At 50.4% G+C, this 140,038-nt stretch overlaps 23 non-coding genes and 1 pseudogene across 23 annotated transcripts; 11 read left to right on the forward strand and 13 right to left on the reverse strand.

Moving 5' to 3' along the window:
• Window positions 1–1,499: 1,499 nt before the first annotated feature.
• On the reverse strand, window positions 1,500–1,693 carry LOC140901786 (U2 spliceosomal RNA). Its single transcript, XR_012155978.1, has one exon. It is a non-coding gene; the product is annotated as a U2 spliceosomal RNA (small nuclear RNA).
• Window positions 1,694–7,847: 6,154 nt separating this feature from the next.
• TRNAQ-CUG (transfer RNA glutamine (anticodon CUG)) lies at window positions 7,848–7,919 on the forward strand. Its single transcript has one exon. It is a non-coding gene; the product is annotated as a tRNA-Gln (tRNA).
• Window positions 7,920–10,021: 2,102 nt separating this feature from the next.
• TRNAL-CAA (transfer RNA leucine (anticodon CAA)) lies at window positions 10,022–10,103 on the reverse strand. The gene has a single exon. It is a non-coding gene; the product is annotated as a tRNA-Leu (tRNA).
• A 1,869-nt stretch (window positions 10,104–11,972) lies between these two features.
• TRNAQ-CUG (transfer RNA glutamine (anticodon CUG)) lies at window positions 11,973–12,044 on the reverse strand. Its single transcript has one exon. It is a non-coding gene; the product is annotated as a tRNA-Gln (tRNA).
• Window positions 12,045–17,705: 5,661 nt separating this feature from the next.
• On the forward strand, window positions 17,706–17,787 carry TRNAS-AGA (transfer RNA serine (anticodon AGA)). The gene has a single exon. It is a non-coding gene; the product is annotated as a tRNA-Ser (tRNA).
• A 1,282-nt stretch (window positions 17,788–19,069) lies between these two features.
• TRNAN-GUU (transfer RNA asparagine (anticodon GUU)) lies at window positions 19,070–19,143 on the reverse strand. The gene has a single exon. It is a non-coding gene; the product is annotated as a tRNA-Asn (tRNA).
• A 1,556-nt stretch (window positions 19,144–20,699) lies between these two features.
• LOC140901781 (U2 spliceosomal RNA) lies at window positions 20,700–20,881 on the reverse strand. Its single transcript, XR_012155972.1, has one exon. It is a non-coding gene; the product is annotated as a U2 spliceosomal RNA (small nuclear RNA).
• Window positions 20,882–21,784: 903 nt separating this feature from the next.
• On the reverse strand, window positions 21,785–21,991 carry LOC140901779 (U2 spliceosomal RNA; annotated as a pseudogene).
• Window positions 21,992–23,629: 1,638 nt separating this feature from the next.
• TRNAN-GUU (transfer RNA asparagine (anticodon GUU)) lies at window positions 23,630–23,703 on the reverse strand. Its single transcript has one exon. It is a non-coding gene; the product is annotated as a tRNA-Asn (tRNA).
• A 13,265-nt stretch (window positions 23,704–36,968) lies between these two features.
• LOC140901789 (U2 spliceosomal RNA) lies at window positions 36,969–37,160 on the reverse strand. Its single transcript, XR_012155980.1, has one exon. It is a non-coding gene; the product is annotated as a U2 spliceosomal RNA (small nuclear RNA).
• A 7,927-nt stretch (window positions 37,161–45,087) lies between these two features.
• TRNAK-UUU (transfer RNA lysine (anticodon UUU)) lies at window positions 45,088–45,160 on the forward strand. The gene has a single exon. It is a non-coding gene; the product is annotated as a tRNA-Lys (tRNA).
• A 4,510-nt stretch (window positions 45,161–49,670) lies between these two features.
• On the forward strand, window positions 49,671–49,744 carry TRNAN-GUU (transfer RNA asparagine (anticodon GUU)). Its single transcript has one exon. It is a non-coding gene; the product is annotated as a tRNA-Asn (tRNA).
• A 3,074-nt stretch (window positions 49,745–52,818) lies between these two features.
• On the forward strand, window positions 52,819–52,890 carry TRNAQ-CUG (transfer RNA glutamine (anticodon CUG)). Its single transcript has one exon. It is a non-coding gene; the product is annotated as a tRNA-Gln (tRNA).
• Window positions 52,891–54,058: 1,168 nt separating this feature from the next.
• TRNAQ-CUG (transfer RNA glutamine (anticodon CUG)) lies at window positions 54,059–54,130 on the reverse strand. Its single transcript has one exon. It is a non-coding gene; the product is annotated as a tRNA-Gln (tRNA).
• Window positions 54,131–65,111: 10,981 nt separating this feature from the next.
• On the forward strand, window positions 65,112–65,193 carry TRNAS-UGA (transfer RNA serine (anticodon UGA)). Its single transcript has one exon. It is a non-coding gene; the product is annotated as a tRNA-Ser (tRNA).
• A 1,921-nt stretch (window positions 65,194–67,114) lies between these two features.
• Window positions 67,115–67,188, reverse strand: TRNAN-GUU (transfer RNA asparagine (anticodon GUU)). The gene has a single exon. It is a non-coding gene; the product is annotated as a tRNA-Asn (tRNA).
• Window positions 67,189–77,005: 9,817 nt separating this feature from the next.
• On the forward strand, window positions 77,006–77,087 carry TRNAL-CAA (transfer RNA leucine (anticodon CAA)). The gene has a single exon. It is a non-coding gene; the product is annotated as a tRNA-Leu (tRNA).
• An 18,261-nt stretch (window positions 77,088–95,348) lies between these two features.
• TRNAN-GUU (transfer RNA asparagine (anticodon GUU)) lies at window positions 95,349–95,422 on the reverse strand. Its single transcript has one exon. It is a non-coding gene; the product is annotated as a tRNA-Asn (tRNA).
• A 3,827-nt stretch (window positions 95,423–99,249) lies between these two features.
• Window positions 99,250–99,323, reverse strand: TRNAN-GUU (transfer RNA asparagine (anticodon GUU)). The gene has a single exon. It is a non-coding gene; the product is annotated as a tRNA-Asn (tRNA).
• A 10,126-nt stretch (window positions 99,324–109,449) lies between these two features.
• TRNAS-UGA (transfer RNA serine (anticodon UGA)) lies at window positions 109,450–109,531 on the forward strand. Its single transcript has one exon. It is a non-coding gene; the product is annotated as a tRNA-Ser (tRNA).
• A 5,482-nt stretch (window positions 109,532–115,013) lies between these two features.
• Window positions 115,014–115,086, reverse strand: TRNAK-CUU (transfer RNA lysine (anticodon CUU)). Its single transcript has one exon. It is a non-coding gene; the product is annotated as a tRNA-Lys (tRNA).
• A 6,027-nt stretch (window positions 115,087–121,113) lies between these two features.
• Window positions 121,114–121,187, forward strand: TRNAT-AGU (transfer RNA threonine (anticodon AGU)). Its single transcript has one exon. It is a non-coding gene; the product is annotated as a tRNA-Thr (tRNA).
• A 1,393-nt stretch (window positions 121,188–122,580) lies between these two features.
• On the forward strand, window positions 122,581–122,653 carry TRNAK-CUU (transfer RNA lysine (anticodon CUU)). The gene has a single exon. It is a non-coding gene; the product is annotated as a tRNA-Lys (tRNA).
• A 12,314-nt stretch (window positions 122,654–134,967) lies between these two features.
• Window positions 134,968–135,040, forward strand: TRNAK-CUU (transfer RNA lysine (anticodon CUU)). The gene has a single exon. It is a non-coding gene; the product is annotated as a tRNA-Lys (tRNA).
• Window positions 135,041–140,038: the final 4,998 nt, after the last annotated feature.

Here is a 140,038-nt window from a genome sequence, read left to right on the forward strand (position 1 = left end):
TCTCAGCCAGCCAGTAAAACAGAGGTTTATTAGATGACAGGAACATGGTTTAAAACAGAGCTTGTAGGTACAGAGAACAGGACCCCTCAGCTCGGTCCATTTTGGGGGACAGTGAGCCAGATAACCACATCTGCACTTCACTCCATGTCCCCAGCCAGCCCCAAACTGACTCTCTCCAGCCCCTCCTCCTCTGGGCTTTGTCCCTTTCCCAGGCCAGGAGGTCACCTGATTCCTTTGTTCTCCAACCCTTTAGCTCTCACCTTGCAGGGCGAAGGGCCCCGGCCATCAGTTGCCAGGAAACAGGGTGTCGGCCATTCTCTGTGTCCAGACCCCTGCACACACCTGCCCTCTCGGGCTCTGCAATGATCATACACCCTTATCCCACCACCTAGATACTTAAGAACTGCATAGGGGAAACTGAGGCACCCCCACAATATTCAGAGGAAACATTAAGAACAGTCCCGCTTCATCACACAAGGTCATAGGCAAAAAGCTGCTATAAGCACATCTTTAGAAAAGGCGGACACTGTGTTTCTTGGGTCAGCTACTGAGGGGAGACTCTCTGGGCACAAGAAGTAGAGTTCCCAGTGAGATGTGAGACTTAATTCTATGGAGCCAGGTGCAGGACCTGGGCAGGGAGGCTTAGGCATGGGGAATTTGGGTGCATCGGACAGGCTGGCTGTCTAGGTGTGGAGATTTAGTTGCTCTGAGGAACAGGAGAGAGGAGGAGGAGGAATCCTGCTTAAAGGCAGTGGCTGTGGAGAAAAAGAGGAGGGGTTCCTGGGACTTTTTTTGCCTCTCTTTTGCCTGCCTGCTCGCTCTTGTGGTAAAAGGGGAAGTTGCTCTTAGCAAGCCTGGCTAGCTCCGTTGGTAGAGCATCAGGCTCTTAATCTGAGGGTCAAAGGTTTCAGCCCCTGTCTGGGAACTCAGCTTTTAAATTCCTTGTGTGCCAGGAGCCAAATGATTCCTGGTGGTGTCCAGACCCACGCAAGATTCCAAGAAGCCATGGCCATTTCCTGAAAGGTTCCTTTCCTTAGGAATCAAGAGAGAGGCTCCACATCCAGAGGCCTAGAAAGCGCAGTCTCTGGCTGCCAGGAACTGCTGTGGGGCCAGGTGCTGAGAAAGCCCAGAGGGAGAGCAGAAGAGATAGGAGTACAGAGTGTAAGCCAAACCGCCCACCGCCACACACCTCAAAAAAAAAAATCCCCAACCAACCATCTCCCCAAAAGACCCTCAGTCTGGAAAGCATTTGTCCCTCACACTGTTGAAAAGACTCACAGCAGAAAGAAGGATCCCAGCTTCTTAAACAATCCTCTAGCAAAACAAAGAACCTCGATTCGCTAAACACTCCCAAGAAATTGTAACAATAGTTTGTCATAAAGAAAGTAAAGCACTAGAGGGTTCTGATTTTTTTCCAGCCCCTTGAAGAAATCTGCTCTAAAAAAGCCTTGTCACAGTAAAACTCTTTCTGCTTTTCTAACCAGAAGATTCTCCCCAAAAGGAGCTGCACCATTACTAGAGACACTGCAATACCGGGTCAATGAGTGGGGTGGACAAAGCAAGCTCCTAGTCCGTCCCCCTGTTTCAAAAATCAATTTAATAGACAGTCCTCAAATAAAGGACATATCAGCTATTAAACTGATAAGAACAGATTTAATAATTTTATTAAGATGATGTTAAAATAAAAAGGAAACAGTACAGAGTTTAAGCATAGAAGTTTCTGGTTATCAGGGAATAAGGTACAGATTATCAAGGGGTGCGAAATTCGGTGGCGTAAGGAATACATAATCTGCAATCTCCCTGATTGGGGGTAAAAGTGTAACCGGTCAAAGTACAGACATTGAGATATGGGGGTATGTTGTCCATATAATGGCTATGTTCAGGAGTGGAGTATAATGAGGGATACGATCATGGGGATGGATTTACCCTCATTTGGTGGGATTTAATGTTCAGTGAGTTTATGGTTCCAGTTCATATGGTCCAATGGAAAAAGTCTCTCAGGCCCTTTCCCATCATGGATGCACGATGTCGTACCGGCTCACACCTCCTGGTACTGTCGGTGGCCAGTGATGTGTTCGATGTAGATGTCCCTGGACCATCGGATGGTGTCCGAGACCATGAGGTGCCACATGAGCCGTGCGTAGCATCGACCGATCCCACAGGTCTGCTGCACACGGTCTTTGCAGGGGTCCCAAGCGCCCAGGACTCCGACGATCAGGGCGTCCATCTGCACCTCGTAGTCCTTTGCTCTCAGGGTGTCAGCCGGGGGGTGTAAATTTCCAGCTTACGAGCTCGGGGTTTGCGGAAGGCCAGGGTCCTGTTCTCAAAGGAGACCGTGATGTCGACGAGGATGATCTTTTTCTGGGTCTCGTCGGTGACTACCACGTCGGGTCGCAACTGGCTGTCAGTGCTGGGGAAGGCACAGTTCCCGGCGACCTCCCCCAGGCGTGGTGCAATGGCTTTCACTTGGAGGTCCTGGATGGCATTGTGGCGCAGCTGCCAGGCTCTGGAGTGGGGCTTGCAGCTGCACGGGATGCGGAGCAGGGTCTCGTTGGAGTAGCCGCACTTCCTGCAACGTTGTCTCGGTTTCTGTGGCGGACAGCTCCGTTGAGCGGGACGCAGTTGAGCTGGCCGCAGTGGATGAATCGTCAGTTGGCGAAATGGGTGAAGCCGCCCCTGGCGAGGAAGTGGTTGCTGGTGTCCTACTTGCTGGTCAGTTCGAAGGCTTTACCCTGGTCTGGATTATGCTTCAGGGCTTCTATGTACAACGAGTGGATGGCTGCCTTCAGGGTCCTCTCCAGCATGCCCCTGGTGTTCGGGGTGAAGATGGTGTTGTCCTCAGACCTGATCTGCAGCACCAGGACTCCCAGCTCCTGGCGCTTCTCGGACCACTCCCAGCGGCAGCCGATGAGCTTCCCCAGGTGATGCGTGGCATTGTGAGCGCAGGACCACAGTGAAACGATGTTGCGCCCATCCCATCCGAATTTGCCACTCAGGGAACTGCTCAGGAAGCTGGCAATGTCTTGGTTGGAGGGGGCTCTGCCGATCCGCTTCTTTGTTAAATCTTTGTTGGAGGTCATTTGCTGCGATGTTCCTTACCATGGCATTGGGACACATCAGCAGGCGGAAGGCGCGGGTGATCACCGCGATGTCACACAGGTCGCCCATGCGGGGGACATTGGCACTGCCATGCCCGGTGGCGATGTAGACCAGCTCGTTGCTGCCTCTCTGGGGAAGGAACAGCTGCTTCTTCACCAGCTGCCAGACGATCTTGTCTGCCTTGTTGAGGGGTACCTTCGCTATGGCGGATCCCCTTAGGACGAACAAGATGCAGGGGATCAGGAAGGTGTTCAAGGCGTTTATATTCTGCCACGGTACTAGCAGGGAGGCGTCGATATTCAAGGCATAGATACTGGTGGTGTCCTGCAAGATCTCCTGGATGCTGTCCTTGGGTGTCTACCGGACACAGAAACCTGTCGGCGTGCCGAGGTGCCGGTACACCTGCCCCTCTGACAGGGGGATGATGGGCTCGCCCTGGATCTGGAACCCTGTCTTCTGCACCGAGTCTCTTTTGCTGCCGTCGATGTGGAGGGATGCGCATTTCTTTGCATTGAAGCAGAGCCCCATCCAGTCAGCAGCTCGACTGGTGGCATCTAGCATACATTGGAGATTCTCTGGGTCATCCGCGGTCAGGAACAGGTCATCTGCGTAAGCCAGGATGCTCACCCTCTCACCGTGGAGGTTGAAGCCATCTGCACCACTGGAGATCACTCACAGCAACTGCTCCATGGTGAGGTTAAAGATGATGGGGCTGAGGGGACAGCCCTGCTTAACTCCGCTCTGGATCAGGATCTCGGCGGTCTCCCCTTCGACCGAGCGAATGGTGGTGCTGCATCCCTCGTACACCTCTCGGATCACATGGAGGAAGATCTCTGGCATCCCAAACTCCTGGAGCATGGCAAAGATGTGGTGGTGGGGCATGGACCCAAAGTCATTAGCCAGGTCGAGCCATGCTACCATGCACTGCCTCCGCACCCTTCTGGCCGTTTCGATAATGGTTTCGAGGACAAAGTTGTGTTCATAGCAGCCCTCGCAGGACATGAAGCTTTTCTGGGTGCAGCTGATGGCTCCCACGCTTACCGACCACTCCGTGATCCTCGACACCAGGCAGCTGGCATAGAGCTTGTACATCGTGGAGCAGAGGGAGATGAACCTCCAGTTGCTGGGGTCATCCCGCTCACCCTTCTTTCACACCAGAACCGTCATGGCCTTCTTGCAGGAGCTGGGAGTCCAGCAGAATTGCTTGCACTGGTTGAAGAGCATGGGAAGGACCAGGCAGCCGGGATCTCACTTTTTCAGGAGGCTGTAGCGGATGCCGTCTTCCCCAGGAGCTGTGTTTTTTGTTTTTGAGAGTCTGGCCATCACTTCCCTGGGCATAAAGTCAGTTTCCAGGACACCTGCTTCATCGACACGGGGCAGGGGGTGGAGGCACTCTGGGCGCTGAGCGTCATTCTGGGCTGTGCGGTCGAATACATCCTTGAAGTAGCTGTAGAGATGTTCAGATGGGATTGTGCAGTAGGGCGAGGGCCCATTGAGAATCTCCCTCACGGCTTTGGAGCGGTTTGCCCGGTACAGCTTTTGGATCCTTGAAGCCACTGCTGGATCGTAGCGGCGGCTGGCGTCTCTACTTCTGGCTCCCCTGGTGGTGGTGTTCTGGTTTGGAGCAGGCGTTCTGCGGGCAGGCAGGGCGTTCTCCTGGTTGGACCTTCTCCTGGGAGTGGTTTCCGCAGACAGTTCTTGGGTGAGCCTGTCTACGAGGAGGTCGAAGTCGTCAAAGGAAGCTGTCGCTTGTAGCTCCTCGGTCCATGGCAGCCCTCACCATCGGCTGCTGGCCCTCATGTTCCTCGACCACGTCTGGTGCAGGCTGAAAGCCTGCATGGTCAGCCTGCCGTCTATCTCGTGAGTCAGGATTCCCTTCGGTTGGGTCCTGGGGCAGGATCTCTGATGGGATGCTGGCGTTGCTCGTGGTCAGAGAGATGCGGTCCAGCTCGGGGGTTGCTGGGACACCGCTGGTCCTTCTAGGAGTGGCTGCTGTCTGGGCGGTTGCTCCTGGAGTGTGAGATCTGCCGTAGGCAGCGTCCCTCAGAATGGACTCGGGGGCCGTGCTGGACCGTCTGGTGATGAGGGCCCGGTGCTTTCCTGTGGCTGCGGGGCTGGTTCCTCCAGTAACTTCTAGAGCTTGCAGGGCGGTCTGAGGCTAGGCAATTGCTCCTCCGGCGGTTGGAGTTTGCAGGGCGGTCTGAGGGGTGGCTCTGGCTCCCCTGGCTGCTGGAGTTCGCAGGGCGGTCTGAGGAGCGGCGCTGGCTCTTCTGGCGATAGGATCTCGAGCAGCACCTCCATCCCCTTCTCCTGCACCCCCTCCCCCTGCCCCAGTCCAGAGCCTCCACCCAGGACCCAAACTCCATCCCAGAGCCTGCACCACAGACCCCCTCCCCCTCCCAAACTCCCTCCCAGAGCCTGCACCACAGACCCCCTCCCCCTCCCAAACTCCCTTCCAGAGCCTGCACCCCAATCCCCTTCCCCAGACCTGTGCTCCCACCAAAACTCTATACCAGAGCCTTAGGCAGCTAGGGGGCAGATTTTTTTGGGGGTGGGGTTTTGGGGAGTGGGTTCTGGGCGGCACGAGTGACATTATTGGCCAACTGGGAGACTTTGATGATTGACACTGGCCCTAAGGTACATTGAGTTTGAGACCCTGCTTTAAGGGATTGGAGAAATGCTGGGGAGATGGAAGGGCACAGAGCTGGGGAGCAGTGTGTGCTCCAAGGAAAGTTGTTGTTGTGCTCTGGTGACACGGGGCTGGTGTGGGGATTTTGTAAGCCGTGGTGTTTGTACACAGATAAAGTTTACTAACCCCCGGGCTCAATACTGTTCCTGCTCTGGGCTATACAGGGCAGTCTTTGCTGAGAGTGTAGCTCACTGGTTGAATAGTTGCCTGCAGGGCAATGGGTTCCTAGTTCAAATCCAAGTGCTACCCTTTAAAAACATTTTCGAATGAAAATTGATTTCCAGACCCATCTCCAGTGTTTTCAGGAGTCCGCTGAATGGGGATGCTTGAAATGAATGTAAACACTCAGCATTTGCCTGGCGAATGTAGAAAACCCAGCAGAGCTATCCAGCAGCTGAAATCTGCTCCAGTCCTCGCGTCTCCAAGAGGGACACTCTGTATTTGGGGCATGTGCGACGCCTCTGGGACAATGACAGGTGAAAAAATGCTGGATTCAATGAAAGCTGAGACCACAGGAGGGGAAGGTGAATGGCAGAACCGCACAGGGTCATAACACTCAGACCCGGGGCTTCACTGTCACTACCCCTGTGTTTGCCCTCATTTATATCCTAAGAAACACACCCTTCCCCCTCCCCCACACACTGTTATACCCAACCTTTTCCCCTGGAGCCCACCCCAACCCTGCCCTACCCCTCTCCCACACACATGCCATGGGACACAGCCTCTCCGTGACTCACCCAGGTCAGGACTTACCTTTGCATCCGCCCAACAGGGGAGCAGAGAGCCTGAAGGGCCACAGGAGACAGATAGAGATCGGCCAGAATAGAAAAGCCTTCAATTTGCTTTTTCAGGGTCTCGTTAACCTCACCCAGGAGAAGTTCCAGCATCAGGTGGGCTCAGAGCACCAACCTTCCCCTCAGCAGCAGAAGGTGGGAACCAGCTCGATCAGATAGAAGGAGGCTCCCCACCTATGTTGCTGCCGTCCTGCAGCCTTTCCTATGGATTTGTTTGAGTAATGCAACCCCCGCCAACCCATCCATCCAAGGACTAAAGAGACAAGCCCCTGCATGTGGGCTCCAGTGGTTCAATGGGTTAGTGCACAGGACTTATAAAGCAATGCTGCAGTTGTGAGTTCAAACCCCAGCTGAAGCTCTGGTTTTCTGTAAGCAGATGGCTTCTGCCAATCATTTTCCTCTGCGGAAAATACAATTCCAGCCCTGCAGACACCAAGGTCCCTTCCTTCACCGAGTGCAGGGCAGATTCACACATCTACAAGGCTTCGCTCTCCACCAGCCGCCTGTGTCAGGAGGGGTCAAGCAGAACCCAGAGCGCTGCCCATCCTGTGATTCTTCACCCCCTGACTCCCCTTCGATCTTTGCTCCCCAAATCACTTGTGTGCACACCCTCCTGGCTGTGAGACTCAAACCCTGTCTGACTTCTGTATGTTGGTATGTTTTGTGTCTGTCGTGTTGATGTGCATGTGGGTCCTGGGTGGTTTTTGTGGATGCCTTGCCCAGTTTTGTGTGCGTGTGTGTATGATTTTTGCATGCATATTGGTTTTTGCTTAATATTCTTTTCGTGTGTGGTTTTTGTGTTTTGTTTTTTTTGGTGTGGATTTGTTCTTTGTATGTTTTGAGTGGCTTTCCCTTATGTGTGTATGGCTCTGTGTGTGTGTGTGTGTGTGTGTGGTTTTTGTTTATGTCTGTGTGGGTCTGTGCAGTGTGGGATTTTCTCTTTCTCTCTGTGTGTTTGTCTCTCTGTTTGTATCTTCATGTGTAAATTCACTGTAACTTTTCAAAATATCCACAGCTTTGCCAATTTTCACCAGGAATTTTTCTCCACCAACCAATTCTCACTTGTTCCCTACCACTTGGTGACCATTGCCTCAGGGCACTGTCACTCTCAGGGTCCTGATTTCCCATTGACCCTTCCCCCTTCTATTGGGACTGGGAACTAGCCAACCAAAAAACCCCACAAAGTTTTAGTAAAGGGCCAACAGTCCCCTTACACAAGCCAGCCCTGTGAGGGTCACTGATGGACATAGAAAGCAGCAGAGGCTGGTCCCATGGTGTAATGGTCAGCACTCAGGACTCTGAATCCTGCAATCTGAGTTCAAATCTCAGTGGGACCTCGTGGTAAATCCCTGGAGCTCAAAGTACTCCTGTCTCTGACTGTGCAAGAGCAAGTTGTTTACCTCCTACTGGGTGACTCGTGGCCACTGGAGCCAGGTCTTTGGGTGGGATGGCTGCAATTGGTAGGGGCCCTAGAACTGGCTACTGATGCCTGCAGTCCTGTGGTTTGACCTGGTGGTTGGGATTCTCGCTGCTTCACCTGATGCCCACAAATTTGGCCCTTGTGCTTGCTGTCACGCTTTTCAACTTTCCCACATGGCGCTTGAAGAAAGGAGTGCCAGGGCCAGAAAGGAGGGAGTAAGAGTCCCAGGATGGAGCCCAGCACACCTCTCCTCCTCTGGGCATCTAGAGCAGAGGTGCCTGGTGCTGACAGCTCCAAGGGAAGGTTTATAAGCCATAGAGCAACTGAGGGCAGGGCAAGAGGAGGGGAGGACCATTCCTATGCATGGCCAGCAGACGGGCATATGACCGCTGGCCGCCAGCCTGCTCCCTGCTGTGCCAAACACCCACTGAAGGCCACCCAGAGACCAGCATGTGAGGCAGCTGCTGTTGCTCTGTGGCCAGCATCAGAAGATGGTAGGAAAGCAGGGCCAGCCCCGCCAGTGGGGCCTCTGACCGTTCCCACTCCAGGTGCTCACTGTTGCAGTGGGACAGGAGATTTTACCCCAAGAGGCTTTCCTCCGCTGGTGAGAAGCAGAGAAACACCCAGCCCCCTAGGCGCTGTTTAGCCCCCTCAGGCACAGGGACAGCCGGCCATTTGGAGGAGGGAAACTGCTCTACACGCTAGCCCGGGCATCTGCCCGTTTACTTTGGCAAGTCAGGAATGGCAAAGGCTAGACTGGACGCACCTGGGGCTCACGCCCTAGCCTTTGTGACGCCCAAACCCAACTCCTTCCCGGGGGTCTAGCTGAAGCCAGAGCATTGGCCTGAGCAGCCAAGAAGAGGATCCAGACCTGAAGAAAGCAAGACTTTCAGAATTAAGGGAAAACTGCACAAGTCCAACCATGAAGGGACTTAACCCTCAATCACCTCATCTGAAGCCATGTGCCTTATCCATTAGGCCACGTGGTCACAGGAGAGAAGCCTCTCCAAACACTTCTTTGGAAAGGTGGACACTGTGTTTCTCAGGTCAGCTACTGAGGGGGGCAGAGGCTCTGGGCACGAGAAGTCAAATTCCCAGCGAGACGTGAGACTTAATTGTATGGAGCCAGGTGCAGGACTTTGGCAGGGAGGCTTAGGCATGGGGGATTGGGGTGCAGCAGGTGGGCCGGCTGTCTAGGTGCAAATTTATTGACCCTGAGGTGCAGGAGGGAGGAAGAGGAGGCGGAATCGGCAGTGGGCGTGGAGAAAAAGAGGCCGGGGAGAGGCTCTCAGGAAGCCTGGCCAGCTCAGTCCATAGAGCATCAGGCTCTTAATGGGAGTTCAAGGCCCTGTCCAGGCACTCAGCTCTTGTGTGCTAGGAGCCAAATCATTCCTGGTGGTGTCCAGAGCCATGTGTGGGAAAGGGAGGCTGAGACTTGTGCACCCTGCTCTGTGGCAGGGATCCTGGTAGCTCAGGCTCCGGGAAGTCTTCTGTACTCAGAGGTGCTGACTTTGAGACTTCCTGGGGCTTGCTTGACCTCTGCCCCAAACCCCCACCCTGTCCTATTTCTTCCTCCTGCACACTGGATCACTGGCAGGTGGGAGGTGCTGAAGAGGAGGAGCTTGTGGGCCAGGCTGCTCACAGGTGGGAGGTGCTGTGGGGAGCTGGCTGCCAGTGGGCGCTGAGCAGCTCTTGTTTTGTTTCCGTTGGTGCTGCAGCCCCATAGCACCCATGGAGTCGGCGCCTCTGGCTGCACTGACGGCTCCCTTCACACTCTAGAGAGAGGAACAGAACCAGGGTTATGGCTGATCTATGGGGCAGGGGGCGTTAGGTGAGTGGCAGAGGCTTCAGGTGCTGAGAGTTTGTCTGACGCCTCAGGGACACAGTGTAAGGTGGTGTCCCAGGGATCTCTATGAAAGGAGCAGAACCGGATTTTCTTGGAGTGGGGACAGAATTGAGAGGGTCTCAGGGGTTGTAGAGAGTATTGCCCGGGTTAGAGACTGGCTAAAAGACAGGCCTCGCTGTGAGCAAGATTCAAACCTGCACAGGGGAACCCTTTTGGATTTTGACTCCAATGCCTTCACCACTCGGCCATCGCAGCTGCGAGCACACTAGTGCTTCAATGCCACAGAAACTGGTAAATAATCACAGTGCCCAGGCTTGAAAAGAAAAGGAGGACTTGTGGCACCTTAGGGACTAACAAATTTATTAGAACATAAGCTTTTGTGAGCTACAGCTCACTTCATCGGATGCATGCAATGGAAACAATAGTAGGGAGATTTATGTACACAGAGAACATGAAACAATGGGTGATACCATACACACTGTAAGGAGAGTGATCAGGAAAGGTGAGCTATTACCAGCAGGAGAGCGGGGGGGGGTACCTTTTGTGGTGATAATCAAGGTGGGCCATTTCCAGCACTTTACAAGAACAGTAGGAGGGGAAATAAACAAGGAGAAATAGTTTTACTTTGTATAATGACACATCCACTCCCAGTCTTTATTCAAGCCTAAGTTAGCTGTATCCAGTTTGCAAATTAATTCCAATTCAGCAGGGTCATAAATATAAAGGGAAGGGTAAACACCTTTAAAATCCCTCCTGGCCAGAGGAAAAACCCTTTCACTTGTAAAGGGTTAAGAAGCTAGGATAACCTCGCTGGCACCTGACCAGAATGACCAATGAGGAGACAAGATACTTTCAAAGCTGGAGGGGCGGGGGAAACAAAGGGTCTGGGTCTGTCTGTGTGATGCTTTTGCCAGGGACAGAACAGGAATGGAGTCTTAGAACTTAGTAAGTAATCTAGCTAGATATGCGTTAGATTCCGATTTCTCTAAATGGCTGAGAAAATAAGTTGTGCTGAATGGAATGGATATTCCTGGTTTTGTGTTTTTTGTAACTTAAGGTTTTGCCAAGAGGGTTTTGAATCTAATTACCCTGTAAGGAATTTACCATCCTGATTTTACAGAGGTGATCCTTTTTTACTTTTTCTTCTATTAAAATTCTTCTTTTAAGAAACTGAATGCTTTTTCATTGTTCTTAAGATTCAAGGGTTTGAGCCTGTGGTCACCTATGCAAATTGGTGAGGATTTTTATCAAACCTTCCCCAGGAAAGGGCAGTTAAGATTTGGGAGGATTTTGGGGAGAAAGACGTTTCCAAACGAACTCTTTCCCAATAACCGGTGTTAGACGTTTGGTGGTGGCAGCGAAAGTCCAAGGGCAAAAGGCAAAATAGTTTATACCTTGGGGAAGTTTTAACCTAAGCTGGTAAAAGTAAGCTTAGGAGGTTTTCATGCAGGTCCCCACATCTGTACCCTAGCATTCAGAGTGGGGAAGGAACCTTGACAAGCGTCAATCTCAATTACAAGCAAGCGAAAGTGTCAACTCAGAGAGAGTATCCAGAGTAGCAGCCGTGTTAGTTTGTATCCGCAAAAAGATCAGGAGGACTTGTGGCACCTTAGAGACTAACCAATTTATTTGAACATAAGCTTTCGTGAGCTACAGCTCACTGAATCGGATGAAGTGAGCTGTAGCTCATGAAAGCTTATGCTCAAATAAATTTGTTAGTCTTTAAGGTGCCACAGGTCCTCCTTTTCTTTTTTCAGAGAGAGTAGTGTCAATTGAGCGGTTTGTGTTGTAAGGTGTCCATGTCAATTACAAAGCATCGCTTAGAGTTAATTAATGGCTTACAAGGTACTTAGAGTCAATTGATGGTTTGCAAGCTTTAACACAGACACTGTCAGCAGCTAAGGAGAGCTGCAAATCAATATTGCAGAATTACAATTATTTCAAATAGGGGAATTACAAATATTATAAACAGAATTACAAATATATAAAATATGCCTACAGCATGGCCCTGGCACTCCTTTCTTCAGGTGCCATGTGGGAAAGAGGAAAAATGTGGCAGCAAGTACAAACTTGCTCTTGTACAGTCAGAGACAGGAGTACTTTGAGCTCCAGGGATTTACCACGAGGTCCCACTGAGATTTGAACTCAGATTGCAGGATTCAGAGTCCTGAGTGCTGACCATTACACCATGGGACCAGTTTCTGTTGCCTTCTCTGGCCATCAGTGACCCTCTCGGGGCTGGCTTGTGTAAGGGGACTGTTGGCCCTTCATTAAAACTTTGTGGGGTTTTTTGGTTGGCTAGTTCCCAGTCCCAATAGAAGGGGGAAGGGTCAATGGGAAATCAGGACCCTGAGAGTGACAGTGCCCTGGGGAAATGGTCACCAAGTGGCAGGGAACAAGTGAGAATTGGTTGATGGAGAAAAATTCCTGGTGAAAATTGGCAAAGCTGTGGATATTTTCATAGAATCATAGAATATCAGGGTTGGAAGGGACCCCAGAAGGTCATCTAGTCCAACCCCCTGCTCGAAGCAGGACCAATTCCCAGTTAAATCATCCCAACCAGGGCTTTGTCAAGCCTGACCTTAAAAACCTCTAAGGAAGGAGATTCTACCACCTCCCTAGGTAACGCATTCCAGCGTTTCACCACCCTCTTAGTGAAAAAGTTTTTCCTAATATCCAATCTAAACCTCCCCCACTGCAACTTGAGACCATTACTCCTCGTTCTGTCATCTGCTACCATTGAGAACAGTCTAGAGCCATCCTCTTTGGAACCCCCTTTCAGGTAGTTGAAAGCAGCTATCAAATCCCCCCTCATTCTTCTCTTCTGCAGGCTAAACAATCCCAGCTCCCTCAGCCTCTCCTCATAAGTCATGTGTTCTAGACCACTATTCGTTTTTGTTGCCCTTCGCTGGACTCTCTCCAATTTATCCACATCCTTCTTGTAGTGTGGGGCCCAAAACTGGACACAGTACTCCAGATGAGGCCTCAGCAATTCCAAATAGAGGGGAACGATCACGTCCCTCGATCTGCTCGCTATGCCTCTACTTATACATCCCAAAATGCCATTGGCCTTCTTGGCAACAAGGGCACACTGCTGACTCATATCCAGCTTCTCGTCCACTGTCACCCCTAGGTCCTTTTCCGCAGAACTGCTGCCTAGCCATTCGGTCCCTAGTCTGTAGCTGTGCATTGGGTTCTTCCGTCCTAAGTGCAGGACCCTGCACTTATCCTTATTGAACCTCATCAGATTTCTTTTGGCCCAATCCTCCAATTTGTCTAGGTCCTTCTGTATCCTATCCCTCCCCTCCAGCGTATCTACCACTCCTCCCAGTTTAGTATCATCCACAAATTTGCTGAGAGTGCAATCCACACCATCCTCCAGATCATTTATGAAGATATTGAACAAAACCGGCCCCAGGACTGACCCTTGGGGCACTCCATTTGATACCGGCTGCCAACTAGACATGGAGCCATTGATCACTACCCGTTGAGCCCGACAATCTAGCCAGCTTTCTACCCACCTTATAGTGCATTCATCCAGCCCATACTTCCTTAACTTGCTGACAAGAATACTGTGGGAGACCGTGTCAAAAGCTTTGCTAAAGTCAAGAAACAATACATCCACTGCTTTCCCTTCATCCACAGAACCAGTAATCTCATCATAGAAGGCGATTAGATTAGTCAGGCATGACCTTCCCTTGGTGAATCCATGCTGGCTGTTCCTGATCACTTTCCTCTCATGCAAGTGCTTCAGGATTGATTCTTTGAGGACCTGCTCCATGATTTTTCCAGGGACTGAGGTGAGGCTGACTGGCCTGTAGTTCCCTGGATCCTCCTTCTTCCCTTTTTTAAAGATTGGCACTACATTAGCCTTTTTCAAGTCATCTGGGACTTCCCCCGTTCGCCACGAGTTTTCAAAGATAATGGCCAATGGCTCTGCAATCACAGCTGCCAATTCCTTCAGCACTCTCGGATGCAACTCGTCCGGCCCCATGGACTTGTGCACGTCCAGCTTTTCTAAATAGTCCCTAACCACCTCTATCTCCACAGAGGGCTGGCCATCTCTTCCCCATTTTGTGATGCCCAGCGCAGCAGTCTGGGAGCTGACCTTGTTAGTGAAAACAGAGGCAAAAAAAGCATTGAGTACATTAGCTTTTTCCACATCCTCTGTCACTAGGTTGCCTCCCTCATTCAGGAAGGGGCCCACACTTTCCTTGGCTTTCTTCTTGTTGCCAACATACCTGAAGAAACCCTTCTTCTTTTGAAAAGTTACAGTGAATTTACACATGAAGATACAAACAGAGAGACAAACACACAGAGAGAAAGAGAAAATCACACACTGCACAGGCCCATACAGGTATAAACAAAAACCACACACACAGGCAGTGTTTGAGTCTCATAGCCAAGAGGGTGTTCCCAAAGGTGGTTTGGGGAGCAAAGATTGAGCAGGAGTCAGGGGGTGAAGAATCACAGGATGGGCAGAGCTCTGGGCTCGGCTTGAACCCTCCCAACACAGGCGGCTGATGAAGAGCAGAGCCTTGTAGATGTGTGAAATCCACCCTGAACTGGGTAAAGGGAGGGACCTCGGTGTCTTCTGAGCTGGGATTGTATTTTCCACAGGGCAAAATGATTGGCAGAAGCCATTTACTTAAAGAAAACCAGCGCTCCAGGTGAGGTTTGAATTCACAACCTCAGCACTATTCCAGACAGGACTGCTCTATAAGTGCTATGTGCTAACCCATTGCACCAGTGGAACCCCTAGTTAGGGGCTTGTCTCCTTGTTCCATGGATGTATGTATGGATGAGGGGGTTGCATTAGCTAAAACAAATCCATATTAAATGCTGCAGGAGGGTAGCAACAGAGGTGGGGAGCCTCCTTCCCATGTGATTGAGCTGTTTCCCCACTTCCGCTGCTGAGGGGAAGGTTGGTGCTTTGAGCCACCCGGTGCTGGAACTTCTCCTGGGTGAGGTTAACGAGACTCTGAAGAAGGGAAGGGAAGTCTTTTGTATCTGTAGTCTCATTGGTCCCCTGTTGGGGCGATGCAGAGGCAAGTCCCGACCTGGGTCAGTCACGGAGAGGCTGTGTCCCATGGCATGTGTGTGGGAGAGGGGTAGGGCAGGGTTGGGGTGGGTTCCAGGGGAAAAGGTGGGTGTGACAGAGTGTGTGGGAGGGGGAAGGGTGTGTTTCTTAGGATATAAATGAGGGCAAACACAGGGGTAGTGACAGTGAAGCCCCAGGTCTGAGTGTTATGACCCTGTGTGGTGCTGCCATTCACCTTCCCCTCCTGTGGTCTCAGCTTTCATTGGAATCCAGCATTTTTCACCTGTCATCATCCCAGAGGTGTCGCACATGCCCCAAATACAGAGTGTCCCTCTTGGAGACGCGAGGACTGGAGCGGATTTCAGCTGCTGGACAGCTCTGCTGGGTTTTCTACATTTGCCAGGCAAATGCTGAGTGTTTACGTTCATTTCAAGCATCCCCATTTAGAAAACTCCTGAACACACTGGAGATGGGTCTGGAAATTGATTTTCATTTGAAAAAGTTTTTAAAGGGAAGCGCTTGGATTTGAACTAGGAACCCATTGCCCTGCTAGCAAATATTCAACCAGTGAGCTACACTCTCAACAAAGGACTCCTTGAGCAAGAACAGTTTTGTAAGTGAATTTTATCTCTACACAAACACCACAGCTAACAAAATCACCACACCCGCTCTGTGTCACCAGAGCACAACAACAACTTTCCTTGGAGCACACACTGCTCCCCAGCTCTGTGCCCTTCCATCTCCCCAGCATTGCTCCAATCCCTTAAAGCAGGGTCTCAAATTCACTTTACCTTAGGGCCAGTGTCAATCCTCAAATTCTCCCAGTGGGCCAATTATGTCACTCATGCCGCCCAGAACCTGCTCCCCAAAACTCCACCCTCCAAGAACTCTGCCCTCCACCTGCCTAAGCTCTGGGAGGGAGTTTGTGTGGGAGAAGAGGTCTGGGGAAGGGGATTGGGGTGCAGGCTCTGGGAGGGAGTTTGGGTGCAGAAGGGGTGAGAGGCTGGGCTCTGGGAGGGAGTTTGGGAGGGGGAGGGGGTCTGTGGTGCAGGCTCTGGGATGGAGTTTGGGTCCTGGGTGGAGGCTCTGGACTGGGGCAGGGGTAGGGGGTGCAGGAGAAGGGGATGGGGGTGCAGGCTCTGGGAGGGAGTTTGGTGGTGGGAGGGGTTTATGTGGGGCGGGGATGCAGGCTCTGGGAGGGGGTCGGAGGTCCAGTGTTTACCTGGGGCTCCAAGGTGGGGGGGACCTCCGCGCCCTGCTGCCCCCAGGCACCACCCCCACAGCGTACCATTGGCCTCATGGGTGTTTGGGGCAGGGGCAGCACACGCAGGGAGGGGCCGGCAGCCACTGGAGCGAGCAGGAAGACACTGCTCAGCTCCGCTGTGCTTTCAGGGCCCCTGAACTGGCAGGGGGGAGCATCTTGGGGCAGCAGGTGGGGACGAGGGAGAGAACTGGCCCCAAAACTGCTGGAGCCCTGCGGCCCACATTGGGAGGCTCGCGAGCCGCAAATGGCCCGGAGGCTGGGAGTTTGAGACCCCGGATATAATTGCTTCGGCCTTGTAGTTCACAACGTCCAAAAGTAAACATCTCTCCAAATCCAAGGGAGTGGAAATCAGTCAATGTCCCACGTGAAAGCACCATGTTGTGGGTTCAAGCTAGCCCCATCGTGTGGCCATCACCTTTCCCTCCTCTCCCTTAAAAGTTTTGGTATTTTGCACAGAAACTTTCTTCCCTCAGGAGAGACCTGGGAATCAGGGCTGCCAGCCAGACAAACACCTTTAAGACGAGGTCCCTCTCCCGGTCAAAAAATGATCTCCCACCTTCAGTTCAGTGACAGCCTGAAGTGTTCCTTATCCCGCCAGAGCTGGCAGTAGGGCCAGATATAAAGAGTGAAACACGACACATCATAGCTATGCCCACAGTGACTGCAAAATCTTTTTATATATTTCTTATTACCTCAGTGTATTGTTTTCTCTGGAGTCTAGACCTTGACTGTCCCTTCTCCAAGAAATTTGGACCTTGATAAAAAGAATCAACTATCCCTAGTTAAGGCCATGGACTTGACACCCATCGGGGTGTCCTACACAGGTACCAGTATTAACAGCAATGGCTCCCTTTTAGCCATAGTTTTTCCTCAGAGTAATAAATTGAAACAAACCCCTGTTAAATAATTTCTCAGCCCGAGCCCTTCACCTACAGTCCGTAGGGCATTGGGCCACCATGTGGATGTTTCATTTCCCACCTCCATTTCACACAGAGACACAATTTCCTTTGCACAGATCCATGAACAGCAAAACCTCCCTGTGTCTCTTGTCTGAGCCAGGGCACTCAATACCAGTGAACCCTTCTCTCCTGCAATGGCAATGGTCAGAGAGAGGGAAGTGGTCACCTGCGTCCCTGTCGGGGAGACATTGGCTCGGCTCTTTCTTTATGCTGCTCTTGTTAGTCCATGAAACATCAAGGATGGAATGCAAGGCTGAGTTCACGCACCAACCCCCTGAAAAGTTTCCATGCCCCAGAGAAAACCCGACCCCTGCTATTGGAATGATGTGCTGGAGATTTGAATAGGAAAGGGACTGTCTGCTTGTCAACGTGGGGAATGAACAATGATCTACAGCAATGTCGTTAACACAAACACACTCTCATCGAGCTCCAGCCGGAAGGGGAATGGGCAGGAATTCTTGCTGTTCAGCCATGGACACACTTACACTAATGCACAGCCTTGAGTGTGCTGGGGAAGCTGGTCTGAGCAAACAATTTGAAGTGACAATTCTGGGAGAACTGAATCATAGTGCAGTGGAGCAACTGTACATCCAGTAGTTGTGGCCGAGTGGTTAAGGCGATGGACTAGAAATCCATTGGGGTCGCCCCGCGCAGGTTCAAATCCTGCCAACTACGGAAGCACTGGGCTGTTATTATTACTGTAGTCTTAGTGTCTGAGCATCCACAGTGTGAACTGGAGCCAGATCTGGTCTCTTTGGCTGTCTACACTTAAAATGTTGCTGTGACACTTCTCTAGCACCTTGGGTAGACAGTCACTACACCGACTGGAGGGGTTTTCCCATCCCTGTAATAGTTACATTGACGGAACAATTTTTCCTTCTATTTAGCTCTATCTAACCAGGGCTCAGGTCAGCTTAACTCTATTGGTTTGGGGGTGTGGATTTTTCACACCCTGAGACACGTAGCTCTGCCAGTTAAGTGACCAGCGTACACCAGCCCTTAGATCCCTCTGAGTATTGCAGTGCATTCACTGAACTGTGAGAGGAAAACATCAGCTCACAAACACGGAGACTGAATTCCCCACAGTTAATCTCTCTGCACTTTTGAGAAAGTCACAGAATTGAATTCATTCCTGCTAGGACAGAGAAAAAATAAGTGACACTAAATTTTTGGCTTGATTAAATAAAGTTAATGGTTTAATTACTACAGTAAAAATAGGTACTGATTCCTCCAAATAACACCATTACTTGAAATAGAAACAGAGAGAAAATTTGTCAGTGATGACTAATTTAACAAATGATCTTCCCATTATTAATTTATACTGTGCCCCCACTGCAGGTCTGTGCCCCTCCAGTGTAACTGCTCTGCATCTGCCTTCCAAAGAACTGGCCTGACTCACTTCTCAGCAGCAAACGAGTCAATTCCACGTCCCCTCCCCAGAAAAATCAGCCTGGAGCTAATGGCAGCACTGGTGGGGGAGGTGAGGTTCCCTTTAGTTCCCAGCGAGGCATGAGGGAACCGAGCGCGTCTCTAGAAGAACTTTTGGAGCTGACCTGGGGAAAGCGCCAGGCTGCGGCCGGGACTCAGGCTGGGGCAGCATGGCCGCGCTTCCCTGGTGAGCCATGAGACACGCCAAGGGCTGTGTGCAGCCAACCGGGAAGTGCGAGGGAGGCGTCTTCGAGCTGGCGCGTCTCGTCCGTTTCTCCCTTGCTGCTTGGCAGAAGCGGGAAGGGAGCGAAACGTGCCCGGCTGAAGGTTTTGCTCTTGGCCTTGAGGATTAAGCCCGAGCCCCCGGCATGGCTGCTGGGAGATGGGTTTCTGACTCGCACCCAGCGCACTCTGCGGGCCACCAGTTGAACCCCCTGAGGCCAAGAGAGTCTGGTTTGAGGTGGCAAAAAGGGGCCTTTGAGGCTCCCAGCACATCTTGAGGAGCAAGGAAATAGCAGGAGGTTACCAGCGTCCCTGGGTGGGCTCGAACCACCATCCTCTCGGTTAACAGCCGAACGCGCTGACCCATTGCGCCACAGAGACACCTAGAGACCTGGCTGCTGTTACCAAGGCTGTGCAGCCTGCAGATCTCCTGCCCACGCTAGAGCTTGCAAGGCGCTAGTCCGGACAGGACCGGATTCACCGTGGCACCAATGGCTCCACCGTGCCAGGCCCAAGCTCAGACGGGCCCATAACACTCGCTTCCTCCCCTCTCGCAGCGCTGCCGAAGTGGAGCCTCGGAGCAGCAGGGATCCAGCCTGGGAGCCGAGAGCCCACGGGGCCCTGGGAGCTGTAGTTCCTTGGCCAGCTCCCTGCCGAGAGAGCCAGCCCTGGAGAAGGGAAGGAACTACATTTCCCAGCATTCCCTTGGCCACTATCCACAGGAAAGGGAGTGGGGGGAGTGGGGAAGCTGAGACCCCATGCGCTGCAGCTTGCTGTGAATGGGGAGCTGGCTGCTCGAAGGGGGTGGCGCTGTGAATGGGGAACAAGTCCTCCTGCTAGCGAGGACCTGGGTGGTGTTCCCCGCGGCAGCAGGTACCTTCTCGATCACAGCACCCCATTGCACTGGTCTGGCGACGGGGGCAGGCTTCCTGGTGGCAGCCTGCACAATCACTGTTCTTTGTTGAGGCTCAGGAGCGGTGGGCCGGCAAGCAGCAGGAGGGCTGGGAGCCGGGGCAGGAGACTGTGTTGTTCCCTTGAGGCGTTTCCTGCAGGCGGCTTGGTGCATCTTGCATTGCTTCTGCATCTCGAAGGGCAGGCTGCAGAGGGCACAGCTGAAGGTGACCAGCTTGCTGTGGCATCTCTTCAGGTGCCTGGTGACGCCACCGAGGAGGTGGAAGCTTCGGGGAGGAGAGCAGATGGGGCAGATGAGCACGTCCGCAGCGAGGGGGTACTGCAGGTAGATGGTGTCCTCATTACCTTGCAGCAGGGGGGTTCCAGCAGCATCAGCGGCATCGCTGGCTGGTTCATCCTGATGTGGGCGGGTGGGGTCGAGAGGTCCGGCTGGGCGGGCATCCGGCAGGGACCTGGGGTCTCTCTGGGTGGTTTCAGAGGCTGGGCAGGCATCTGGCGAGGCGCTGGTGACCCTCCGGGTGGTCTCTGGAGAGATGCTGGTCCCGTCTATGGAGATTCCTCTCTGACGGTGTGCAGAGCAGAGAAAGCACCACCAGTGTCAGGGACCTGGGCATCTGCGGGGGTGGGAGATGGTGGCCTGAGAGCCTCTTGCAGTGGCAGAGTGGGGTGGGCTCTCCATTGGTGGCTGGTGTTGCTGGAGAGCGGGAGGGCTCTCGGTCGGCAGCTGCTGTAAGGCGGGGGGACTTACCCTCGGCGGCTAGTGCTGCTGGGGAGCAGGGGGGATGTTCCTTCTGGTTGTGATGTCCTGACAGGCCGGCCTCAGGATGCAGGATCTTTCTGGAACAGCATGTCGGAGGGGGTCCTTCGAGCAGCCACCGATCTTCCCCTTCGTGCTGCTGGTCTGTAATGTCCTGGAGGCACCGAGGACCTTCTTTGTAGTCATTGTCCGAGAAGCCTTCTGTGGAGCAGCAGCACCAGCGGTGGGGTTGGTACACGGTGCAGCTGGGGATGTCTCAGGAGCAGAGAAAGGATTTCCTGCCAAGGTAGCCGCGGCAGAATACACCTTCAAAGCAGGATCGATTTTTTCAAAAATAGCAGCTGGAGAATCCATCTTCAGTGCAGGTGTTGCAAGTGTTCATAAAAATTGATTAAACTGATAAAAACAGATACTCCACTTGATCTGAGCTCCAAGGAGCCGAGAAGCAAAGCCGACACTCTGTGACGCACGCACACCCCTGCCCCACCGCTTTCTACCTCACCGTGACCAACTCCCAGACACGCAGGAAACACCATAAGTAGGTAACTCTACGTGAGGATCACTTCCCCGAAATGACGCCAGTGGAAGAATTCAAAGCAAGAACCCTAAATGCACCATTCTGTTCAAAGACAGTTCCCTGTACACTCCTAATTTGCACAAACCCACCCACTGACCTGTTACTAGCCATCTTTCCCTGTTAACTCTTACAGCAAAACAGAGCAAAGAAAGCCTATGCAAGTGCTATACTGCAGCCCCAATGCTCTTTTCTGCTCCTTCCCACAGAACTCTCTCAAACATGCAGTCAGTAAAATCAAATCAGTTCCTTGCCATTGGAGGGCCTCAGGCATGGGTGCACCTCAGTTCCTCTGAGGTGATCAGCTGGTTCCTTCTGGCCTTAAACGCTAGGAATCGGACTCAAAGGGCCACAACCTTCCTCCTCTTCTGCTCCTAGGAACTATCCCTCATCTGGGCGAAAGATTTACCGAAACTGTTTCTTAAGTTAAAACTGTGTCGTTTTCCCAACGGGAAAGGGATGGGAAATTTCTCTTCTGTGGGGAGACGAGGGAAAGAAGAGAAACCATACAATCAGTTCTGGAACGTGTACTAAGGAGAGCGGTTGAAGAACCTCCTCAGAATAGACTTAGAAATCCGCTGTTGAACTGAACTACAAACAATGACAAAGGAAAATCTGCAAGAGCAGCCTTTCAACGGAGAGGCCTAATAATAAGATGTTACTAATAACTAACCAAAGGGTTAGAAATAACTCAAACCATACTCTTCGTACAAACCAAATGTTGATATGGACAACACTACATTTCTTTGCTGCTCTTCAACCATGATATTCTCCCCATACAGAGGTCCACTGTTCCTGGAGGTTCAGTATTGCAATAACAGGGTGATGTGTGCAGTGGATGGAGCCAGTTGTTATTCCATCTCCCGGTTCCAAAAATCAGTTGAACAGATAGACCTCAGATAGAGGAAGTCTCAGTTATTAAAATGATAGGAACAGATTTAACATTTGTATTCAAGCTAGTCCTCTGCATATAATGCTTAAATTATCCAAAAATAGCACATTTGGTTTAAAAAGTCATAAAAGGCACATCACCCATGATCTGATACTTGGTGAAATCTAAGTATAGAACACCCAAGCAATTTGGGGATTGTGACCTGCTCCTTCACAGTCTGCCCTGAGGTTGGCACTCACAGTTACGAGCTGCTCCAGATGGCTCCAGCCCTCTCATGGATCAGTAACTGGTTAGCAGATAGGAAACAAAGGGTAGGAAGAAATAGTCAGTTTTTACAATGGAAAAGGGTAAATAGCAGCTCTAGGCAGCACTTTATACCACCTGGCAGATACCCTGCAATTACCCAGCACTGCCATCCCCAAACCCTCGCCCTCTCCCCCACGGTTTGACAGTAGATTGGATTTCTTTTGCACTGCCCCCAAGTGGCCCGGAACTGGGTGAGGCGGGTATCCTTCTTATGGGGATTGCAGTAGCACAACCGGGTCCCACACAGGGATCAGGGCCCTGTTCTGCGAGTGCTGGATGCATGACACAACTGAGGGGCAGCTGCCTTGTAGGAGCTACTGGGGGAAGATGGGAGCTGGGCACTGGGGGAGGTGCAGCTGGGGCTTGCACCACCAGGGAAGGCTGTTCCAGCAGCCAGAGGCAGTGGAGGTTGTGGGGAGGAGATTCTCCTGCCCTTCAGCCCCTCCTGGGGCGAAAAGCAGAGCCCGACCCTTTGGTATTTGCCCTAATTAGCCCCGTACCAAAGGGGCACCACAGATCCCTGGATTATCCAGATCTATCAAACCTAAACCAATCGTGCAGGATCAACGGGGAAATAGCACTGGATGGGTTACCTAGGAAGGTGGTGGAATCACCTTCATTAGAGGATTTTAAGGTCAGGTTTGACAAAGCCCTGGCTGGGATGAATTAGTTGGGGATTGGTCCTGCTTTGAGCAGGGGGTTGGTCTACATGACTTCCTGAGATCCCTTCCAGCCCTAATATTCTATGATTTTATGTTAGTTTGAATGTTCCCAGGCAAGCTCAGATGTGGATTGGCATCTCCCAAAGTCCATTGTCTGTTAAGTCTTTCTTGACTGGGCACTTACTGAGAATAGTCCTTTCTCAAGAAGCTGACCAGATGCATCAATGAGGCAACTTGGAATCAAATGCATTTGAGATACAAGTACATACCCATATTCATAACTTCAAATACAAAAATGGTACACACTTACAGCTAGCATAATTATAACCAGCAAATCATAACCTTGTCATGGACACCTCACATGCCAACCTTTGTACAATATTTACTGCAAATATATAACGGTGGTGGCAACAATGATCTATTTGGTCTCAGTTCATATTAATAACGTCACAGCAGCCTACAGGGAAGTGGGAGGGAGGCGTCTTCGAGCTGGCACGTCTCGTCCGTTTCTCCCTTGCTGCTTGGCAGAAGCGGGAAGGGAGCGAAACGTGCCCGGCTGAAGGTTTTGCACTTGGCCTTGAGGATTAAGCCCGAGCCCCCGGCATGGCTGCTGGGAGATGGGTTTCTGACTCGCACCCAGCGCACTCTGCGGGCCACCAGCTGAACCCCCTGAGGCCAAGAGAGTCGGGTTTGAGGTGGCAAAAAGGGGCCTTTGAGGCTCCCAGCACATCTTGAGGAGCAAGGAAATAGCAGGAGGTTACCAGCGTCCCTGGGTGGGCTCGAACCACCATCCTCTCGGTTAACAGCCGAACGCGCTGACCCATTGCGCCACAGAGACACCTAGAGACCTGGCTGCTGTTACCAAGGCTGTGCAGCCTGCAGATCTCCTGCCCACGCTAGAGCTTGCAAGGCGCTAGTCCGGACAGGACCGGATTCACCGTGGCACCAATGGCTCCACCGTGCCAGGCCCAAGCTCAGACGGGCCCATAACACTCGCTTCCTCCCCTCTCGCAGCGCTGCCGAAGTGGAGCCTCGGAGCAGCAGGGATCCAGCCTGGGAGCCGAGAGCCCACGGGGCCCTGGGAGCTGTAGTTCCTTGGCCAGCTCCCTGCCGAGAGAGCCAGCCCTGGAGCAGGGAAGGAACTACACTTCCCAGCATTCCCTTGGCCACTATCCACAGGAAAGGGAGTGGGGGGAGTGGGGAAGCTGAGACCCCATGCGCTGCAGCTTGCTGTGAATGGGGAGCTGGCTGCTCGAAGGGGGTGGCGCTGTGAATGGGGAACAAGTGTGCCCAAGGAGTAGAAGGCTTTGGTCCGGATGTCACCCTCAAAGATTTCCCCAGGCTGGACGAGGGATGCTGGTGTGACCTCGCCTGGCAGCCCCCAAAGGAGGAACTGGGTGGACTGAATGGACAGTGCCCCTCTCTGTCTGAAGCCTAGCAAGGGAGGTCTGTGGATCCCACAAGAAGTTAAAATGAAAAGTAGGGGAGGGGAGGCTCTACTCGAGGACCTGGGCAGCTGTAGATACAGTACCAGGCCCATAGGAGGATTTCCATTCTGAGCCAGGGAAGCAGAAATTGGCTTTTCCTTTCTTGATTTATCCAATATTCAGAAAGGGAATCGAGCACCTGCCTTCCACATTTGAACATTCTCAAAACTCAGGAGTTCTCAAGCTCAATTTGGGCTGCTTGTTACTTCATTTCTCCCCAATCAAATATGCTGATCTACTGAAACGTGCTGTGGAAAAAGTAGGATAAAATTGAGCAACAAATGCTGGCATCTCCCCCGTGCTAACTCGGACTGGAATTGCTATTTTCAACAGCCATTGTCATTTCTTTTAGTGTTGATTGTTGAAAGGGAAGACAGTAATATTGCCCTGGCAAATTCCCCACAGAAACAAAGAGTGGAACAAAAGACTAACAAAAGCACCTCCCTTTTCCTCATTTATGTAGGACAGTCTTACGATATGGATCCAGATATCCTCCAATCACACAAGCTGAAAATTGTTCCACTTTACCGCAGTTCTGTAACCGTGCAGGGACCAGTCCCGTCTGTGTTCTGTGCACATCCAAAATTCCTCCTGAATTCAGAAGGGCCTTGCTTTTGTGACCATACTACCTGATATTTTCAGCCCTTGTAAGGTTCTTAAAAGAAGAATTTTAATGAAAGAAAAGGTAAAAGAATCACCTCTGTAAAATCAGGATGGTAAATGCCTTACAGGGTAATCAGATTCAAAACATAGGGAATCCCTCTAGGCAAAACCTTAAGTTACAAAAAGACACAAAAACAGGAATATACATTCCATTCAGCACATCTTATTTCACCAGCCATTAAACAAAAGGAAATCTAACGCAGTTCTAGCTCGATTACTTAGTAACTAACGGTTGTAAGGCTGCATTCCTGATCTGTTCCCGGCAAAAGCATCACAGACACAGACAGACCCTTTGTTCCCCCCTCCAGCTTTGAAAGTATCTTGTCTCCTCCTTGGTCATTTTGGTTCAGGTGCCAGCGAGGTTATCTTAGCTTCTTAACCCTTTACAGGTAAAAGGACTTTGCCTCTGGTCAGGAGGGATTTTTATAGCACTGTATGCAGAAAGGTGGTTACCCTTCCCTTTATTTTTATCACAGCCCACTTGGAGACATCTTCCCCCAAAATATCACCCAAAGCCCTACACACCCCCTTTCCTGGGGAGGCTTGAGAATAATATCCTCACCAATTGGTTACAAAATCATCAAAGACCCAAACCCCTGGATCTTGGAACAATGGAAAAATCACTCAGGTTCTTAAAAGAAGGATTTTTTTAAGAAAAAGAAAGGTAAAAATCATCTCTGTAAAATCAGGATGGAAAATACTTTACAGGGTATTCAGATTCAAAACACAGAGGATCCCCCTCTGGGCAAAACCTTAAAGTTACAGAAAACAGGAATAAACCGCCCGCTTAAAATAGGGAAGAGTCACATAAAACAAAAGATAAAGCAATCCGCCTTGCCTGGCTTACCTATACTGGTTGCAATATTGGAGACTTGGATTAGGATGGGTTGGAGAAGGTGGATTTCTGTCTGGCCTCTCTCAGTCCCAAGAGAGAACAACACCTAAACAAAGAGCACAAAACAAAAGTCTTCCCCCGGCCCCAGGATTTGAAAGTATCTTGTTCCCTTATTGGTCTTTTGAGTCAGGTGCCAGCCAGGTTAACTGAGCTTCTTATCCCTTGACAGGTAACAGGATGTTGCCTCTGGCCAGAGGGATTTTCTAGCACTGTATACAGACAGGTGGTTACCCTTCCCTGTATATCTATGACAGTGACCGTACAACCTGATATTTTCAGCCCTTGTAAGCGAAGCAGATTTACATTCAGTAACTGGGCAGAAAGGAAGCCGGTACTGAATGCTCCACTTCCTTGCCGGTATGCTGCTGCACCTTTTCTTACTGGTATGCCGTCCCGGCCCCTACCGGCTTCCTTTCCAGGGGTAGGTAACACTGCAAAGGAGGAAAACCTGAGACGCAGAGAGCAGCAGGGAGTTGTCTGAGGTCACACAGTGAATAGCACACAGGGCTCCTGGCTCCCTGGCCTCTGTTCTGGCCACTAGACAACACTACCTGTGCTCAGCTGCCTAGGGGTTCGGTGTGGGGATACAGCTTTAAAGGGTCTGGGCCATATCCTCAGCTGGTGTAAATTGGTGTATCTCCACTGACTTCACTGACACAAGTTTAGAGCAGCCGAGGATCTGACCCAATATGCAGAGTTTGATTGAAAACTGGGAGAAGGAGTTAAGACACTTGCTCATACAAGCACCCTCATTCCCTTCTCACGGGAGGATGAAACAGCCCTGTGGCAAGGGGATGGAATTAGCCCCAAGAGGGGAATCCTTTTGGTCCTCTCCTGGCTGGAAGGGTCATGGAGGGACAGGACTGAGGTGCTTTGGCAGAGCTGTGAGAATAAGTGTTGGCTCAGTAAGCAGTGAGTGTGAACATGGCTGACGGTCCTGGGAGGGAGGGGAATCCAGCCAGAAGAAGGGAGAAATTCAGCCACCGTCCCAGGCTCAAACCACCATCCTTTGCATTAACAGCAGAACACACTGATGCAGTGCACCACAGAGATACAAGGCTGCTGCACATCTGCCTGCCAGTGGTAGAGCTCGCAAGGCGCTAGGCTGGAGGCTGGGGGCTGTGGGTGCAGACCCAGCAGAGTGGTGTAGTGGCAGCATGCTGGGCCCATAACCCAGCGGTTGATGGATCTAAACCATCCTCTGCTAGGCTTGTTTCTTTTTGCTCTGGGCCTTCACGCGAGGCAGCGACCAGCAGAGCGCCAAGAGCCTAGGCCATGAGGCCAGAGGTGGCTGAGGCGGGGCCTGCCAGGGAGCTCCCCGGCACCTCTGGCTGCCTGGGCTGAAGGCAAGAGGCCTGCATGTGGTGAGGGCCCCTGTCCCAGCCTGAGGCAGCCGTGCTTCCTCGTCCCCTTTTCCCACGCTGCTGCTGCAGGAGAACACGAGGGAGGCTCTCGGGACGCTGGGCAGCTCTGAGCAGCTCTGTGTGGCTGTCGGGGGAAAGAGCCGCAGCTCCTGACTCAACCTGCCATTGACTCGCGGGGCTCTGTGCTCCGTCAGCCGGGGCAGGCCAGGCTGCGGCTGGGACTCAGGCTGGGACAGCATGGCCGTGCTTCCCTGAGGAGGCATGAGACATGCCAAGGGCTTTGCGCAGCCAACAGGGAAGTGGGAGGGAGGCATCTTCAGCCGGCGCGTCGCATCTGTTTCTCCCTTGCCGCTTGGGCGGAGGTGGGAAGGGAGCGAAACGTACCCGGCTGAAGGTTTTGCACTTGGATTAAACCTGAGTCCCTTGCGTGGCTGCTCGGAGACGGGCTTTTGCGGCGCGGCCCCCACACTCTTCCAGCCAGCAGGTGAACCCACTGTGTCCAAGAGGGACACCTTCAAGGTGGCAAAAGGGGGACTTCAAGGCTCCCAGCAGAACTTGAGGAGCCCGCAAGGAGCCTTCAGTGGCATCCCTGGGGGAGCATAACCCCCCCTCCTTTCCATTAACAGCTGAACTCACTGACCCATGACACCACAGAGACACCTACCAGCAGCTGGGTTGCCAGGGCCGCTGCCCAGCACCCTGCACCACTCCCTGCCCATGCCAGAGCTTGCAAGGCACTAGCTTGGAGTCATGGCCACTTGGGGCTGCTGAAGAAAAGCCAGCAGAGTGACACAGAGGAACCGTGCTGCACCCATAGCACAGAGGTCGATGAATCAAAACCCTCTTCTGCCAGCACCAGCCTCCTTCTTCTTCCACTGGGCCTTCAAGCGAGGGGGCGGCTGGCACAGTGCCAAGAGTCTACCCTGTGGGGCAGGAGGTGGCTGATGCCCGCAGCCCGCTGGGGAGCTCCCAGAAGCTATTAAGGGACAGAGACTCCTAAATGCCCTGAGTAACAAGGGTTTGGAGTTCATTGAGGCCAGTGAGGGGGTCACTATGTCGGCCCTGTAACCCTGGGTGTCGGGTCGCTGTGCAGCTTTGATCTCGAGCTCGGATCCCAACAACCGATCAGCAGCCCACAGCCTCCCGCTGGGTCTGCCCCACCTGGTTACTCCTTACAGGCTGACCTGACCCCCCTTCCCACCCCAGATTCCCCCCTAATCATCCTACTGGCACTCAGAGCCAGAGATGTGGAGGTGCTGGAGGAGGGAGGTGTGACTCTAGGGTGGGGGTCTTCTCTAAAGAGGGCTGCAGAAAGGTGGTGCTCAGCTCTGTCAGCGACCTGCCCAATTGCCCGGGGATGCAGACTTTTCTGTAAGGCACATAAAGGGGGTGTTTGGCTTCCAAGCTAATGTGAGGCATGTGCATTTATGAGAGGGAATTTCCAACCTGCCAGCAGTTAAGCCATAGCACTCCAGTGGCCTAATGGATATGGCATTGGCTTCCAAAGTCAGAGACTGTAGGTTCAAGTCCCATCTGGGGTCTCCTTTCTCTAGAGAGTAAAGAAACCTTGGTCTCATTTTCTAACATGTGTTAGGGGTTGGTCTGGAAAATTTAAAGAAAATCCCAATACCCTTAGCATGATGCAGACACTGGCTGTTTCTGATCTTTTACTGTTCATTGAGAAATATTTCCTTAATGATGTTATGGAATATCGGGGCAGGCTATGAAGGCACCATTCTTCCTGCTTTCACCCTTCGAGACAACATGGCTACATGGCATGGGGCCAATGCGCACCTCCCAGCCAACTGCTAGAGAAGACAACAGCAACACAGGCAGGGATGGCAGCAGGGCAGGCTGCAGCTCCAGGAGGAAGGTGGTACCAGGTCTCATCAATGGGGAGGTGGCCACCCCAGCATGCACAAGGCTGACCCATCAAGTGTGGTGTGTGCTGCAGCGCGCCCCTACTCACTGCAAATGATGGTGGAGGGCAGCGTGGGGAAAGCTTGCACTCGTGTTGCCTGTATCTGTGCCACGGATAAACGGAGGACATGGTCATGCAGGCTGGGCCTGACACTTCACAGTGCTACATTCACTCCGAGTACACCTCAAATGCTACACCAAGGCTGGCGAGTTCCCCATGAATTCCCACGTGAGCACACATAGTGCACCCACACACACAGTGCCACCGTCCACCACCCATGCACACACACACGTCGACTGAAACCAAAGAGACACAAACTGCACACTGAGGAGATGGCTGGTTTGTTTACAAGTTGCTTTTATTTACAAAGGTGCTGAAGTGTGATCTGTTTGGGTTTTTTGAGGGCAGAAACGCAATGGATGAGAATCTCATGTCCCTGAGCTGCCAGGTGACAGTGGCAGGAAAAAAATGCAGTGCAGTGAATTTTAAAAAGACACTAATAAATAATTTAACAAAGAGAAGTAATTAAATAAAAGAATCCAGTTGACTCTCATTCTGGAGGCTTGTTCCCACCACAGAGAGCGAGGGGCAGGGAGCTACTGGGAAAGGCAGGTGGTGAAGTCTGAGGGAGCATAGTCAATTAAACAAATTGTAACAGCCAGCTACAAAATACTCCATTCTGGTACCAAAATACAGAGTATATAAATCTACAACTAATACAGCCACACACAGCTCAAAAAGGGTGTCCACTTAACAACAGGTCTCAGAGCAGCAGCCGTGTCAGTCCGTCTTCGCAAAAAGAACAGGAGGACGTGTGGCACCTTAGAGACTGACCCATTTATTTGAGCATGAGCTTTCGTGGGCTACAGCTCACTTCATCGGATGCATTCAGTGGAAAATACAGTGGGGAGATTTATATACACAGAGACCATGAAACAATGGCTGTTACCACACACACTGTAACCAGAGTGATCACTTAGGGTGAGCTATTACCAGCAGGAGAGCGGGGGAGGGGGGATTTGCAAACTGGATACAATTAATTTAGGCTTGACTAGAGACTGGGAGTGGATGGGTCATTACACAAAGTAAAACTATTTCCCCATGTTTATTCCCCCCCCCTCCACTGTTCCTCAGATGCTCTTGTCAACTGCTGGAAATGGCCCACCTTGATTCTCACTACAAAAGGTTCCCCGCTCCCCCTGCTGGTAATAGTTCACCTTAAGGGATCACTCTGGTTACAGTGTGTATGGTAACACCCATTGTTTCATGTTCTCTATGTATATAAATCTCCCCACTGTATTTTCCACTGAATGCATCCGATGAAATGAGCTGTAACTCACAAAAGCTTATGCTCAAATAAATTGGTTAGTCTCTAGGGTGCCACAAGTCCTCCTGTTCTTTTTGCGAATACGGACTAACACGGCTGCTACTCTGAAACCTGTTATATATTTGCAGCAAATATTGTATAAAGGTTGTTGTGTAAGGGGTCTATGGAGAGGTTATGATTACCTGATTATGATTATGCTATCTGTCTGCATGCATCATTTTTGTAGTTGAAGTTATACATATTGGCTATGTACTTGTAAATCAGTGTGTTTTGATTCTGAAGTAGCCTTAGTAAAGCATTTGGTCAGCTTCTTGAGAAAGGAATGTGCAAATTACGTGCCCAATCAAGAAACACTTAACTGACAATGGATCTTGGAAAACTCCCATCCACATAAGAAGTCTTCCTGGGAACATGCAAGGTAGCATGTGGGCCATGGCTGCCACCTGTAAAGAACTAAGTCATTCATGGACATATGACTTGCCCATGTGACTCCAGACTCCATTTTGCTGTAATTTTCCACAGTAAGCACAAAGAGGTGTCCTTAAACCTGGAAGAGACTATAAAAGGCAGCTGCCTTACTTCTATCTTGTCTTCAATCCTGCTTCATACCTCTTGAGGGACTTTGCTACAAATGGAAGTTCTGAACAAAAGGACTGAATAACCCATCCCAGCTGTGGATACACTCCAGAAACTTGATTTGAACCTGCAGTTTATTCTATCACTTCTACAAGTGTGAACCAAGAACTCTGCCATTATGAAGGCTTCCATTTAACCAATTCTAGCTCTCATCTCTATCTTTTTCCTTTTATGAATAAACCTTTACATTTTAGATTCTAAAGGATTAGCAACAGCATGATTTGTGGGTAAGATCTGATTTATATATTGACCTGGGTCTGGGGCTTGGTCCTTTGGGATCAGGAGAACCTTTTTCCTTTTACTGAGGTATTTGGTTTTCATAACCATTCATCCCCGTAATGAGTGGCTCTGGTGGTGATACTGGGAAACTGGAGTGTCTAAGTGAGTTGCTTGTGTGACTTGTGGTTAGCCAGTGGGGTAAAACCAAAGTCCTCTCTGTCTGGCTGGTCTGGTTTGCCTTAGAGGTGGGTAAACCCCAGCCTTGGTCTGTAACTGCCCTGCTTTAAGCAATTTGTCCTGAATTGGCACTCTTAGTTGGGTCCCGCCAGAACCAGCGTTGTTCCACTCTCTCTGGTGGGAAATTAAAAACAAAAAGAAGCAGAAACCTCTCCCCCTGCCAGCACTCCAAAAGAAGCAAGGTGCTACTTAAAGAAATGAATAGGCAATTACATGCACATACTCCTCTAGGAGAAGGCAAACACAAGGGCGGGAACTCGGGAGTAGGGCTGTGGCAAGGGCGGAGCCTTATGGAAAGGGGCGGTGCAGGAGCAGGGCCTCAGGTGAAGGGGCGGTGCTAGGGCAGATCGTAGGAGGAATGGGCGATGACCGGTTTGGTCACAGAGACCCCCTTGGGAATGTCACCTGACGTGCTGGAATTACCTCTGAGCCCATTTTCCCTGCCAGTTAGGGGCTCCCAGAACCCTGCCTTGTTGAGCCAGACATGCCAGCCTGCTACAACGCAGATCCAGGTCTGGTCCACACCCCCAAAGCTGCAGACTTTAACCAAAACCTGCTCAGCAGGTCACCTATCTCCAGCTCCCAGACACCCAGCTCCCAATGGGATTCAACCTCCAAATAAATCTGTTTTACTCTGTATAAAGCTTATACAGGGTAAACTTCTAAATTGTCCACCCTCTATAACACTGATAGTGAGATCTGCACAGCTGTTTTGACTGTGGGGATAATGGAACACCTCCGGTTCGACCTGCTCCTTGGTATTGATTTTTTTCTGTGAAGCTCAGGTTAAAGTATTTGCCTGCAGCAGGAGAGAGTGTTCTGCTGGGACCCCCAAGGGAAAGGGTAAGGTCTCAGGAAGTGCTGAGAGAATGGGAGAGAGTCTCCTTGATTCTTCTGCAGCTGGGGGAAGCTGTGTGTTTCCAGGTGGGAGAGTGGTTGAGACCAACTCCTACGCTGCAGCTCGTGGCAACACCACATCAGGAAGGGATGGGGGTGAAATGCCTGCCAGGGAGAGAATGGTCCAGGTTGTTAGCTGCAGCAGGTTACAGCTGAACCAGAGACAAAAGCGGCTCTAGGGAGCAGAGCACAATGTAGCCCAGAGGAGAGCCCAGAGAAGGGGCAGAGAATCTCAGAAACCACTGAGGTGGGTGAGGATTCCTGTGACTCAGTAACACAGGGAAGCGGGGTGCTTCCAAGTATGGGAGGGGCTCAGACTAGCTCCTTACAGCAGAAGGCAACATGCCCTCGCTACAGGGGAGGTGTTGTCAGTGATTAAGGAAATAGTCCCAGTTGTTGGCTGGCAGAGTTCTGCAGCTGAAGGAGGGGGCCCAGAGGAGGAAACTGGGGAAGGAATAGTGGGGGTACAGGAATGTCTCCTCATGAGTCATCTGGGCCAGAACACTAGGAGGATGGCTGGGTCAGCATCTGTGCACCCAGGCATGCAGCCTGTGACCCAGGTTTTGAGAAGGAACTGTGTAACTGAGTTCCTGGAGGGGAGCAGTCACACAGCTGGCTTCTCAGGGACAGAGAAAGGGGTGACAGAGGGTACCCCAATCCAGGTCCCAATTTTTTCAGGACGCTATGTCTGATACGTTTTTGGAAAGTAAATGTGTCTCTTTACATCAAGATGCAGCTCCAACACCTGTCACAGCAGAGGAGTTGAGACCAGGAAATTGCTAGGTGGTCGTCTGCCAGAATACAAATGACCCAACTCATGGGGGCAGGGGGCTTTCCCCCAGGCTGGTGAGACACAGAGAGCAGTTATGGGAAAGCTGCTGGGAAAGGGTGAATCCAATCAAAGGTTGAACACCCCTAGCCCAGAGAGCACGGATCACAGCCCTCTAGGGGGCAGGGGAGGACTCAGTGCTGGGAGGGGGAAACACAGGGTAACCCCTAAAGGGGAGCAGCATTTCCTACATACACATACAAGTCCTGGGGTTGGGAAACTGCTCCCCACAGGGCCAGCCAATGTTCAGGACCCCCCTGGGCCCTTATCTTGCCAGATCCTGAGATATCAAAATACCAGAAACATGTGTAAATTAAGAGCACACACAGAGGGGAACACTGGAGGGAAAGAAAAACCAGTGACTGATTACATGGGAGAGAATCAAAGGACACCATGGGTAACGAACAAACTAAACCTCAAACTACACTATCGGAACGGAGGGCGTGGTATCCTAAAGATACTTGTAAACACCCATCTGTGGTGATAAATGTTGGTTTTAATGTTAAGTTTTGAGGCTAAGAATTTCGACACGGATGTTACACCTTATGATGATGCTACTTTTCCATTAATACCTGTAAACCGGTTTAAAGTTTATCACAGCAGAGAAACCATAAAAAAACCTGGTTTGCTGTGTGTGAATGGGGAAACTGAGGCACACTGCCTCATGGCCTTTATGGCTGGATGCCAAGAGAACTATACCCAGAAAATGCCTTCAAGATAGTCAGTGACTAACCCTCCTTCAGTAAACTAAGAGGGGAGGTCTGATGCTCTGTACCTCGAGGGAACACCCTACAACCCTATGTTCATCTTTATAAAATGATTGGGTGGCATCCAATGCAAAGCTCGTCATGTTGGATATCTTCGGAAGGCTCATGATGCACTGAGCATGGTTGGTATAGTGATGTTATAGTAATTGTTACAGTAAAGTTATAGGATATAATTTTATGTAGATAGTTATGAGGCTGAAAATGTATCCTCATGGCTTAAAGCAAGCCCATGCAAAAGCTCTCCAAGAACAGAGAGGCAGTTCACACCGCGTCAGGGGATGGATGGGACAAACCCAGCCCAGCCTCACTGGAACAATGGACACTGGCTTAGGCAGCAACAAAAGAATCTGTTAAACCCTGGAAGGAATCACCTCCTTCATTTGGGCAGTTGGGGACTGATGAGGTAATGCTCACCTGACTCTGAAGGAGGGGCGGGGGCAAAGCCAAGAGAAAAGAAAGGACATGATAAAAGGGAGAGAGATTTTGCCAGTCTGTCTCTCTTCTGCCTACATCTACAGACACCACCAGCACAAAGAGACTGAAACGCTGATCAAAAGGGAGAGCCTGACTGAAAAGTAACCAGCCAGCCTGTGGTGAGAAGGCTCAAAAATTTGTAAGGGCACTGAAAGTGTTAAGATCAGCTTAGAATGCGTTTTGCTTTTATTTCATTTGACCAAATCTGACTTGTTAGGTTTTAAGTGAGTATAAGTCAAAGCATATCTTTATAACTAATAAATCTATTTGTTTGTTCTACCTGAAGCCGTGCATTTGGTTTGCAGTGGTCAGAGGCTCCGCTTGGGATAACAAGCCTGGTCCATGTCAATTTCTTTCTTAAATTGAAGAATTCCTATAAGCTTGCAGCGTCCGGTGGGCATAACTGGATACTGCAAGACGGAGGTTCCCAAGCTTGTGTCTGGGAGCGGAGATATTGGCTAGTGTCATTGGCTTGCAAGTAGCTGGGATCAGCTTACAAGCCAGACGCTGTGCAGGAGTGGCCCAGGAGTGGGGGGCTCACAGCAGAGCAGGGTAAGGCTGGCTCCCAGAGTCAAAGATTGGAGTGACTGAGCAGATCACTGGTCTGGTTAAGGGAATGTCACAACAACCAATTGTTTTAGTTCATGAGAGCCACCAAGATTCCAAGCCACCATGAATGGCCCCCACTTTGCATAATTTCAATAGGACTTTAGAGTAATACTTCATATTTCTAGCTTCAGAGACAATAATGATACATTCATACAACTAGGATGGGCACACTCAGTAGATCATAAGCTGTGTAATGAGACCTTTCGCATAAAGCATATTCCAGTTACATCATAGTCACACTTATAAACCTATTTTTATAAAGCACATGCACTGCCATGGGGGGAGGCAGAGGGCAGGAGACGCTGGCATCTTGAGGCTGGAACCACAGCCGCAGCACTCTGGGGTGAGGGGCTGGGCAGGAGGCATGGGTGAGGGGGTCCCCTGCCCTGTGCCCCACACCACCTTCTCCATCTGCCTCAGTCACCATTCCTTCTCCTTCTACCTCATTGGCCCCACCCTACCGTCTGCCCCACTCCACCCATCCCTCCAGCCCCAATACACCCCACCTCCCCTTCCTTGACCCTGCTTCCGTCTGCAGCTACCTCCCCCGTCTTCCCCTCCCCACTCGGCCTTCCACTCCCTTCTCCACCCAGCTCCCCGCCTTCCCAGACTTCCTCTCTGCGGGTGGGTGCCCTCCTTTTCCTTGCCGATGGATGCGAAGGCTTCAGTGCATCCCCAGCGACGGCTCAGGAACACCCATCCGGCCCCATGCACTTGACAAGCCAGCGGGTTGTTCAAAGTCCCATCCTAATTCCTGGCACTGGGAGCAAGGGGCTGGGATGGGCCTGCTCTTGGGCAGCTCTTTGGAAGTGGGGCAGCGGCTGGGGCACTGGGGCGTGTACAGTGGGGGAGCAGAGAGCCACTGAACGAACCTGCAAACCTTGGATAGGATGGAAACTCCTTCCTGCCAGGGAGTGTAGCAGCCCGCGTGACTTCCCCTAGTTCCAGGCTCCAGCACCTCAGGGCAGCAGTCCCAGAACTGCCCCATCACCCGATCCTTCCTCCCGTGCCAGCAACAGGGGGCGGCTCTGAGGCTGATGCTCTCAAGGGGAGCAGCCCCTGCGGAGGGCAGACACTGGGGAAGCCCAGCACTGGCTGGCGCCTACCCCTGCTCTCCCTGTCAGCTCTCAGGCTCCTCCGCCTCTGGCCAGAGGCTTCTGGGCTGCAACAGCACCACCCTGTGTCAGTTTGGGGGCCAGCACTAGGGCAGAACAAAGCTGGAAGGCCTGTCTGAGGGCACGGCTGCCCCTAAACCGCTAGGGCTGCACTGCCAGGGCGCTCCAGTCTAGGGGAGAACGGAGGAGCTGAGGGAGATGGAAGGAGCCTGGGGGTGAACCTGGAGGGTAGTTGGGTGTGGGTGGGACAGTACGGAACAGTTTCTTTGGGGATGGGGGATTGTTAGGGAGTTGGGTCCCCCCTCCCATTCAGCCTCTGGGTCTACAAATCAGACTCAAACCTTTCTCCTCTTCTGATCCTCTAAACTGCTCCCTCTGTGCCAACAGGGACATTTTCACAGGGGGAAAGGAATGAAACTATTCTCTCCTGTGGGGACACTGCCGAGAGACACAGACCCAAAGCCCACACTTCTGGAAAGCACTATGTGTGAGAACCAGCCTCTTAAGTAATTTATGAAACAGCACTAGAGCAGAAATAAGAAAAGCACCCACCTCAGAAAGAGAAAATAGAGAAACTGACAGAAAACACAGCTCAAGGTTACAAATAAAAGAGCAATATGGGACACGTTTTTTCTTTTTTTGAACCATCATGCTCTCCCCAGGGGGAGGTGCACCATACCCAGCAGGTCTGCAATACCAGGCTGATGCGTGGAGTGGATGGAGCAAGCCTCTATTCCAGATCCCTGTTCCAAAAATCCCTTCAATTGAGTTCTCAGCTAGAGAACATATCAGAGATTAAACTGTTAAGAACAGATTTAATAATTTTATTAAGATGATGTTGAAGTAAAAAGAAAATGGTACAGAGTTTAAGCATAGAAGTTTCTGTTTATCAGGGAATAAGGTACAGATTATCAAGGGGTGCGAAATTCGGTGGCGTAAGGAATACATAATCTGCAATCTCCCCGATTGGGGGGTAAAAGTTTAACCGGTCAAAGTACAGACATTGAGATATGGGGGTATGTTGTCCATATAATGGCTATGTTCAGGAGTGGAGTATAATGAGGGATACGATCATGGGGATGGATTTACCCTCATTTGGTGGGATTTAATGTTCAGTGAGTTTATGGTTCCAGTTCATACGGTCCAATGGAAAAAGCCTCTCAGTCTTTTTCCCATAGTGGATGCACGATGTCGTACCGGCTCACACCTCCTGGTACTGTCGGTGGCCGGTGATGTGTTCAATGTAGATGTCCCTGGACCATTGGATGGTGTCCGAGACCATGAGGAGCCGCATGAGCCATGTGTAGTGTCGACCGATCCCACAGGTCCGCAGCACACGCTCGTTGCAGGGGTCCCAAGCGCCCAGGTCTCCGACGATCAGGGCATCCATCTGCACCTCGTAGCCCTTCGTTCTCAGGGTGTCGGCCAGGGGGGTGTAAATTTCCAGCGTCCGAGCTCGGGCTTCTCGGAGGGCCGGGGTCCTGTTCTCGAAGGAGACCGTGATGTCGAGGAGGATGAACTTTTTCTGGGCCTCGTTGGTGACTACCACGTCGGGTCGCAGCAGGCTGTCAGTGCCGGGGATGGCGCAGTTCACGGTGACCTCCCCCAGGCGTGGTGCGATGGCTTTCACCAGGTGGTCCTGGATGGCGTTGTGGTGCAGCTGCCAGGCTCTGGAGTGGGGCTTGCAGCTGCACAGGATGTGGGGCAGGGTCTTGTTGGAGTAGCCACACTTCCTGCAACGCTTGTCTCGGTTCCCGTGGTGGACAGCCCCATTGAGCGGGACGCAGTTGAGCCGGGTGCAGTGGCTGAAACGCCAGTCAGCGAAACGGGTGAAGCCACCCCCGGCGAGGAAGTGGTTGCTGGCGTCCCACTTGCCGGTCAGTTTGAAGGCTTTACCCTGGTCCGGTTTACGCTTCAGGGCTTCCATGTACAGCGAGTGGATGGCTGCCTTCAGGGTCCTCTCCAGCATGCCCCTGGCGCTCGGGGTGAAGATGGTGTTGTCCTCAGACCTGATCTGCGGCCCCAGGACTCCCAGCTCCTGGCGCTCCTCGCACCACTCCCAGCGGCAGCCGATGTGCTTCCCCAGATGACGCGTGGCACTGTGAGCGCGGGATCACAGTGAAGCGATGTCGCACCCGTCCCGTCCGAATTCGCCATCCAGGGAACCGCTCAGGAAGCTGGCGGTGTCTTGGTTGGAGGGGGCTCTGCCGATCCGCTTCTTCGTTGCGTCATGGAGGGCGTTTGCTGCGATGTTCCTTACCATGGCGTCGGGACACGTCAGCAGGCGGAAGGCGCGGGTGATCACCGCGATGTCACACAGGTCACCCATGCGGAGGACATTGGCACTGCCATGCCTGTGGGCGATGTAGACCAGCTCGTTGCTGCCTCTCTGGGGAAGGAACAGCCACATGGACCTATCCTCCATGAATTTATCTGGTTCTTTTTTGATCCCTGTTCTAGTCTTGGCCTTCATAACATTCCTCCACCCCGTGTGGCAGCTAGGAGCTCTGGCGTCCCCCCGCAGAAGCTGGGAGCTATGGGGCCATCTGCAATGGCATGGGACTGCGGCTTCTCCCCATCACCCATGGTGACTGGGAACTCCAGGCTCTGCCTGCAGTGTCTGGGAGCTGGGGGCTCCCTCTGTTGCCTGTGGTGGCTGGGAACTCCAGGGTCCCCTGCCCCATGGGGTGCCTGGAGCTCTGGGGTCTGCTTGCAGCATCTGGGAGCTGTGGGGTCTATGTGCAGTGACATGAGCCTGTGGGGATTCCAAGATCAGATCCAGAAAGAACAATATGCTCAGAGAGAGTAGGCTATCCCAGAGTCCTATGGAGTAGTTCCAGAGCATTCACCCAGTGATTCTGGGCAAGACCAGCTGGGAGCAAAGCAGCTGCTGTTGTCACTAAGGTAAGTGTTTGTCTCCTCCAGGCTGTGGTGACAGCCCTGATGACTGCAGAGAGACTTCCCTTGGGCTGGGGCTAATTTCCAATTAAAGGTTCCCAACTAGCTCTGCGGGCAGGTGGAGAATTCCTTCATCTTGAGAGCTGCTAATCTTCCTTGGCATCATCTAATGTGTACTTCTAGTGCAGCTCCCTGACCAGGTCCTCATACCTCATGGGAGTTGTAATCTCCTGAGGCCTGTGTTTCAAGATCTTGGTGACCTGGGCACTGCTTGGTGCAGCTGGATGTCTGCTCAGTGATTGATCAGTAGCAGGGTTTGGGGATTTTTTGGTAATTTTGGTTTTACAAAGCCCAGTCAGGCCTAAAAATTTTTTCCCTGGAAGCCAAGCTAGGCTCCTCCCATCCATCTCCATTGCAGCAGCCTGGTCCCTAGTAGAAAAAAATAACTTAATGAATACTGGACTTCAAGTGAGTTTTGTGTTGTGGCTACAGTAGAACCTCTAGCGTTGCAAACACCAGTTACCTACTGACACGTCAAAAACACACCTCATTTGGAACTGGAAATACGTAATCAGGCAACAGGAGAGAGAACCAAAAAAAAAAAAAAAAAGCACAGTAGTGTATTAAAGGTAAACTAAAATAATTAAAGGGAAAATTTTAAAAAAGATTAGGTTGGAGGTAAGACAAGGTAAGGAAATTGTTTCTGTCTGGTTTCATTTAAATTAAGATGGTTAAAAGCAACATTTCTCTCCAGCATAGTAAAGATTTAAAGCTGTATTCAATCTCTGTTCAGTTGCAGACTTTTGAAGGAACAACCAGAGCTTTCTGTTCAGAGTTCTGAACCACCACCATCCTGGGGTATTTGTAACCCGGAGGCTGTAATGTAATTGCTGAGGCTGTGCTGGTTTTTAGGGGGATCGTTCTGTGGAGGGATGTGGTTCTGGTCCCATTCGGGGGCTAGCAAAACGAGTGTGAATAATGATGCTGGAAATAAAATGTATTTTTCATATTTTTTATTTTTGCAATGTTCTAAATCCACCCCAACTGGAAAGGAAAATGAGATTCAAACCCTGGTGGTTCGGGTGGGAATTGTGCGGGAGAAGATAGCTGGAAGGTTCCCGTTCCATGGGAGCAGCAGAGGGCTGGTGGATTGCCCAGCTTTGGCTTTTGTTTGCTGGTTGTCCCCACAGGGTTGATTTTGTAGTTGGTCTTTTAGAATGTATTTGCTGGACACTTGTGTGGATCTTTTTGCCCTGGGGCTCCCATTGCTGGGGCCCTGGTTGCAGCCACCTCCATCTGCAAGTTAAACATGTAAATATTGTCCATAAAAACCATGCAGCTGTGTGCTGTGTCAAAGACAACTCCCGTGTCACTCTCCTGTCTGTTACAATCCTTCCCCAGGGGGGCGCACAGATATGTTTGGCCCCAGGCCCACAAAAAGTTAATTCTGCCCTGCTGCCCGGAGCGGAGAGCCAAGTCCAGCCAGCCCCATGGCACCAGAGGTGCAGGAGCCGCCACCGTGGGGTGAGTGAAGGACAGGACCCAAACTTCCAGAGGAGGCAGGATCCACCCAAAGCCCCCCAAATGCCTCCACCCCCAGACAATTTACTGAGTTGTGACAGGCCATAAACATTTACTAATGGGCCCTGGGGAATGTTCCCTTTAATTTTTTACATCCATGTACAGAATGAATTTTGTTATGTGCACCAATATGGAGATGATGTGTGGTGGGGGTGTGGCCAAGAGTTCAGACTGTGGGAGGGGGCTCAGGACTGGGGAAGAGGGTTGGGTTGGGGGGGTGAGGGCTCTGGCTGAAGGTGTAGGCTCGGGGGGGTTGGGATGAGGGGTTCGGGGTACAGGAGGGGACTCAGAGCTGGAGCAGAGAGTTGGGGTGCAGGAGGACAAGGGCACTGGCTGGGGGTGAAGACTCTGGGGTGGCATTTGGATGAGGGGTTTGGAGTGCAGGAAGGGTCTCAGGGCTAGGGCAGAGGGTTGGGGTGAGGGGTCTGGCTGGGGGTGCAGGCTCTTGGAGGTTGAGATGAGGGGTTCAGGGTGCGGAGGGGGCTCAGGGTTGGGGCAGAGGGTTGGGGTGCAGGGGAGGGTGAGGACTTGGGCGTCTGTCTCATCCCTCCCTGCCCCACCCCACCTTCCATCCGTGCGGCTCTCCTCGTTGGCTAACCTGCCTCCTCCAACCTGCTCACTTCATTAGCCATCTTCCCTGCACCACAGGCTGTGCTACCTACTATGGAGCAGGGAGACAGAACATATCTGGGTAGAAACAAACCCTGGCTAATGTGCTGCTCTCACCAAAGTGTGCCCTCCACACACTTAATTTAATTTGCCTCCACACACTTTTTTTCCCCGCCTGCAGACTATAGTGATCTCAGCCCGAGAAGCTCTGGAATGCGATTCCTTCCACAGACATGCTCAACTGAGACATAATGGCATTGACTTGGTGTGCAAAAGAACAGTAAAAACATAATCAGGTCCCAGTTTTATGTGATTAATCCAGCCCTATGGCAGATAAAACCTAATGATAACACATCTTCAGCCAGAACATCATCTTCTGACAGCAGCCAGTGCCAGGGGCTTCGGAGGGAATGAACAGAACAGGCAATCACTGAGTGAACCATCCCATCATCTACTCCCAGCATCTGGCAGTCAGAGGTTTAGGGACACGTAGAGCATGCAGAGACATCCCTGATTATCTCAGTTAATAGCTGATGCACTTATCCTGAGGAACTGATCTAATTCTTTGTTGAACCCATTTACAGCTTTGGCCTTCAAAACATAATGAACACACGTCTACAACCCCAAGGGGGTTTGACAATCCCAAGAATTCTAAAAACAGGAATTATACACCCGGAAGTCAAGAAATGTGAATAAAGTCATGATATTTCGTTCTTATGGGCCTCTTTGTTCCTGAGCCTTTAGGGTGCAGTAAGGCCACTTCCACAAAAGCTGGAGCCTAAACACCTGAATGGATCTTGGTCTCCCCTCATCCTTTTCCTGTTACCTCACCCAAACATTTCATAGACCTAAGGCCATAGCTACACTACAACCCTATGTTAACTCTCGTTACGTCAGCATAGACTCGCAACGGTCACTGTGTCACTTGTGTGACTGACTTCCTTGTGCTATCGTAATAAATAAAGAGGTAATGGATACAGACGTACACCAGGCAGGGTCGTTTGGAAGCCAAAGACTTGATGCTGTTCAAAGGTTCAAGGAGAAAAGGTAAAAGTTTGTACCTTGGGGAAGTTTTAACCTAAGCTGGTAAGAATAAGCTTAGGGGGTCTTTCATGCAGGTCCCCACATCTGTACCCTAGAGTTCAGAGTGGGGAAGGAATCTTGACAGCCCACAAGTTTGGCCCTTGTGCTTGCTGCCCATGTTTTTCCTCTTTCCCACATGGCGCTTGAAGAAAGGAGTGGCAGGGCCAGGCTTCATAGTCAGAGCTAGGCAGGAGGGAGGAAGAGTCCCAGACTAGAGCACAGCACACCTCTCCTCCTCTGGGCACCTAGAGCAGAGGTGGCTGGTGCTGACAGCTCCAAGGGAAGGCTAAAAAGCCAGAGAGCAACCGAGGGGGGGGCAAGAGGAGGGGAGGACCGTGCCTGCACGTGGCCAGCAGACAGCCACAATGACACCCGGCCAACCTGTTCCCTGGCATGCCAAACACTCACTGAAGGCCACCCACAGACCAGCATGTGGGGCAGCTGCTGTTGCTCTGTGGCCAGCATCAGAAGATGGTAGGAAAACAGGGCCAGCCCCGCCAGTGGGGCCTCTGACCCTTCCCACTCCAGGTGCTCACTGTTGCAGTGGGGCAGGAGATTTTACCCCAAGAGGCTTTCCTCCGCTGGTGAGAAGCAGAGAAACACCCAGCCCCCTAGGCGCTGTTTAGCCCCCTCAGGCACAGGGACAGCCGGCCATTTGGAGGAGGGAAACTGCTCTACACGCTAGCCCGGGCAGCTGCCCGTTTACTTTGGCAAGTCAGGAATGGCAAAGGCTAGACTGGACGCACCTGGGCTCACGCCCTAGCCTTTGTGACGCCCAAACCCAACTCCTTCCCGGGGGTCTAGCTGAAGCCAGAGCATTGGCCTGAGCAGCCAAGAAGAGGATCCAGCCCTGAAGAAAGCAGGAATCATAGAATATCAGGGTTGGAAGGGACCCCAGAAGGTCATCTAGTCCAACCCCCTGCTCAAAGCAGGACCAATTCCCAGTTAAATCATCCCAGCCAGGGCTTTGTCAAGCCTGACCTTAAAAACCTCTAAGGAAGGAGATTCTACCACCTCCCTAGGTAACGCATTCCAGTGTTTCACCACCCTGTTAGTGAAAAAGTTTTTCCTAATATCCAATCTAAACCTTCCCCACTGCAGGACCTTTAAGCAAAGCAAGCACAACCATGGAGGAACTCCAATCCTGAATCATCTGATGCACAGGGAGATGCCTTATCCATCCGACCACATGAGGAGGTATTCTAAGCACTTCTTCAGAAAAGGCAGACACTGTGTTTCTCGGGTCATCTACTGAGGGGGGCAGAAACTCTCTGGGCACAAGAAGTCGAGTTCCCAGCAAGATGTGAGATTTAATTCTATGCAGCCAGGTGCAGGACTTGGGCAGGGAGGCTTAGGCATGGGGGACTGGGATGCAGCGGATGGACTGGCTGTCTAGGTGCAGAGATGTAGTCACACTGAGGCACAGGAGGGAGGAGGAGGAGGAATCCTGCTGAAAGGCAGTGGCTGTGGAGAAAAAGAGGAGGGGTTTCTGGCACTTTTTTGCCTCTCTTTTGCCTGCCTGCTCATTCTTGTGGTCAAAGGGGTAGATTCTATTGGGAAGCCTAGTTAGCTCAGTCAGTAGAGTATCGGGCTCTTACTTTGAGGGTCCAAGGTTGAAGCCCCTGGCCGGGCACTCAGCTTTTAAGTTGCCTTGTATGCCAGGCGCCAAATGATTCCTGGTGGTGTCCAGAGCCACACAGGGATTCCCAGAAGCCATGACCATTTCCTGGAAAGGCCTCTTTCTGCTGCTTAGTCCTAGAAAGCAGGATAGAAGCCCACCTCCACAGGAGCGGGCCCAGAAAGCAGAGTCTCTGGTTGGCAGAAAGTGGGGCCAGGTACTATGATAAACCAAGGGAAGGGCGAGAGCAGCAGAGAGAGGGGGAGCAGCTGGAGAGCTGTAAGTGCAGAGTTCAAGCCTGCCAGCTGAGGGCCACAAGTGTCTAGAGACTGTGACATCATCGGGTCCCATGGCGTAAAGGTCAGCTGTCAGAGTGCTGAATACTGCAAGCTGAGCTCAGATCTCAGTGGGACTTTTGGACTTGTTGCTTCACACCTAAGCATAGGTGGAGTTTCAAGGCTTTGTCTTGCTCTTTCAAATGTGGGAGCCAGTCTTTTGCCTGCTTGCAGTTGTGACTTGAACGCCAGAGGAGACGTTGGATCCAGAAGGCTGGCCTTGCCTGGAGCCCTATAGGGAGGGTTGTGAGCTGGATTTACTCTGAGTCCTGCAGCCGGGCTGCAGCAAGGCCTAGGAGGCAGCCCGCTTGGTTGACCTGCTGGCCCAAAGTCACTTTGGCGGTGTTGGTCTTTACCCAGGAATGCTGAAGGGTGGGCCTGAGGGAGGGAGACTCAATCCTCCTCCCTATTGATCAGGGCTGGAGAGGAGGCTGTAAGAGTGGCCAGGTTGATGAGCTGGGCCTTCTAGAGTTTGGGGAGGGTGGAGTTGACTTGGGCATTGTGCTGGCAAAATGCCTCAGGGTGCAGGAGGGAGGAGGAGACCAGGGCTAGGGCTGGGAAGAGATAGAGAGAGAGCAGCAGGTTTCCTCTATTGTTTCCTGCTCTCTTTTTCTTGACTAGTTTCTCCTCTGCATGAACTTGTTCCTTTTCTTTGTGAGCCTGGCTAGCTCAGTTGGTAGAGCATCAGACTTTTAATCTGAGGGTCCAGGGTTCAAGTCCCTGGTCAGGCAATGAGCTATTTCCCAAGATTATAAAAGTCTATCACTTTTGCATCCTTCTGCATGTCCTTTTCTCTTCAGGATTTTGCCTTTCCTAAGAAGGGCCTCTAGTGTGTGGGATTGAAGGGGAAACTTCCTGACATCCCCTCTGTCCTCACAGGCTGGAGGAATAAAGGCCTCTGGGCATATAGCAGGTTCCTCCCAGATGGCTGCATCTCACAGGGTGGAGGTGGAAGCTCTGTCTCCTTGCCTCTTTTTCTGCCTTCATGTGGCTGTGCTGATCTGGCTGGCCTGTCTGAGACAGGGTGTGGGGAATGTTTGGAGCTTTTGCTTCGTATTGAGGGCTCCCTCCTACAGCAGAGTGATGTGGGCTCCGTGGAGAGTCTGAAAGAATTGCCCCGTCAGCGTTAGGTTTCACCCAGCGCTCGGCTTCCCTTCGTGGGAGTGGGGAGGAGGGTGGGGCTCAGCCCCCCCAGTTGGAGAGGGGTGCAGGTGGCGGGGCTGCTGGTTGGGACTTGGAGGAGCGTGAAACATCTGCGAGACGAGTGGAGTGGGAGGAAGAGCATGTGTCTGCAGTGCCTGGGGTGGGCCTGTGCCTCCCCCAGGAAGAAGGTTTTTGTGCGTGCCAGTCCCTGGGAGGCTTGGGTCCAGGCTAGTGTTGAGGCCTGAATTGTCAGGAGACCAGGTGAAGGAGAGTGCGGAATTGGTGGAGCTGGGGAGTGGAGCACCAGGAGTCTCTCACCCCACCTTGGGAGCACTTGTGGGGACTGAGCTGTCTTTGGGTCGGGGTAGTGGTGGGACCCCAGGGGATGGGGAGCAGCAGTCTGGGGGCTCATTCACCCAGGCAAGGAAACACCCATATGGGGGGAGAACTGACCCAGCGGTGAGCACTGGACCTGTTGGTGAGTCCCACAGTGTCCTTGGGTCTGACCTGAGACCAGAGGGCCCCTCGCCAGCGAAGAGGAAATCCAACACAGCAGCAGAAGCCTCTCTTTCAGCGACCACAGCGTATTTGGCAGTGATTGAGGGACTGCAGCCATCAGCCTGTCATAAATATAAAGGGAAGGGTAAAACCCCTTTAAAATCCCTCCTGGCCAGAGGAAAAATCCTCTCACCTGTAAAGGGTTAAGAAGGGTTGGTCTCGCTGGCACCTGACCAAAATGACCAATCAGGATACAAAAGATTTTCAAAAACTGGGAGGAGGGAGAAAAACAAAGGGTCTGTGTCTGTCTGTGTGATGCTTTTGCCGGAGACAGAACAGAAATGGAGTCTTAGAACTTAGTTAGTAATCTAGCTAGCTACGTGTTAGCTTATGATTTCTTTAAATGGCTGAGAAAATAGCTGTGCTGAATAGAATGACTATTTCTGTCTGTGTGTCTTTTTTGTAACTTAAGGTTTTGCCGAGAGGGATTCTCTGTGTTTTGAATCTAATTACCCTGTAAGATATTCACCATCCTGATTTTACAGAGGTGATTCCTTTACTTCTATTAAAAGTCTTCTTGTAAGGAAACTTAATGCTTTTTCATTGTTCTAAAATCCAAGGGTTTGGGTGTGTGGTCACCTATGCAAATTGGTGAGGATTTTTACCACACCTTCCCCAGGAAGTGGGGTGCAAGGGTTGGGAGGATTTTTGAGGGAAAGACGTGTCCAAACTCCATTTTTTCAGGAACCCAGGTAAAGTTTGGTGGTGGCAGTGGAAATCCAAGGGCAAATAATTTGTTCCTTAGGGAAGTTTTAACCTAAGCAGGTAAAGTAGGCTTTGGAGGTTTTCATGCAGGTCCCCACATCTGTACCCTAGAGTTCAGAGTGGGAAGGAACCTTGACACTGAGTTTCTCAGGTCAGCTACTGAGGGGGGCAGAGACTCTCTGGGCACAAGAAGTCGAGTTCCCAGCGAGATGTGAGACTTAATTCTATGGAGCCAGGTGCAGGACTTTGGCAGGGAGGCTTAGGCATGGGGGATTGGGGTGCAGAGGGCGGGCTGGCTGTCTAGGTGCAGAGATTTATTGACCCTGAGGTGCAGGAGGGAGGAAGAGGAGGAAGAATTGGCAGTGGCCGTGGAGAAAAAGAGGATGGGGAGAGGATCTCAGCAAGCCTGACCAGCTCAGTCCACAGAGCATCAGGCTTTTAATGGGCGGGACCAGGGTTCAAGCCCCTGTCCAGGTAACTCAGCTCTTTTGTGCCAGGAGCCAAATCATTCCTGGTGGTGTCCAGAGCCATGTGTGGGAAAGGGAGGCTGAGACTTGTGCACCCTGCTCTGTGGCAGGGATCCTGGTAGCTCAGACTCAGGTGTTGGATCATATTAAAGAAGTTCTGTATTAAAATCACAAATGAGTTTGATTCCCCATAGTTTAAGTTCCAGGGTATTGTTAATTAAGAGGTCTCTTGGTTTTTGGAACTGTTTCTCTCCCTCTCTGTGTGAAAGTTGCAAGCTGCTAATTGTGTGAGTACATTCTGAGACAGAGTCTATTCTCAAAGCAATTCTTTGTAACAACAACTACTCACACAGAGAGAGACTCAAAGCAATACTCTGTAAGAACAGAAACAGCACCCAGAGGCTCCCCGCCCTTTTGTTGTATTCATCTCGCTTTGTCAACAATTGTGATTAAAATAGAGATAGAGGATGTATGTGGATGGATGCTTGGTGTGGATAATAACTGAATGATCAGGGAGGTGCCAGTCTAAGAATCCAGCGTCCATCGGCTGAAGAAGGCGTCAAGTGGAAACAACCGGAGGACCCCTGGAGGGCAGACTGGAATCCACCCAACAGCCTCAAGGATGGGAGAACCAAAGAACAAGATAACATCTGGCAGCACAGAGCCGTCAGGAATGTACCATATGCTGATTGATTCAGCAACAGCATGATGAAGCAATTCCCATAGACTGGCATAGGAAGAAATTCCTATAAAAATGGACTCTACAAAGTGAGAACTTTGGGGTCTGATTCTGCAAATCAACTTCCAGGAGCATCAGATGAGCATCTGACAAGCCCTGCTCCCTCCTCATGTTCAGGCCACCTGGCCAGTGGCTTGGCATGAGCAACTCTAAGGCTGGTAACTATAATAACAACCTTGCAGAACCTGTGTGTGTGTGTGTGTTTGTATGAATGAATGTGAGAATAAATATAAAATTGAATGGAATGTTATAGCTATAACTAACTGCTTACTATGATTCTTTCTGTATTCACAATAAATGTGGCATTTTGCCTTTTCCCCTTTAATAAGATCCTGCTGGTTTTTATTTTACTGGTATAACACAGGGGAGGCTTCTGTACTCAGAGGTGCTGACTTTGAGAGTTCCTGGGGTTTGCTTGACCCCTGCTCCATCTCAGGCCCTGCTCCCCACCCCTGTCCAGTATTTTGCCATGCCGCCCTATTTCTTCCTCTCCCCCCTCCTCCCACACACCTGATCACTGGCAGGTGGGAGGAGCTGAAGGAGAAGAGGAGGAGGTTGTGGGTCAGGCCGGCTAGCAGGTGGGGGGTGCGGGTGAGAGCTCGCTGTCAGTGGGCGCTGAGCACCTAAAACAGTAGCCTGCTAATCTTTTGTCATCCTTGTGGTCAGGAGCTTCGGAAGCCCCCTGAAAGTGTGAGGGCCACAGGCACCCAAACTGTGGCCCACCCCATCCCCCTGAGCCCCCCCATATCCCCAAGATCCCAACCCCGCATTGCCCCATCTCCCCAAGACCCCGGCCCCTGCTTGCTCCTCTCCACCCTCTCCTGCAGTCCCTTGTCCTTAGGGCCGGTAAAGAGTTGGAGGGCATAGTCTCCCCAACCTTTAACAGTTGGGAGCCAGGCCCCACTCCCTTCCCCGCATTCCAGCACCTCTGCTTCTGGGACTATTTTATTCCTCTCCCATCTCTTTCAATTAACCATTTCCCTCCTTCAGCTCAGTGACAACCCCACACTCTTTGCTTCTAAAAGTCCAGCAGCGCAGCGGGGCTCAGAGGCTGCGTGTCTGCCCTGGCCCCGGGCCCCTCCCAGACCCGGCTGGCTGCTGGCACATCTCTGGGGCCCGTGGGGAAAGTGGGGGGTTAGGCAGCTCCACGCACTGCCCCCACCTCCAGAACTGTCCCCGCAGCTCCCATTGGCTTGGAACCGGCCAATGGCAGCTGTAGGGGTGGCGCTTGCAGGTGTGGTCAGCGCATGGAGACCCGCTGCCCCCCTCCCTCCCAGGGGCCGCACACACAGACGTGCCAGCAGCCAGCTCCTGACTGGGAGCCACCAGTGGTAAGCACCTCCAAGCCGGAACCTGCACCCCAAATCACAGCCCGGGGCTCCCTCCAGACCCTGCACCCCAACACTCAGCCCCGGTACGGAACCCCTCCTGCACCCAAATTCCCCCCCCAGAGCCTACACCCCACAGCTCCTCCTACACCCCAACACCCTGCCCAGCCCGGAGCCCCCTCCTGCACCAAGCTCCCTCCCAGAGCCTGCACCCCTCACTGCCTCCCGCACCCCAACACTCTGCCCCACACATGCACGCTGCTAGGCACCAGCTTTGGTAACAGCACATCAGTCTCTAGGTGTCTCTGTGGCGCAAGGGGTCAGAGTGTTCGGCTGTTAACCGAAAGGCTGGTGGTTCGAGCCCACCCAGGGATGGTGCTAACCCTGTGCTACTTCTTTGCTCCTCAAAACCTGCTGGGAGCCTCAAAGTTTCCCTTTTGCCACCTGAAAACTGCCCCTCTTGGCCTCAGTGGTTTCAGCTGGTGTCCCGCAGAGTGCGCTGGATAAGACCCAGAATCCCATCTCCCCGCAGCCATACCAGGGGCTTGGGCTCAATCCTCATGGCAGAGTGAAAAAACCTTGAACCTGGCATGTTTTGCTCCCTTCCCACCTCCACTCAAGCGGCAAGGGAGAAACAGACAAGACACGCCGGCTTGAAGACGCCTCCATCCCACTTCCCTGTTGGATGCACACAGCCCTTGGCCTGTCTTATGCCTCATCAGGGAAGCACGGCCATGCTGCCCAGGCCTGGGTCCCGGCCGCAGCCTGGCTCACCCAGGCTGATGGAGCTCAGAGCCCCGTGACTCAATGGCAGGTCGAGTCAGAGCTGCGTAACCCGCCCTCCCGGTGCTCCGGGGCTGCGGCGGCTGGGGCCGTGCAGGCCACTCTAGAGCTGGGAAAAAGCCTGGGGGCACAAGCCTCTGGCGGACGCTGGCTGCTGCAGTGGGGGGGGCGGCTATGGGCTCCAGCGGGGTTTGTGGAAGGGGCGGGGCCTCAGGTGGTAGGGGCGGGGCAAGAGGTTAGTCTCCCCCAGATGGTGGTTCATGCCCCACCCCTGGTGTTGCAATGAAAGAGGCTGCCCACTATGCAGTTGTAGTGAGGTTCCCCCATTACGTGGCCATGCAGAGGCTGCAGGAGACAGGTGGGTGACGGCAGGGGAAGGGGCGACGTGGGAGATAGGAGGGTGATGGAAGGGGTGACACAGGAGACAGGCAGGCAACAGCAGGGGAAGGGGCGAGGCAGGAGACTGTTGGGCAATGGCAGGGGAAGGGGCGACACAGGAGACAGGCGGGTGATGGCAGGGGGAGTGTCAATGCAGGAGACAGGCGGGCGACGGGAGGGGAAGGGGCGACACAGGAGACAGCAGGGAAAAGGGCGATGTGGGAGACGGCGGGTGATGGCAAGGGAAGGGGCAACATGGGAGACAGGCGGGCGACGGCAGGGGAAGGGGCGACGTGGGAGACAGGCGGGTGTGGGGACTTTGTAAGCCATGGTGTTTGTATACAGATAAAGTTTACTGACCCCCAGGTTCAATGCTGTTCCTGCTCTGGGCTATACAGGGCAGTCTTTGCTGAGAGTGTAGCTCACTGGTTGAATAGTTGCCTGCAGGGCAATGGGTTACTACTTCAAATCCAAGTGCTTCCCTTTAAAAATTTTTTCGAATGAAAATTGATTTCCAGACCCATCTCCAGTGTGTTCAGGAGTCCGCTGAATGGGGATGCTTCAAATGAATGAAAACACTCAGCAGTTCCCCTTGCGAATGTAGAAAACCCAGCAGAGCTGTCCAGCAGCTGAAATCCGCTCCAGTCCTCGCGTCTCCAAGAGGGACACTCTGTATTTAGGGCATGTGCGACGCCTCTGGGACGATGACAGGTGAAAAATGCTGGATTCAATGATAGCTGAGACCACAGGAGGGGAAGGTGAATGGCAGCACCGCACAGGGTCATAACACTCAGACCCGGGGCTTCACTGTCACTACCCCTGTGTTTGCCCTCATTTATATCCTAAGAAGAACACCCTTCCCCCTCCCCCACACACTGTTATACCCAACCTTTTCCCCTGGAGCCCACCCCAACCCTGTCCTACCCCTCTCCCACACACACACCATGGTACACAGCCTCTCCGTGACTCACCCAGGTCGGGACTTGCCTCTGCATCCCCCCAACAGGGGAGCAGAGAGCCTGAAGGGCCACAGGAGACAGATGAAGATCAGCCGGAATAGAAATTCTTCCCTTCGCTTCTTCAGAGTCTCGTTAACCTCACCCAGGAGAAGTTCCAGCACCGGGTGGGCTCAAAGCACCAACCTTCCCCTCAGCAGCGGAAGGTGGGAACCAGCTCGATCACACAGAAGGAGGCTCCCCAGCTCTGTTGCTGCTGCTCTGCAGCCTTTCCTATGGATTTGTTTTAGTAATGCAACCCCCGCCAACCCATCCATCTATGAGCTAAAGAGACAAGCCCCTAAACATGGGCTCCAGTGGTGCAATGGGTTAGTGCACAGGACTTATAGAGCCATGCTGCAGTTGTGAGTTCAAACCCCAGCTAGAGTACTGGTTTTCTGTAAGCAGTTGGCTTCTGCCAATCATTTTGCCCTGCGGAAAATACAATTGCAGCCCAGCAGACACCGAGGTCCCTTCCTTTACCGAGTGCAGGGCAGATTCACACATCTACAAGGCTCCGCTCTCCACCAGCCGCCTGTGTCAGGAGGGGTCAAGCAGAGCCCAGAGCGCTGCCCATCCTGTGATTCTTCACCCCCTGACTCCCCTTCAATCTTTGCTCCCCAAATCACCTGTGTGCACACCCTCCTGGCTGTGAGACTCAAACCCTGCCTGACTTCTGTATATTGGTATGTTTTGTGTCTGTCGTGTTGATGTGCATGTGGGTCCTGGGTGGTTTTTGTGGATGCCTTGCCCAGTTTTGTGTGCGTGTGTGTATGATTTTTGCATGCATGTTGGTTTTTGCTTAATATTCTTTTCGTGTGTGGTTTTTGTGTTTTGTTTTTTTGGTGTGGATTTGTTCTTTGTATGTTTGAGTGGCTTTCCCTTATGTGTGTATGGCTCTGTGTGTGTGTGTGTGTGTGTGGTTTTTGTTTATGTCTGTGTGGGCCTGTGCAGTGTGGGATTTTCTCTTTCTCTCTGTGTGTTTGTCTCTCTGTTTGTATCTTCATGTGTAAATTCACTGTAACTTTTCAAAATATCCACAGCTTTGCCAATTTTCACCAGGAATTTTTCTCCATCAACCAATTCTCACTTGTTCCCTACCACTTGGTGACCATTGCCCCAGGGCACTGTCACTCTCAGGGTCCTGATTTCCCATTGACCCTTCCCCCTTCTATTGGGACTGGGAACTAGCCAACCAAAAAACCCCACAAAGTTTTAATAAAGGGTCAACAGTCCCCTTACACAAGCCAGCTCCGTGAGGGTCACTGATGACCAGAGAAGGCAGCAGAAACTGGTCCCATGGTGTAATGGTCAGCACTCAGGACTCTGAATCCTGCAATCTGAGTTCAAATCTCAGTGGGACCTCGTGGTAAATCCCTGGAGCTCAAAGTACTCCTGTCTCTGACTGTGCAAGAGCAAGTTGTTTACCTCCTACTGGGTGACTCGTGGCCACTGGAGCCAGGTCTTTGGGTGGATAGCTGCAATGGGTAGGGGCTCTGGAACTGGGTACTGATGCCTGCAGTCCTGTGGTTTGACCTGGCGGTTGGGATTCTCGCTGCTTCACCTGATGCCCACAAGTTTGTACTTGCTGCCACACTTTTCCTCTTTCCCACGTGGCACCTGAAGAAAGGAGTGCCAGGGCCAGGCTGTTGGCATATTTTATATATTTGTAATTCTGTTTATAATATTTGTAATTCCACTATTTGAAATAATTGTAATTCTGCAATATTGATTTGCAGCTCTCCTTAGCTGCTGACAGTGTCCGTGTTAAAGCTTGCAAACTGTCAATTGACTCTAAGTACCTTGTAAGCCATTAATTAACTCTAAGCGATGCTTTGTAATTGACATGGACACCTTACAACACAAACCGCTCAATTGACACTACTCTCTCTGAAAAAAGAAAAGGAGGACCTGTGGCACCTTAAAGACTAACAAATTTATTTGAGCATAAGCTTTCATGAGCTACAGCTCACTTCATCCGATGCAGAGAGCTGTAGCTCATGAAAGCTTATGCTCAAATAAATTTGTTAGTCTCTAAGGTGCCACAAGTACTCCTGTTCTTTTTGCAGATACAGACTAACACGGATGCTACTCTGGATACTCTCTCTGAGTTGACACTTTCGCTTGCTTGTAATTGAGATTGACGCTTGTCAAGGTTCCTTCCCCACTCTGAATGCTAGGGTACAGATGTGGGGACCTGCATGAAAACCTCCTAAGCTTACTTTTACCAGCTTAGGTTAAAACTTCCCCAAGGTATAAACTATTTTGCCTTTTGCCCTTGGACTTTCGCTGCCACCACCAAAAGTCTAACACCGGTTATTGGGAAAGAGTTCTTTTGGAAACGTCTTTCTCCCCAAAATCCTCCCAAATCTTAACTGCCCTTTCCTGGGGAAGGTTTGATAAAAATCCTCACCAACTTGCATAGGTGACCACAGACCCAAACCCTTGGATCTTGAGAACAATAAAAAAAATCAGCAACTTGCTCTTGCACAGTCAGAGACAGGAGTACTTTGAGCTCCAGGGATTTACCACGAGGTCCCACTGAGATTTGAACTCAGATTGCAGGATTCAGAGTCCTGAGTGCTGACCATTACACCATGGGACCAGTTTCTGCTGCCTTCTCTGGTCATCAGTGACCCTCACGGAGCTGGCTTGTGTAAGGGGACTGTTGACCCTTTATTAAAACTTTGTGGGGTTTTTTGGTTGGCTAGTTCCCAGTCCCAATAGAAGGGGGAAGGGTCAATGGGAAATCAGGACCCTGAGAGTGACAGTGCCCTGGGACAATGGTCACCAAGTGGTAGGGAACAAGTGAGAATTGGTTGATGGAGAAAAATTCCTGGTGAAAATTGGCAAAGCTGTGGATATTTTGAAAAGTTACAGGTTTCAGAGTTCAGAGCCGTGTTAGTCTGTATTCGCAAAAATAAAATGAGTACTTGTGGCACCTTAGATACTAACCAATTTATTTGAGCATAAGCTTTCATGAGCTACAGCTCACTTCATCGGATGCACATGAACATACAAACAGAGAGACAAACACACAGAGAGAAAGAGAAAATCACACACTGCACAGGCCCATACAGGTATAAACAAAAACCACACACACAGGCAGTGTTTTAGTCTCATAGCCAAAAGGGTGTTCCCAAACATGGTTTGGGGAGCAAAGATTGAGGAGGGTCAGGGGGGTGAAGAATCACAGAACGAGCCATGCGCTGGGCTCTGCTTCACCCCTCCTGACACAGGTGGCTGGTGGATAACAGAGCATTGTAGATGTGTGAAATCTGCCCTGCACTCGGTAAAGGGAGGGACCTCTGTATCTTCTGAGCTGGGATTATATTTTCCACAGGGCAAAATGATTGGCAGAAGCCATTTGCTTAAAGAAAACCAGCGCTCCAGGTGAGGTTTGAATTCACAACCTCAGCACTATTCCAGACAGGACTGCTCTATAAGTACTATGTGCTAACCCATTGCACCAGTGGAACCCCTAGTTAGGGGCTTGTCTCCTTGTTCCATGGATGTATGTATGGATGAGGGGGTTGCATTATCTAAAACAAATCCATATTAAATGCTGCAGGATGGCAGCAGCAGAGGTGGGGAGCCTCCTTCCGTGTGATCGAGCTGGTTCCCACCTTCCGCTGCTGAGGGGAAGGTTGGTGCTTTGAGCCACCTGGTGCTGGAACTTCTCCTGGGTGAGGTTAACGAGACTCTGAAGAAGGGAAGGGAAGTCTTTTCTATTTGTAGGCTCACTGGTCTCCTGTTGGGGCAATGCAGAGGCAAGTCCCGACCTGGGTGAGTCACGGAGAGGCTGTGTCCCATGGTGTGTGTGTGGGAGAGGGGTAGGGCAGGGTTGGGGTGGGCTCCAGGGGAAAAGATTGGGTGTGACAGTGTGTGGGGAAGGAGGAAGGGTGTGTTTCTTAGGATATAAATGAGGGCAAACACAGGGGTAGTGACAGTGAAGCCCCGGGTCTGAGTGTTATGACCTTGTGCGGTGCTGCCATTCACCTTCCCCTCCTGTGGTCTCAGCTTTCATTGGAATCCAGCATTTTTCACCTGTCATTGTCCCAGAGGTGTCGCACATGCCCCAAATACAGAGTGTCCCTCTTGGAGACGAGAGGACTGGAGCGGATTTCAGCTGCTGGACAGCTCTGCTGGGTTTTCTACATTCGCCAGGCAAATGCTGAATGTTTTCATTCATTTCAAGCATCCCCATTCAGAAAACTCCTGAACACACTGGAGATGGGTCTGGAAATTGATTTTCATTTGAAAAAGTTTTTAAAGAGAAGCATTTGGATTCTAACTAGGAACCCATTGCCCTGTTGACAGCTATTCAACCAGTGAGCTACACTGTCAACAAAGGATTCCTGGAGCAGGAACAGTTTTTAACCTGGGGGTTAGTGTACTTTATCTTTCTACAAACCCCACAGCTTACAAAATCACCACACCCACTCTGTGTCACCAGAGCACAACAACAACTTTCCTTGGAGCACACACTGCTCCCCAGCTCTGTGCCCTTCCATCTCCCCAGCATTGCTCCAATCCCTTAAAGCAGGGTCTCAAACTCACTTTACCTTAGGGCCAGTGTCAATCCTCAAATTCTCCCAGTTGGCCAATAAAGTCACTCATGCTGCCCAGAACCTGCTCCCCAAAACTCCACCCCCCAAAAAACTCTGCCCCCACCTTCCTAAAGCTCTGGGAGGGAGTTTGGGTGGGAGAAGAGGTCTGGGGTAGATGAATGGCGTGCAGGTTCTGGGAGGGAATTTGGGTGCAACAGGAGTGAGAGGTTGGGTTCTGGGAGGGAGTTTGGGTCGGGGAGGGGATCTGGGGTGCAGGCTCTGGGACGGCGTTTGGGTCCTGGGTGGAGGCTCTGAACTGGGGCAGGAGGTGGGGGTGCAGGAGGAGGGGGAGGGTGTTCAGGCTCTGAGAGGGAGTTTGGAGGCTGGGGGCTGCGGAAGAAGGGTGTGCAGGCTGTGGGAGGGCCTTGAGGAATGGAAGGAGGGAAGGAGTATGTGGGGAGGGGGGGTGCACGCTCTGGGAGGGAGTTTGGGGCCTGTGGGGATGTGGTACAGGCTCTGGAGAGAGTTGGGGTGGGAGGGGGGTATGTGGGGTGGGAATGCAGGATCTGGGAGGGGGTCGGAGGTGCAGCACTTACCTGGAGCTCCAAGGCAGGGCGGGCATCTGCCCCCTGTTCCCCCAGGCACCACCCTCACAATGTCCCATTGGCCGCAGAGGCACTCAGGGAGGGGCAGCACATGGAGGCTCAGCCCCCCCCCCCGCCCCGGGGCCACAGGGAGGGGCCGGTAGCCACTGGAGTGAGCAGGAAGATGCCACTCAGCTCCGCTGCGCTGCCGGGGCCCTTGGAGTGGGGAGGGAGAGCGTCTGGGGGCACCAGGTGGGGCCAAGGGTGAGACCCAGCTCCAAAACTGCTGGAGCCCTGCGGGCCACACTGGGGAGGCTTGCGGGCCGCAAATGTCCCGGAGGCTGGGAGTTTGAGACCCCGGATATAATTGCTTCAGCCTTTCAGTTCACCAAGTCCAAAAGTAAACATATCTTCAAATCCAAGGAGTGGAGATCAGTCAATGTTCAGAGTCGTCCCACGTGAAAGCACCACGTTGTGGTTCATGCTGGCCCCATCGTGCGGCCATCACCTTTCCCTCCTCTCCCTTAAAAGTTTTGGTATTTTGCATAGAAACTTTCTTCCCTCAGGAGAGACCTGGAGAACCAGGGCTGCCAGCCAGACAAACACCTTTAAGAGGAGGTGTCCCTCTCCCAGTCAAAAAATGATCTCCCGCCTTCAGTTCAGTGACAGCCTGAATTGTTCCTTATCCCACCAGTGCCGGTTTGAGTAAATAAAGTTTCGGACATAGTTATTAAGCTCGCAAAAATAAGCCAAAGATCCCTCTGCATAACACCGGAAGGTGATATAGGAACAGAAACAAACCTTGTCAGCAAAGGCTAATTTCCCAAACGATCCTCAAAATGTTTCTAATTCTCATCTGTCCTCCACAGGAGCTCTGTGCAGTTTCACTGTTCTGCAGCCAGCTGTCCACTAGAAATGCTTTTGTGGGACATTCCCAGACCTGGACATTTAGGAACGACAGAATTTGAAGAGCAAATCCAGCTTCCCGCACCAGGCGGGATTGGAGTGTTTTGTCCCTGGCACTTGGTCTTTTTTAATAGTACAGACCCTCCCTTTGCCCAGCCAGCCAATGAACTTGGGGAAAAGGTTGCAGGAAGCAGAGACCTAAGAAACAAGGAAATAAGAGGCCGTTCATTGGGCAAGGTGGCCTAGTAGTTAAAGCAATAGTCTGCTCATCTGATGCCATTCTTGAGCTGCCTGTTATAAACAGCCCAAGCCCACTCCTGGAGCCCTGGCAAGCTGGAGCCCAAAGTCTTCCCCCAGAGCCTCTCAGCCCCCTGGTAGGTGAGTTGGGAACTCAGCAGCTGACTGCGGAGTTGAAGTTTCCTACCCTGTCAAGAACACCCCCAGCCCCACATGTCTGCAGATGCGCTGCCTGGAGCCCAAGGGGCTGGGAGGTACATGACGCCGATCCCCTGCTGGTAGCGCCAGCAAACACCAAGGCCGTGCATCCAGGAGCAACAGCTGGACGTTGCAGGGAGAGGCTGCTGCTTTCCCCCCACCTGCATCTCTGCCCAGGAGGCTGTCCTGGCTGTAGAAAAATCCCCGAATTTGAGGTATGCTGCTCTACATTCAAAATGCAGGGCCTCACTGGGGCAGTGGCTGGGGCAGGGCAGCAGCCTGGGTTGGACTGGGCAGATGCTGGAAGTTCTGGTGCCCAGAGAACTGGCCTGACTCACTTCTCAGCAGCAAACGAGTCAATTCCACGTCCCCTCCCCAGAAAAATCAGCCTGCAGCTAAGGGCAGCACTGGCGGCAGTCGGGGGGGCCTTGTATTTTACCCAGGGTACAAGCCAGCCTTGTATTTTACCCAGGGTAAAACTAAACATCCCTTCAAATACAATGGAGTGGAGATCAATCCCTTTTCAGAGTTAATGCACATGAAAGAACCATGTTATGTTTCATCCCTTATGTCCTGGTCCCATCGCCTTTCCCTCCTCTCCGTTACAAGTTGTGGTATTTTGCACAGAAACTTTATTTCCTCAGAGAGACCTGGGAACAAGGCCTGCCTGCTACATGGTACCAGATAAACACCTTTAATAGGAGACAGCCGTCCCTGTCAGGAAATCATCTCCCACCTTCAGTTCAATGACACCTGAATTGTTCCTTCTCCCAGTGGAGCCCAAGGATTGAAAGCAGCAAAATCAAACTCCTCTGTATGGAGCAGGAACGCTCGGCTCTTTCTTCCTGCTGCTGCTGTTAGTCCGTGAAACAATAAGGCTGGAACGCAAGGCTGAGTTCACGCACCAGCGCCCTGAGACATTTCAGTGCCCCAGAGAAACCTTGACCCCTGCTATTGGAATCCCTGAGTGGCTGGAGATTTGAATGGGAAAGGGACTGTGTGAATGGTCCAAGTTGGAAATGAACAGTCTACAGCAATGGCATTAACACAAACACACTCTCATCGTGCTCCAGTCAGACGGGAAATGGGCAGAAATTCTCGCTTTTCAGCCTGGACACAGATGCAGAATGACACAGTAGTGAGTGTGCTGGGGGAGCCGGTCTGGGCAAACAACGGGAAGTGAGAACTCGCAGAGTACAGAACTATAACGTAGTGAGAAAAACTGAAAAGTCAGTTAAGGCGATGGACTAGAAATCCACTCGGGTCCCCCTGCGCAGGTTCGAATCCTGCCGACTATGGAAGCGTTAGCGTGATCTCATTGTTACAGGGTCAGTGTCTGAGCATCCACAGTGCCTACGGGACCCAGAGCTGGTCTCACTCTTAGGGCTTGTCTCTACGTGCCAGTGGATCGATGCGTGACGATCAATCCACCGGGGCGGGGGGGCAGTCGATTTAGTGGGTCTACCGAAGTCCTGTTAAATTGACTCCTGACTGCTCTCCCGTCGACTTCGGTATGCCACCGGAAGGAGAAGCATAAGGTAAGTGATAAGAGAAACTTTCCCGTCGACACAGCATGGAGCAGACACCGCAATAAGTCGATCTAAGCTACATCAACTCCAGCTACATTATTCACGTAGCTGGAGTTACGTAACTTAGGTCGACTGAGCCCCGTAGTGTAGACCTGCCCGTAGGCTGTCTGCACTTAAAACATGGCTGTAGGACGTTGGAGTAGACAGTTGCTACGGTGATCGGAGGCGTTTCCCCATCGCTGTAGTAGCCAGGTTGACAGAAGAATTCTTCCATCCACCTGGCGCTATCCACGCCAGGGCTTCGGTCAGCTGAACGACATCGGTTAGGAGGGTGGATTTCTCACACCCGGAGAGACGTAGCTCTGCCCGTTAAGTGTCCAGAGTACATCAGCCCTTAAATCTCTCTGAGCATTTCAGTGCGTGCAATGAACCGTGAGAGGAAAACATCAACTCACAGACACAGAGACTGAATTCCCCACATTTAATCTCACTGTATTTTCCAGAAAGTCACAAAATCCAGTTCATTCTTGCTAGGACAGAGAAACATTAAGTGACACTAATTCTTAGGCTTGAGTAAATAAAGTTATGGGTTTAATTAATATAGTAAAAATGAGGGCTGTCGATTAATTATAGTTAAATCTACAATCACAAATTCAAATGTACATCATAAGCAAAACTCCCACCCCAGAGTACGCTGGGCAGTGTCCTTTGCCTCAGTTTCTCCCCGAGCGGTGTGACAGTCCCTTCCAATGTTCCTTTAACAGACCCCCCCTACTCCGTGCTCCTTCCCCCAACCCCCACTCCCCGTGGTCAGCAAACCCCAGTGGTGGGGGAGGGAGGGAGGGGAAGGCATCGAGCGACACCTCAGCTTCTGCTGCTGCCACTCCCTCAACTGGCTCTCAGTCTGCCCTGTTCCCTCTGCGTCACTGCCACTCCACGGCCCTGTCATTTCCCTGCTGCTGGGGCTCCCGCGTCACCCCTTTCCCTGCTGTCGCCTGCCCGTCTCCCGCCCGTCTCCCGCGTCGCCCCTTGCCCTGCCATCCCCCGCCCGTCTCCCGCATCGCCCCATCCCCTGCCATCCCCCGCCCGTCTCCCGCATCGCCCCATCCCCTGCCATCGCCCGCCCGTCTCCCGCCCGTCTCCCGCGTCGCCCCTTGCCCTGCCATCCCCCGCCCGTCTCCCGCATCGCCCCATCCCCTGCCATCCCCCGCCCGTCTCCCGCATCGCCCCATCCCCTGCCGTCGCCTGCCCGTCTCCCGCGTCGCCCCTTGCCCTGCCATCGCCCGCCCGTCTCCCGCATCGCCCCATCCCCTGCCATCCCCCGCCCGTCTCCCGCATCGCCCCTTCCCCTGCCATCCCCCGCCCGTCTCCCGCGTCGCCCCTTCCCCTGCCATCCCCCGCCCGTCTCCCATGTCGCCCCTTCCGCTGCCATCGCCCACCCATCTCCTGCGTCACCTCTTCCCCTGCCGTTGCCGACCTGTCTCCCATTTCGCCCCTTCCCCCACCATCACCCGGCCGTCTCCCACGTCGCCCCCTCCCCTGCCATCACCCGCCCGTCTCCTGCGTTGCCCCTTCCCCTGTTGTCGCCACTCTGTCTCCCGCAGCACCCCTTCCCCTGCCATCAGCCTCTCATCTCCCACATCGCCCCTTTCCCTGCCACCACCCGCCTGTCTCCCATGTCACCCCTCCCCCTGCAATCACCCACCTGTCTCCCATGTCACCCCTCCCCCTGCAATCACCCACCTGTCTCCCATGTCACCCCTCCCCCTGCAATCACCCACCTGTCTCCCATGTCACCCCTCCCCCTGCAATCACCCACCTGTCTCCCATGTCACCCCTCCCCCTGCAATCACCCACCTGTCTCCCATGTTGCCCCTTCCCCTGCCATCACCTGCCTGTCTGATGCTTCACCCCTTCCCTAGCTGTCACCCTCCCGCGTCGCCCCTTCCCCTGCTGTCACCCGCCTGTCTCCTGAAGCCTCTGCACGGCCACGTAGTGGGGGAACCTCGCTACAAGTGCAGAGTGGGCAGCCTCTTCCATTGCAACACCGTGTGCGGGATGTGAACCGCCATCTGGGGGAGACTAAACCACCACCCCACCCCTTCTGCATGAGGCCCTGCCCTTTCCACAAACCCCGCTGGAGCCCAGAGCCCCCCCCACCACAGCTGCCAGCTCCCGCCCCAGGCTCATGCCCCCAAGCTTTCTCCCAGCCCCAGAGTGGGCTGCGCAGCCCCAGCCTCCCCAGCCCTGGAGCACGGGGAGGGTGGGTTACGCGGCCCCAACTCGACCTGCCATTGAGTCGCGGGGCTCTGCGCTCCATCAGCCGGGGCGGGCCAGGATTGCTTTGAGAATAGACTCTGTCTTAGAATGTACTCACACAATTAGCAGCTTGCAACTTTCACACAGAGAGGGAGAGAAACAGCACCAAGAACCAAGAGACCTCTTAATCAGCAATACCCTGGAACTTAAACTCTGGGGAATCAAACTCATTTGTGATTTTAATACAGAACTTCTTTAATATGATCCAACACCTGAGTCTGAGCTACCAGGATCCCTGCCACAGAGCAGGGTGCACAAGTCTCAGCCTCCCTTTCCCACACATGGCTCTGGACACCACCAGGAATGATTTGGCTCCTGGTACACAAGAGCTGAGTTGCCTGGACAGGGGCTTGAACCCTGGTCCCGCCCATTAAAAGCCTGATGCTCTGTGGACTGAGCTGGCCAGGCTTGCTGAGATCCTCTCCCCATCCTCTTTTTCTCCACGGCCACTGCCAATTCTTCCTCCTCTTCCTCCCTCCTGCACCTCAGGGTCAATAAATCTCTGCACCTAGACAGCCGACCCGCCTGCTGCTCCCCAATCCCCCATGCCTAAGCCTTCCTGCCAAAGTCCTGCACCTGGCTCCATAGAATTAAGTCTCACGTCTCACTGGGAACTCGACTTCTTGTGCCCAGAGAGTCTCTGCCCCCTCAGTAGCTGACCAGAGAAACACAGTATCCACCTTTTCCAAAGAAGTGCTTGGAAAGGCTTTTCTCATGTGGCCTAATGGATAAGGCATCTGACTTCCGATCAGGCAATTGAGGGCTCAAGTCCCTTCGCAGTTGGGCTTGTGCAGTTTTCCCTTTGTGCTGAAAGTCCTGCTTTCTTCAGGACTGAAACCTATTCTTGGCCTCTCAGGGCAATGCTCTGGCTTCAGCTAGAACCCTGGGAATGAGTTGGGGGTTGGGCATCATAAAAGCTAGGACGTGAGCTCCAGGTGCGTCCAGTCTAGCTCTCAGGGTTCCTACCCCACTCTGAACTCTAGGGTACAGACGTGGGGACCCACATGAAAGACCCCCCAAGCAGGAGTCAGGGGATCAAGAATCACAGGATGGGCAGAGCTCTGGGCTTGGCTTGACCCCTCCCGACACAGGTGGCTGATGGAGAGCAGAGCCTTGTAGATGTGTGAAATCTACCCTGCACTCGGTAAAGGAAGGGACCTCGGTGTCTGCTGGGCTGGAATTGTATTTTCCGCAGGGCAAAATGATTGGCAGAAGCCACCTGCTTGAAGAAAGCTGGTGCTCCCGGTGAGGTTTGAACTAACCTAAACATCACCCTACAGAGCACTGCTCTATCAGTAATGCGTGCTTACCGATTGCACCACTGGAGCCCACAGTTAGTCCCCGGTCTCATTGTTCCATGGATGGATTTGGGGCGAGGGGGTTACATTACCTAAAACAAATCCATATGAAAGACTGCAGGACAGCAGCTGCAGAGGTGGGGAGCCTCCTTCCGTGTGATCAAGCTGGTTCCCACCTTCCGCTGCTGAGGGGAAGGTTGGTGCTTTGAGCCACCCGGTGCTGGAACTTCTCCTGGGTGAGGTTAACGAGACTCTGAAGAAGGGAAGGGAAGTCTTTTCTATTTGTAGGCTCATTGGTCCCTTGTTAGGGCAATGCAGAGGCAAGTCCCGACCTGGGTGAGTCACGGAGAGGCTGTGTCCCATGGCATGTGTGTGGGAGAGGGGTAGGGCAGGGTTGGGGTGGGCTCCAGGGGAAAAGGTGGGTGTGACAGTGTGTGGGAGAGAGGGAAGGGTGTGTTTCTTAAGATATAAATGAGGACAAACACAGGGGTAGTGACAGTGAAGCCCTGGGTCTGAGTGTTATGACCCTGAGTGGTGCTGCCATTCACCTTCCCCTCCTGTGGTCTCAGCTGTCATTGAATCCAGCATTTTTTCACCTGTCATCATCCCAGAGGTGTTGCACATGCCCCAAATACAGAGTGTCCCTCTTGGAGACGTGAGAACTGGAGTGGATTTCAGCTGCTGGACTGCTCTGCTGGGTTTTCTACATTCTCAAGGGGAACTGCTGAGTGTTTTCATTCATTTCAAGCATCCCCATTCAGAAAACTCCTGAACACACTGGAGATGGGTCTGGAAATCGATTTTCATTTGAAAAAGTTTTTAAAGGGAAGTGCTTGGATTTGAACTAGGAACCCATTGCCCTGCAGGCAACTATTCAACCAGTGAGCTACACTCTCAATAAAGACTGCCCTGTATAGCCCAGAGCAGGAACGGCTTTGAACCTGGGGGTTAGTGAACTTTATCTCTACACAAACCCCACGGCTTACAAGATCCCCACACCCGCCCTGTGTCACCAGAGCACAACAACTTTCCTTGGAGCACACACTGCTCCCCAGCTCCGTGCCCTTCAATCTCCCCAGCATTGCTCCAATGCCTTAAAGGAACAGGGCACAGGTAACTCGAACCTCTTCATCCCGATAGGTTTAATGTCCAAATAATTCCATGGAGACCAGAAGCACAGAGCTCCTCTGAGTGTCAGCCCTATCCCGGTGTCGGTCCCCAGCAGTGAGTGTGGCCTACAATGGAGAGGTCACTTTTTTATAGTTTGAAAATTTGTGGTTTCCGGTAGAATTATTGTCTCTCATACGGCAGACCTGGTTTTCATTCGTAGCCAGTGAAGAGCTGAGTATTATTGTCCAATGTAGAAGTTACAGAATTTAAACTAGGAAGAACGGTCAATTTTACCATCATTTCACACCTTTACATCCAAACACAATGACTTTCTGAATGACCCATCCTCGTTCAACCAGAAGATGTTGGGGGTGGGATGTAGGAGTCACTGGGGAAAAGACAGAGACACAATTTCCTTTGCACAGATCCATGAACAGCAAAACTTCCCGATGTGTCCTGTCTGAGACAGGGCATTCAACTCCAGTGAACCCTTCTCTCCTGCAATGGCAATGGTCAGACAGAGGGGATGTGGCCACCTGCATCCCTGACAGGGAGATATTGGCTTGGCTCTTTCTTTATGCTGCTCTTGTTAGTCCATGAAACATCAAGGATGGAATGCAAGGCTGAGTTCATGCACCAACCCCCTGAAAAATGTCCATGCCCCAGAGAAATCCTGACCCCTGCTATTGGAATGACGTGCTGGAGATTTGACTAGGAAAGGGACTGTCTGAATTGTCAGTGTGGGGAATGAACAATGATCTACAGCAATGTCTGCAGGGGAAGTGGATCTGAGCAATTTGAAGTGACAATTCTGTGAGAACTGAATCATAGTGTAGTGAAATAGCCATACATCACGTAGTTGTGGCCGAGTGGTTAAGGCGATGGACTTGAAATCCATTGGGGTCGCCCCGCGCAGGTTCAAATCCTGCCAACTACGGAAGGACAAAAGTGTTATGATTATTGCAATCTTAGTGCCGCAGCATGCGAACTGGAGCCAGATCTGGTCTCACTCTTAGTCTGTCTATACTTAAAACACTGCTGTGACACTGCGATAGCACTTTGGCGTAGAAAGTTGCTACAGTGAGTGGAGGGGTTTTCCCATCGCTGTAATAAGTTATATTCACAGAACAATTTTTCCTTCTATTTAGCTCTATCTAACCAGTGCTTAGGTCAGCTTAACTCTATTGGTTTGGGAGTGTGGATTTTTCACACCCTGAGAGACATAGCTCTGCCAGTTAATTGCCCAGCATACACCAGCACTTAGATCCCCCTTAGGATTTCTATGCAGGCACTGAACTGTGAGAGGAAAACATCAGCTCATAAACACGGAGACTGAATTTCCCACAAAAAAAAAGAAAAGGAGGACTTGTGGCACCTTAGAGACTAACCAATTTATTTGAGCATGGGCTTTCGGAACCCGATGAAGTGAGCTGTAGCTCACGAAAGCTCATGCTCAAATAAATTGGTTAGTCTCTAAGGTGCCACAAGTACTCCTTTTCTTTTTGCGAATACAGACTAACACGGCTGTTACTCTGAAACCTGTAAATTTCCCACAGTTAATCTCTCTGCAGTTTCCAGAACATCACAAAATTCAATTCATTCCTGCTAGGACAGAGAAAAAATAAGTGACACAAAGTTTTTGGCTTGATTAAATAAACTTATGGGTTTAATTAACATAGTAAAAATATATACCAATTCCTCTAAATAACACCATAACGTGAGATAAGAACAGAGACAAATCTTGTCAGTGACGACTAATTTTGGTAATGATCTTCCCTTTATTAATTTCCTCGCCACCCCCATTGGACGTCTGGGCCCCTCCAGTGTAACTGCTCTGCATTCCCCTTCCCGATAGAATTGGTTTTGGACATTCCCAACTTTGGAAAATTGTGCAATTCAGAATTTGAATAGTGACCCCGGCTCCTTCCTGCACCTGCTCTACATCGCTACACAGCACCTTCTCCACCTGCAGAGTCACCCGCAGGGTTCAGCAGGGACCCCTGGCAAGGACAGTGGGTGCAGCTAACAGCCCGGTGTGCCTGGCAGTGAGGCAGGGGCAGCCCGAGGCTGGAAGCTCTGAGTCAGCTGTGGAGAAACACCCCACACACACGAGTACAGCGATTGAATTCCCCAACTTTAGCATCATGACACCCTGTAGAAAGCCCCACGTGTCCGTTGTTTTTTCACAGGGCGATGCAAAAATCAGATGACACCAATTTTGAAGTTTGAAGTTCGGAGATAGTTATTAAGCTTGCAAAAATATGCCAAAGATCCCTCTGCATAACACCGGAAGGTGAAATAGGAACAGAGACAAACCTTGTCAGCAAAGGCTAATTTCCCAAACGATCCTCAAAATGTTTCTAATTCCCATCTGTCCTCCACAGGAGCTCTGTGCAGTTTAACTGTTCTGCAGCCAGCTGCCCATTAGAAATGCTTCTGTGGGACATTCCCAGACCTGGACATTTACGAACGACAGAATTTGAAGAGCAAACCCAGCTCCCTGCACCAGGCGGGATTGGAGTGTTTTGTCCCTGGCACTTGGTCTTTTTCAGTAGTACAGACCCTCTCTTGCCCAGCCAGCCAATGAACTTGGGGGAAAGGTTGCAGGAAGCAGAGACCACTTGGCAGGAAGAGAGCGAAACGTTCCCGGCTGAAGGTTTTGTGCTCGGCCGTGAGGATTAAGCCCAAGCCCCTGGCATGGCTGCTGGGAGATGGGATTCTTTGTCGCATCCAGCGCACTCTGAGGGCCACCAGCTGAAACCACTGAGGCCAAGAGGGACGGTTTTGAGGTGGCAAAAAGGGACCTTTGAGGCTCCTAGCAGGTCTTGAGGAGCAAGAAAGTAGCACAGGCTTATCGCTGTCTCTGGGTGGGCTCGAACCACCAGCCTTTCGGTTAACAGCTGAACACGCTGACCCATTGCGCCACAGAGACACCTAGAGACTGATGTGCTCTTACCAAAGCTGCTCTCTAGCAGCCTGCTTGTCTGGGGCAGAGTTTTGGGGTGCGGGAGGCAGTGAGGGGTACAGGCTCTGGGGGAGCATTTTGGTGCAGGAGGGGGCTCTGGGCTGAGGCTGAGTGTTGGGGTGTAGGAGGGGTGAGGGGTGTAGGCTCTGGGGAATCAGATCTAAAATCATTATTTGAGTGCCGGAGGGGGCTCCGGACCTGGGCAAAGTGTTGGGGTGTAGGAAGGGTGAGGGGTGTAGGCTCTGGGGGGGAATTTGGGTGCAGGAGGGGGCTCCAGGCTGAGGCTAAGTGTTGCAGGGACAGTTCTAGGGGCAGGGGCAGCACATGGAGCTGCCTCTCCCCCCCCCCTTTTCCCACAGACCATAGAGATGTGCCAGCAGCCAGCCGGACTTTTAGTGGCTCAGAGATCGGGATCGACTGGCTGAGGCTCCAGGATCGACCAGTCGATCGCAGTTGATGGGTGGTGACCACTGTTATAAAGAGTAAACTGCAAGGGCCATGTGATGGTGCCAGAGGCTAAGAAATGAAAAGCCCCAAGTTCCCTCACTCCTCATTGACTCTGAACAGGGATTTATTTCAAATCCCTTTAGTTCTGTGGCTGGTAAAATATAAGGACCAAGCCATTTCAAGAGCTGTGACACTGGGGTTGTGGATGCTGTTACTATATCTCAGACTGAATAATGATTTTAGATCTGATTCCTGGCAGCTTCCCAAAAGCAAACCCAGTTGGTTCTTCCCTACAATTGGTGACCCTGGACAGCAGGGGATCCCCTTCATCTGCTGGGGAACCTCTCTGGGTCCCACTGTCAGTTTTCCTCGATTTTCCAGCACTTCAGGTGCTTCTGACTCCTTGGGGAGGTTTTCCTTGCAAGGTCTGTGTGTGGATCTTTCTGTGTAGGAAGCAAAGAGTGTGGGACTGACACTGAGCTGAAGGACGGAAATGGTTGGTTCAGAGAGATGGGGGGGAATAAAATAGTCCCAGAAGCAGAGATGCTGGAATGGGTGGGGGAGGAAGTGGGGCCTGGCACCCAACTTTTAAAGGTTGGGGAAACTATGCTCTCCAACTCTTTACTGGCCCTAAGGGCAAGGGACTGCATGAGAGAGTGGAGAGGAGCAAGCAGAGGGCAGGGTCTCGGGGAGATGGAGCGATGTGGGGTTGGGATCTTGGGGGGGGGAGGAGGAGGGCTCAGGGGGAAGGGGTGGGGCCACAGCTTGGGAGCCTGTGGCCCCCACACCTTCGGGGGCTTCCTCAGCTTCTGCCCCCAAGGATGATGAAAGATTAGCAGGGTATTGTTTTAACTATTCGACCACTTTGTGAGGTGGGCTTGTTGTGACTTAACTGTTTCTAAGGTCTCTGCTGTCTGTAACCTTTTCCCTGTTCATTGGCTGACTGAGGGTGGTGCGGGGATGGTTTGGCTTTTGAAAAATCTTTCTCTGTGGTATTATAAAGGAGTAAGTGACAGGAAGAACATCCCTTCCCCCCCCCCTTGGTGCAGGGAGCCGGATTTGCTGCTCAAATTCTGTATTTCACCAATACCAAGGTCTGGGAATGTCCAACAAGGGCAATTCTAATGGGAAGATGGATGCAGGGCACTTAACCTGTACAGATGTCCTATGGTGGTGGGGTGGGAATTAAGAATATTTTGAGGATCTTTGGGGAAAAGTGACTTTACTGACAAGGTTTGTCTCTGTTCCTGTTTCACCTTGTGGTGTTTGGTCAAGAAATTACTGTGTATTTTTCTACTATATTAATTAAACTCTGAACATTATTTAATCAGTCGTAAACATTAGTAGCACTTGAAGTTCCCCTCTGCTAGCAAGAAAGAACTGAAGTTTATGACTTTCTGGGAAGGGCAGAGATAGTAAATTGGGGGATTTCAATGGTGGGTGGGTGTTTTACGCTCCCATCTCAGTGCACGGAGTGAAATACTCAGGCAATGTTTGTACTGCACAGTTATGTCACTGGAACCGACACAGTTATTACATTGCTTGGGTGTGTGCCCACTTGGCTCCTTGTGTCAGCAACGCGCATCCTCGGTCATCTGCCACGAGATCCAGCTAGGTCGGGGCTGTCCTGGGCTCTGTGCGGGGAGGGCTCAGCTGGGAGAAGGGGCAGACTAGGGGAGTTTTTCTCTGATATATAAGGGCTTTGTCAGCAGGAAGCTGTAGGTCACATGCTGGGGGTGACAGTGGGGTTTGAGCTGGGGCAGCAGCAGCAGGGGAGCAGTGTGTGTGTGTGTTTGTGTGTGTGTTTGGGTGGGGGAGTCACTTGATAAAAATGAACCTGCCAAACCTCTCTTTCGCTGGAGCAAAAGCCTCTCATTTATCACCTCAACTCCCCTCATAAAAATCTCCACCCCTCCCCTGGCGCTGAGGGACCCCCTCACTGCCATGGAGATTTTTAATTCTTCTAACTTGTCCTTGGCCTTGTCCAAATGGTTTTCCCAGACAAATTATCAAGGACATTTCAAATGAGAAAAACAAAACAAAACAAATGCAAACCACAGAACCCCCCACCACACACAGTTTGGGTCTGAATTTTTCTATTGAAATATGAAGACAATAAAATTCATCCCTCTGTTGGCCAGAACCCAAAGCTAGACCTCCCCGTCTCTGTGACTTCTGCTACCAAACCAACAATGCACTAACGCCTCTTGTGAGACATTCTCCTGCACAATACTACTATTCCAGTTATTGACTCCAGGAAACATTTTCCTTAGCCTGGTTCTGTGTGTCACTGGTTTCTCTAGCACACATGTTAGTCCCTGGTCCTGTGGTCCAGACATCCTCATTCACATCAAGCTTCAAGTTGAGAATCATTTCCCATTCCCGCTTTGTGGGAGGGGAGACTTTTGAAAGCCCTCTCTGTGCGACTGCACATGGCAAAGCAAAGAGAACAAACCCCAAATGCTCCCTGTGCTTTTGGAGCCAGGTTTGCTGTGGAAATTCTGTAGTTCACTTCAATCTCTTTGGTCACTCGATTACAGACCTAAAAGTGGCAATTCTTCAACAAAAAAACTTCAAAAACAGACTCCAACGAGAGACTGCTTGTCAAGGTTCCTTCCCCACTCTGAACACTAGGGTTCAGATGTGGCGACCTGCATGAAAACCTCCTAAGCTTACTTTTACCAGCTTAGGTTAAAAATTCCCCAAGGTACAAACTATTTTACATTTTGCCCTACGACTTTTGCTGCCACCTCCAAAAGTCTAACAGGGCTTTTTATTAGGAAAGAGCCATTTGGAAATGTCTTCCCAAATCTTCCCAAATCTTACCCCCTTTTTTCTGGGGAAGGTTTGATAAAAATCCTCACCAATTTGCATAGGTGTACACAGACCCAAACCCTTGGATCTTGAGAAAAATAAAAAAAACAGTTTCTTAAAAGAAGAATTTCAATAGAAGTAAAAAAGAATCACCTCTGTAAAATCAGGCTTGTAAATACCTTACAGGGTAATTAGACTCAAAACACAGAGAATCCCTCTAGGAAAAACCTTAACTTACAAAAAACACAGCGACAGGAATATCCATTCCATTCAGCAAAGCTTATTTTCTCAGCCATTTTAACAAATCATAATCTAATGCATATCTAGCTAGATTACTTACTAAGTTCTAAGACTCCATTCCTGTTCTGTCCCCGGCAAAAGTATCATACAGACAGACCCAGACACTTTGTTTTCCTCCCCCTCCAGCTTTGAAAGTATCTTGTCTCCTCATTGGTCATTGTTGTCGGGTGCCAGCGAGGTTATCCTAGCTTCTTAACCCTTTACAGGTGAAAGGGTTTTTCCTCTGGCCAGGAGGGATTTTAAAGGTGCTTATTTTTCCCTTTATATTTATGAAACGCCCCCCAAATCTCAGCTAGGGTGAAACGCTGGCTGGGATTTCTTCCTGGAGTTCTAGGAAAAAACAGAGTTAATAAGACACATGCGCCTTGAACTATACTAGCAAGTATATAAAGACTAACAATATTTTCCACATCTCAAAGACGATTTTAACCAGTTGATTCTGGGAAACTTTCATGGGAGAGTGCATCAGCCACTTTGTTAGAAGCTCATGAGATGTGTTGGATGTCGCAATCAAAATCTTGGAGAGCTAAACTCCACTGAATAAGTTTTTTCTTATTTCCCATGGCGGTATGAAGCCACTGTAGCGCAGCATGGTCGGTTTGCAGCTGGAAATGCCGTCCCCAAACATATGGGTGTAGCTTTTCCAGAGTGTAGACAATGGAGTAAAATTCTTTTTCCCTGACTGACCAGTTGCTTTCCTCTCAGACAGTTTTTTGCTGAGAAACACTACAGGATGGAATTCTTGCTCAGGTCCTTCCTGCATTAAAACTGCTCCCACACCACGCTCAGACGCATCTGTGGTTACTAGGAACGGTTTGTCAAAGTCTGGGGCCCTTAGTACAGGGTCAGACATGAGTGTTGCTTTAAGGTGGTTAAAGGCCTTCTGACACTCTTTGGTCCACTGAATGGCATTTGATTGTTTCTTTTTGGTTAGGTCTGTCAGTGGGGTGGCGATTTAGCTGTATTGCGGTACAAATCGTCTGTAATAATCGGACAAGCCTAAGAAGGATTGAACCTGTTTCTTTGACTTTGGGACAGGCCACTTGTGGATAGCATGCACTTTGGCCTGTAGGGGTTGACAGTTCCTTAACCCACCTGGTGTCCAAGGTAAGTCACTCTGTTTAGGCCTATTTGACACTTCTTAGCCTTAACAGTTAGTCCTGCCTCCCTTATGCGCTCAAAGACTTTTTGTAGATGTTCCAGGTGTTCTGCCCAGGAATCAGAAAATATGGCCACATCATCAAGGTAGGTGACTGCATATTCTCCTAATCCCGCTAGGAGACCATCTACAAGTCTTTGGAAGGTGGCGAGTGCCTTCCGCAGCTCGAAAGGGAGTACATTAAATTCATACAGCCCGAGATGTGTGGTGAAGGCTGACCTTTCCTTCACGGATTCGTCTAGCAGTACCTGCCAGTACCCCTTGGTTAAGACCAAGGTAGAGATGAACTGGGCCTGTCACAGGTTCTCTAATAGTTCATCTGTGCGTGGCATTGGATAGTTGTCTGGGTGAGTTACAGCATTTAGCTTATGGTAGTCCACGCAAAAGATATTTTTTCATCTGGTTTGGGAACAAGAACCACTGGAGGTGCCCATGCACTGCCAGAGGGGCGGAATACATCCATCTGTAACACATCCAGGGTCTCCCATTCTATAGCAGTTTTAGCTTGAGGAGGGTAAGGTAAGACCCGGTAAGGTTGGACTTTAATTGGGTGAGCATTACGTGTGTCAATGGAGCGGTATGCCCATTCAGTCAGTCCTGGGGTGGCTGAGAACATCAGCGCGTAGCTAGTGCACAGCTCCTGGATCTGCTGTTGCTGCATAAGCCCAAGGATCAGGGAGAGGTTCACCTTTTCCACGCCACCAGCACTTTCCCCTTCGTAGTAGGCCACTCAGCGTTGTCTCCTCCCTGGGCTGTAAACTGACAAACCTTTAAGTCTCTGGAATAAAAGGGCTTTAGGGAATTAATATGGTACACCTTAAGCTTTTGGTTGGAAGTGGGAAATGCTATGAGATAATTAATGGCTCCTAGGCACTCCTGGACCGTGAATGGCCCTTCCCACGACGCTTCCATTTTATGGGCCTGGAGCGCCTTTAAGACCATGACCTGGTCCCCTACTTTGAAGGAACGCTCTCTGGCATGTTTATCATACCAGGCTTTTTGCTCTTTTTGAGCATCCTGTAAGTTTTCTTTAGCAAGGGCTAGAGAGGTTTGGAGGGTGTTTTGGAGGTTGGTTAGAAAGTCCAGAATGTTAGTTCCTGGAGAAGGTGTAAATCCCTCCCGTTGCTGCTTCACCAACTGTAATGGCCCCTTAACCTCACGGCCATATACAAGTTTAAATGGGGAAAACCCTAAACTGGGGTGTGGTACAGCTCTGTAGGCAAAGAGCAACTGCTGCAACACTAGGTCCCAGTCATTGGAGTGCTCATTTACGAATTTATGTATCATGGCCCCCCAAGTTCCATTAAACTTCTCCACCATGCCATTTGTTTGATGGTGGTAAGGAGTGGCAACCAAGTGATTTACCCCATGAGCTTCCCAAAGGTTTTCCATAGTTCCTGCCAGGAAATTAGTTCCTGCACCTGTGAGGATGTCAGAGGGCCAACCTACCCTGGCAAAAATGTCTGCTAGTGCCTGGCACATACTTTTAGCCCTGGTGTTGCTTAGGAGCTACTGCTTCCGGCCATCAGGTGGCAAAATCCATGAAAGTCAGTATGTACTGCTTTCCTCTGGGTGTCTTTTTTCGGAAAGGACCCAGAATATCCACAGCTACTCAGTGAAATGGAACTTCAATGATGGGGAGTGGCTGGAAAGGGGCTTTGACCTCGTCTTGGGGTTTTCCCACTTTTTCGCATACCTCACAAGACCTGAAAGAGGTAGAAACATCCTTGCCCATTCCCTCCCAGTAGAATGACCTCCCCAAACGGTCTTTGGTCCTGGTAGAAGTTTCCGGAACGGAGCTAGGCGTGACGGCTTGTTTAGCCTGGCTGCGGGTGACCATTCCCACCCTCTTGGCCCGCTTCACATGATTGGCCAAGTCTTCCCCCAACAGCATGGGGATGGGATAATCATCATAGGCTGCAAAAGTCCACGTTCCTGACCAGCCCTGGTACTGGACAGGCAACTTGGCTGTAGGCAAATTGAAAGAGTTGGACTTAATGGGTTGAATCATCACTTGGATCTCTGGCTTGATTAAATTGGGGTCCACTAAGGAAGCACGGATAGCTGACACTTGTGCTCCGGTGTCCCTCCATGTGGTGACCTTCTTCCCGTCCACACTCACAGTTTCCCTCTGCTCCAGGGGTATCTGGGAGGTATCTGGCCCTGAGGACCTCTGGTGTGATCCGGGAGCAATGAACTGTAATCTGTCGGGGTTCTTGGGTCAGTTGGCATTTACATGCCCCAGCTTGTTACATTTAAAACATCGCCCAGCTGTCGGGTCACTGGGGTGAGGTGGGTTGCTAGAGAACGGTGTGGTGGGACGATAAGGTGTCTGGAGGGTTCCTTGAGGGGTAGCTGGGGCCTTGGGCAGCCCCCGGTTGTAGGGTGTGGTCTGGGGTTGTCCTTTCTGGTATCCGCTCCAACTGTAACCAGTTTTTTCTTTTCTGTCACCTCCACCCATCTGGCTCCAATCTCCCCCACCTCGTTTACAGTTTTGGGCTTCCCCTCTAGGATCTATCTTTCTATTTCCTCAGGAACACCCTCTAAGAATTGCTCCATTTGCATTAGGAAGGGCAAATCTTCTGGAGATTTAACACTTTCTCCTGATTTCCAGGCATCCCAGTGTTTCACAATGTGGTAGGCATGTCAGTTAATTCCACCTTAGGGCTCTGAATTGCCGACAGGAATGCTCGGGTGTTAGCCCCATTCTGACTCTCAACTTGGATTTAAAAAGTTCATACTGGTTCATTTGTTCCTTACGCATTTCAGCCACCACCTCAGCTAAGGGTCCACTGAGCTGCGGCCTCAGCTCTACCATGTATTGGTCTGCAGAGATGCTGTTCCCAAGGCAGGCCCTTTCGAGGTTTTCTAAGAAGGCCTCGGTATCATCGCCTGGCTTGTAGGTGGGGAACTTTCTGGGATGGGAAGTGATACCTGTAGAAGGATTGCTAGGGTTTGTTGGTATATTTTGCTGAGTCTTTGCCTCCTCCATCTCCAGTGCATGCTTCCCCTCTTTTTCCTTCTCCTACAGTTATTTGGCCTTTGCCTCCATTTCTTTTTCCTTTGAATCCGTTGCTCTCTTGTGGGCAGCCTCTTGGTTTTTTTCTGCCTCCATAACTCTCCTATGAGCAGCCTCTCGGTGTTCTGCCTCTTTTGCTGACTCCATTTTTCTCCTGTGGGCAGCTTCTAGGGCTTTTTCTTCCTCTTTCACTGCCTCCAGTCTGCCCAACTCCAATTTGTGCTGTCTCTTGGTTTCTGCCATATTTACCTCTCCATTTTTAACTAACTTTACACCCGAGAGTTAGAAATAAAACAAACAAACAAAAAAATTTGGCTTGTTAAATTTTGCTGTGCTGTAATATGATACCTATATTCTCTGATAGTGATGGTCAGCCTACAGAAAAATCCCCCCCCCCAAAAAAAACAACAACAAAAATCCACAAAAAAAACCCCAAAACCCTAACACCTTTGTCTCCAGGCAAATAGGCAGAAAACCCCTCTAGTTGCTCTTCGATAAAAAACAGCTTCAGGTCTGTGAAGACTTGTGAATTTCCCTGCAGGAGGTTAACTACCCTGCCTTTAGGTAGAGAAAACTCCAGCTCACAAAAGACAATTCCCTTTTGTCTCTGCTCTGGCCCCAAAGCAGAGAAAAAAACTCAAACTGTTTTCACTTGGAAACCTGCTTTCCAGCAGCCCAAAGGAAAAAAAATTCCCTTTTAAAATCTATGCTTCTGGTTCAAAAAATCTCAAATTGATCTCAAAATGATTTCAAGTTAATCCCACCACTCTGCCACCATGTCAAGGTTCCTTCCCCACTCTGAACTCTAGGGTATAGATGTGGGGACCTTCATGAAAACCTCCTAAACTTACTTTTACCAACTTATGTTAAAAGTTCCCCAAGGTACAAACTATTTAAGCCCTTGGACTTTCGCTGCCACCACCAAACGTCTACCCGGGTTTTTTATTAGGAAAGAGCCTCTTGGAAACGTCCTTCCCCCAAAAATCCTCCCAAATTTTACCCCCTTTTTTTCTGGGGAAGGTTTGATAAAAATCCTCACCAATTTGCATAGGTGACCACAGACCCAAACCCTTGGATCTTGAGAAAAATTAAAAAAAAACAGTTTCTTAAAAGAAGAATTTTAATAGAAGAAAAAATAAAAAAGAATTAGCTCTGTAAAATCAGGCTTACAGGGTACCTTACAGGGTAATTAGATTAAAAACATAGAGAATCGCTCTAGGAAAAACCTTAAGTTACAAAAAACACAACAACAGGTATATCGATTCCATTCAGCAAGGCTTATTTTCTCAGCCATTTAAAGAAATCATAATCTAACGCATATCTAGCTAGATTACTTGCTAAATTCTAAGACTCCATTCCTGTTCTGTCCCTGGCAAAAGCATCACACAGACCGACACAGACCCTTTGCTTTTCTCCCTCCTCCCAGCTTTTGAAAGTATCTTGTCTCCTCATTGGTCATTTTGGTCAGGTGCCAGCGAGGTTATCCTAGCTTCTTAACCCTTTACAGGTGAAAGGATTTTTCCTCTGGCCAGGAGGGATTTTAAAGGTGTTTACCCTTCCCTTTATATTTATGACCCTGCTGAATTGTAATTAATTTGCAAACTGGATACAACTAACTTAGGCTTGAATAAAGACTGGGAGTGGATGTGTCATTACACAAAGTAAAACTATTTCTCCTTGTTTATTTCCCCTCCTACAGTTCTTGTAAAGTGCTGGAAATGGCCCACCTTGATTATCACTACAGAAGGTCACCCTCACCCCACCCCACCCCCCTGCTCTCCTGCTGGTAATAGCTCACCTTTCCTGATCACTCTCCTTACAGTGTGTATGGTATCACCCATTGTTTCATGTTCTCTGTGTATATAAATCTCCACACTATAGTTTCCACTGCATGCATTCGATGACGTGAGCTGTTGCTCACAAAAGCTTGTGTTCTAATACATTTGTTTGTCTCTAAGGTGCCACAAGTCCTCCTTTTCTTTTCAAGCCTGGGCACTGTGATTATTTACCAATTTCTGTGGCATTGAAGCACTAGTGTGCTCGCAGCTGCGATGGCCGAGTGGTGAAGGCATTGGAGTCAAAATCCAAAAGGGTTCCCCTGTGCAGGTTTGAATCTTGCTCACAGCGAGGCCTGTCTTTTAGCCAGTCTCTAACCTGGGCAATACTCTCTACAACCCCTGAGACCCTCTCAATTCTCTCCCAACCCCAAGTAAATCCTGTTCTGCTCCTTTCATAGAGATCCCTGGGACACCACCTTACACTGTGTCCCTGAGGCGTCAGACAAACTCTCAGCACCTGAAGCCTCTGCCACTCACCTAACACCCCCTGCCCCATAGATCAGCCATAACCCTGGTTCTGTTCCTCTCTCTAGAGTGTGAAGGGAGCCGTCAGTGCAGCCAGAGGCGCCGACTCCATGGGTGCTATGGGGCTGCAGCACCAACGGAAACAAAACAAGAGCTGCTCAGCGCCCACTGGCAGCCAGCTCCCCACAGCACCTCCCACCTGTGAGCAGCCTGGCCCACAAGCTCCTCCTCTTCAGCACCTCCCACCTGCCAGTGATCCAGTGTGCAGGAGGAAGAAATAGGACAGGGTGGGGGTTTGGGGCAGAGGTCAAGCAAGCCCCAGGAAGTCTCAAAGTCAGCACCTCTGAGTACAGAAGACTTCCCGGAGCCTGAGCTACCAGGATCCCTGCCACAGAGCAGGGTGCACAAGTCTCAGCCTCCCTTTCCCACACATGGCTCTGGACACCACCAGGAATGATTTGGCTCCTAGCACACAAGAGCTGAGTGCCTGGACAGGGCCTTGAACTCCCATTAAGAGCCTGATGCTCTATGGACTGAGCTGGCCAGGCTTCCTGAGAGCCTCTCCCTGACCTCTTTTTCTCCACGCCCACTGCCGATTCCGCCTCCTCTTCCTCCCTCCTGCACCTCAGGGTCAATAAATTTGCACCTAGACAGCCGACCCACCTGCTGCACCCCAATCCCCCATGCCTAAGCCTCCCTGCCAAAGTCCTGCACCTGGCTCCATACAATTAAGTCTCACGTCTCGCTGGGAATTCGACTTCTTGTGCCCAGAGAGCCTCTGCCCCCCTCAGTAGCTGACCTGAGAAACACAGTGTCCACCTTTCCAAAGAAGTGTTTGGAGAGGCTTCTCTCCTGTGACCACGTGGCCTAATGGATAAGGCACATGGCTTCAGATGAGGTGATTGAGGGTTAAGTCCCTTCATGGTTGGACTTGTGCAGTTTTCCCTTAATTCTGAAAGTCCTGCTTTCTTCAGGTCTGGATCCTCTTCTTGGCTGTTCAGGCCAATGCTCTGGCTTCAGCTAGACCCCCGGGAAGGAGTTGGGTTTGGGAGTTACAAAGCCTAGGGCGTGAGCCCGAGGTACGTCCAGTCTAGCCTTTGCCATTCCTGACTTGCCAAAGTAAATGGACAGATGACCGGGCTAGCGTGTAGAGCAGTTTCCCTCCTCCAAATGTGCGGCTGTCCCTGTGCTTGAGGGGGCTAAATAGCGCCTTTGGAGCTGGGTGTTTCTCTGCTTCTCGCCAGCTAGGGAAAAGCCTCTTGGGGTAAAATCTCCTGCCCCACTGCAAAAGTGAGCACCTGAGTGGGAACGGTCAGAGGCCCTACCAAGGGGTGGCCCTGCTTTCCTACCATCTTCTGATGCTGGCCACTGAGCATCAGAAGCCGCCCCACATGCTGGTCTCTGGGTGGCCTTCAGTGGGTGTTTGGCACAGCAGGGAGCAGGCTGGCGGCCAGGTGTCATATGCCCGTCTGCTGGCCATGCATAGGCACGGTCCTCCCCTCCTCTTGCCCTACCCTATGTTGCTCTGTGGCTTATAAACCTTCCCTTGGAGCTCTCAGCACCAACCTCCTCTGCTCCAGGTGTCCAAAGGAGGAGAGGTGTGCTGGGCTCCAGCCTGGGACTCTTCCTCCCTCCTTTCTGATCCTGACTATGATGACTGGCCCTGGCACTCCTTACCTCATGCACCATGCGGGCAAGATGAAAAGTGTGACAGCAAGCGCAAGGGCCAAACATGTGGGGATCAGGTGAAGCGGCGAGAATCCCAACCACCAGGTCAAACCACAGGACTGCAGGCATCAGTAGCCAGTTCCAGAGCCCCAAACAATGGCAGCCATCCCACTCAAACACCTGGCTCCAGTGGGTACGAGTCACCCAGTAGAAGGTAAACAACTTGCTCTTGCTCAGCCGGAGACAGGAGCACTTTGAGCTCCAGGGATTTACCATGAGGTCCCACTGAGATTTGAACTCAGATTGCAGGATTTAGAGTCCTGAGTGCTGACCATTACACCATGGGACCAGTTTCTTCTGCCTCCTCTTGCCTTCAGTGACCCTCTCGGGGATGGCTTGTGTAAGGGGACAGTTGGCCCTTTACTAAAACTTAGTGCGATTTTTGGTTGGCTAGTTCCCAGTCCCAATAGAAGGGGGAAGGGTCAATGGGAAATCAGGACCCTGAGTGTGACAGTGCCCTGGGGCAATGGTCACCAAGTGGTAGGGAACAAGTGACAATTTTTGATTGAGAAAAATTCCTGGTGAAAATTGGCAAAGCTGTGGATATTTTGCAAAGTTACAGTGAATTTACACATGAAGATACACACAGAGAGAAAGAGAAAATCACACACTGCACAGGCCCATACAGGTATGAACAAAAACCACACACACAGGAAGAGTTTGAGTCTCATAGCCAAGAGGGTGTTCCTAAAGGTGGTTTGGGGAGCAAAGATTGAGGAGGGTCAGGGAGTGAAGAATCACAGAATGAGCCATGCTCTGGGATCTGCTTGACCCCTCCTGACACAGGTGGCTGGTGGATAACAGAGCATTGTAGATGTGTGAAATCTGACCTGCACTCGGAAAAGGGAGGGACCTCAGTGTCTTCTGAGCTGGGATTGTATTTTCCACAGGGCAAAATGATTGGCAGAAGCCATTTGCTTAAAGAAAACCAGTGCTCCAGGTGAGGTTTGAATTCAAAACCTCAGCACTATTCCAGACGGGACTGCTCTATAAGTGCTATGTGCTAACCCATTGCACCAGTGGAACCCCTAGTTACGGGCTTGTCTCCTTGTTCCATGAATGTATGTATGGATGAGGGGGTTGCATTATCTAAAACAAATCCATATTAAATGCTGCAGGATGGCAGCAACAGAGGTGGGGAGCCTCCTTCCGTGTGATCGAGCTGGTTCCCACCTTCCGCTGCGGAGGGGAAGGTTGGTGCTTTGAGCCACCCGGTGCTAAAACTTCTCCTGCGTGAGGTTAACGAGACTCTGAAGAAGGGAAGGGAAGTCTTTTCTATTTGTAGGCTCACTGGTCCCCTGTTGGGGCAATGCAGAGGCAAGTCCCGACCTGGGTGAGTCACAGAGAGGCTGTGTCCCATGGCATGTGTGTGGGAGAGGGGTAGTGTAGGGTTGGGGTGGGCTCCAGGGGAAAAGGTTGGGTGTGACAGTGTGTGGGGGAGGGGGAAGGGTGTGTTTCTTAGGATATAAATGAGGACAAACACAGGGGTAGTGACAGTGAAGCCCCAGGTCTGAGTGTTATGACTCTGTGCAGTTCTGCCATTCACCTTCCCCTCCTGTGGTCTCAGCTGTCATTGAATCCAGCATTTTTCACCTTTCATCGTCCCAGAGGTGTCGCACATGCCCCAAATACAGAGTGTCCCTCTTGGAGACGCGAGGACTGGAGTGGATTTCAGCTGCTGGACAGCTCTGCTGGGTTTTCTATATATTGCAAGGGGAACTGCTGAGTGTTTACATTCATTTCAAGCATCCCCAATTAGAAAACTCCTGAACACACTGGAGACGGGTCTGGAAATCGATTTTCATTTGAAAAAGTTTTTAAAGGGAAGCATTTGGATTTGAACTAGGAACCCATTGCCCTGCAGGCAACTATTCAAACAGTGAGCTACACTCTCAACAAAGGACTTCTGGAGCAGGAAAAGTTTTCAACCTGGGGCTTAGTGAACTTTATCTCTCTACAAGCACCACAGCTGACAAAATCCCCACACCCACCCTGTGTCACCAGAGCACAACAATAACTTTCCTTGGAGCACACAATGCTCCCCAGCTCTGTGCCCTTCCTTCTCCCCAGCATTGCTCCAATCCCTTTAAGCAGGGTCTCAAACTCACTTTACCTTAGGGCCAGTGTCAATCCTCAAATTCTCCGATTTGGCCAATAATGTCACCCATGCTGCCCAGAAACCACTCCCCAAAACTCCACCCCCCAAAAACTCTGCCCCCTACCTGCCTAAGGCTCTCGAACGGCAGATTGGGTGGGGGAGGGGGTCTGTGGTGCAGGCTCTGGGATGCTGTCATAAATATCAAGGGAAGGGTAAACCCCTTTAAAATCCCTCCTGGCCAGAGGAAAAATCCTCTCACCTGTAAAGAGTTAAGAAGCTAAAGGTAACCTCGCTGGCACCTGACCAAAATGACCAATGAGGAGACAAGAGACTTTCAAAAGCTGGGAGGAGGGAGAGAAACAAAAGGTCTGTGTCTGTCTGTATGCTGCTTTTGCCAGGGACAAAACAGAAATGGAATCTTAGAACTTTTAGTAAGTAATCTAGCTAGGTATGTGTTAGATTATGATTTCTTTAAATGGCTGAGAAAAGAACTGTGCTGAATAGAATGACTATTCCTGACTGTGTGTCTTTTTTGTAACTTAAGGTTTTGCCTAGAAGGTTTCTCTGTGTTTTGAATCTAATTACCCAGGAAGCTATCTACCATCCTGATTTTACAGAGGTGATTCCTTTACTTCTATTAAAAGTCTTCCTGTAAGAAAACTGAATGCTTTTTCATTGTTCTAAGATCCAAGGGTTTGGGTGTGTGGTCACCTATGCAAATTGGTGAGGATTTTTTCCAAACCTTCCCCAGGAAGTAGGGTGGAAGGATTGGGAGGATTTTGGGGGGAAAGAAGTGTCCAAACTACGTTTTCCCAGTAAACCCAGTTAAAGTTTGGTGGTGGCAGTGGAAATTCCAAGGGCAAAGTGTAAAATTAATTTGTACCTTGGGGAAGTTTTAACCTAAGCTGGTAAAACTGAGCTTAGGAGGTTTTCATGAAGGTCCCCACATCTGTACCCTAAAGTTCAGAGTGGGGAAGGAACCTTGACATGGTGGCAGAGTGGTGGGATTAACCTGAAATCCTTTTTAGATCGATTTGAGATTTTTTGAACCAGAAAAACAGATTTTAAAAAGGAAATATTTTATCCCTTTGGGGCTGCTGGAAAGGAGGTCCCACTGAAAGTAGCGAGTTTTTTCTCTGCTTTGGGGCCAGAGCAGAGACAAAAGGGGATTATCTTTGTGAATTACAGGTTTTCTTTGCCTGGAGGCAGAGTAATTAACTCCTGCATGGAAATTCACAGTCTTCACAAACCAGAGTTTTTTTCCCCAAAAAGTAAATGGGGGGGGGGGCAGTGTTCTACCCATTTCCCTAGAGACAAAAGTGGCAGGGGTTTTTTTTTTTAGGATTTTGATTTTTTTTTTACAAGAAGCGCAGGTTTGAAAAGGAATTTTTTTTCCTTTGGGGTCCTGGTAAACAGGTTTCCAAGTAGTTGGAGGTTTTTTCCTTTGATTTGGGGCCAGAGGAGAGACAAAGGGAATTGTCTTTTTCTGTAGGTTGACAATCACTATCAGAGAATAGGTATCCTATTCCAGCACAGCAAAATTTTACAGGCAAGTTTTGTTTCTTTATTTCTAAACCTTGGGTGTAACGTTAGTTAAAAACAGAGAGGTTAGGATGACAGAATCCACAACTCAACAAAAGCTGGAATTAGCCAGATTTCAGGCTGAGAAAAAACAAAAGGAACATGAAAGACAGATAGAACTCCTGAGGCTGGAGAAGGAGGTACAGGAGGCTGCCCACAGGAGGGAAATGGAGGCAAGGGGCCAAAGAACTGGAGGAGAAGAAAAAAGAGTGGAAGCATGTGGAGGAGATGGAGAAGATAAAGGCTCAGCAGAATACACCAACAAACCCGAGCAATCCTTCTCCAAGTACCACTTCCCATCCCAGAAAGTTCCCCACCTACAAGGCAGGCAATGCCTGGAGGCCTTCTTAGATACGGAGACCTTCTTAGAAAATTTCGAAAGGGCCTGCCTTGGGTACAGCATCTCTACCGACCAATACATGGTAGAGCTGTGGCCGCAGCTCAGTGGACCCTCAGCCGAGGTGGCGGCTGAAATGCCTAAAGAACACATGAACAAGTATGAACTGTTTAAATCCAAGGCGAGAGTCAGAACGGGGATAACACCCGAGCAGTCTCGTCAGAGGTTCAGAGCCCTAAGGTGGAAACCAGAGGTGTCATTTACCCGACATGTCTACCATATTGTGAAACATTGGGGTGCCTGGATATCAGGAGCAAGTGTTGAATCTCCAGTAAATTTGCCCTTCCTAATCCAAATGGAACAATTGTGAGAGGGTCTTCCTGAGGAAATAGAAAGATACATCCTAGATGGAAAGCCAAAACTGTAATCGAGGCAGCAGAGATTGGAGCCAGATGGGTGGAGGTGGCAGAGAAGAAGAAAACTGGTTGCAGTTGGAGCGGAGACCAGAAGGGACAACCCCAGACCACACCCGATTACCGGGAGCCACACAAGGCCCCACCTACCTCCCAAAGAACCCTCCAGACACCTTATCATCCCACCACCCTGTTCTCCAGCAACCCGCCTCGCCCCAGTGACCCGACAGCTGGACGATGTTTTAAATGTAACGAGCTGGGGCATGTAAAGGCCAACTGCCCAAGAACCCCAACAGATTACAGTTCATTGCACAAGAATCACACCAGAGATCCACAGGCCCAGATACCTCCCAGATACCCTTGGAGCAGAGGGAAACTGTGAGTGTGGACGGGAAGAAGGTCACCACGTGGAGGGACACCGGAGCACAAGTGTCAACTATCCATGCTTCCTTAATGGACCCCTATTTAATCAATCCAGAGATTTAAGCGACGATTCAACCCTTCAAGTCCAACTCTTTCAATTTCCCTACAGCCAAGTTGCCTGTCCAGTACAAGGACTGGTCAGGAACGTGGACTTTTGCAGTCTATGATCATTATCCCATCCCCATGATGTTGGGGGAAGACTTGGCCAACCATGTGAAGCGGGCAAAGAGGGTGGGAATGGTCAACCGCAGCCAGGCTAAACAAGCCTTAAAAAAGGGAAGAAAGGAGGATCCTGGGAACTACAGGCCAGTCAGCCTCACCTCAGTCCCCGGAAAAATCATGGAGCAGGTCCTCAAAGAATCAATCCTGAAGCACTTACATGAGAGGAAAGTGATCAGGAACAGTCAGCATAGATTCCCCAAGGGAAGGTCATGCCTGACTAATCTAATCGCCTTCTATGATGAGATTACTGGTTCTGTGGATGAAGGGAAAGCAGCGGATGTATTGTTTCTTGATTTTAGCAAAGCTTTTGACACGGTCTCCCACAGTATTCTTGTCAGCAAGTTAAAGAAGTATGGGCTGGATGAATGCACTATAAGGTGGGTAGAAAGTTGGCTAGATTGTCGGGCTCAACGGGTAGTGATCAATGGCTCCATGTCTAGTTGGAAGCCGGTGTCAAGTGGAGTGCCCCAGGGGTCGGCTCTGGGGCCGGTTTTGTTCTATATCTTCATAAATGATCTGGAGAATGGTGTGGACTGCACTCTCAGCAAATTTGCGGATGATACTAAACTGGGAGGAGTGGTAGATACGCTGGAGGGCAGGGATAGGATACAGAGGGACCTAGACAAATTGGAGGATTGGGCCAAAAGAAATCTGATGAGGTTCAGTAAGGATAAGTGCAGGGTCCTGCACTTAGGACAGAAGAACCCAATGCACCGCTACAGACTAGGGACCGAATGGCTAGGCAGCAGTTCTGCGGAAAAGGACCTAGGGGTGACAGTGGACAAGAAGCTGGATATGAGTCAACAGTGTGCCCTTGTTGCCAAGAAGGCCAATGGCATTTTGGGATGTATAAGTAGGGGCATAGCGAGCAGATCGAGGGACGTGATCGTTCCCCTCTATTCGACATTGGTGAGGCCTCATCTGGAGTACTGTGTCCAGTTTTGGGCCCCACACTACAAGAAGGATGTGGATAAATTGGAGAGAGTCCAGCGAAGGGCAACAAAAATGATTAGGGGTCTGGAACACATGACTTCTGAGGAGAGGCTGAGGGAACTGGGATTGTTTTGTCTGCAGAAGAGAAGAATGAGGGGGGATTTGATAGCTGCTTTCAACTACCTGAGAGGTGGTTCCAGAGAGGATGGTTCTAGACTATTCTCAGTGGTAGAAGAGGACAGGACAAGGAGTAATGGTCTCAAGTTGCAGTGGGGGAGGTTTAGGTTGGATATTAGGAAAAACTTTTTCACTAGGAGGGTGGTGAAACACTGGAATGCGTTACCTAGGGAGGAGGTAGAATCTCCTTCCTTAGAAGTTTTTAAGGTCAGGCTTGACAAAGCCCTGGCTGGGATGATTTAATTGGGGATTGGTCCTGCTTTGAGCAGGGAGTTGGACTAGATGACCTCCTGAGGTCCCTCCCAACCCTGATATTCTATGATTCTATGATAAGCTGTCGTGCCTAGCTCTGTTCCGGAAATTTCTATCAGAACCCTGTCAGAGGTGATGGACCCAAACCCCAGGCCAATGCCTGCAACAGCAGTAGTGGATCCAGTACCAGAGACCCAGACGGAACCAGTGCCAGATCCGGAACCAGAGAACAACCAGTACCAGACCCATTGCCAGCACGGAATCCAGTACTTGCAACCTCAACACCAGAGGCCTCCACCGAACCTGAACCAGCAGCAGACCTACACAAGAGGCTCAGCCGGAGCTTGAACCCCAACATAGTGTCCCAGCGGAGAGCTGTTCATAGTCAACGGAAACAGCCCCATCCACTACATCGCTTCCAAAGGGACCAAGTATAGGTCCACAATCCGATGAGGAACCGATGTCTCCAGCATCAAGGGAACAGTTCCAGACCGAACAGAAAGCAGATGAAAGGCTCCAGAGAGCTTGGACGGTGGCACAGACCAACCCACCACCTCTCAGCTCTTCTAATTGATCCAAGTTTGTTGTAGAAAAAGGACTTTTATACAAGGAAACTCTTTCTGGTGGACACCAGGAAGACTGGCATCCTCAGAGACAGTTGGCAGTTCCAACTAAATACTGGGACAAGCTCTTGAGCTTAGCCCATGCTCACCCTCGTCGCCATGCTGGGGTGAACAGGACCAAAGACCGTTTTGGGGGGTCATTCCACTGGGAGGGAATGGGCAAGGATGTTTCTACCTATGTCCTATATTGTGAAGTATGTCAAAGAGTGGGAAAACCCCAAGACCAGGTCAAAGCCCCTCTCCAGGCACTTCCCATCATTGAAGTTCCATTTCAGCAAGTAGCTGTGGATATTCTGGGTCCTTTCCGAAAAAAGACACCCAGAGGAAAGCAGTACATACTGACTTTCATGGATTTTGCCACCTGATGGCCAGAAGCAGTGGCTCTAAGCAACACCAGGGCTAAGTGTGTGCCAGGCACTAGCAGACATTTTTGCCAGGGTAGGTTGGCCCTCCGACATCCTCACAGATGCAGGGACTAATTTCCTGGCGGGAACTATGGAAAACCGTCGGGAAGCTCATGGGGTAAATCACTTAGTTGCCACTCCTTACCACCATCAAACAAATGGCATGGTGGAGAAGTTTAATGGAACTTGGGGGGCCATGATACGTAAATTCGTAAATGAGCACTCCAATGATTGAGACCTAGTGTTGCAGCACTTGCTCTTTGCCTACAGAGCTGTACCACGTCCCAGTTTAGGGTTTTCCCCATTTAAACTTGTATATGGCCGTGAGGTTAAGAGGTCATTACAGTTCGTGAAGCAGCAACGGGAGGGATTTACACCTTCTCCAAGAACTAACATTCTGGACTTTCTAACCAACCTACAAAACACCCTCCGAACCTCTCTAGCCCTTGCTAAAGAAAACTTACAGGATGCTCAAAAAGAGCAAAAAGTCTGGTATGATAAACATGCCAGAGAGCGTTCCTTCAAAGTAGGGGACCAGGTCATGGTCTTAAAGGTGCTCCAGGCCAATAAAATGGAAGCATCGTGGGAAGGGCCATTCACGGTCCAGGAGCGCCTAGGAGCCATTAATTATCTGATAGCATTCCCCACTTCCAATCGAAAGCCTAAGGTGTACCATATTAATACCCTAAAGCCCTTTTATTCCAGAGAATTAAAGGTTTGTCAGTTTACAGCCCAGGGAGGAGACGATGCTGAGTGGCCTGAAGGTGTCTACTACGAAGGAAAAAGTGCTGGTGGTGTGGAAGAGGTGAACCTCTCCATGACCATTGGGTGCATGCAGTGACAGCAGATCAAGGAGCTGTGCACTAGCTATGCGCCAACGTTCTCAGCCACCCCAGGACTGACTGAACGGACATACCACTCCATTGACACAGGTAATGCTCACCCAATTAAAATCCAAACTTACCGGGTGTCTCCTCAAGCTAAAACTGCTATAGAATGGGAGATCCAGGATATGTTACAGATGGGTGTAATCCACCCCTCTGGAAGTGCATGGGCATCTCCAGTGGTTCTAGTTCCCAAACCAGATGGGGGGATACATTTTTGCATGGACTACTGTAAGCTAAATGCTGTATCTCACCCAGACAACTATCCAATGCCATCTACAGATGAACTATTAGAGAACCTGGGACGGGCCCAGTTCATCTCTACCTTGGACTTAACCAAGGGGTACTGGCAGGTACCGCTAGATCAATCCGCCAAGGAAAGGTCAGCCTTCACCACACATCTCGGGCTGTATGAATTTAATGTCCTCCCTTTCGGGCTGCGAAATGCACCCGCCACCTTCCAAAGACTTGTAGATGGTCTCCTAGCGGAATTAGGAGAATATGCAGTTGCCTACCTTGACGATGTGGCCATATTTTCGGATTCCTGGGCAGAACACCTGGAACATCTACAAAAAGTCCTTGAGCGCATAAGGGAGGCAGGACTAACTGTTAAGGCTAAGAAGTGTCAAATAGGCCTAAACAGAGTGACTTACTTTGGACACCAGGTGGGTCAAGGAACTATCAGCCCCCTACAGGCCAAAGTGGATGCTATCCAAAAGTGGCCTGTCCCAAAGTCAAAGAAATAGGTTCAATCCTTCTTCGGCTTGTCCGGTTATTACAGATTATTTGTACCGCAATACAGACAAATCGCTGCCCCACTGACAGACCTAACCAAAAAGAAACAGCCAAATGCCGTTCAGTGGACCGAAAAGTGTCAGAAGGCCTTTAACCACCTTAAAGCGACACTCATGTCTGACCCTGTACTAAGGGCCCCAGGCTTTGACAAACCGTTCCTAGTAACCTAATCTAATCGCCTTTTACGATGAGATTACTGGTTCTGTGGATGAAGGGAAAGCAGTGGATGTATTGTTTCTTGACTTTAGCAAAGCTTTTGACACGGTCTCCCATAGTATTCTTGTCAGCAAGTTAAGGAAGTATGGGCTGGATGAATGCACTATAAGGTGGGTAGAAAGCTGGCTAGATTGTCGGGCTCAACGGGTAGTGATCAATGGCTCCATGTCTAGTTGGCAGCCGGTATCAAGTGGAGTGCCCCAAGGGTCGGTCCTGGGGCCGGTTTTATTCAATATCTTCATAAATGATCTGGAGAATGGTGTGGATTGCACTCTCAGCAAATTTGCGGATGATACTAAACTGGGAGGAGTGGTAGATACGCTGGAGGGGAGGGATAGGCTACAGAAGGACCTAGACCAATTGGAAGATTGGGTCAAAAGGAATCTGATGAGGTTCAATAAGGATAAGTGCAGGGTCCTGCACTTAGGACGGAAGAACCCAATGCACAGCTACAGACTAGGGACCGAATGGCTAGGCAGCAGTTCTGCGGAAAAGGACCTAGGGGTGACAGTGGACGAGAAGCTGGATATGAGTCAGCAGTGTGCCCTTGTTGCCAAGAAGGCCAATGGCATTTTGGGATGTATAAGTAGGGGCATAGCGAGCAGATCGAGGGACGTGATCGTTCCCCTCTATTCGACATTGGTGAGGCCTCATCTGGAGTACTGTGTCCAGTTTTGGGCCCCACACTTCAAGAAGGATGTGGATAAATTGGAGAGAGTCCAGCGAAGGGCAACAAAAATGATTAGGGGACTGGAACACATGAGTTATGAGGAGAGGCTGAGGGAGCTGGGATTGTTTAGCCTGCAGAAGAGAAGAATGAGGGGGGATTTGATAGCTGCTTTCAACTACCTGAAAGGGGGTTCCAAAGAGGATGGCTCTAGACTGTTCTCAATGGTAGCAGATGACAGAACGAGGAGTAATGGTCTCAAGTTGCAGTGGGGGAGGTTTAGATTGGATATTAGGAAAAACTTTTTCACTAAGAGGGTGGTGAAACACTGGAATGCGTTACCTAGGGAGGTGGTAGAATCTCCTTCCTTAGAGGTTTTTAAGGTCAGGCTTGACAAAGCCCTGGCTGGGATGATTTAACTGGGAATTGGTCCTGCTTTGAGCAGGGGGTTGGACTAGATGACCTTCTGGGGTCCCTTCCAACCCTGATATTCTATGATTCTATGATTCTATGATTCTATGATTCTAACCACAGATGCATCCGAGCGTGCTGTGGGAGCAGTTTTAATGCAGAAAGGACCGGATCAAGAATTCCACCCTGTAGTGTTTCTCAGCAAAAAACTGTCTGAGAGGGAAAGCAACTGGTCAGTCAGTGAAAAAGAATGTTACACCTTTGTCTATGCCCTGGAAAAGCTATGCCCATATGTTTGGGGACGGCGTTTCCACCTGCAAACCGACCATGCTGCACTACAGTGGCTTCATACCGCCACGAGAAATTACAAAAAACTTATCAGTGGAGTTCAGCTCTCCAAGATTTTGATTTTGGCATCCAACACATCTCAGGAGCTTCTAACAAAGTGGCTGATGCACTCTCCTGTGAAAGTTTCCCAGAATCAACTGGTTAAAATCGTCCTTGAGATGTGGAAAAGATTGATAGTCTTTATGTACTTGGTAGTATATTTAGAGGTGCATGTGTCTTATTAACTCTGTTTTTCCTAGAGCTCCAGGAAGAAATCCCAGCCAGCGTTTCACACTAGCTGAGATTTGGGGGGCGTGTCATAAATATAAAGGGAAGGGTAAACCCCTTTAAAATCCCTCCTGGCCAGAGGAAAAATCCTCTCACCTGTAAAGGGTTAAGAAGCTAAAGGTAACCTCGCTGGCACCTGACCAAAATGACCAATGAGGAGACAAGAGACTTTCAAAAGCTGGGAGGAGGGAGAGAAACAAAGGGTCTGTGTCTGTCTGTATGCTGCTTTTGCCAGGGACAAAACAGGAATGGAGTCTTAGAACTTTTAGTAAGTAATCTAGCTAGGTATGTGTTAGATTATGATTTCTTTAAATGGCTGAGAAAAGAACTGTGCTGAATTCCTGTCTGTGTGTCTTTTTTGTAACTTAAGGTTTTGCCTAGAGGGCTTCTCTATGTTTTGAATCCAATTACCCTGGAAGGTATCTACCATCCTGATTTTACAGAGGTGATTCCTTTACTTCTATTAAAAGTCTTCTTGTAAGAAAACTGAATGCTTTTCCATTGTTCAAAGTTCCAAGGGTTTGGGTGTGTAGTCACCTATGCAAATTGGTGAGGATTTTTACCAAACCTTCCCCAGGAAGTGCGGTGCAAGGGTTGGGAGGATTTTGGGGGGAAAGACATGTCCAAACTACGTTTTCCCAGTAAACCCAGTTAGTTTGGTGGTGGCAGTGGAAATTCCAAGGGCAGAGGGTAAAATTAATTTGTACCTTGGGGAAGTTTTAACCTAAGCGGGAGAAGTAAGCTTAGGAGGTTTTCATGCAGGTCCCCACATCTGTACCCCAGAGTTCAGATTGGGGAAGGAACCTTGACAGATGCAGTTCGGATCCTGGGTGCAGGCTCTGGACTGGGGCAGGGGGTGAGTTTTCAAGCTCTGGGAGGGAGTTTGGCGGTGGGAGGGGGTATGTGGGGAGGATGTGTAGGCTATGGGAGGGGGTTTGGGGTCTGAGGGGTGCAGAGGAAGGGGATGCGGGCTCTGGTAGTGCCTTGGGGGAGGGACGGAGGGAAGGAGTATGTGTGGAGGGGGAGGGGGTGCACACTCTGGGAGGGAGTTTGGGGTCTGGGGGGATGTGGTGCAGGCTCTGGAGGGAGTTGGGGGTGGGAGGGGGGTATGTGGGGTGGGGAAGCAGGCTCTGGGAGGGGGTCAGAGGTGCGGCGCTTACCTCGGGCTCAAAGGCAGGGGGTTGCCTCCGCCCCCTGTTGCCCCGATGCACCACCCCCACAGCGTCCCATTGGCCGCAGGAGCACTCAGGGGGGGGCAGCATGTGGAGGCACAGGCCCCCCCTCCCACCCCGGGGCCACAGGGAGGGGCCGGTAGCCACTGGAGCAAGCAGGAAGATGCCGCTCAGCTCCGCTGCAGTGCTGGGACCCTTGGAGTGGGGCGGGGGGAACGTCTCGGGGCGGCAGGTGGGGCCAAGGGTGAAACCCAGCTCCAAAACTGCTGGAGCCCTGCGGGCCACATTGGGGAGGCTCACGGCCCGCAAATGACCCGGAGGCTGGGAGTTTGAGATCCCAGATATAATTGCTTCAGCCTTGCAGTTCACCAAGTCCAAAAGTAAACATCTCTTCAAATCCCAGGGAGCGAAGATCAGTCAATGTTCAGAGTCGTCCCACATGAAAGCACCACATTGTGGTTCTTGCTGGCCCCATCGTGTGGCCATCACCTTTCCCTCCTCTCCCTTAAAAGTTTTGGCATTTTTCATAGAAACTTTCTTCCCTCAGGAGAGACCTGGGAACCAGGGCTGCCAGCCAGACAAACACCTTTCAGAGAAGGTGTCCCTCTCCCGGTCAAAAAATGATCTCCCACCTTCAGTTCAGTGACACCTGAATTGTTCCTTCTCCCAGCGGAGCCCAAGGATTGAAAGCAGCAAAATCAAACTCCTCTGTATGGAGCAGGAACGCTCGGCTCTTTCTTCCTGCTGCTGCTGTTAGTCCGTGAAACAATAAGGCTGGAACGCAAGGCTGAGTTCACGCACCAGCGCCCTGAGACATTTCAGTGCCCCAGAGAAAACATGACCCCTGCTATTGGAATCCCTGAGTGGCTGAGATTTGAATGGGAAAGGGAGTGTGTGAATGGTCAAAGTTGGAAATGAACAGTCTACAGCAATGGCATTAACAAAAACACACTCTCATCTTCCTCCAGCCAGGTGGGAAATGGGCAGGAATTCTCGCTCTTCAGCCTGGACACAGGTGCGCAATGGCACAGCAGTGAGTGTGCTGGGGGAGCTGGTCTGTGCAAACCAGAGGGTGGGCTGCGTAGGGCACTCAAATGGCTCGGGACAGCCCTGAATGTGATCATGTGGTTTTCCCAAACACAGGCTTGATTCTCTTTCCCTGTTACTAGAAGGTCTCATTGGCTCTCTGCCCCCGCACAGCTGGGGAGTGGGGACATGTGGCCTTTTCCCCCAGCAAAAGGGTGATGCCTGCCTAGCGAGTAAGGGTCGGTTTGGGGGACCCTGCACTCCGGGCAGGCTAAGTTCAGATCTCTGCCCTTTACTCAGCCAAGAAGGAATGTTTTTCGCTAACTTCCCAAGTGGGCAAGTCCGTCCCCACAGAGCTGCCCCATGCTCCGCACTCCCTGAACCCGGGGAGAAGGGACCCTCTACGGCTGGAATCCCGCCTGGCTGGTGCCTTGAACCCGGGTCTGAGCCGACGCGAGAAAGGGAAGTGAGCGAGCGCAGAGCTCTCCAGTGCCACCTGCTGGAGAGCAGAGGGAATTGAGTGAGCGACATCCTGGCAAACCTGTTTCCTGAACTTTGTGACTTTGTCCTCACCCATAACTATTTTACATTTGGGGACAATGTATACCTTCAAAACAGTGGCACTGCTATGGGTACCCGCATGGCCCCACAGTATGCCAACATGTTTATGGCTGACTTAGAACAACGCTTCCTCAGCTCTCATCCCCTAATGCCGCCACTCTGCTTGCGCTACATTGATGACATCTTCATCAGATGGACTCATGGAAAAGAAGCCCTTGAGGAATTCCACCATGATTTCAACAATTTCCTTCCCACCATCAACCTCAGCCTGGACCAGTCCACACAAGAGATCCACTTCCTGGACACTACGGTACTAATAAGCGATGGTTTCAGAGTAACAGCCGTGTTAGTCTGTATTCACAAAAAGAAAAGGAGTACTTGTGGCACCTTAGAGACTAACACATTTATTTGAGCATGAGCTTTCGTGAGCTACAGCTCACTTCATCGGATGCATACCGTGGAAACTGCAGCAGACTTTATATACACAGAGATCATGAAACAATACCTCCTCCCACCCCACTGTCCTGCTGGTAATAGCTTATCTAAAGTGATCATCAAGTTGGGCCATTTCCAGCACAAATCCAGGTTTTCTCACCCTCCACTCCCCCACACACAAACTCACTCTCCTGAGGGGGTGAGAGAACCTGGATTTGTGCAGGAAATGGCCCACCTTGATTATCATGCACATTGTGTAGAGAGTTGTCACTTTGGATGGGCTATTACCAGCAGGAGAGTGAGTTTGTGTGGGGAGGGTGGAGGGTGAGAAAACCTGGATTTGTGCTGGAAATGGCCCAACTTGATGATCACTTTAGATCAGCTATTACCAGCAGGAGAGTGGGGTGGGAGGAGGTATTGTTTCATGATCTCTGTGTGTATATAAAGTCTGCTGCAGTTTCCACGGCATGCATCCGATGAAGTGAGCTGTAGCTCACGAAAGCTCATGCTCAAATAAATTGGTTAGTCTCTAAGGTGCCACAAGTACTCCTTTTCTTTTTGCTAATAAGCAATGGTCACATAAACACCACCCTATACTGGAAACCTAAAACCTCTCCAACGCATCGTCAAGGATCAACAACCTATCCTGAAGGACGACCCATCACTCTCACAGATCTTGGGAGACAGGCCAGTTCTTGCTTACAGACAGCCCCCCAACCTGAAGCAAATACTCACTAGCAACCACACACCACACAACAGAACCACTAACCCAGGAACCTATCCTTGCAACAAAGCCCATTGCCAACTGTGTCCACATATCTATTCAGGGGACACCATCATAGGGCCTAATCACATCAGCCACACTATCAGAGGCTCGTTCACCTGCACATCTACCAATGTGATATATGCCATCATGTGCCAGCAATGCCCCTCTGCCATGTACATTTGTCAAACTGGACAGTCTCTACGTAAAAGAATAAATGGACACAAATCAGACGTCAAGAATTATAACATTCAATAACCAGGTGGAGAACACTTCAATCTCTTTGGTCACTCGATTACAGACGTGAAAGTTGCAATTCTTCAACAAAAAACTTCAGAAACAGACTCCAATGAGAGACTGCTGAATTGGAATTAATTTGCAAACTGGATATAATTAACTTAGGCTTGAATAGAGGCTGGGAGTGGATGGGTCATTACACAAAGTAAAACTATTTCCCCATGTTTATCCCCTCCCTCCTGCAGACGTTTTTGTCAATTGCTGGAAATAGCCCATCTTGATTATCACTACAAAGGGTTTCCCCTCTCCCCGACTGCCCCCCCCCCCCCGCTCTCCTGCTGGTAATAGCTCACCTGTGAGCTCACAGTGATCACTCTGCTTACTGAGTGTATGGTAGCACCCATTGTTTCATGTTCTCTATGTATATAAATCTGTATTTTCCACTAAATGCATCTGATGAAGTGAGCTGTAGCTCACGAAAGCTTATGCTCAAATAAATTGGTTAGTCTCTAAGGTGCCACAAGTCCTCCTTTTCGTCCTGGCTAATTTAAATCTCACCTTGTTCTCTGCCTGCAGGCTGCCCTGGAGAGCTGGGGAGAGGCCTGAGTGTGGCTGTTCCTTATTTGCATATTAAAAGCGGCAGTTTGGGGCCATTGGGGTGAAATGTGAGTAAGTTTTGGGGCTGGGACCCACCTGTCTAGTGCAGGCGGTGCGGAGCCAGGCTGAGCAGAGCCTGCCCCTGGCAGGGTGTGTGGTCACCTTCAGCTGGGAGCAGGTTGCCCAGCTTGGGAAACGCGTGCCAAGGGTTTGCAGACAGGTAAAGGAGAGATTCTGTGTGTGTCAGTCTCTTGCAGCGTGGGGGTGGGGGCAGGAAGGGAAGGGAAGGGAAAGGAAATGTGCCCAGCTGAAGGTTTTGCACTTGGCCTTGAGGATTAAGCCCGAGCCCCCGGCATGGCTGCTGGGAGATGGGTTTCTGACTCGCATCCAGCGCACTCTGCGGGCCACCAGTTGAACCCCCTGAGGCCAAGAGAGTCGGGTTTGAGGTGGCAAAAAGGGGCCTTTGAGGCTCCCAGCACATCTTGAGGAGCAAGGAAATAGCAGGAGGTTACCAGCGTCCCTGGGTGGGCTCGAACCACCATCCTCTCGGTTAACAGCCGAACGCGCTGACCCATTGCGCCACAGAGACACCTAGAGACCTGGCTGCTGTTACCAAGGCTGTGCAGCCTGCAGATCTCCTGCCCACGCTAGAGCTTGCAAGGCGCTAGTCCGGACAGGACCGGATTCACCGTGGCACCAATGGCTCCACCGTGCCAGGCCCAAGCTCAGACGGGCCCATAACACTCGCTTCCTCCCCTCTCGCAGCGCTGCCGAAGTGGAGCCTCGGAGCAGCAGGGATCCAGCCTGGGAGCCGAGAGCCCACGGGGCCCTGGGAGCTGTAGTTCCTTGGCCAGCTCCCTGCCGAGAGAGCCAGCCCTGGAGCAGGGAAGGAACTACACTTCCCAGCATTCCCTTGGCCACTATCCACAGGAAAGGGAGTGGGGGGAGTGGGGAAGCTGAGACCCCATGCGCTGCAGCTTGCTGTGAATGGGGAGCTGGCTGCTCGAAGGGGGTGGCGCTGTGAATGGGGAACAAGTGTGCCCAAGGAGTAGAAGGCTTTGGTCCGGATGTCACCCTCAAAGATTTCCCCAGGCTGGACGAGGGATGCTGGTGTGACCTCGCCTGGCAGCCCCCAAAGGAGGAACTGGGTGGACTGAATGGACAGTGCCCCTCTCTGTCTGAAGCCTAGCAAGGGAGGTCTGTGGATCCCACAAGAAGTTAAAATGAAAAGTAGGGGAGGGGAGGCTCTACTCGAGGACCTGGGCAGCTGTAGATACAGTACCAGGCCCGTAGGAGGATTTCCATTCTGAGCCAGGGAAGCAGAAATTGGCTTTTCCTTTCTTGATTTATCCAATATTCAGAAAGGGAATCGAGCACCTGCCTTCCACATTTGAACACTCTCAAAACTCAGGAGTGCTCAAGCTCAATTTGGGCTGCTTGTTACTTCATTTCTCCCCAATCAAATATGCTGATCTACTGAAACGTGCTGTGGAAAAAGTAGGATAAAATTGAGCAACAAATGCTGGCATCTCCCCCGTGCTAACTCGGACTGGAATTGCTATTTTCAACAGCCATTGTCATTTCTTTTAGTGTTGATTGTTGAAAGGGAAGACAGTAATATTGCCCTGGCAAATTCCCCACAGAAACAAAGAGTGGAACAAAAGACTAACAAAAGCACCTCCCTTTTCCTCATTTATGTAGGACAGTCTTACGATATGGATCCAGATATCCTCCAATCACACAAGCTGAAAATTGTTCCACTTTACCGCAGTTCTGTAACCGTGCAGGGACCAGTCCCGTCTGTGTTCTGTGCACATCCAAAATTCCTCCTGAATTCAGAAGGGGCTAGTCTGGACAGGACCGGATTCACCGTGGCACCAATGGCTCCACCGTGCCAGGCCCAAGCTCAGATGAGGCCCATAACACTCGCTTCCTCCCCTCTCGCAGCTGCCGAAGTGGAGCCTCGGAGCAGCAGGGATCCAGCCTGGGAGCGGAGAGCCCACGGGGCCCTGGGAGCTGTAGTTCCTTGGCCAGCTCCCTGCCTAGAGAGCCAGGGAGCTTGCTTTTGTGACCACACTACCAGATATTTTCAGCCCTGGTAAGCGAAGCAGGTTTACATTTTGTAATTGGGCAGGAGGCCTCTCAGAAAAAGTTAGGTGTTGTAGGAGGTGTTGCTTATTCACTGGGGAATGTGAGACCTTCCTGTTACCATAGTAAACCAGTGCAGCACAGAATGCGCTTTGCTCCCAGAGTCGAGAATGGGGTGGGTCCTTTGATTCTATACACAGCCCATTAAGGATAATGGAAAGACTCCCACTCACTTCAACAAGCTTTGGACAGAACTGGTTATACACAGGGTAACTCCACTGTCTTCCCAGGGTCCTGGGCCCACTGCAGAGGGGGGCCATGTGAGCTTGTTGCAGAGCTGCTGCTCAGGGATGGGAACCTCCTGGTACCCCAGCCTCCAACATCATCCAGGCTGCACTTTCTGCACAACTACGTGCTAGCTGAGGGGTGCGTGGGAATTGGTGGCCTCTGCTGCAGGTGATGGGCATCTCAGCTACTTAAAGCCATGGCCTAGAGGAGGGAAGCACTTAACTTTAGAGTCTGAAGCTGCCTAGGGCCAGTGCTGAGGATTTAGAGGCCCTAGTGCTGCCGTTGCTAGGTTCAAGCATGCTCAGCCTTGGAATTGCCACCCCTCCCTTGACTAGTAGCTGCAGCTATCTCAGGCTGGCCTCTGACAATTGGCCCCATGGCTATAGTCAGAGAAGCTGCAGGTGGCTCTTTGACTACTGGGGCCATTAAGCTAGGAGCGGATAAAGAAAGTGGAATTAACCTCAAGGAACAGAGGTCACCCATAGGAAAGGAATGTCAAGGGGAGCAGGGAAAGAGGAAGCAGGTGAGGCTTGCAGTGGGAGAATAGTCCCAGCTGGTTGGGGAGCATCTCCAAAGTAGAAAGGAAACAAGCATGGGGAGAGGTGGTGGGGACCAGGCAGTAGACTAGCCTGTAGATGGGAGCAGAGGGAGAAAGGCTGGTGTCTTCAGATTCCCAAGGGCTAAGTCTTCACTTTGGGGAAATGCTGTTTGCAAGGGGCTTGCTCAAATGAGAGGATGGGCGCTGGGGAGGGGATTTGTCAGAACTGACCAGGTATCTGCTGGCTTTGGATCTTTGAGCTGAGAGTGGGACCACACACAGTGACTGGTGACATGGGGTGGCACTGGAGACGTGGCTATAGAAGGTCTGAATGAGGAAGGAGATAAATCTGTGGGGAGCTTCCCTGATCACTCTGAAAGTTCTGCTCACTGTGGACACTGGTAAACCCACATGGGTAGAGCGCAATGAGAAGAACTGGGGGCTGAGGGAGCTGTGTATGGTAATGCAGCTAGTCATGTAGAGGTGTGTGATCAAAATGAAAAATGTCTCTGAGATTCAGGACCGGGGACACTAGGGCACCAATTGCCCTGCCACACCAGACCCATGCTCGGAGCCCACAATGACGACATGGGGCCCACAAATATGTTTGGCACCAGGGCCCACAAAAGGTTAATTTCCCCCTAAATCCAGATGCTGGGGGCCATGGTTGAAGGCACAGCAGAGTGGCGCAGCGGCAGCGTGCTGGGCCCATAACCCAGAGGTCGGTGGATCGAAACCATCCTCTGCTAGGGATGCACTTGTTTCTTTTTGCTCTGGGCCTTCACGCGAGGCAGCGACCAGCAGAGCGCCAAGAGCCTAGGCCAGAGGTGGCTGAGGCTGGGCCTGCCAGGGAGCTCCCTGGCACCTCTGGCTGCCTGGGCTGAAGGCAAGAGGCCTGCATGTGGTGAGGGCTACTGTCCCAGCCTGAGACAGCCGTGCTTCCTCGTCCCCTTCTCCCACCGGCACCAGCAGGTGGCTGCTGCGTAGAACAGGAGGGAGGCTCTCGGGACACTACACAGCTCTGTGTGGCTGTCAGGGGAAAAAGCCGAGGCTCCCGACTCGACCTGCCATTGACTTGTGGGGCTCTGCGCTCCGTCAGCCGGGGCGGGCCAGGCTGCGGCCGGGACTCAGGCTGGGGCAGCATGGCCGTGCTTCCCTGACGAGGCATGAGGCGGGCCAAGGGCTTTGCGCAGCCAACAGGGAAGTGGGAGGGGGGCGTCTTGGAGCCGGCACGTCTTGTCCGTTTCTCCCTTGCCGCTTGAGTGGAGGCGGGAAGGGAGCGAAACATGCCAGGTTCAAGGTTTTGCACTCTGCCATGAGGATTGAGCCCAAGCCCCTGGCGTGGCTGTTGGGAGATGGGTTTCTGAGTCACATCCAGCACACTCTGAGGGCCACCAGCTGAAACCGCTGAGGCCAAGAGGGGCAGTTTTCAGGTGGCAAAAGGGAAACTTTGAGGCTCCCAGCAGGTCTTGAGGAGCAAAGAAGTAGCACAGGGTTACCACCGTTCCTGGGTGGGCTCAAACCACCAGCCTTTCGGTTAACAGCCGAATGCGCTGACCCCTTGCGCCACAGAGACACCTAGAGACTGATGTGCTGTTACCAAAGTTGCTGCCTAGCAGCCTGCGTGTGTGGGGCAGAGTGTTGGGGTGCGGGAGGCAGTGAGGGGTGCAGGCCCTGGGAGGGAGCTTGGTGCAGGAGGGGGCTCCAGACTGGGCAGGGTGTTGGGGTGTAGGAGGAGCTGTGGGGTGTAGGATCTGGGGGGGAATTTGGATGCAGGAGGGGTTCCGTGCTGGGCACAGTGTTGGGAGGGAGCCCCAGGCTGTGGTTTGGGGTGCAGGCTCCAGCTGGGAGGTGCTTACCACAGGTGACTCCCAGTCAGGAGCTGGCTGCTGGCACATCTGTGCGAGAGGGGGAGGGAGGGGGGCAGCGGGTCTCCGTGCGCTGACCACACCTGCAAGCGCCACCCCTACAGCTGCCATTGGCCAGTTCCAAGCCAATGGGAGCTGCGGGGACAGTTCTGGGGGTGGGGGCAGTGCGTGGAGCTGCCTCACCCCCACTTTCCCTGCAGGGACCAGAGATGTGCTAGCAGCCAGCCGGGTCTGGAAGGGGCCCAGGGCCAGGGCAGACACGCAGCCTCTGAGCCCCACTGTGCTGCTGGACTTTTAGCAGCCCAGAGATCGGGATCGACTGGCCGAGGCTCCAGGATCAACCAGTCAAACGCAATTGACGGGTGGTGAACACTGTTATAAGAATATCAGGGTTGGAAGGGACCTCAGGAGGTCATCTAGTCTAACCTCCTGTGCAAAGCAGGACCAATCCCCAATTTTTGGCCCAGATCCCTAAATGGCCCCCTCAAGGATTGAACTCACAACCCTGGGTTTAGCAGGCCAATGATCAAACCACTGAGCTATCCCTCCACCCCAAAAAGTAAACTGAAATGGCCACACAATGGTGTCAGAGGCTAAGAAATAAAAAGCCCCAAGATCCCTCACTCCTCATTGACTGTGAACAGGGGTTTATTTCAAATCCCTTTAGTTCTGTGGCTGGTAAAATATAAGGTTCAAGCGATTTCAAGAGTTGTGACAGTGGGTTCTGGGTGCTGTAACCGTATCTCAGACTGAATAATGATTTTCTAATGATTTAGAAGTGTGAGCAACAAGGATGATGTCATGGTGGGAGTCTGCTATAGACCACCGGACCAGGGGGATGAAGTGGATGAGGCTTTCTTCCGGCAACTCATGGAAGTTACTGAATCGCAGGCCCTGGTTCTCATGGAGACTTCAATCACCCTGATATCTGCTGGGAGAGCAATGCAGCAGTGCACAGACAATCCAGGAAGTTTTTGGAAAGGGTAGGGGACAATTTCCTGATGCAAGTGCTGGAGGAACCAACTAGGGGCAGAGCTCTTCTTGACCTGCTGCTCACAAACCAGGAGGAATTAGTAGGGGAAGCTAAAGAGGATGGGAATCCGGGAGGCAGTGACCATGAGATGGTAGAGTTCAGGATCCTGACACAGGGAAGAAAGGAGAGCAGCAGAATACGGACCCTGGACTTCAGAAAAGCAGACTTTGACTCCCTCCGGGAACTGATGGGCAGGATCCACTGGGAGAATAACGTGAGGGAGAAAGGAGTCAAGGAGAGTTGGCTGTATTTTAAAGAATCCTTATTGAGGTTACAGGGACAAACCATCCCAATGTGTAGAAAGAATAGTAAATATGGCAGGCGACCAGCTTGGCTTCACAGTGAAATTCTTACTGATCTTGAACACAAAAAAGAAGCTTACAAGAAGTGGAAGATTGGACAAATGACCAAGGAAGAGTATAAAAATATTGCTCGTGAAATCAGGAAGGCCAAATCACACCTGGAGTTGCAGCTAGCAAGAGATGTTAAGAGTAACAAGAAGGGTTTCTTCAGGCATGTTAGCAACAAGAAGAAAGTCAAGGAAAGTGTGGGCCCCTTACTGAATGAGGGAGGCAACCTAGTGACAGAGGATGTGGAAAAAGCTAATGTACTCAATGCTTTTTTTGCCACTGTCTTCACAAACAAGGTCAGTTCCCAGACTACTGCACTGGGCAGCAGAGCATGGGGAGGAGGTGACCAGCCCGCTGTGGAGAAAGAAGTGGTTTGGGACTATTTAGAAAAGCCGGACGAGCACAAGTCCATGGGGCCGGATGCGCTGCCTCCAAGAGTGCTAAAGGAGTTGGTGGATGTGATTGCAGAGCCATTGGCCATTATCTTTGAAAACTCATGGTGAACAGGGGGAGGTCCCAGACAACTAGAAAATGGCGAATGTAGTGCCCATCTCTAAAAAAGGGAAGAAGGAGGATCCTGGGAACTACAGGCCAGTCAGCCTCACCTAAGTCCCTGGAAAAATCATGGAGCAGCTCCTCAAGGAATCAATTCTGAAGCACTTAGAGGAGAGGAAAGTGATCAGGAACAGTCAGCATGGATTCACCAAGGGCAAGTCATGCCTGACTAATCTAATTACCTTCTATGATGAGATAACTGGCTCTGTGGATGAGGGGAAAGCAGTGGACGTGTTGTTCCTTGACTTTAGCAAAGCTTTTGACACGGTCTCCCACAGTATACTTGCCAGCAAGTGAAAGAAGTATGGGCTGGATGAATGGACTATAAGGTGGATAGAAAGTTGACTAGATTGTTGGGCTCAACGGGTAGTGATCAATGGCTCCATGTCTAGCTTGGCAGCCAGTATCAAGTGGAGTACCCCAAGGGTCAGTCCTGGGGCCGGTTTTGTTCAATATCTTCATAAATGATCTGGAGGATGGTGTGGATTGCACCCTCAGCAAATTTGCAGATGACACTAAACTGGGAGGAGAGGTAGATATGCTGGAGGTTAGGGATAGGATACAGAGGGCCCTAGACAAATTAGAGGATTGGGCCAAAAGAAATTTGATGAGGTTCAACAAGGACAAGTGCAGAGTCCTGCACTTAGGACGGAAGAACCCAATGCACCGCTACAGACTGGGGACCGAATGGCTAGGCAGCAGTTCTGCAGAAAAGGACCTAGGGTTGACAGTGGACGAGAAGCTGGATGTGAGTCAACAGTGTGCCCTTGTTGCCAAGAAGGCCAATGGCATTTTGGGATGTATAAGTAGGGGCATAGCGAGCAGATCGAGGGACGTGATCGTTCCCCTCTATTCGACATTGGTGAGGCCTCATCTGGAGTACTGTGTCCAGTTTTGGGCCCCACACTACAAGAAGGATGTGGAAAAATTGGAAGGAGTCCAGCGGAGGGCAACAAAACTGATTAGGGGACTGGAACACATGACTTATGAGGAGAGGCTGAGGGAACTGGGATTGTTTAGTCTGCGGAAGAGAAGAATGAGGGGGGATTTGATAGCTGCTTTCAACTACCTGAAAGGGGGTTCCATAGAGGATAGATATAGACTGTTCTCAGTGGTAGCTGTTGACAGAACAAGGAGTAGTGGTCTCAAGTGGCAGTGGGGGAGGTTTAGGTTGGATATTAGGAAAAACTTTTTCACTAGGAGGGTGGTGAAACACTGGAACGCGTTACTTAGGGAGGTGGTGAAATCTCCTTCTTTCAAAGTTTTTAAGGTCAGGCTTGACAAAGCCCTGGCTGGGATGATTTAGTTGGGGACTGGTCCTGCTTTGAGCAGGGGGTTGGACTAGATGACCTCCTGAGGTCCCTTCCAACCCTGATATTCTATGATTCTATGATTTTATATCTGATTCCTGGCAGCTTCCCAAAAGCAAACCCAATTGGTTCTTCCCTACAATTGGTGATCCTGGGCAGCAGGGGATCCCCTTCATCTGCTGGGGAACCTCTCTGGGTCCCACTGTCAGTTCTCCTCGAATTTCCAGCACTTCAGGTGCTTCTGACTCCTTGGGGAGGTTTTCCTTGCAAGGTCTGTGTGTGAATCTTTCTGTGTAGGAAGCAAAGAGTGTGGGACTGTCACTGAGCTGAAGGAGGGAAATGGTTAATTGAGAGAGATGGCTGAAGAATAAAATAGTCCCAGAAGCAGAGGTGCTGGAATGCGGGGGAGGGAGTGGGTCCTGGCTCCCAACTGTTAAAGGTTGGGGAGACTATGCCCTCCAACTCTTTACCGGCCCTAAGGACAAGGGATTGCAGGAGAGGATGGAGAGGAGCAAGCGGGGGCTGGGGTCTTGGGGAGATGGGGCAATGCAGGGTTGGGATCTTGAGGGCATGGGGGGGGCTCAGGGGGATGGGGGGGCCACAGTTTGCGTGCCTGTGGCCCCCACACTTTTAGGGGACTTCCACAGCTCCAGCCCACAAGGATGACAAAAGATTAGCAGGCTACTGTTTTAGGTGCTCAGCGCCCACTGGCAGCCAGCTCCTGCCCGCACCCCCCACTTGCTAGCTGGCCTGACCCACAACCTCCTCCTCTTCTCCTTCAGCTCCTCCCACCTGCCAGTGATCAGGTGTGTGGGAGGAGGGGGGAGAGGAAGAAATAGGGCGGCATGGCAAAATACTGGACAGGGGTGGGGAGCAGGGCCTGAGATGGAGCAGGGGTCAAGCAAACCCCAGGAACTCTCAAAGTCAGCACCTCTGAGTACAGAAGCCTCCCCTGTGTTATACCAGTAAAATAAAAACCAGCAGGATCTTATTAAAGGGGAAAAGGCAAAATGCCACATTTATTGTGAATACAGAAAGAATCATAGTAAGCAGTTAGTTATAGTTATAACATTCCATTCAATTTTATATTTATTCTCACATTCATTCATACAAACACACACACACACACAGGTTCTGCAAGGTTGTTATTATAGTTACCAGCCTTAGAGTTGCTCATGCCAAGCCACTGGCCAGGTGGCCTGAACATGAGGAGGGAGCAGGGCTTGTCAGATGCTCATCTGATGCTCCTGGAAGTTCGTTTGTAGAATCAGACCCCAAAGTTCTCACTTTGTAGAGTCCATTTTTATAGGAATTTCTTCCTATGCCAGTCTATGGGAATTGCTTCATCATGCTGTTGCTGAATCAATCAGCATATGGTACATTCCTGACGGCTCTGTGCTGCCAGATGTTATCTTGTTCTTTGGTTCTCCCATCCTTGAGGCTGTTGGGTGGATTCCAGTCTGCCCTCCAGGGGTCCTCCGGTTGTTTCCACTTGACGCCTTCTTCAGCCGATGGACGCTGGATTCTTAGACTGGCACCTCCCTGATCATTCAGTTATTATCCACACCAAGCATCCATCCACATACATCCTCTATCTCTATTTTAATCACAATTGTTGACAAAGCGAGATGAATACAACAAAAGGGCGGGGAGTCTCTGGGTGCTGTTTCTGTTCTTACAGAGTATTGCTTTGAGTCTCTCTCTCTGTGTGAGTATATGTTGTTACAAAGAATTGCTTTGAGAATAGACTCTGTCTTAGAATGTACTCACACAATTAGCAGCTTGCAACTTTCACACAGAGAGGGAGAGAAACAGTTCCAAAAACCAAGAGACCTCTTAATCAGCAATACCCTGGAATTTAAACTATGGGGAATCAAACTCATTTGTGATTTTAATACAGAACTTCTTTAATATGATCCAACACCTGAGTCTGAGCTACCAGGATCCCTGCCACAGAGCAGGGTGCACAAGTCTCAGCCTCCCTTTCCCACACATGGCTCTGGACACCACCAGGAATGATTTGGCTCCTGGCACGCAAGAGCTGAGTTACCTGGACAGGGGCTTGAACCCTGGTCCCGCCCATTAAAAGCCTGATGTTCTGTGGACTGAGCTGGCCAGGCTTGCTGAGATCCTCTCCCCATCCTCTTTTTCTCCATGCCCACTGCCGATTCCTCCTCCTCTTCCTCCCTCCTGCACCTCAGGGTCAATAAATCTCTGCACCTAGACAGCTGGCCCGCCTGCTGTACCCCAATCCCCCATGCCTAAGCCTTCCTGCCAAAGTCCTGCACCTGGCTCCATAGAATTAAGTCTCACGTCTCACTGGGAACTCGACTTCTTGTGCCCAGAGAGTCTCTGCCCCCCTCAGTAGCTGACCAGAGAAACACAGTATCCACCTTTTCCAAAGAAGTGCTTGGAAAGGCTTTTCTCATGTGGCCTAATGGATAAGGTGTCTGACTTCTGATCAGGCAATTGAGGGCTCAAGTCCCTTTGCAGTTGGGCTTGTGCAGTTTTCCCTTTGTGCTGAAAGTCCTGCTTTCTTCAGGACTGAAACCTATTCTTGGCCTCTCAGGGCAATGCTCTGGCTTCAGCTAGAACCCTGGGAATGAGTTGGGGGTTGGGCATCATAAAGGCTAGGAAGTGAGCTCCAGGTGCATCCAGTCTAGCTCTCAGGGTTCCTACCCCACTCTGAACTCTAGGGTACAGACGTGGGGACCCACATGAAAGACCCCCTAAGCTTATTCTTATGAGCTTAGGTTAAAAACTTCCCCAAGGTACAAACTTTGCCTTGTCCTTGAACAGTATGCTGCCACCACCAAGCATTTTAAACAAAGACTAGGGAAATAGCCCACTTGGAGACATATTCCCCCAAACTATCCCCCTAAGCCTTACACACCCCCTTTCCTGGGGAGGCTTGAGAATAATATCCTCACCAATTGGTTACAAAATCATGAAATAGCCAAACCCCTGCATCTTGGAACAATGGGAAAACCAGTCAGATTCTTAAAAGAAGGATTTTATGAAAAAAAAGGAAGGTAAAAATCATCTCTGTAAAATCAAGTTGGAAAATACTTTACAGGGTATTCAGATTCAAAACACAGAGGATCCCCCTCTGGGCAAAACCTTAAAGTTACAGAAAACAGAAGTAAACCTCCCTCTTAACACAGGGAAAATTCACATAAAACAAAAGATAAACCAATCCGCCTTGCCTGGCTTACCTTTGCTGGTTGCAATATTGGAGACTTGGATTAGGATGGGTTGGAGAAGGTGGCTTTGTGTCTGGCCTCTCTCAGTCCCAAGAGAGAACAACACCTAAACAAAAAGCACAAAACAAAAGCCTCCCCCTCCCCACACACACAAGATTTGAAAGTATCTTGTCCCCTTATTGGTCCTTTGAGTCAGGTGCCAGCCAGGTTATCTGAGCTTCTTAACCCTTGACAGGTAACAGGATGTTGCCTCTGGCCAGGAGGGATTTTCCAGCACTGTATTCAGAAAGGTGGTTACCCTTCCCTTTTATGTATATTTATGACACTAGCCTTTGCCATTCCTGACTTGCCAAAGTAAATGGGCAGATGCCCGGGCTAGTGTGTAGAGCAGTTTCCCTCCTCCAAATGTGCGGTTGTCCCTGTGTTTGAGGGGGCTAAATTGCGCCTTGGGAGCTGGGTGTTTCTCTGCTTCTCACCAGCTGGGGAAAAGCCTCTTGGGGTAAAATCTCCTGCCCCGCTGCAACAGTGAGCACCTGGAGTGGGAACGGTCAAAGGCCCCACTGGCGGGGCTGGCCCTGCTTTCCTATCATCTTCTGATGTTGGCCACTGAGCATCAGCAGCCGCCCCGCATGCTGGTTGCCTGGTGGCCTTCAGTGGGTGTTTGGCATGGCAGGGAACAGGCTGGCCAGGTGTCTTTATGCCCGTCTGCTGGCACACATAGACATGGTCTTCCCCTCCTCTTGCCCTACCCTCAGTTGCTCTGTGGCTTGTAAACCTTCCCTTGGAGCTGTCAACTCCAGCCACCTCTGCTCTAGCTGCCCAGAGGAGGAGAGGTGTTCTGGGCTCCATCCTGGGTCTCTTCCTCCCTCCTGCCTGGCCTTGACTATGAAGCCTGGCCCTGGCACTCCTTTTCTCATGCACCATGTGGGCAAGAGGAAAAGTTTGACAGCAAGCACAAGGGCCAAACTTGTGGGCATCAGGTGAAGCAGTGAGAAGCCCAAACTTCAGGTCAAACCACAGGCATCAGTAGCCAGAGTGGCAAGCTCTAGAGCCCCAACAGCCAGGAGGCTGTGCACAAAGGTGGTTTGGGGATCAAAGATTGAGCAGGAGTCAGGAGATGAAGAATCACAGGATGGGCAGAGCTCTGGGCTCGGCTTGACCCCTCCCAACTCAGGAGGCTGATGAAGAGCAGAGCCTTGTAGATGTGTGAAATCTACCCTGCACTCGGTAAAGGGAGGGACCTCTGTGTCTTTTGAGCTGGGATTGTATTTTCCACAGGGCAAAATGATTGGCAGAAGCCATTTGCTTAAAGAAAACCAGTGCTCCAGGTGAGGTTTGAATTCACAACCTCAGCACTATTCCAGACAGGACTGCTCTATAACTACTATGTGCTAACCCATTGCACCAGTGGAACCCCTAGTTAGGGGCTTGTCTCCTTGTTCCATGGATGTATGTATGGATGAGGGGGTTGCATTAGCTAAAACAAATCCATATTAAATGCTGCAGGACGGCAGCAACAGAGGTGGGGAGCCTCCTTCCGTGTGATCGAGCTGGTTCCCACCTTCCGCTGCTGAGGGGAAGGTTGGTGCTTTGAGCCACCCGGTGCTGGAACTTCTCCTGGGTGAGGTTAATGAGACTCTGAAGAAGTGAAGGGAAGAATTTTCTATTCCGGCCGATCTCCAGCTGTCTCCTGTGGCCCTTCAGGCTCTCTGCTCCCCTGTTGGGGTGATGCAGAGGAAACTCCCGACCTGGGTGAGTCACGGAGAGGCTGTGTCCCATGCCATGTGTGTGTGGGAGAAGGGTAGGGTAGGGTTGGGGTGGGCTCCAGGGGAAAAGGTTGGGTGTGACAGTGTGTGGGAGAGAGGGAAGGGTGTGTTTCTTAGGATATAAATGAGGGCAAACACAGGGGTAGTGACAGTGAAGCCCCGGGTCTGAGTGTTATGACCCTGTGCGGTTCTGCCATTCACCTTCCCCTCCTGTGGTCTCAGCTATCATTGAATCCAGCATTTTTCACCTGTCATCGTCCTAGAGGTGTCACACATGCCCCAAATACAGAGTGTCCCTCTTGGAGACGAGAGGACTGGAGCGGATTTCAGCTGCTGGACAGCTCTGCTGGGTTTTCTACATTCGCAAGGGGAACTGCTGAGTGTTTTCATTCATTTCAAGCATCCCCATTCAGCGGACTCCTGAACACACTGGAGATGGGTCTGGAAATCGATTTTCACTTGAAAAAGTTTTTAAAGAGAGTCATTTGGATTTGAACTAGGAACCCATTGCCCTCCAGGCAAATATTCACCTAATGAGCTACACTCTCAGCAAAGACTGCCCTGTGTAGTCCAGAGCAGGAACAGCTTTGAACCTGTGGGTTAGTAAACTTTATCTGTATACAAACCCCACGGCTTAAAAAACCCCCACACCTACTCTGTGTCACCAGAGCACAACAACTTTCCTTGGAGCGCACACTGCTCCCCAGCTCCGTGCCCTTCAATCTCCCCAGCATTGCTCCAATGCCTTAAAGGAACAGGGCACAGGTAACTCGAACCTCTTCATCCCGATAGGTTTAATGTCCAAATAATTCCATGGAGACCAGAAGCGCAGAGCTCCTCTGAGTGTCAGCCCTATCTCGGTGTCGGTCCCCAGCAGTGAGTGTGGCCTACAATGGAGAGGTCACTTTTTTATAGTTTGAACATTTGTGGTTTCCGGTAGAATTATTGTCTCTCATACGGCAGACCTGGTTTTCATTCGTAGCCAGTGAAGAGCTGAGTATTATTGTCCAATGTAGAAGTTACAGAATTTAAACTAGGAAGAACGGTCAATTTTACCATCATTTCACACCTTTACATCCAAACACAATGACTTTCTGAATGACCCATCCTCGTTCAACCAGAAGATGTTGGGGGTGGGATGTAGGAGTCACTGGGGAAAAGACAGAGACACAATTTCCTTTGCACAGATCCATGAACAGCAAAACTTCCCTATGTGTCCTGTCTGAGACAGGGCATTCAACTCCAGTGAACCCTTCTCTCCTGCAATGGCAATGGTCAGACAGAGGGGATGTGGCCACCTGCATCCCTGACAGGGAGATATTGGCTTGGCTCTTTCTTTATGCTGCTCTTGTTAGTCCATGAAACATCAAGGATGGAATGCAAGGCTGAGTTCATGCACCAACCCCCTGAAAAATGTCCATGCCCCAGAGAAATCCTGACCCCTGCTATTGGAATGACGTGCTGGAGATTTGACTAGGAAAGGGACTGTCTGAATTGTCAGTGTGGGGAATGAACAATGATCTACAGCAATGTCTGCAGGGGAAGTGGATCTGAGCAATTTGAAGTGACAATTCTGTGAGAACTGAATCATAGTGTAGTGAAATAGCCATACATCATGTAGTTGTGGCCGAGTGGTTAAGGCGATGGACTTGAAATCCATTGGGGTCGCCCCGCGCAGGTTCAAATCCTGCCAACTACGGAAGGACAAAAGTGTTATGATTATTGCAATCTTAGTGCCGCAGCATGCGAACTGGAGCAAGATCTGGTCTCACTCTGAGGTTGTCTACACTTAATACGCTGCTGTGACACTGCGATAGCACTTTGGAGTAGACAGTTGCTACAGCGAGTGGAGGGGTTTTCCCATCGCTGTAATAGTTACATTGACAGGACAATTCTTCCTTCTATTTAGCTCTATCTAACCAGGGCTTAGGTCAGCTTAACTATATTGGTTTGGGGGTGTGGATTTTTCACACCTTGAGAGACATAGCTCTGCCAGTTAAGTGACCACTATACACGAGCCCTTAGATCCCTCTTAGGATTTCCAGGCAGGCACTGAACTGTGAGAGGAAAACATCAGCTCACAAACACAGACACTGAATTCCCCACAGTTAATCTCTCTGCACTTTCCAGAACGTCACAAAATTCAATTCATTCCTGCTAGGACAGAGAAAAAATAAGTGACACAAAGTTTTTGGCTTGATTACATAAACTTATGGGTTTAATTAACATAGTAAAAATATGTACCGATTCCTCTAAATAACACCATAACATGAGATAAGAACAGAGACAAATTTTGTCAGTGACGACTAATTTCAGTAATGATCTTCCCTTTATTAATTTCCACGCCACCCCCATTGGAGGTCTGGGCCCCTCCAGTGTAACTGCTCTGCATTCGCCTTCCCATTAGAATTGGTTTTGGACACTCCCAACTTTTGAAAATTGTGCAATTCAGAATTTGAATAGTGACCCCGGCTCCTTTCTGCACCTGCTCTACATTGCTACACAGCACCTTCTCCACCTGCAGAGTCACCTGCAGGTTCAGCAGGGACCCAGGCAAGGACAGTGGGTGTAGCTAACAGCCCAGTGTGCCTGGCAGTGAGGCAGGGGCAGCCCGAGGCTGGAAGCTCTGAGTCAGCTGTAAAGAAGCAACCCCCCCCACACGAGTACAGCAATTGAATTCCTCAACTTTAGCATCATGACACCCTGTAGAAAGCCCCACGTGTCCATTGTTTTTTCGCAGGGCTATGCAAAAATCAGGTGATACCAGTTTTGAAGTTTGAGTAAATAAAGTTTCGGAGATAGTTATTAAGCTAGCAAAAATATGCCAAAGATCCCTCTGCATAACATAGAAACATAGAATATCAGGGTTGGAAGGGACCCCAGAAGGTCATCTAGTCCAACCCCCTGCTTGAAGCAGGACCAATTCCCAGTTAAATCATCCCAGCCAGGGCTTTGTCAAGCCCGACCTTAAAAACCTCTAAGGAAGGAGATTCTACCACCTCCCTAGGTAACGCATTCCAGTGTTTCACCACCCTCCTAGTGAAAAAGTTTTTCCTAATATCCAATCTAAACCTCCCTCACTGCAACTTGAGACCATTACTCCTCGTTCTGTCATCAGCTACCGCTGAGAACAGTCTAGAGCCATCCTCTTTGGAACCCCCTTTCAGGTAGTTGAAAGCAGCTGTCAAATCCCCCCTCATTCTTCTCTTCTGCAGGCTAAACAATCCCAGCTCCCTCAGCCTCTCCTCATAAGTCATGTGTTCCAGTCCCCTAATCAGTTTTGTTGCCCTCCGCTGGACTCCTTCCAATTTTTCCACATCCTTCTTGTAGTGTGGGGCCCAAAACTGGACACAGTACTCCAGATGAGGCCTCACCAATGTCGAATAGAGGGGAACGATCACGTCCCTCGATCTGCTCGCTATGCCCCTACTTATACATCCCAAAATGCCATTGGCCTTCTTGGCAACAAGGGCACACTGCTGACTCATATCCAGCTTCTCATCCACTGTCATCCCTAGGTCCTTTTCCGCAGAACTGCTGCCTAGCCATTCGGCCCCTAGTCTGTAGCGGTGCATTGGGTTCTTCCGTCCTAAGTGCAGGACCCTGCACTTATCCTTATTGAACCTCATCAGATTTCTTTTGGCCCAATCCTCCAATTTGTCTAGGTCCTTCTGTATCCTATCCCTGCCGTCCAGCGTATCTACCACTCCTCCCAGTTTAGTATCATCCGCAAATTTGCTGAGAGTGCAATCCACACCATCCTCCAGATCATTTATGAAGATATTGAACAAAACCGGCCCCAGGACCGACCCCTGGGGCACTCCACTTGACATCGGAAGGTGAAATAGGAACAGAGACAAACCTTGTCAGCAAAGGCTAATTTCCCAAACTATCCTTGTTAGAATAGAGATATTCAGGCCTGCCTGTAAAGCCTACACTTTGAGAGTACAGTCTATTTTTTATCACAGTGTATTTTTACTGTGTGTTTTCATCACTTAGCTAGTTATAGGGTGTCATAAATATAAAGGGAAGGGTAAACCCCTTCAAAATCCCTCCTGGCCAGAGGAAAAATCCTCTCGCCTGTAAAGGGTTAAGAAGCTAAAGGTAACCTCGCTGACACCTGACCAAAATGACCAATGAGGAGACAAGAGACATTCTAAAGCTGGGAGGAGGGAGAAAAACAAAGGGTCTGGGTCTGTCTGTATAATGCTTTTGCTGGGGACAGAACAGGAATGGAGTCTTCGAACTTAGTAAGTAATCTAGCTAGCTATGTGTTAGATTATGATTTCTTTAAATGGCTGAGAGAAGAGCTGTGCTGAATAGAATGACTATTCCTGTCTGTGTGTCTTTTTGGTAACTTAAGGTTTTCCCTCTAGGGATTCTCTATGTTTTGAATCTAATTACCCTGTAAGGTATCTACTATCCTGATTTTACAGAGGTGATTCCTTTGCTTCTATTAAAAGTCTTCTTGTAAGAAAACTGAATGCTTTTTCATTGTTCTAAGATCCAAGGGTTTGGGTGTGTTGTTACCTATTCAAATTGGTGAGGATTTTTATCAAACCTTCCCCAGGAAGTGGGGTGCAAGGGTTGGGTGGATTTGGGGGGGGAAAGACGTGTCCAACTACGTTTCCCAGTAAACCCAGTTAAATTTTGGTGGTGGCAGTGGAAATTCCAAGGGCAAAGGTAAAATTAATTTGTACCTTGGGGAAGTTTTAACCTAAGCTGGTAAAAGTAAGCTTAGGAGGTTTTCAGGTCCACACATCAAGTTGCAATGAGGGAGGTTTAGGTTGGATATTAGGAAAAACTTTTTCACTAGGAGGGTGGTGAAACACTGGAATGCGTTGCCTAGGGAGGTGGTGGAATCTCCTTCCTTAGAAGTTTTTAAGGTCAGGCTTGACAAAGCCCTGGCTGGGATGATTTAATTGGGGATGGGTCCTGCTTTTGAGCAAGGGGTTGGACTAGATGACCTACTGAGGTCCCTTCCAACCCTGATATTCTATGGTTCTATGATCTGTACCCTAGAGTTCAGAGTGGGGAAGGAACCCTGACAGGTCATAAATCAAATTGTGTTATAATAAACGTGACAACTTTTCTTGTTCCCTGAAATGATCCTGTGTAGTGTTGTCTGTATAACATCAGCACAGCCTAATGGTCTACTGTTCTACTGCCCTTTACTCATACAGTAATAACAACAACATTTCATTACCCCCTGCCCCCCCCACCCCGCATTCAAGTGGTTTGTAACCCAACCCCAGCCAAAATCTTAACAGAACAAAGACTCTCTATGGAGTCTAATCAGCTCTGTCTTTAATCAGTGGAGAGGGGCAGGTCAACTAGTACTTGTGACTCAGGCAGACCATCAAGCTAAACACCTGTCCCCACCCTCTCTCCTGATGCCCTCAGTCAGCACAAGCTAAGGACAGTTCTACTGCCCTTTACTCAGACAATAAGAACAACATTTCATTACCCCCCACAACCCCACGCATCCAAGTGATTTGTAACCCAACCCCAGCCAAAATCTATCACTTGGGCAACGCAGCTCTCTTTGCTGGATACCTTGGTAGATTAGGTGTGAATGTAAATACAATCCGGTCCTGAAGCCTTTCCCCACAGCCCCCAGCTCATCACTAGCTGTCAGGGAGAGCTCATTTAGACTTTGCTTACAAATCATCATTTGAACTTATTAGGTTGGCCAACATCACCAACATGAATGCTCTGACATGGTCATAAAAAACAACAGCTCTATAAGGAAGCTAGTCTATGTTCATACTTTCCAAATCTATTATACTTTTTCAGATACACGTATTTTTTCATACACTTTATATGCTTTTAAAGTATGTAGTAATATTTCTATTTCAATTTCAATACAAAAGTCCAAACAATCACTACATTGGCAATACTGTATGTAATGAGTTCACAAACCTGGATGGGAAGAAGTTGGGGAAATTCAGGAGAGGTGTAGGGAAATCCTTGCCTGCACCCCTCTCCAACTGGGGAGCCTGAACCTCGCCATCCTCACCACTTCCTTGAAGGGAAGCCAAGCTCTGGGTGAGCACCAAACGCTGACGGGGCAATTCTTTCTGGCTCTCCACGGAGCCCACATCACTCTGGTGTAGGAAGGAGCCCTCAATATCAAGCAAAAGCTCCAAACATTCCCCACACCCCCAGCCAGATAAGCACAGACACATGGAGGCAGAAACAGAGGCAAGGAGATAGAGCTTCCACCTCCACCATGTAAGATGGAACCAGCCATCTGGGAGGAACCTGCTATATGCCCAGAGGCCTTTATTCCTCCAGCCTGTGAAGACAGAGGGGATGTCAGGAAGTTTCCCCTTCAATCTCACACACAAAAGGCCCTTCTTAGGAAAGCAAAATTATGAAGAGAAAAAAAACATCAAGAAGGACACCAAAGAGAGAGACTTTTATGATCTTGGAGAATAGTTCAACAGCTGACCAGGGACTTGAACCCTCGACCCTCAGATTAAAAGTCTGAGGCTTTACCAACTGAGCTCGCCAGGCTTATGAAGAAAAAGAGCAAGTTCATACAGAGGAGGAACTAGTCAAGAAAAAGAGAGCAGGAAACAATAGAGGAAACCTGCTGCTCTCTCTCTATCTCTTCCCAGCCCTAGCCCTGGTCTCCTCCTCCCTCCAGCACCCTGAGGCATTTTGCCAGCACAATGCCCAAGTCAACTCCACCCTCCCCAAACTCTAGAAGGCCCAGCTCATCAACCTGGCCACTCTTACAGCCTCCTCTCCAGCCCTGATCAATAGGGAGGACGATTGAGTCTCCCTCCCTCAGGCCCACCCTTCAGCATTCCTGGGTAAAGACCAACACCGCCAAAGTGACTTTGGGCCAGCAGGTCAACCAAGCAGGCTGCCTCCTAGGCCTTGCTGCAGCCCAGCTGCAGGACTCAGAGTAAATCCAGCTCACATCCCTCCCTCTCTCTTCTCCTCTCTCCCTCCCCTTGGCTTTCCCAACACCTGGCCCCACAGCAAAACAGAGACTGGTGCTTTCTGGGCCTGCTCCTGCAGACGTGGGCTTCTATCCTGCTTCTCAAGGACTCAGCAGGAGAAAGGGGTCTTTCCAGGAAATGGCCACAGCTTCTGGGAATCCCTGTCTGGCTCTGGACACCACAAGGAACCATTTGGCTCCTGGCACACAAGGCAACTTAAAAGCTGAGTGCCTGGACAGGGGCTTGAATCCTGGACCCTCAGATTAAGAGCCTGATGCTCTACCACCTGAGCTATCCAGGCTTGCTGACAGGGTTGATCCCTTTCACCACAAGAAGTAAGCCAGCAGGCAAAAGAGAGGCAAAAAAAAGTCCCAGGAACCCCTCCTCTTTTTCTCCGAAGCCACTGCCTTTCAGCGGGATTCCTCCTCCTCCTCCCTCCTGTGCCTCAGTGCGACTAAATCTCTGCACCTAGACAGCCAGCCCATCCGCTGCATCCCAATCCCCCAGGCCTAAGCCTCCCTGTCCAAGTCCTGCACCTGCCTCCATAGAATTAAGTCTCACATCTGGCTGGGAACTCCATTTCTTGTGCCCAGAGAGTCTCTGCCCCCTCCCTAGATGACCCGAGAAACACAGTGTCCGCCTTTTCTAAAGAAGTGCTTAGACTCCCTCATCATGTGATCAGATGGATAAGGCATCTCCCTGTGCATCAGATGATTCAGGATTTTAGTCCACTCGTGGCTGTGCTTGCTTTGGTTGAAAGTCCTGCTTTCTTCAGGAATGGAACCTCTTCTTGGCTGCTCAGGCCAAGCTCTGGCTTCAGCTATACCCCCAGGAAGGAGTTGGGTTTGGGCATCACAAAGGCTAGGGCGTGAGCCCAGGTGCGTCCAGTCTAGCCTTTGCCATTCCTGACTTGCCAAAGTAAATGGGCAGCTGCCCAGGCTAGCGTGTAGAGCAGTTTCCCTCCTCCAAATGTGCGGCTGTCCCTGTGCTTGAGGGGGCTAAATAGCGCTTGGGGAGCTGGGTGTTTCTCTGCTTTCTCTGTTCACTGTGGTGGAAAATTAACCACTCGTTGTGTTTGGTTCAGAACAAGACTGAGGCCAGCTTTATTCAAGCATGTGCATACAGGGAGAGTCAGCCAGAGCTGCTCTGGCGTAAACAGAAAATACAGGAGTTTATATAGCTGAAAACCACAATTGGTCAAGCGCACTTCCACCAATGGAGCTTTCGCTTATTTGGCATATAATGCAAGCCTTAACAGTAGTTTTCCCTTATTTGGAATATAACAAAACAAGCTTTTCCTGTTATTGACAGGTTGTTCTTTTGCGATTAACGGTCTTTCCTAATTTCTAGCTGTTAGGGTTACATTTCTTAAGCTGTGCTGCTGCAATTGTCCAACAATGGAATTTTTCTTACTGTCTTCTTAGGCTTCATATACACAGTTAGCTTGACCAAAGTTTTGGGCCTACTTAGGTCTACCATGTTTTTCCTCCACACCACCAGCTGGGGAAAAGCCTCTTGGGGAAAAATCTCCTGCTCCACTGCAAAACTGAGCACCTCGAGTGGGAACAGTCAGAGGCCCCACCATGGGGGCTGGCCCTGCTTTCCTACCATCTTCTGATACTGGCTGCCGAGTGACAGCAGCTGCCCCACATGCTGGTCTGTGGGTGGCCTTCAGTGGGTATTTGGCATGCCAGGTGGCTGGGAGCAGACCGGCCAAGTGTCTTTGTGGCTGTCTGCTGGCCACACATAGGCATGGTCCTCCCCTCCTCTTGCCCCACCTTCGGTTCCTCTGTGGCTTTTAAGCCTTCCCTTGGAGCTGTCAGCACCAGCCTCCTCTGCTCTAGGTGCCCAGAGGAGGAAAGGTGTGCTGGGCTCCAGCCTGGGACTTTTCCTCCTTCCTGCGTAGCCCTGACTATGAAGCCTGGCCCTGCCACTCCTTTCTTCAAGCTCCATGTGGGCAAGAGGAAATGTGTGGCAGCAAGCACAAGGGCTAAACTTGTAGGCATCAGCTGAAGCAGCAAGAATCCCAACTACCAGATCAAACCACAGGAATTGGTGGCCATTTCAAGATCCCCAACCAACTGCAGCCATCCTGACCAAAGACCTGGACCAAGTGGGCATGAGTCACCCAGCAGAAGGGAAACAACTCACTCTTGTACAACTGGAGACAGAGAAGGTGAGCACTGTGAGCTCCAGGGCTTTACCCCAAGCCAACATGAGGTCCTACTGAGATTTAAACTCAGATTTTAGGATTCAGAGTCCTGAGTGCTGACCATTACACCATGGGACCAGTTTATACTGCTTTTGCTGGAGGTCGGTGACCCTCATGGGGCTGGCTTGTGTAAGGGGGCTGTTGGCCCCGTACTAAATCTTAGTGATGTTTTTTTGGTTGGCTAGTTCCCAGTCCCAATAGAAGGGGGAAGGGTCAATGGGAAATCAGGACCCTGAGACTGACAGTCACCAGAGGCAATGCAGAGAGGCCAAAGCTCCAAGTTAGTGGGACTGACGGGCCAGGCAGTCTAATGAGGGAGTCACCAGGCAGAGGGTCCCATCCTCCATGTGAGCTGGAACTATCTGGGCCAGAGTGGGGCCGAGCTAAGGTGGGAGCAGGAGCCCAAGAAGAGCCGGGGAGCAGAGCTGCACAGGAGTAGTGCCAGAAACTGCTACCTATAGGAATTCCCTACCTGATTCCTGACATTGTTCTTATTTGCTGACTTGTCCTAATTTGCTAAAACTTGGAAGTGGCATGGGATGGAAGCGTAAAGTCTTCGGCCTCCAAACAACCCTGCCTGGTGTGCGTCTGTATCTATTACCTCTTCATACAGGTTTCAGAGTAGCAACTTTTGTATTTGCAAAAAGAACAGGAGGACGTGTGGCACCTTAGAGACTAACCAATTTATTTGAGCATAAGCTTTCGTGCGCTACAGCTCACTTCATCGGATGCATTCAGTGGAAAATACAGTGGGGAGGTTTATATACATAGAGAACATGAAACAATGGGTGTTACCATACACACTGTAAGGAGAGTGATCCCTTAAGGTGAGCTATTACTTGCAGGGGGGTGGGGAACCTTTTGTAGTGAGAATCAAGGTGGGCCATTTCCGGTAGTTGACAAGAACGTCTGAGGAACAGTGGAGGGGGTGGAGGGGGGGGAATAAACATGGGGAAATAGTTTTACTTTGTGTAATGACCCATCCACTCCCAGTCTCTATTCAAGCCTAAATAAATTGTATCCAGTTTGCAAATTAATTCCAATTCAGCAGTCTCTCGTTGCAGTCTGTTTTTGAAGTTTTTTTGTTGAAGAATTGCAACTTTTAGGTCTGTAATTGAGTGACCAAAGAGATTGAAGTGTTCTCCAACTGATTATTGAATGTTATAATTCTTAACGTCTGATTTGTGTCCATTTATTCTTTTACGTAGAGACTGTCCAGTTTGACCAATGTACATGGCAGAGGGGCATTGCTGGCACATGATGGCATAGATCACATTGGTAGATGTGCAGGTGAATGAGCCTCTGAGAGTGTGGCTGATGTTATTAGGCCCTGTGGTGGTGTCCCCTGAATAGATACGTGGACACAATTGGCAACAAGCTTTGTTGCAAGGATAGGTTCCTGGGTTAGTGGTTCTGTTGTGTGGTGTGTGGTTGCTGGTGAGTATTTGCTTCAGGTTGGGGGGCTGTCTGTAAGCAAGGACTGGCCTGTCTCCCAAGATCTGTGAGAGTGATAAATTTGTTAGCGTCTAAGGTGCCACAAGTCCTCCTTTTCTTTTTGCAAATACAGACTAACACAGCTGTTACTCTGAAACCTGTCATTATGCAAGGCACTGAATTTAGCTGTATAGAGTGGAAATCTATCAACTTCATGAAAAAACTCATACAGATATAGACGGACATCATCTTCCTTTCCAAATGCAAACAGATGGACATCGTACCAAAAGGACTGAAGGTAAAAAATCCATTACAATCTACATACCACACAGACTATGCTGACAGCTTGTGCCACACGCTCTCAAAGAAACTGCGGAATCACCTGATCAACATCCTCTGCAGCAAACAGGGAAAGATTAAGAATGAGCTCTCAAAACTGGATACTCTCATAAAAAACCAACCTTCCACACAAACTTCCTCGTGGCTGGATTTTACTAAAACTAGACAAGCCATTTACAACGCACACTTTGCTTCTCTACAAAAGAAAAAGGACACTAAACTATCTAAACTACTACATGCCACAAGAGGCCACAGCAATGGTTCCCTCAACCCACCTAGCAATATTTTTAATCTATCCAACTATACTCTTAACCCAGCAGAAAAATCTGTCCTATCTCGGGGCCTCTCCTTCTGCCCCTTCACCCCCACGAACATGATACAGTTCTGTGGTGACCTAGAATCCTATTTTCGACATCTCTGACTCAAGGAATATTTCCAACACACCACTGAACAACATATTAACTCACAGAGACCTTCCTACCAAACACTACAAAAAGAAGGATTCGGGGTGGACTCCTCCTGAAGGTTGAAACAACAGACTGGACTTCTACATAGAGTACTTCTGCCGACGTGCACAGGCTGAAATTGTGGAAAAGCAGCATCACTTGCCCCATAACCTCAGCCGTGCAGAACACAATGCCTTCCACAGCCTCAGAAACAACACTGACATCATAATCTAAAAGGCTGACAAAGGAGGTGCTGTCGTCATCATGAATAGGTTGGAATATGAACAAGAGGCTGCTAGGCAGCTCTCCAACACCACTTTCTACAAGCCATTACCCTCTGACTCCACTGAGGGTTACCAAAAGAAACAACACCATTTGCTCAAGAAACTCCCTGAAAAAGCACAAGAACAAATCCGCACAGACACACCCCTGGAATCCAAAGCTTTCTCTCCGACATCACCTGCATAGTCATTTGTTGACTTCCACGATTCGACGGTCTCTACCCAGGCCTTTTCTTTCCATGGGGAGGATGGACGAAAACACCACTTGCGCCTCAAACTCCTTTATCCTTCTTCCCAGAGCCACATAGTCTGCAGTGATCCGCTCAAGGTCATTCTTGGCAGTATCATTGGTGCCCAAGTGGAGAAGCAGGAAGGGGTAGCAATCTGAGGGCTTGATGAGTCTCGGCAGTATCTCTGTCACATCATGAATCCTAGCTCTTGGCAAGAAGCAGACTTCTCAGTTTTCCCGGTTGGGGCAGCAGATAGATGACTCAGTCCCCCTGAGGAGAGAGTCTCCGACCACCACCACCCGCCTCCTTCTCTTGGGAGTGGTGGTCGTGGAACCCCCAACCCTAGGACAGTGCATCTCATGCCTTCCAATCAGCGCAGTCTCCTTCTGCTCCCTTCCCTCAGATGTATCATCTAGTCCACTCTCCGCATTAGTACCTGTGGAGAGAACATGAAAATGGCTACTTACCTGTATCTGCGTTGCTGGTACATGGACGCTCTCCTTTCTTCTTCTGGAGGTCACATGCTGCCAAATTTCTTCACTGTCCTCCTTTCCCAGCTGTGCAGCCTGCTCTGAATCTTCAGAACATTGTGTCTGTAGAAGCACATATAATCCAACAGGATAGTGATGTTCAATGGACCAAGACTTTTTAAACCATACCTAACAAGGCATGCTTTGTTCAAAGCATATCATAATCATAGCACAGCTGTGAATATGGGGGTCCAGGGTGCTACTTTGAGGTCCAGAGCATCACATGCTGCCAAAGCCTTTTTCTGCTAGCAGGGGCTTCTCTGTGCCCAGAGCTCCTACTAGCTGCATGTCTGGAGGCAGTGGAGAACTCTGGTTTGGCATCTCTTTCTCAGTGAGCATCGGCAGTGGCTCTTGAAAGGCCTCCAGAGAGTGACCTTTCAGAAGAGCTCGCTGAAGAGCCTTTCTAGGAACCAAGAACTCCTGGCTTGACCTGTTAGACTTTCCTTGCTGAGACGACTGTATCTGTCGGGCTCCCTTTTTGGTATCTCTTTCTTCTAACCAGAAAAGACCTTCCTGGGCAATTCTTTAAATGCTTGTTCAAGACAGAGAGAGGCTTCCTTGTGGCTAAGTCTTGGAATGCAGCAAATGACAAGTCTGGAGCTGATGAAAAGGTTACTGTCACTCAGAGTCAAGCCGAGGTTGCTGCGACCACAATGCAGTGTACTCACCACTATACAAACACAGCTGCTAGCAGGAAAAGAGTGCCTTAGAAACCCTCTCTCCCCTCAGATGTGGCTTTCTGTGCGCAGAGAGCCAGGCAGCTTGATGTCGGCAGGCCTTGCAGAAAAGTATTTGGAATTTGGATGTGTTGTCTTGGAGCATCAAGTGGAGCAGTTGCCTATTGCTTCCAGTGGTAGGCACCATGGCTAAGCTGGCTAACGCACCTGTCTAGTAAACAGGAGATCCTGGGTTCAACTCCCAGTGGTGCCTTACTGCATATCTTTTGTCTCCTCTGCTCAGAGTTTGCAATGTCTTTCTAAGAAATGGAAGAGACCTGTGTCAGCAATCCAAGAAATTACTTGATAAGGAAAAGGCTTCTTTTCAGAGGAAAGTTGGAAAGAATCAAATCACCAGCCTGGAGCTGATGAAAAGGCAAATACGTTAGCAAGGAGGTTGCCTCGGCTGTAATTCCTGTGACAGGAGAGCCTGTGTCTTTTGTCTTTTTTGTTAATTAAAATATCGGATCCAGCAGAAAACCCCGTTATACAAAGCAAAATGAATCACCGACACAAAGCCATTGGAAATACCAAAAAAGGAATAATGCAGTCGTGAGTAACGCAGGGTTTCCGGGCCAGTCCTGTGCACTGAGCACCCACTAAGGGCCCTGGGTGCTTAGCAGAAACCTGGAGGAACTGATACCGGGCCTGAACATGAAACTCAACTGCTCCCAGTTGCTGCTGGAAAGCCCCGTCCTGCCTAGAGAGAAAGACCAGCAGGAGAGAATCAAGGCTCGTCCTGGTCCCAGAGCCCAGTCCACACCCGCCTCCACTCTGCTAGTCACTCACTTTTTTTTCCACCCACAGCCAGCCGGTTAATAGCCACATAAACCTGGTTAGCCACTGCTGCAGGGAACTGCCTTCATCGCTGAAGATGCTCCTGACAGCTTCTCTGCCAAAGGTGGTACATTGCTATGGCATCGATCAGGTGCAGTGTGTCCCATGACACCCGCCCACTATACGGCGGCCCCTGCTGAGGGTGCTCTTGCTGCAACTGGTTCTGCTGGTGCCCTGTGGCTTGCCCTCCTTGATCCAGGAACAAGCCTCAGGCGAACTGTAAATAATCCTGTCCAACCAAGTCTGGCATCTGCCATCACATAGCCAGAAGTCCCCATACCTCCTGGGTAAAAAAACAAGCCACCAGAAAGTGGTCCATAGTTTCAAGTGGTGCCAGAAACTGACACAGCATCCGGGGGCAACCTTTGCTCTGCACATGCCGGCCGTACACGTTGGCATGGACAGACAGTTTCCCATGAACGATGCGGCACCACAGGTCTCGGTACTTAACAGGCACCAGGGCCATGTGCAGATACTTCAAGACTCCCGTCAGTAAGTTCCCAGCGAGATGTGAGACTTAATTCTATGGAGCCAGGTGCAGGACTTGGACAGGGAGGCTTAGGCCTGGGGGATTGGGATGCAGCGGATGGGCTGGCTGTCTAGGTGCAGAGATTTAGTCGCACTGAGGCACAGGAGGGAGGAGGAGGAGGAATCCCGCTGAAAGGCAGTGGCTTCGGAGAAAAAGAGGAGGGGTTCCTGGGACTTTTTTTTGCCTCTCTTTTGCCTGCTGGCTTACTTCTTGTGGTGAAAGGGATCAACCCTGTCAGCAAGCCTGGATAGCTCAGGTGGTAGAGCATCAGGCTCTTAATCTGAGGGTCCAGGATTCAAGTCCCTGTCCAGGCACTCAGCTTTTAAGTTGCCTTGTGTGCCAGGAGCCAAATGGTTCCTTGTGGTGTCCAGAGCCAGACAGGGATTCCCAGAAGCTGTGGCCATTTCCTGGAAAGACCCCTTTCTCCTGCTGAGTCCTTGAGAAGCAGGATAGAAGCCCACGTCTGCAGGAGCAGGCCCAGAAAGCACCAGTCTCTGTTTTGCTGTGGGGCCAGGTGTTGGGAAAGCCAAGGGGAGGGAGAGAGGAGAAGAGAGAGGGAGGGATGTGAGCTGGATTTACTCTGAGTCCTGCAGCTGGGCTGCAGCAAGGCCTAGGAGGCAGCCCGCTTGGTTGACCTGCTGGCCCAAAGTCACTTTGGCGGTGTTGGTCTTTACCCAGGAATGCTGAAGGGTGGGCCTGAGGGAGGGAGACTCAATCCTCCTCCCTATTGGTCAGGGCTGGAGAGGAGGCTGTAAGAGTGGCCAGGTTGATGAGCTGGGCCTTCTAGAGTTTGGGGAGGGTGGAGTTGACTTGGGCATTGTGCTGGCAAAATGCCTCAGGGTGCTGGAGGGAGGAGGAGACCAGGGCTAGGGCTGGGAAGAGATAGAGAGAGAGCAGCAGGTTTCCTCTATTGTTTCCTGCTCTCTTTTTCTTGACTAGTTTCTCCTCTGTATGAACTTGCTCTTTTTCTTCATAAGCCTGGCGAGCTCAGTTGGTAAAGCCTCAGACTTTTAATCTGAGGGTCGAGGGTTCAAGTCCCTGGTCAGCTGTTGAACTATTCCCCAAGATCATAAAAGTCTCTCTCTTTGGCGTCCTTCTTGGTGTCTTTTTCTCTTTTTCTCTTCATAATTTTGCTTTCCTAAGAAGGGCCTTTTGTGTGTGAGATTGAAGGGGAAACTTCCTGACATCCCCTCTGTCTTCACAGGCTGGAGGAATAAAGGCCTCTGGGCATATAGCAGGTTCCTCCCAGATGGCTGGTTCCATCTTACATGGTAGAGGTGGAAGCTCTATCTCCTTGCCTTTGTTTCAGCCTTCACATGGCTGTGCTGATATGGCTGGCCTGTCTGAGACAGGGTGCGGGGAATATTTGGAGCTTTTGCCTTGTATTGAGGGCTCCCTCCTACACCAGAGTGATGTGGGCTCCATGGAGAGCCAGAAAGAATTGCCCCGTCAGCGTTAGGTGCTCACCCAGAGCTTGGCTTCCCTTCAAGGAAGCGGTGAGGATAGCGAGGTTCAGGCTCCCCAGTTGGAGAGGGGTGCAGGCAAGGATTTCCCTACATCTCTCCTGAATTTCCCCAACCCCTCCCCATCCAGGTTTGTGAACTCATTACATACAGTATTGCCAATGTAGTGATTGTTTGGACGTTTGTATTGAAATTGAAATAGAAATATTACTACATACTTTAAAAGCATATAAAGTGTATGAAAAAATACGTGTATCTGAAAAAGTATAATAGATTTGGAAAGTATGAACATAGGCTAGCTTCCTTATAGAGCTGTTGTTTTTTATGACCATGTCAGAGCATTCATGTTGGTGATGTTGGCCAACCTAATAAGTTCAAATGATGATTTGTAAGCAAAGTCTAAATGAGCTCTCCCTGACAGCTAGTGATGAGCTGGGGGCTGTGGGGAAAGGCTTCAGGACCGGATTGTATTTACATTCACACCTAATCTACCGAGGTATCCAGCAAACAGAGCTGCGTTGCCCAAGTGATAGATTTTGGCTGGGGTTGGGTTACAAATCACTTGGATGCGGGGGATTGTGGGGGGTAATGAAATGTTGTTCTTATTGTCTGAGTAAAGGGCAGTAGAACTGTCCTTAGCCTGTGCTGACTGAGGGCATCAGGAGAGAGGTTGGGGACAGGTGTTTAGCTTGATGGTCTGCCTGAGTCACAAGTACTAGTTGACCTGCCCCCTCCACTGTTTAAAGACAGAGCTGATCAGGCTCCATAGAGAGTCTTTGTTCTGTTAAGTGACCACTACAGCTGAAATCACTGAGAATCAGGTCTAAGTGCTTAGACCTGCTGTGGGACAGTGTTTCTGTGGCAGAGACGGCCCAGTCTGCACTAGCAGCGAGGTTCCCGCACTGAGAGCTTGGCTGAAATCACTGACAGCCGGTGGAACCTCAAGAGACCCACTCGCAGAGGTCACAGTGGCAGGTGGCAGCCGAAGGTGACGGCGCAGGGCCATGGGCTACAGCGCGATGGAGTGAACGGTGGCACAACGAACAACAGTGGCCAGAGTGAACGCTGAGCAGCTGGAGGAACGAGCAAGGTGCCTTTTTGCCCCTCACCTGGGAGGTGAACTCACGTGAAAGCACCTCTGAACCCCGAGTCTCCACTGACCAAGGACAACACCGGTGAGTGGGGCTGTTAAGGATGCTGGAGACACAACACAGTTCATGCGAACAAACAAGCATCATACAGTACTTCCTATTTAAGAAGAGATACCACAGACTACAAACTGGAGGCCAATGTTAAGTGCATTGTCACTTGTTCATCCTGAAGTTGGACACTGGCTCCGAACAAGACCAGCAAATACTCACTGTGTTTCTGCAAGAAACTCCACTGACTGGCTCGAAGCGTGTGGTGCAACAGCGAAAGACTCATCAGTTGAAAAGTGAAGAACTCTCTCCCCACATTCAAAACATTTGCAGACGTGGCTGATGAATGCGCAGATGCAAATGGGCATCAAGCAGTAAGTCACTGTGTACATTATCTTGATGTCAGGGGTAGGCCAGGAGATGCATTTCTAGATGTTCAAGTTACAGAAGACTCATCGGCTGCATCTGTGACAACCTACGTCTTAGAAGAGTTAAATGCTTGTCAACTGGAGCCCAAACAGATGGCTGCTTGTGCATTTGATGGAGCTGCAAACTTCTCTGGAAGACATGGTGGAGTACAAGCTTTCTTCAGACAAAAGTGTAACCCTAGTCTCTCCTGTACACACTGCAGAGGCCACCTACGCCAACTAGCGCTAGTACGAGCTGCCGACTCGTCAAAAGACATTCAAAAAGCTGTACATTTAACGTCTTCATTATATTCTTTTTTCAGCAAGAGTCCAAAAAGACTGAATATCTTGGAAAATATAGACGGTACACTGGGACTGAAGTTCAAATTAGTCCAACCTGGGAAAACCCTCTGGCTTTCTCATGAGTGATCCTTAGCTGTTGTCTTAAAATTATTCCAGCCATTATTACTGGCTTTGGAAAGTATCTGCCAAGATGGGATGGATCTAAGTAGTGAGGCTGGTGGATTACTTTTGCTACTATGTTCAGAGAAGACTGTTTCCATTCTCTCTCTTGTAAGTCTACTGCTGAAACCACTTGGGTCATTAAACAATGTCATCCAGGCATCTGCTACAACAGTAGTAAATCTTTGTCCAGCAATAGAAACAACATTTGGATCAATCAGAGAGCTATCCATTGAAAAAGTACTGAAAGAAGCAAAGACTTCAGTCCAGAAGTTGACTACTGAAGGCATTTATATTGCATCCTTAAATGTAAAGGACAAGAAGTGTTTGTTAAGACAACTGAAAAAGTAAAGAGCCTTGATTCTTAAAAATCTACAGTAGTGACTTCTAGATTCTACTCAACCTCTACGTAGCTTTTACAGATCCCTGTCCTATAAAACACCAACGGCTGAGTGGAGTGAGGCACTGCCAGCAACGGGGCTGCCATGTGCTCAGGACAGAATAGAGAATTTGAACAGAGTGGAATATCACATGACGAATGAATCAAGATTTGACTTCAACTTTTTTTTATCATCACTGGTGGCTCGAACCAATCTTTGTGTGATGTTTCCTGGGATGAAAGGAGTAAGAATTCATCTCCTTCTACTCCCAGTCACAACAGCTATAGTTGAGCACTCTTTTTCATCATTGAATAGAATTTTGTGTTCTGAAAGAAGTCGCCTTCTGCCTGATCATGGGAATGAACTAATGAGCATATCAACTGAAGGAATGGAAGTACCAGACACAGGAGAAGCCACCAAAGATGAATGCACTACATTCAAGAAGTTCATTAACAGAGTTGTGCAAAATTATAACAAAAAACCAAGAAGGATGTAGACGTAGTGCTTCACAGAAGGCTTGAGTAGCCAACTTTAATTTGTGTGATGATTTTAAAAGATGAGTTAAGTCTAATAAAATAGTCATGAAACATTTTTCAGTGTTTACTATGGTGCCATACAGCCCCTCTTCACTCTCATGATCTCACCCCTCATCGGCCCTGATTCCCCACCCCATAAGTTCGAACACACCCCCTCATTTCAATTCCTGGGGAAAACACTGATACAGACACTCTCCAGAGCACGGAGCAGCATCCGCCCATGCAGCCAGGCAATGAGCATTTCCCACAGCCTGGAGCTGAGGGGGAGGCAGCAGCTGCTGTTCCAGCTCCTTGGGGACAGCCCTGCCAGCCAACAGACACTTCTCACTCAGCCACAGCTAAGGGCGTTGGGTTCCTCTGGTGGGGGTGTGGAGCAGCTGTTCATTTTCCTGTTCGCACTCCTCTGCAGTGTGAAAATCGGGGAGAAGAGGCAGAAGCCCCACTTCCCTCCCTAAATGACGTCCAGTAGGGGAAGCCAGGACAACAGGGTGGGGTGGCAAGTGGTGGCCAGACTCTTGCCCCAGGGTCTAGTGTAGCTAAGGGTCCAGCACAACTTCCTCACCGCACCACTGGCCCCCAGTCTCCTTCCACCACCAGGTCAACCCGGGAACTAAGGCAGGAACGGGGTGAGGGAGCTGAGCAAGGCAGGCAAAAGTGAATCTTGCCTTCATGGGTAGCTCACAATGATGTCCTTTTTTGTGTGCCAAGGCTGACAAAACATCCCAGACAGAGAAGCAGCAGCCAAAAAAAGCCCTCAGTAGCTCAGTTGAGAGAGCATTAAACTGAAGATCTAAAGGTCCTTGGTTTAACCCTGGGCTTCGGCACATCATAGAATATCAAGGTTGGAAGGGACCTCAGGAGGTCATCTAATCTAACCCCCTGCTCAAAGCAGGACCAATCCCCAACTAAATCATCCCAGCCAGGGCTTTGTCAAGCCTGACCTTAAAAACTTCTAAGGACGGAGATTCCACCACATCCCTCAGTAAATCCTTTCGTCCCTCTTTGTGCAGGGCAGGCTTGTTTTCTGGGAGCGCAGCAACACCTTTACCTAAGGCAAATCCCTGATTTTGAGCTCCCCAGCAGGACAACAGAGTGTGGGCTTCTGCCCCTAGTTAGCCCACCTGACCTTTAACAATGAGGGATGGGAGCTGTTTTTCCCACATGACTTATTGGTCAACCCAATATGGGAGGAAGAGAGTGAGGCAGAGCAGCCCTCGGAGATGGTGCCAGAGGGGGCAGGGACTGGGCAGTGATGGGCAGGGACTGGGGATGAAAGCTCCTCTACGCAGCTGAGCGAGGGCAGTACCAGGGAAGAGGCATCTGTGAAAGTGGCTACCTGGAACGTGGCAGGGATTTGGGGGCCCAAGAGGAGGCTCTTTATATTCAGTGCCTTGGAGGAGCTGGACTTGGACATGGTGGACGTTCAGGAAATGCACATTAATGACTTTAGGGTAGCTCAATGGGCAGAGAGTGATGGGAGGAAGGGCCTGTCTCTCTGGTCCTCCAGGCCAGGGAAGAATGATGGGGTTGGAGTCTTGTTCTTCACATTCGCGGTGCGAGTACAGAAAGTGGTGGAGGTCTGACTAGGTAGGGTATTGCTGGTGGACTTTGTGCTCCGTGGCACTGGTTACCACTATATTACTGTGTTCCCCAGTGAAGGTGTGAAAGGAAAGATCAATGGAAGGAACTGGCTCCCTTCCTCTGGACTGCACAGTTTCTGATGTTGGGGGTGGATTTTAATTGTGTCAGCCGGCCTGAGGACTGCTGATTCCATTTTTCTGACCTTTAGCGGAAATATTTTTACAATGAGCACTACCTGGTGCAGGGTCTGTAGCAAGCTGGGCTTAGAAGATGTGTTTCTCCATAGTGGAACCAGTGGAAGGCGGGTGGTATTCCTTCTATTCCTCTGATCTGAGCTCACACCAGATGCGGATGGGGTACACCTTTCTGTAGGGACAGGCCAGGAGTGGCATTGACCAGATTTGTGTGAAAGAGAGCACGTCGACAGCCCCATGCAGGGTAGTGCCAATGGACTGTTTGGATCACAGATGTCTCACCATGTGCCTCAATGTGGGCAATTCCCTGACCCAGGGCAGAGGATATTGGAAGCTGAACATCCAGCGCTTGCAAGATAAAGGGGAGGGGTAGCAAGGCCTGGTGGTGTTGGCAGAACCAGAAAGCATCAGAGGGTTCTATGGCAACCAGGGGTATTGATGGGAGTCGGTGAGGGAGGAGTTGGCAGCTTCGTTCCGGCAATCAGGTAAACACCACAACATTAAAGAAACCAACAGTGCCAAGTCCTGTGGGATTTCCACAAGAGCATCCAGGCAGGGGAGCCAGTCAGCGTGTGACTGTACTGTTAGGGGGCTTATTCCTTCACCCACTTCCTTCCCTGGTCCTTCTTGCATGAACAGAGAGCAACAATACCCAAAGTCCAAAGGTGCAAACAATTTGATGTTTATTGGGGTGAACTTCCAGCAAGCATGATTCCAGTTTCCTTCCTTAGTGTCCCCCTTCCCAGCTCTGACACCACAGAGCCTTACACCTATGTCCCTGTTCCCATTCCTGCCCTTAGCAAAACATGATTCCAATTTCCTCACCCCCATTCCCTGTTCCCATCTCCCCCACAAACACACACCTCCACTTCCTGATTGACTGCAGACTATATAGTAAAACTTGAGTTCTGCTTAGCTACACCTTAACCAATCATTTTCCTGAAATTTAACTAACCAATCCTAACATATTGTAACATGATTATGTAACCAATTCTATCCCACCACCTTAATTAGTTTACACCCAGCAAAATTAATTATACAGCAGACAGAAACAATCACAGAACCAGACAGAGATTATAAAGGCAAACAATAGCAAAGTGGGAACTATAATGACAAAACAATACAGATATGAGGATTTCACATCCCAGCTATTGATAAGTGAGTTCTTGCCAGACAGGATGCTATCAAACAAAGTTTCCTTTTACATCTTCTAGGAACTTCCCTTTCTCTGGAGGCGATAGGCACTATCAGGACAGGATTGTATCCTAACAGCCCAATAGCACCTTCTTTCAATGTGACTAGTTTTGGGTGTGAGGAGGTGACCGGTCGCTTCCCAGCTTATGGCTGCCTCTGCTGCTTAGCCAAAGGCCTTAGCCTAAGAACAGGGCCACAAACTGTCATGGTAAGAGAAGGCCCTTACACTGGCAGACAGTGATTTTGATTCTTTCTTTTATACCTCTATAACTAGCCAAGTGATAAGAATACACCTACATTCTTAGAGTATAGGCCTTCACAGACAGGCCTGAATATCTATATCCTAACACTCCACTCCTTTTTCTTTTCTTTTTCTTTTGGGATCCTCCTGCCGAGGTATCCCTGGAAAAGCATAGGACATATGGCGACACATTTCCTGATAGGGCCAGGCATCGAGGTGGAAGGTGTCGATGCTCCATCTGTCCCACTGCCCCTTGTGTAGTATAGTGCCCTGCACCTTCTCTCGTACGGGCATACCACACCTATTCCAATTAGCGTTTCAGACTTCCCATTATAGTGGGCCCGAGAAGGTTGGGTCCAGGTTGTCTAGTATACTGTAGGATTTGGAGGGCTTATTACATTACTGATAGGTTGTCTCCATATGCAACGTAACACAAGTACAGTTAACAATACAAAATCCACAGCAACACCGAGTCCTGACCACCACAGTATGGTCCAACTTCTGAGACACCCCCAAAACGCTGCCTCTCCTCCTTCGACGGGGTCACGATCTTATGTGTCCAGTTGCTGGAAGTTGCAACAAGCTGCTCCTGCAAGTTTTGCATGTTTTTGTCCATATCATAAGTCATTGAATGTTCACAGAGAAATGGGATATTGTCCAAATTAGCTTGACCACTTGGTATGGAATCAGGCAGTATGCCCTGGTTTGATTATTCACAGGAATAAGATTCACAGATCCATTTGTGCACCAAAGTCCAGATAGCAGCATGTAGATGTGTGTAGTTTGGTTATGGGCTGGTGTAATTGTGCCCCCAGTAATATGTACATTCCCAGCAAAACACCTTATACACAGTACACCCAATTGTCCACCCCTTGCATAGGCCATTGATTCTGCTCCTCCATAGTCATAGGATAAGGGCACATCCAAACATCTTCTGTTGATTTACACTATTTTACACACCCCTCCATTGATTCCCAGTGAGCTCTTCCCCTTCTCATTATTTCCATAGGGCTTGTGGAGGGCACCTTAGTTGCCATTCCATTTCCAGGTACCACTGTAGCTATTACACAGGTGCTGGCCTCCTAGTTGAGCATTTTGCATTCCCATACACATCTTCCCCGCAAGATCAGCCTTTTGAAGCCATCCTGCACCCACATCATAGAATCATAGAATATCAGGGTTGGAAGGGATCTCAGGAGGTCATCTAGTCCAACCCCCTGCTCAAAGCAGGACCAATCCCCAATTAAATCATCCCAGCCAGGGCTTTGTCAAGCCTGACCTTAAAAACTTCTAAGGAAGGAGATTCTACCACCTCCCTAGGCAACGCATTCCAGTGTTTCACCACCCTCCTAGTGGAAAAGATTTTCCTAATATCCAACCTAAACCTCCCCCACTGCAACATGAACAACACAACATGAATTGTTGTGTTTTAATGAACAGGTTTTCTGTTCATTAAAACACAACAATGTTAGCAACAAGACAAACACCACAGACAAACAACACAAAACATAGATCCATGGCATTCTGAGTTATTCTTCTGCTGGCGCCAGCTTGCTTGTAGAGTGTCTGAAAAACAAAAGAAACAATTTCCACCCCCCTGGTGGGGACAGATTATTGCTTAATAATAATACCACTTTCTTTTACAAATTTCCTTGCTAATTGCAGGAAAAACAGAAAAATTACCTCCAGGCTGTACTTATTTTGTTCTATAGTCAGGCTGTTCTATAGTCAGGCTAGTGAATTACCCCACTCACTGGTCATTTATGAAATTCATGAGGTGGTGTACCTCAGTTTCCCCTCTTGTGCAACAGACCATGTTTGCAATAGTTTCTCTGCTGTACCAAGCTTTAAGTTTATTCTCAGGTAATAGTTGAGACACAGCTTCAGATTTTAGCACTATTCACACACACAAAATTCTCTTTTGCCTAACATCCCTTGCACTGTGATTACTCTTTTACACAACTGTACCCCGATTACACTTCCATCTTGTACAACTAGACACAACCAGGAGCAGCCAAGTTAAGTTCCAATAGAAACCCCTTACATCCTTTAGTGATTTTGATTACATTACCCAATAGTCAAATAATTTTGCTCGATTCTCTCTCCGCCTGCTGCCTGCAGCAGTCCCTTATAGACCATTTCTGTGGGAAAAGGGCCCATTTTCCCTCAGAATAGCTGTAAAGGCTTCTGGGGACAGAAGCATAGTGGTGGTAGTAGCCACTCTACCTGACCCCCTTGGATAATTTAATTACCAAGTTTCCATCCAATGTGGCTGCACAGAGTTGCACATACAGTTACATGTATATAACTGGGTTTTATCATTAAACAAAAACTTCCTCCTTGACATCTCACATAAGTATCCAAAGTACCCTCCATTAAAACTTCAGAAAAACAAAAGAGTGTGGAAAGGCAGGTTGCACTTTGAAACTTTTTTTTTTTTCTTTCTCTCCACTCCCCCAGGACCAAGGCCCAGCTCCAGTCTCTAAAGGTAGTCTGTTAACTCTGCTTTTGACTTTAAACCCTGTTGTGCCAAATCATCTTTCACTACCCCTAACTAATTTACAACCCTTCAGCAGCCCTTGCTGAAGCAGCACCAAACTTGAAAGATTCCTGACAACTTCCCATAATGCTGCCCTTACTTCAAACCTCTCACAAGCAGACTGAAGTGCCTCCTTTCCCTGGAAGGCATTCAGTCCCCATGGGCAGGGACCTTCTTCCACTACCCATATACCAAGGAGGGTGGGCTTCTCAGCCACCCCCCATCCCTCTGGGTCCCCTAACACTTCCTCCATTTCCTTTTTAATCTCATCCCAGGTTGACCCCTGCACCTGGTACGGGCCCTGGTTCTTCCTTATCCATTTATCAAAAAAATCCTTTACCCTGGCTTGCCAGAACCTGCAACTACCATCACAAGAGTTCACGATACCCCCTCCAAGCAGCTGGGCGGACTGTTGGGGAGGGGGACTTACAGGCTGCCACTCACCTATCCAATGCGATGCATCAGAGTGAGTCACCGGCACCAAGATGTTAGGGGGCTTATTCCTTCACCCACTTCCTTCCCTGGTCCTTCTCGCATGAACAGAGAGCAACAATACCCGAAGTCCAAAGGTGCAAACAATTCGATGTTTATTGAGATGAACTTCCAGAAAGCATGATTCCAGTTTCCTTCTTTAGTATCCTCCTTCCCAGCTCTGACACCACAGAGTCTTACCCCTGTGTCTCAGCTGGCCGAGTTCCAGGAGATAAGTCTGCAGAGGGCCGATATGAGCAGGACCTCCGAGCAAATGGAGGGGTGTCCTCCACGAACATTTTTGCAGCCTGCAGGGAACAGAGACAAAGCAGGGAGATGCGGGGAGTCAGGGCAGGACCCACAGATCCAGCCGAGCAGGACCTCAGTCGATGGAGGAGGAAAGAGAGTCCTGCAAGAGGAAGCCGGTGGAGGGAAGCAAAAAGTGCAGAGTGCTAGCCAGCCAGCTGAGAGTCACAGGGGTCCAGGAAAAGAAATAGCAGCAGGTCCCATGGTGTAATGGTCAGCACTCAGGGCTCTGAGTCCTGCTATCTGAGTTCAAATGTCAGTGGGACTTCCTGGGGCTATGTTGGTTTGCTGTAAACCCTTGGAGCAAAATGTGCTTGTCTATCTTGTCTCTGGGGGAACCAAAGTGATGTGTTTTCCCTGCTGCTGGGTGACTGATGCCCACTGGAGATAGGTCTTTGGTCCAGCTGGTTCAATAGGATGGCTGCTATAGGTTGGAGTCCTAGAGTTTAACAGACTGCCTAGAGATTCCTGATGGTTGTGTTTCTCACAGCTTCACCTGATGTCCACAACTTTGGTTCCTGCAGCTGCCTCACTCTTCCTCTTGCCCACATGGTCCTTGAAGAAAGGAGTGGCAGGGCCAGGCTTAATATTCAGGGCTAGGCAGGAGGGAGGAAGAGTCCCAGGCTGGAGCCCAGCACACCTCTCCTCCTCTGGGCACCTAGAGCAGAGGCGGCTGGTGCTGACAGCTCCAAGGGAAGGTTTATAAGCCACAGAGCAACTGATGGTGGGGCAAGAGGAGGGGAGGACCATGCCTATGCATGGCCAGCAGACGGGCATATGACACCTGGCCGCCAGCCTGCTCCCTGCCATGCCAAACACCCACTGAAGGCCACCAGTCAACCAGCATGCGTGGTGGCTGCTAATGCTCAGTGGCCAGCATCAGAAGATGGTAGGAAAGCAGGACCACCCGTGCCTCTGACCATTCCCACTCCAGGTGCTCACTTTTGCAGCGGGGCAGGAGATTTTACCCCAAGAGGCTTTTCCCCAGCTGGCGAGAATCAGAGAAACACCCAGCTCCAAAGGTGCTATTTAGCCCCCTCAAGCACAGGGACAGCCGCTCATTTGGAGGAGGGAAACTGCTCTACACGCTAGCCCGGGCAGCTGCCCATTTACTTTGGCAAGTCAGGAATGGCAAAGGCTAGACTGGACGCACCTGGGCTCACACCCTAGCCTTTGTGATGCCCAAACCCAACTCCTTCCTGAGCAGCCAAGAAAAGTTTCCAGCCCTGCAGAAAGCAGGACTTTCAGCACAAAGGGAAAACTGCACAACCACAACGGGACTCAAACTCTCAATCAGCTGAATTAAAGTCAGATGCCTTATCCATTAGGCCACATGGTCATAGGCGAAAAGCTGCTACAAGCACGTCTTTGGAAAAGGTGGACACTGTGTTTCTGGGGTCAGCTACTGAGGGGGGCAGAGACTCTCTGGGCAAAAGAAGTAGAGTCCCCAGCATGACGTGAGACTTAATTCTATGGAGCCAGGTGCAGGACATGGACAGGGAGGCTTAGGCCTGGGGGATTGGGGTGCATCAGGCGGGCCAGCTGTCTAGGTGCAGAGACTTAGTCGCACTGAGGCACAGGAGATAGGAGGAGGAGGAATCCTGCTGAAAGGCAGTGGCTGTGGAGAAATAGAGGAGGGGTTCCTGGGACTTTTTTTGCCTCTCTTTTGCCTGCCTGCTCGCTCTTGTGGTGAAAGGGGAAGATACTCTCACCAAGCCTGGCTAGCTCAGTTGGTAGAGCATCAGGCTCTTAATCTGAGGGTCCAGGGTTTGAGCCCCTGTCCGGGCACTTAGCTTTTAAGTTGCCTTGTGTGCCAGGAGCCAAATAATTCCTGGTGGTGTCCAGAGCCACTCATGGATTCCTAGAAGCTGTGGTGATTTACTGGAAAAGCCCCTTGCTCCTGCTTAGTCCTTAGGAATCAGGAGAGAGGCCCACATCCACAGGAGCAGACCTAGAAAGCACAGTCTCTGACTGGCAGGAAGTGCTGTGGGGACAGGTGTTGAGAAAGCCCAGAGGGAGAGCACCAGATATGGGGGTGGGAGAGAGAGAAACAATGAGTACAGAGTGCAAGTGTAAAGGGGGGTCTGGTCTGGCTATTGTGGCAAACTTCCCTGGCTTATACCCGACCCCAGGGTAATTGGCTAGTGAACAGATCTGAGTCCCCACCCCCTTACCCAGAGGCCTGCCTGACCTCGAGGACTCTTTTAACTCTCGTGTGTGGCAGAGTCCTCGTAACCCCAACAAGGCTCAGTCCAGGATTCCTGGGAGGTTTGACCCCCAAACTTTTCATGATCACTTAGAACAGGTACTAGGGTGTCTCCACTCTGGGCTACACCACCCGGTCCCACGGTGAACAGTCAGGACTCTGAATCCTGCTATCTCAGTGGGATCTCCTGGCACTGTGTTGGTTTGCTGGAAAGCATGGAAGCTCAATGTGCTCAGCTCCCCTGTCCCCATTTGTACAAGAACGAATCTTTTCCTTCCTGTTGGGTGACTCCCCACCCACTGGATCCAGAGGTGAATATGGCTCCTTTGAAGTAGAAAGAGTCACAGTGCGGTTTTGGGATGTCGGACTCTCTGGGAGGGAATACCAGAGTAGTTGTAGGCATGTCTGTTCCAAGAAATTAGAGAAACAAGCTGGGTGAGTTAATATCTTTTCTTGGGCCAAGTTCAGTTGGTGAGAGAGATAAGCTTTTGAGCCACACAGAATGGAATCACCTGTAGGTCTCTGTGTGGCTCAAAAGTTTGTCTCTCTCACCAACAGAAGTTTATCCAATGAAAGATATTACCTCACCCTCCTTGTCTGCCCCAATTGAGGAATGTCCAAGGACAGTATTTTGAATGGGAATAGGGATGAATAGAAGAGAAACTGGAGCTGAACAGAGTTCTTCAGTGGTTCAGGTGGGAATCTGTAACAATTTGAGAATCATTTTGGAAATTAGCCCTTACTGACAAGGTTTGTGTCTGATCTTATTTCACATTCTGCTCTTCTTTGTATGAATCAGTAATTACATTTTACCATGTTAATTGATTCCTAATCTGTATTTAATCAATCTTGAAATGTCTCCTCACTTCATTTCCCCCTCTCCCATTGGCAGAGTTTGTGGGGGCAGGGATGCAGCTTGAGTGTGCAATGCAATGAGTTGCGCAAGGGAGACAGAAGAGCGCTGCTCCCAGCTTGTGCTCCTGAGGCAGGGAGCCAGAATTTCATTTACAAATAGAGTGATTAACAGGGGCTTGAGATAAGAAATGACTGTTAGCGTGCCTCCTGAAGTTAAATGATCTGTTCCAAGCTTGGTGAACTGTGAAATGTAAGTAGCCTAAATGATAGAAAGTAACTATAGATTCTTCTATAGTTGTTTCAATTGTTGTATTCAAGAAGGGGGAACAAAGTTAGTAATATCTTGCTTTGAGAAGATAAATGATTTTTTAAGACTCCTGTAGACCCAGTGTAGTGTGGATCCGATGGTAAGTCGACCTAAGCTATGTTGACTCCAGCTATGTTATTCACATAGCTGGAGTTGCGTAGCTTAGGTCGACTTACCAGGGTAATGCAGCCATCATCTGAGTTACTACAGAGAATTCTTTCCCAGGTGTCTGGTGATGGGTCTTGCCTGCAAGCTCAGAGTCTAACTGATCACTATATCTGCGGTCAGGAAGGAATTTTCCCTCAGGTCAAATTGGCTGAGACCCTGCGGGGGTTTCGCCTTCCTCAGCAGCATGGGGCATGGGATCACTTGCAGGTTTAAACTCGTGTCAATGGTGATTCTCTGGAACTTGAAGTCTTTAAATCATGATTTGAGGACTTCAGTAACTCAGCCAGAGGTTAGGGGTCTAATAGAGGAGTGGTGAGGTTCTGTGGCCTGCAAGGTGCAGGAGGTCAGACTAGAGGATCATGATGGTGCCTTCTGACTTTAGTAAGAGAATCTGAGTAAGAATAGACATTACAATTTTAAACCTAGCCAGTGGCCCTTAAGTAACGTGCCACAAGATGTGGGAACATGTTAGTATTAGAGCTGAGTGGGTCTCATATTTATTTAATTTTATTTCCTGATATAGGAATTAGATACAGTGCTCCAGACAGCTAATTTATAAGTTATCTGTGAAAAACCCAAGAGTTTTCCATTGCGCAAGTAGCCCTGAGAATCATGGTTAAAGTTGCCCCCCAAAATAGGAAATGGCCCTCCTGTGGGCAGGCACAGAATCTTCCCCCCCCCCCCACCGTGGACTCATTGGCCTGACTGGAACAACGCCCTCAAATCTAGAAGTCAAAATCCACTTATGCTGCATGGTGCAGGGTTCAAATCCCTGCTGGCAGCACCAGCGCAAACACCAAGTCACTGCATCTTGCTCTCCTTCCCAATGGCTATTCAGGATCAACAGCTGGGTGCTGCATTAAGGGGCTGCTGCTTTCCTTCCCCGCACCCAGTCTCTGCCCATGCTTTGCAGCTGGGGTGGCTGCAAAACAATCCACTGGTGGCGACATGCAGTGGCTGCGTTTAAATGCTGCTTTAACTGATCCAGTGCTTGGCTCCCAGCCAGCCCCTACCTGGGCCTGACAAGCTTTGCTGGTGTTTGGATTCTGTAAAGCAGAGGTGCAGGGATCCAGCAGCTGCATCTGACTCACTGGTGAATTTGCCTTGCAAGGTCTATGTGTGAATCTTTGTGTGTAGGAAGCAAAGAGTGTGGGGCTGTCACTGAGCTGTGGGAGGGAAATGCTTGTTTGAGAGAAATGAGGGAAGAATAAAGAGGCCCACAAGGATGACAAATGATTAGCAGGCTATTGTTTTAAGTACTGGGCCACTTTGTCTATGGGATTTTTGTTATTTAATTGTTTCTAAGGTCTCCGTAAGGCTGTCTGTAACCTTTTCCCTAGTTCAGTGGTCTCCAGGCTTTTTACGCACAAGATCAGCTTTTTAATTTAAGGGCAACCCAGGATCTACCCCGCCCCTTCCCTGAGGCCCTTCCCTGCTCACTGAATCCCCCTCCCTCCATTGCTTGCTCTCCCCCACCATCACTCACTTTCAATGGGCTAGAGCAGAGTGTTGGGGGCAAGAGGGGGTATGGGGTGCTGTCATAAATATAAAGGGAAGGGTAAACCCCTTCTGGCCAGAGGAAAAATCCTCTCACCTGTAAAGGGTTAAGAAGCTAAAGGTAACCTCGCTGGCACCTGACCAAAATGACCAATGAGGAGACAAGAGACTTTCAAAAGCTGGGAGGAGGGAGAAAAACAAAGGGTCTGGGTCTGTCTGTATGCTGCTTTTTCCGGGGACAGAACAGGAATGGAGTCTTAGCACTTTTAGTAAGTAATCTAGCTAGGTATGTGTTAGATTATGATTTCTTTAAATGGCTGAGAAAAGAACTGTGCTGAATAGAATGACTATTCCTATCAGTGTGTCTTTTTTGTAACTTAAGGTTTTGCCTAGAGGGATTTTCTATGTTTTGAATCCAATTACCCTGTAAGGTATCTACCATCCTGATTTTACAGAGGTGATTCCTTTACTTCTATTAAAAGTCTTCTTGTAACAAAACTGAATGCTTTTTCATTGTTCCCAGATCCAAGGGTTTGGGTCTGTGGTCACCTATGCAAATTGGTGAGGATTTTTACCAAACCTTCCCCAGGAAGTGGGGTGCAAGGGTTGGGAGGATTTTTGGGGGGGAAAGACTTGTCCAAACTACGTTTCCCAGTAAACCCAGTTAAAGTTTGGTGGTGGCAGTGGAAATTCCAAGGGCAAAGGGTAAAATTAATTTGTACTTGGGGAAGTTTTAACCTAAGCTGGTGAAAGTAAGCTTAGGAGGTTTTCATGCAGGTCCCCACATCTGTACCCTAGAGTTCAGAGTGGGGAAGGAACCTTGACAGGTGCTGGCTCCAGGATGGGACTTAGGGCTGGGGTAGGGCATTGGGGTTCAGGATTGGAGAGAGGGTATGAGCTACTGGCTCTGGGAGGGAGCTCAGTTCTGGGGCTTGGGGTGCAGGACGGGATTCAGGATGGAGGAGGAGGTCTGGGGTACTAGCTCTGGGAGGGCACTCAGTGCTGGGGATTGGGGTGTGGGAGGGGTGTGGGCTCCTACCCATCAGCACTTACCTCGGGCAGCTCCTGGTCAGTAGTGCAGAGGGGCTAAATCAGGCTCCCTGCATGGCCCAGCCCCACGTCACTCCTAGAAGCAGCCAACACACCCCTGCCTCCCCCGGGTGGGCATATGGTTCCGCGTGCAGCCCCTCCCCACAGGCACTTCTCCCTCAGCTCCCTTTGGCTGGGAATAGGGAACTGCAGCCAATGGGAGCTGCGGAGGTGGTGATTGCAGGCAGGAGCAGCGCACAGAGACCCCTACCCCTTTCCCACAGGGGCAAGCTGGCTGCTCCTTGGAGCAGCGTGGGGCCAGGGCAGACAGGGGTGTGCCTTAGCCCCGCTGCACCACCGGAATTTTAGCAGCCAGCAATCGCGATCGACTGTCTGATAGTCCAGGATTGATTAGTTGATCACCATCTACCAGTTGGTGACCACTGCCCTAGTTCATTGGCTGGCCAGGGATGCTGATGGTCCTGCTCAAATCGGCCAATGGCAGCCTCATCTCCTGGCACTCAGCCAGCTGTTTCTTGATCTGGTCGTACAGTCACACGCTGACTGGCTCCCCTGCCTGGATGCTCTTGTGGAAATCCCACAGACGACGCTGCAGGACTTGGCACCATTGGTTTCTTTAACTTTGCAGTGTTTCCCCGGCCACCAGAACAAAGCCACCAACTCCTCCTTCACCGACTCCCACCAATCCCCCTGGTTGCCATAG

Source organism: Lepidochelys kempii, chromosome 22, assembly GCF_965140265.1.
Source record: "Lepidochelys kempii isolate rLepKem1 chromosome 22, rLepKem1.hap2, whole genome shotgun sequence".
Classification (NCBI taxonomy): Eukaryota; Metazoa; Chordata; order Testudines; family Cheloniidae; genus Lepidochelys; species Lepidochelys kempii.